The 130,376-nt window shown below is 43.0% G+C and overlaps 2 protein-coding genes across 4 annotated transcripts; one reads left to right on the forward strand and one right to left on the reverse strand.

The window, feature by feature from the left end:
- Positions 1-6,008: 6,008 nt before the first annotated feature.
- On the forward strand, positions 6,009-16,636 carry GLRX (glutaredoxin). Of its 2 annotated transcripts, none has more exons than XM_027545573.1 (3): positions 6,009-6,323; positions 13,738-13,857; positions 15,406-16,636. In XM_027545573.1, the coding sequence occupies exons 1-2, from the start codon at positions 6,033-6,035 to the stop codon at positions 13,849-13,851; spliced, it is 405 nt and encodes a 134-aa protein (XP_027401374.1). In that variant the 5' UTR covers positions 6,009-6,032; the 3' UTR covers positions 13,852-13,857; positions 15,406-16,636. The 2 variants fall into 2 exon arrangements, with proteins under 2 accessions (XP_027401374.1, XP_027401373.1); XM_027545572.1 differs by having other exon boundaries at positions 6,023-6,323; positions 15,403-16,636.
- A 1,273-nt stretch (positions 16,637-17,909) lies between these two features.
- On the reverse strand, positions 17,910-102,435 carry RHOBTB3 (Rho related BTB domain containing 3). 2 transcript variants are annotated; one of them, XM_027545570.1, is made up of 12 exons: positions 101,793-102,433; positions 101,410-101,635; positions 96,346-96,532; positions 86,547-86,701; positions 81,742-81,853; positions 78,991-79,356; positions 69,403-69,515; positions 65,949-66,069; positions 60,508-60,681; positions 57,648-57,814; positions 51,558-51,654; positions 44,285-46,631 (listed from the first exon to the last, which is right to left on the reverse strand). In XM_027545570.1, coding segments are annotated over exons 1-12 (1,836 nt in total). In that variant the 5' UTR covers positions 101,795-102,433; the 3' UTR covers positions 44,285-46,515. The 2 variants fall into 2 exon arrangements, with proteins under 2 accessions (XP_027401372.1, XP_027401371.1); XM_027545571.1 differs by lacking the exons at positions 44,285-46,631; positions 51,558-51,654 and adding an exon at positions 17,910-18,141 and having other exon boundaries at positions 101,793-102,435.
- Positions 102,436-130,376: the final 27,941 nt, after the last annotated feature.

Raw genomic sequence — 130,376 nt, forward strand, 5'->3', positions numbered from 1 at the left:
CAAGATGGACGGGTCATGGTGGGGAGATGTGACAAAACGTGGTCCACTGGAGAAGGGAATGGCCAACCACTTCTGTATTCTTGCTTTGAGAACCCCATGAACAGTATGAAAAGGGCCACAGTTAGAGTCAGCCAGAATCCTCTGTGGTCAAATGGGAGTAAGAGTCTATAATGAGAGTCACACTGGTCCTCTGTGGTCAGATCTAGAGAGATCCAAAGAGAGAAAGAGCATCAGACAAGATCAGACTCTGCAAACAGGCACAGCCACCAACCAGGATCCTCACACATCTGAGGTTGGAAGGGGCTGCTGGCAACGTGGCTCATTCAGCCGAACCCTTAGAGCTGCATTCAGACAGACAGGGCCAAGTGCAGCCGCAATGAGTCCAGAAGTCTTGACAGCAGTTCAGAACCCTGGTGGCTCATCACCTGCTGAGCTGTCCCTCTGCAAACTCCAAGCCTTGTGGAAGCCAGGACGGGTCCCAGGGTGAGCCTTGAAGGATTCTAAAGGTTTGTCTGCTTCAAAGCAGCCCTACCACTCCTTCTGTGGTCAAACTGTGTTTTGCCACTCAGTGTGTTACGAGAGAGACATCACAGTGCGCTGATCTCATTGAACACTGAACTGCAAATCTACTTATGCTTGAAATACACCTGTTAGGCTCCTCACTCCTCTATGTAAAGTCCTTACTCTTCAGCTTGGTAAAAGATACTCACGACCCGCACGCTCACCAGCTGTCTCTCCCCCTACTCCTCACCTCAACCCCTAATGCTCCATCCACACGTGACTACACTCAACATCAAGAGCCCTTGTGTCGTCCTGGTGTTTCCTGTTCCCTCTGCCTGAAGTGCACTTCCCTACCCTGAAGACTCGAAAGCATCTCGCTCAAGATTTAGCCTAGCTCATCTTCATCAACCTTTCCCTAAGCACCCCCTCCAGGCAAGAATAATCACTCTTGGTTACCGTAATGCCCATACAGACTTCTATTATACCATGTAGAATACGCTTAACACTGGGTTTACTTGCTATGTCTGTATCCCCCGCCCTCCCATCCACCACAAGGCTAAAAAGTCCTAAGGGCTGGGGCTGCATGGTATCTTTGTGTCTGACCCAGAGTAGCTGATTAATAAATGTTGTAGGAGAGTGAAAAGGCTGGTTTAAAACTCAACATTCAAAAAACTAAGATCACGGCATCCAGTCCCATCATTTCATGGCAAATAGATGAGGAAACATGGGAAACAGTGACAGATTTTATTTTTCTAGGCTCCAAAATAACTGAAGACAGTGATTGCAGCCATGAAATAAAAACATGCTTGCTGCTTGGAAGCAAAGCTATGACAAACCTAGATAGCATACTAAAAAGTGGAGACATCATTTTGCTGACAAAGGTTGGGATAGTCAAAGTTATGGCTTTTCCAGTAGTCATGTACAGATGTGAGAGGTGAACCATAAAGAAACCTGAGCACAGAAGAATTGATGCTTTTGATCTGTGGTGTTGGAGACTCTTGAGAGTCCCTTGGATTGTAAGGACATCCAACCAGTCCATCCTAAAGGAGATCAGTCCTGGGTGTTCATTGGAAGGATGGATGCTGAAGCTGAAGCTCCAATACTTTGGCCACCTGATACAGACAGCTGACTCCTTGGAAGAGACCATGATGCTGGGAAAGATAGAAGGCAGGAGGAGAAGGGGATGACAGAGGATGAGATGGCTGGATGGCATCACCAACTCAATGGACATGAGTTTGAGCAAACTCTGAGAGATAGTGAAGGACAGGGAGGCCTGGCGTGCTGCATCCATGGGGTCGCAGAGACACGACGGAGCGACTGAACAACAAAGGGGTGGGTGCACGGGTGGGTGGATAAGGACCAGCGTGCGTCTGGGCTCTGGCAACATGGGGGTGAAAGCCCTTTCCCTGCTCGCAGGAAGCTCACTGTAGATGACAGAAAAGGAGTAAAAAAAGAACAATGAAATGGGATGAGTCAGGGTATGGCATGATGTGTGAAGTCAGCTGAGGGGCAAAGAGAGCTGTATTCAGGGGTCTTCCCAGAGGACTCTCTACACGTGATCTGGATAGTGCTGGACCAGAGAAGTCAGCCGCACAGAAAGAAAGACGGGTCAGAGCCACTCTGGACCGAGAGGAGCAGGTTCAAGGCAAAGAAAGTGTGAGTAATGGAAGCCTGGCAATGGCTCAGATTCAGCTTAGCTGTTAAAGTCTGGTGACTCTGCATAAATACAAAGCAGAGGGCAGGGGAGGAAGCCACGGTCAAGGTGCCGCCCAGGCTTGTGCCCTGCAGGCAGATGACAGACCCTGGGAGGGTGGGCAGGTTTTTGGAAGAGGGAAGGGTGGCTTCCATTCTGGTCACACTGAGGCTGATGCTGAGGAACCCCAGGTGGGTCTTCTCGGTAGGCAATGGACGATCCATTCCTGAGGCTCAGGAAAGTGTTCTCGATGAGAAAAGTAAACGTGGAATTCATCAACAAAAAGGTGATAGCTGGAGCCATGCGTACAGATGAAATCTTCCACAGAGGGTGTACACAGAGTGAAAAGAAGTGCAAGCCCCGGGACATACCACACGTGTAGGCAAAATTCCTAAGGCAGAATATGACACAGAATACCCAGGGATACGTGGAGAAAAAAAGAGATCAAGTTGCATATGATATTAGGAAGAAGGGAGCTGGCAGGGGAGGGGGAAAGGCGTGACGGGGAGTGATCTACTGAGTCAAATCCTGCAAAGTGGCAAGTAAGCAAAAGAGCCTGAGAAACGCTCATTTGTGGGCCAAACTGTCCCCACCCTCATCAGCTTGTGGTACAAATGAGATCACATTAATAGTAGCAGCCCATATTTCATATTTAACATATACCACTAGCTCACTGCCAACTATCTGCAGAGCAGCATCTCCACTCCCTTGAAAAAAGTCCGTGCTTCTCAGCATTTCTGGAAGTGCCTAGCTATGTTGAGCACAAGCCCACCAAGAGTTCTCGTGTCTCTTCCACACACACCCCACCTTGATGTCCACAGCACTTGAGGATGGCAGCTCCCGTGGTGGCTCCGTGCCCTGAACTGTTCCCAAGATCGATGGGTTCCATCTCCTGAAGTGCCAAAGCTACAAACTTTCATGATGCCAAGGCAAGAGAGTAGCCTATGCTCTGAATTCCTCCCTGAGGTGAAGCCACAGCACTGTCTGCAAAGTGGAGAAGCCCCTTCTTTGCCATCTGTTTGTGTTCCACGTCTCATGAAAAGGCCTTCCTGAGCTGTGTCCTCTGGCCATCTGTCCTGGGCCTGAGCTCTAGGACAGACAACAGAGCCCCCCCACCTCCCCCCCCCCCACCACCCTGCACCCTGATCTCTGCCCCAGGGACCAAATCCCCCCAGGGACGCTATGCAAACAGATCCTTTGGGAGTTTCACTCCACCAGTCTACCAAAAACCTCCACACCCACACTTCTGGGATGGTCCCAGGCAAGACACCTGGCTACAAGGTGATTTATCAACCTGGCGGTTATGATCGAGGTTGGCCAAAGGCGTTTCAGCAGAACGGTTGATAAGGAGGTCAGATTGCATCAAGGAGAGGAGAAGGTGGGGCGTGGCTGAAGTCCAGATGGCAACATAAAAGCAAGTAAGGAAAAGGGCAGGAAGATTTAAGGAGAAAGAAGGTGGTGGTTTGAAACAAGGGAGAGACTTGCCCTGAGTCACACGCTGAGGAGAAGGAGCCAGCAGAGCAGGGAGAGGTGACCCCAGACGCTGAGAGGAGGGTGGGCCTGAGGGAAACACATCGGGTGCAAGGCAAGCGGAGGACCCTCCGGCGGGTGAGCCCTGAGGAGACCCTGGGCTTCAGGGAGGCGCCTGGCTGCAGGAGTCCAAGCGCAAAGAAGGGGATGGAGACAGACGACAAGGACTCTGCTGGGAGCTTATTCCAGAGAGAACGAAGCTGTGGGCTGGGAAGTCCCAAGCCTGACAAGAACCAGTCGCCTCAGCCCTCATGCCCGTAGCACATTCTTTCCAGGGACAGAGACATCACTTAGAGTCCCTCTCTGTGACTCAGTCCGGGTTTCTGTTTGGCCACTTAATTTTAGGAATAATGACAGCTGCTTCCAAGAGTCCATTTTCTTTCCTTCTCTCATAGTCATGCTATGCTTGGGACTCTGACGTGACAATCACTGAGTGTACAGCTCCGGCCTGCGGCCCGAGTTTCAGTGTAAAACTTCCTGGGGGAAAAGGAGAGTCCACTTTTAGAGGAGGTGCTTGTCCCTGTTTTGTTTAACTTACCACACAGAGAGGTCAGAACTGGCCCTAGAACAAAGGGAGCGTGGGCCCACAGGACATAGCAGCAGGTCTACAATGTGTCGTAACACTCAGGTGAATGTGAAGTAAGTGAGATATTACACCACTCAGACTCGCAAACAGTGACAACAGCTGGCATCTGGTCCCATCACTGCATGGCAAACTGATGGGGAAACAATGGAAACAGTGAGAGACTTTATTTTGGGGGGCTCCAAAATCACTGCAGATGGTGGTGACTGCAGCCATGAAATTAAAAGACGCTTGCTCCTTGGAAGAAAAGCTATAACCAACCTAGAGAGCATATTAAAAAGCAGAGACGTTACTTTGCCAACAAAGGTCCATCTAGTCAAGGCTATGGTTTTTCCAGTGGTCACGTATGGATGTGAGAGTTGGACTGTGAAGAAGGCTGAGCGCCAAAGAATTGATGCTTTGAACTGTGGTGTTGGAGAAGACTCTTGAGAGTCCCTTGGACTGCAAGGAGATCCAACCAGTCCATCCTAAAGGAGATCAGTCCTGAATATTCATTGGAAGGACTGATGTTGAAGCTGAAACTCCAATACTTTGGCCACTTGATGTGAAGAGCCAACTCATTGGAAAAGACCCTGATGCTAGGAAAGATTGAAGGCAGGAGGAGAAGGGGTCGACAGAGGATGAGATGGTTGGATGGCATCACCGACTCAACGGACATGAGTTTGAGTAAAGTTGCTGATGGACAGGGAGGCCTGGCATGCTGCAGTCCATGGGGTCACAAAGAGTCGGACACAACTGAGCGACTGAACTGAACACCATTCAGACTCACAAACAGTGACAACAAAGGGATCAAACAGAGAAAAAGACCCTCACTGGATCTGCAGTTTGAAATTAGGGTTTGTGCTGGAATTTGCCTCCATGCTAAACTGCTGTTCAAGGGTCACAAACTCAAAAGCTTATGGATGAAGAGCGGGTATCTGGAAGGCGTGAGCCAGCCGGGAGCCAGCTTCTGCTCCCTCCAAAGGACCACCACACCTCAGCCCCAGCTGCTGCCTCTCATGAAGGTGACCTGACTTTTCGGGGAGAGGCCGCAGGGCCAGATTCTTCTGTGCAATCTCCAGATGTTTGAAGGTGGGGGAGCAATTCCATTAAACAGTGACAACAAGCAGGGCAGGCAAGATGAGATGCAAAGTCACAATCTGAATTTCACTTCTAAATAGATTTCAGTCTATTCTGCGTCTTGAATGATTCTGTGTGTGTTTTTAGAAACCGTGTCTCTGAGAGACAATAAGTGAAGTGAAAGTGGCTCAGTCCTGACTCTTTGTGACCCCAAGGAGTATGCAGTCCACGGAATTCTCCAGGCCAGAATACTAGAGTGGGTAGCCCTTCCCTTCGCTGTTCTCTTCTCCAAGGGATCTTCCCAACCCAGGGATCGAACCCAGGTCTACCTACATTGCAAGCAGATTCTTTACCGGCCGAGCCACAGGGGAAGGCCTGAGAGACAATAAGAACTGACTCTAAGAGGTGCCTGCCTGCCTGCTGGGGCTCCCTCCCTGGAGCTGGTCTGCACCTTTCAAGCTTCTCCAGAGAGTGAGCTGGCTCTGTTTTCTTCTCCAGAGCGGGTGCCCCTGAAAGGGCTGGACAATGACACCCCAGGATGTAGCTGTTCATGCTCCAAAGCTCTAGCCAGTGCATCGCTCCAAACTGAAATGACTTTCAGGGCTGGCCCTTTAAAAATCGAGCACGCCGCGGCGGCAAACTCCTCCTCCAGGGAGGTTCCTTTAAATGAGAGCCAGCTGGTCGGTCAGCCGCAGCTTTTACTTTCAAGCTCTACCTACAGTGGAGGTGTACCCCCCGGAGGGAGGCAGCATGGCTCAAGCGTTCGTCAACAGCAAGATCCAGCCTGGGAAGGTGGTCGTGTTCATCAAGCCCACCTGCCCCTACTGCAGAAAGACTCAGGAGCTTCTCAGCCAACTGCCCTTCAAACAAGGGCTTTTGGAATTTGTCGATATTACAGCCGCCGGTAACATCAGTGAGATTCAAGATTACTTGCAGCAGCTCACCGGAGCCAGAACGGTGAGCCTGGGGTCTCCTGCCCAAAGGCTGGGGGGGAGGGGGGAGGGAAGGCTCCCGGATGCCTTTGTCTGTGACTGAGGTGGCCCGTGCCTTCCTCGGGGACACCGCTAGGGCTTTGTCGCTCTGAGAGGGTGCGGGGGAGGGCGCCCGAGACAAGAGCTGCTTCCTTGAATAGGCAGCGGACCTCGGCCCACCGGACGGGGGTGCGCAGCTGACCCGCGCTGGGCGTCAAGGCGGGCGGGCCGGCGGGCAGCTGTGTCCCGGAATCGCCGCCGCCGAGAAGCGCTCTGCAGTCTTTGTTTTCAGCACTGACAGCCTGATCTTGCAGGGCTGGGCGGTGGAAGGAGGGGTGGAGGGGCCACGGGTGAGCCCTCTGTGTCTGCCGTTGAGCAAGAAGCCAGAGTACTCTTTCCTCTGGGTTCACAGGGCCCAGTGGCATTTGCTCTCCTTCAGTCTTTTCCTCTGGGTTCTCTTTAACCTTACATTTTCTCCTTCCGTATCTTATCTCATTCCTCCCACTGGAAAAAAAAAGTAATGACTTATTGTGGCTCCTTGACCTAAATGAGGGGATAGTTTCAGGCCTGTCGAGTTAGGGAGTTCAGAGGCCAGCGTTCTGGACAGGCTCTCACAGTGGCTTGCTGTGTGATCCTGGCAAGTCACCCCACCTGTGACCCTCAGGGTACCCCTTGGCTGCAACACCAGGCTGGAGGAGACCTCTATGGTCCCTTTTGCTTTGAGTAGACAGCGGGGGCCCCTGTCACCCTCTCTCCTCTGTATGAAAGGACTTCCTCTTCCTTAGCGCCCAGGGCTTCCGGTGCGATGGCTAACCAGCCAGGCTGCCAGATCAGCGCAGGTGCCGGGGTCGAAGCGTGGTGCCGAGTCAGGTCCCACCAGCTCCCTTTCAGGACACACATTCTAGGGTACAGAGTTTGCAGACGCACATGTCCTAGTTGAGGTTTAGTTTGGATTTGATGGTGTTTTTTCCTGGCTTCTCAAGGGGAAGCGTGGGAGGCCATTTCTCCCCACTGCTCCAACCAGAAGTCAGCATTCTGGTGCAGAGCGAGGCAAAACCCTACTGCTTCCAGGGACCCCCACTGGGAGCTGAGGACCCTTGGTCTTAGGAAGGTCCTGGAGTAGAGAACACAGTGGCGAGAGGGCCTCTTGTTGCTTGGCTGGACCACCAGCTAGTCAGGCTGCTTGGGGCCTAAGCAGCAAAGGGCAGTGTGGGCACAGCTGTGGCCCCTGATGTGAGGGATCCCTCGGGGAGGGCAGTTTACAGGTGGTGTACATTAGAATCACCTGTGGTGGTGGTTTAGTCTTTAAGTCGCGTCTGACCCTTGCAACCTCTATGGACTGTAGCCTGCCAGGCTCCTCTGTCCATGGGATTCTCTAGGCCAGAAGACTGGAGTGGGTTGCCATTCCCTTCTCCAGGGGATCCTCCCAACTCAGGACTCAAACCCAGGCCTCCTGCATTTCAGGCTGATTCTTTACCAACCATGTGTGCTACAAGGGAAGCCAGAATCACCTGGGGAACTTAAAAAAAAAAAAACACCTCCCAATGCCTCAGTCAGACCCCATGCCAATTAAATCCCAAGGAGAGGGGGCAGACAGGCATCAGTAGTTTTAAAGATCCCCAGGACACAAATACAAACATGGAGCTGTAAGAGGAGTAAGTGCTGGGGGTGAAATGTAGGCTTGCAATTTGCTATGATTACATCTTAAGTGTTCTCACCACACACACATGCAAATAGTAGCTGTGAGGTAATAGATATGTAAATTCACTTGACTGCAGTAATCATTTCACAGGGTATCTGTGTATCAAACCCTGACATTGTACACCTTAAACACACACAGATTTGTCAGTTACACCTCAAAAAATGTGGAAGTCAAAATAGAATGTATCTCCCATCAAAAAACCAAAAAAGTAATTCCAATTTGCAACAAAGTTTGGGACCCACATCTTTCAACTACAGCACCTATCACTCTAGCAGGAAAAACAAACCTCTTCACACAACCATTCAACAACAGCCCCCCCCCCCCCCCCCCATTCACTGTAAAGCTAACACTTTCTTCTAGTGATCTTTCAAAGTTTGTTTTTGAATTTTTCAAGATACTTTTCACAGGTTCTTGAGTCCTGAATGCATTCCTCCAAGGGGAGAACAAATCCTTTAAGGATATATAACTTCATCATCCCTAGCGCTGAAGGTTTTCTATTCAGAGAGACTGGAAACCTTGAGAGCTGTCACTATCTTGCTATGCCTGTGGTGCTGTGCAAACAGCAGCAGCCCAGTGGGACTTGATTGATTGCGGAAACATAGGACTTCAATCAGGCCACCAAACTGGAGACACTGGTTTTGGTTTTGCTTTAGCCACAGCTCCTAGATCAGTGCTTTCACTTATGCTTCCTGAAAGTTCTTTCTTTATGTAAATCCAAGTTTCCTGACCTCTGTCATTCTCCTTCTCTCTGAAGGATGCCTTTGAACATTCCTCACAAGGCGGAACGTTGGGCAACAAATTTGCTTCATTTTTGTTTGTGTACAGATGTCTTTTTCCCCTTTGCTTTTGAAGGATAATTTTGCTGAATGCAACAAATATTTTTGAGCACTTGCTGTCCTAGGCACTTTTCTGAACACTGGAAATACTGCCATGAACAGAGCAAATGAAAATTCCTGCCTTTGTGGAACTTACATTCTAGTAAATGCCATAAATAAAGTAGTGTGTTAGAAGGTGGTAAGTGATGTGTGATATGGAGAAGCCAGGTAGGAAAGGGCGGTAAGCAGTAGGCAGCAAGGTACAGTTTTAAATGGAGCTGGCAGGTTTTACAGATATCTAAAGGGACTGAGGGAGCAAGGCATGCAGGAGTGTAGGTGTAGGACATTCCAGGCAGTGGGAACAGCAAATGCTAAGGTCCTGGGGTAGAAGCCTGCCTGGCGAGAAGGCCTGTGTGGGTGGAGCATTGTGAGTTAGGAGCTGGTGTGGTCTGAGATCATGAGGAACAGGTCGGCCGTTCATGCCATCACATGCACACGGAGCGGGCATGTGATGGGAGATGAGATGCTGCTTGATTTTGAAAGGGTCACTCCAGTGGCTGTGGGGAAAGAGGCTGCAGGAAGGCCAGGATGAGGACCGAAGCTGGGGACCTCTGGAGATTATGGCAGTAGTTCTGGTGAGAAAGGAACCATACCAGGGAGCAGCCAAGGAAGTGCTGCAGAGGACTGGCAATCAGCTGAGTAGCAGCCTCTGAGCAATACAGGTGGCACTGCTGGTCAAGAACGCGCCTGCCAATGCAGGAGACATAAGAGACGTGGGTTCGAGCCCTGGGTCAGGAAGGTCTCCTAGAGAAGGAAATGGCAATCTACTCCAGTATTCTTGCCTGGAGAATCCCATGCACAGAGGAGCCTGGAAGGCTACAGTCCACGGGGTTGCACAGAGTTGGAAACGACTGAAGCGACTTAGTACAGAAAATAGAAGATGCCACCCCAGCTGAGGTTTGGGCTGGAGAAAGCTCCTGGAGGAGGGCTACAGAACTCCCAAGCTGGGTTTTCTGGTGGCAGTTCCCTACTTCTTTAATGTAACAGACTCAAGTTCCTCCGAAGAAGGGGGTGGGCCGGGAGGGGAGGCACAGAGCCCCAGCCTTCTCTTCCTTCTCAGCTGCATCAGCAGCTTCCTGTTCAGCCACCACAGCCTCCCACACCGTCCGGTGGGGCCTGCAAGTTCAGCTTCCTCTGAGAGCTGAAAACTGATGGGCTTTCAGTTCAGTTCAGTCGCTCTGTCGTGTCGGACTCTTTGTGACCCTATGAACTGCAGCACGCCAGGCCTTCCTGTCCATCACCAACTCCCAGAGTTTACCCAGACTCATGTCCATTGAGTTGGTGATGCCATCCAACCATCCCATCCTCTGCTGTCCCCTTCTCCCGCCTTCAATCTTTCCCAGCATCAGGGTCTTTTCAAATGAATCAGTTCTTCGTATCAGGTGGCCAAAGTATTGGAGTTTCAGCTTCAACATCAGTCCTTCCAATGAATATTCAGGACTGATCTCCTTTAGGATGGACTGGTTGGATCTCCTTGCAGTCCAAGGGACTCTCAAGAGTCTTCTCCAACACCACAGTTCAAAAGCATCAATTCTTTGGCGCTCAGCTTTCTTTATAGTCCAACTCTCACATCCGTACATGACCACTGGAAAAACCATAGCCTTGACTAGACGGACCTTTGTTGGATCTTTGATGGGCTTTACCATGGTCTTCACTGTTCCCTAGCTCAGAGGAGGGGGTGTTAGGGCAATGGGGTCTTCCAGCTCTCAGCTCTCAGAAGCAGCTTGTGTGCCAGAAGGCATGCACAGAACTCCGCCCTGGGGACAGCCCGGATGATCTGATCTGATTGTGTTTCAGGGCCTGCCTTTCGGGGGCTGGGGGCTGCCGTAGAGCTGTGGGTTTCCAAAGCCTCAGTTAGTTATCCCGGGAGGAAGGGACTGCTCTCAGCGCCAACCCGTGGTTTGCAAATATGCTCTGTGAGAGTCACCTGGGAACTTGTCAGAATGCACATTCTTGAGCCCCTGCCCAGATCTCCTGTATCATAAATGTTGGGTGGGGAGGAGTAAGAAATCTGTGTTTTAACAAGCCCACCACGGTTCGGATCGCATGGTTCAGATCTAAGAACTGCTGTCAAAGGGGAGGACTCCTTTCTCCTCAGGGGCTTCTCGCCAACTAACCAGACCCCGTGGTCTAAGGTGGAGATGGGGCAAGCAACAGGAGGAGTGACAGTCAGTTCTTTCTGAAAGTAACAAGTTCAAGAATGAACACATCCCTTCCATGGGGCTTCCCTGGCAGTCCAGTGGTTGGGACTTTCCTTTCATGCAGGGGGTGTGGGTTTGATGCCTGGTGGGGCACCTAAGATCCCACGTGCCTCCTGCCCAGAAAACCAAAACATAAAACAGAAGCGATATTGTGACAAATTCAAAAAAGACTTTAAAGATGGTTCACATCAAAAAGAAAAAAAAACTGAAAAGAATGAAAGCTTCCTTATTTGAAGCTCAGATGAGTTTTACTCCTTTAGGCAATGCTTTCCACAGAAGGAGCCCTGTGTTATAATTATTTAGAATTCCATTAGGATTCTTTACCACTGCAACTGACCACAGCCAACTGTTCCTGGAGAGACAGAAGCCAAATGGCCCCCAACAATCTGAGAGGTGCTTTATTTTCTCTAAAATAATGGCCAGGATCCAGGGGGGAAACTTTAGGTTTCTGATTCTTTCAGCTGGTTAAGATTAAAAAAAAAAAAAAGGCGGCCTTGACGTCACTTCCACGTGCAAAGCTCCCACACGGCGTGCAGGGCAGGGGGTGGGTGGCCCCATGTGTGGCTGAGGAGGGCACCACCAGGCTTCCTCACTGGAACACCATCCTGTGTGCTCCTCCCACTCGGGACACAGGACGTAGCCAAGGCAATGTAGTGCAGGCTTCTTTCAACTGGGGGCCTTAATTTGTAAAGCCTACTTCTGCCCAGATCCCCTTCTTAATGGAAATATGGTAGGACTTACCTGAAATACTTCAGCCCTTTTTCTCAACTCTCTCCCTTAAAAAAAAAATTCATCTGAACATGCACCCCAGTGTTCATAGCAGCATTATTTACAATTTCCAAGATACAGAAGTCACCTAAGTGTGTCCATGAACAGATGAATGGATAAAGAGGGCAGGGTGTGTGTATACACAGTGGAATACTTCTCAGTCAGGACAAAGAATGAAAGTTTGCCATTTGTAACAATATGGATGGACTCGGCCTTCTGCTGAGTGAAACAAGTCAGAGAAAGACAAGCACTGCATGATATCACTTATACGTGGAATCTGATAAAACCACCACAAACTCGTGAATATAACAAAAAAGAAACAAACTTACAGAGAATATAACAAAAAAGAAACAAACTTACAGAGAACAAACCAGTGGTTACTAGTGAGGAGAGAGGAGAGGCAATGCATGGGTAGGAGATTAAGAGGTCGAACTATTATGTAAAAGTAAACTACAGGGATATAGTCTACAATATGGAGAGTATGCTGCTAAGTCGCTTCAGTTGTGTCCGACTCTGTGTGACCCCATGACGGCAGCCCATCAGGCTCCACCATCCCTGGGATTCTCCAGGCAAGAACACTGGAGTGGGTTGCCATTTCCTTCTCCAGTGCATGAAAGTGAAAAGTGGAAGTGAAGTCTCTCAGTTGTGTCCGACTCTTAGCGACCCATCCATGGGATTTTCCAGGCAAGAGTACTGGAGTGGGGTGCCATTGCCTTCTCCGTGGAGAGTATAGCCTATTTCTATATAGTATAGGCTACAAGTATAGCCTACTATATAAAATATAGTATATTTTATAATAACTTTAAGTGGAATATAATCTATAAAAATTGTGACTAACCATATTGTACACCTGAAACTTATATTGGATGTCAACTATACCTCAATAAAGAAATGCATCTGAGTAACTGTGACTTCAGAGGAAAAGCAAAAGCTCTGAAAATATTCTTAACCTCTCCTGCCCCTTCTAGTATGTTCCTAGTGTTCTGGGAGAGGACCCGCTAGTTCCTGACCCCTCAGGGAGCCTGTTCTGGGCTGGCTTCTTCACTGCCAGTCAGCCTTTCTGCAACACCCTTGGCCTGGAACTTGTCTGAGCCACAGTGAAAGGACTTTCTCCTCCAAGAGCCCTCTGGAATCCTGGAATGCACCTTACCTAGCAGCAGGAACGGAGCCTGAGCTTGACTCGAGATGAATGTGCTCAGTGCAAAGAGCTGACTGTCAGTCTGACTGGCCCTGGAAGACCCACCCATGCCAGCTGTGAAACCAAAGCAGAGGCATGGCTTTGCTCCCAGAGCTGTGGCACTTCATCCCATGATGGGCCAGGCATTTCAAAGAAGGCGATTCTGACACCATCATCTCTTCCCTAGCTGAGGGCAGGGCTCACAAGAAAGAGACAACTCTCATAAACTGAGTCTAAAAATCAGGGACAGAACTGATGGAGATACTTGTCCAGCTGCACTGAAAAACAAACTCCTTCCTGGTTGCTGTGGTTCAGTTTAAGGGCTCACGTGTGGTCCCAGCTGCAGAGAAACCAGAATTCAATCAGGGTGGTCTGGCTGCAGCCAACCAAAACCCGTTCCTGGAAAGGTGTTCCTGCAGAGTGAAATTTTTAAATCATTTTGACAAGTTAGACAATCTCACACACACAGAACATTCCATTTGAAAAGCATCTTGGTTTAAAAGCACTCTTGAGTGAATTATGTTATGCATCTCATAAAGTTCTGACTTGAAAGAGTATACATGAGGACATTGTAAAGTGATTTGAAAAGCTTCAGACCATGCGGAACGTTCAGAGAACGATAAAAGCGTCTAACCTAACGACGCTCCCTCAATGTCCTGGCTCGTTTGCTTTCGTAGGTACCTCGGGTCTTCATCGGTCAAGAGTGCATAGGTGGATGCACAGATCTAGTAAATATGCACGAGAGAGGGGAACTGTTGACACGGCTAAAGCAAATGGGAGCTCTGCAATAATTACAGGTGAGTGACAGGTGGGACTCTGGGCCAGGAACACAGACAGATGGTGGGACTCTACTGCCGTGTTTTATTACAGTCAAGCAAGGCACCCAAGATAGGCAAACGGTGATCTGGGGAACTGTGATGTCGTGTATGAGTTTCCCTTTTACAAACGGATTAAGTGCATCAATGGGAGGAAAGCTTTTCCCTCAACCTTCATTTAACAAATATTAATTTAGCACTTACTATGGGCCAGACACTGTATGAGACATTGGAAATATAGATATGAACAAAAAGATAATAGGGAACTTATATTCTAGAGAGACAGACTGATCCAACACAAGTTAAATAATGCCTGAAACAAGTGAGTAATCTGATAGAGCATGGCAGAGGGGGAGGGAGCAAACGGAGCTAACGTGGTGAGGAAAGGCCTTTTTCAGAGGGGCTGGCTGAGCCAAGACCTGATTGACAAGGAGACAACCATCTAATGATGAAGCAGAAGAGCTTTTCAGGCAGAAGGAATAGAGAGTAGAAAGGTCCTGAGGTGACAACAAGTATGGAATATTCACGGAACCGAAAGCAAGCAAGAGCAGACTGAGTGAAGGGCAGTGAGAAGGGAAGGTATTAATAGTAGCAAATGTGGGCAGCGAGCGGCCAGAGCTCACAGGCCATGGGAAGCAGCCTGAAATCTCCTAAATGCAATGTGAAACCAAGGTAATTTTTGCTGTACCTATGTTCACCCTGAGAAGCCAATTCAATTCAACTGGCTTCCCAAATAACAAGCCAAAGTTTTCTAAAGTTGTAACCTAAAGGAGATCTTTGAATGGAAAACCACAGGGTCACAGATCCTTCGGAAAGGATGGGTTCCCCTCCCTGCAGCTCTTGTTGGAGCAAGATGGCTTCGAACCAGGCCAATTCCACTGACTCATCCGTGGAAAGACTGTTTTTTTAAGTTAAAGGAGAAACTTAGGGTGTTCCAATTAAAATGTTTTTTGAAGGGTATTTATTGCCCACTAATTAATAATTAACCCCTGAGCAATGAGTACACAGAGTTTGCAGGGATCACTCAGAAAAGCCACAGGAGTGAAAGCACAGGGCCTGAAAAGCCCAGGCGATCCCTTTCAAAGCAAACAGTTTTACAAATCTTGAATTACAGTTCTACAACTTTATCCCAGCAAGTAAACAGACCGTGTCTGTCTGGGTTAGCTTTCTGGCCTCACCCGACATGGTGCCAGATGTTTCCTATTCGATACATTTTTTTAACAATTCAGGCTTAGATTAAGAATGAAAGAAAACTTGTGCCTTTCCGGGGGAAGTGGGAAATGCCATCCCCCCGATGACCTCTAGGTTGGGGTGGGTGTTAGAGTCCCCCATATTCGCCAGATCTCTTTAGCTGCATTGTCCTTCAGCATATTATGCTCTTAGTATTCCACTGGCAACTTGCATTTCAAGACCATCTGTAACCAACTGTGTTTAAATGGCAAGAGTCAGTGTTCTGATAATGAAAGAGAAATGACGGGACCTGCTCTAAGAAGATCCAATTCTTTGTATTTTTTTTTTTTTCCCTAGCAGAGCAGACCCAGGCTGATATCCCCCCTTGGGGATAGGATGGCATTGCAGATAATGACAGCAGTTCCTGGAGGATGGACCTGGGGTGACTGTACCCAGTTACAGCAACCGTTTACTTAAAATTCTGAAATATTTTAACTGCAATAAATGGGGAAGGGAAGTCAACGGCTTCTTTTGACTCAGTATTAAAAATGGACCAACTTGCCCAAAATAACAGGTCTGACGGATGTCTCGGGTTTCTTGTGGATTGGCCCTTTGGGTTCCCAGGGACCATGACAAGATATGCTTAGGATTCACTCACTGACCCAAAAGATGATCCTTCTCTTTGGCACATGTTCTTACCAAGGGTCTCTTCTGAGCTGGGCTGCCTCTACCTCTAACGCCTGTATTTCTCAACCAAGTGTATCTCAGGCCCCCAAGCACGAAGCTAGAGTTGGTTTTCTGCTACTGCTTGGAAATTATTTTGTTGAGTTTGACTTCCTAGAATTTGTATTATGAAATCAACAGGCATTTTGAATGTGCTTTTTCAAAAGGTGTCTTCCCAGGCCACCATCTCCACCCCACCCCATCCCTTTCTGCTTTGAAAGTCACTGCTGTGAACCACTGCCCTGAACCCTGACAACTCACAGATTCACAGGAAATGTTCGACAGTTCTGTCTGTCTGTCTCTCAATCCGAGAGAAACCACATGAAAAGTTAAGCACAGTTGGTCTTCACTTTGTGCTACAGGGATCAGAGGTCTAAATGTAGGTGCGGTGATCATACGGCAACGCTGTTAGGTCAGACGGTGTCCAGGGAATCCTGGACAAGCATATATTGTTTAGATGACACACAGAAGGAACACACAAACATTTAAATGTTACGCAGAAAACCTGCATCCCCCTCCCGCAAAAAATGTCTGTGAAAACAGCCAAATTTGGGAAACACTGTTCTGGATGATTTTCTCTCTCCCCTTCTCCCCCCTCACTCTATGAGAACTTAAGAATTCCTTATTGTGAAGGATTCTAGAATTGCAAGAATGTTAATTTCTTTCTGTAGATGCAAGTATGAATGGTTAATTTCTTCTCTATTAAAGAAGTACTCATGGATCATACACTGATTTTTGCCCAATTCATCATTCTCAAGACTTTAAGGAGTGTCATCAATGCAAAATAAACCAATTTCAGGTGTTTTTTTTTCACATCCATCCCCCCTGCCATTATAAATAAAGGCACATGCTATTGTCTTTCACTGAGTATACACTGTTGGTTTGATTTTGTAAATTTCATAATTTGCATATGTTCAGTCAGTTCAGTCGCTCAGTTGTGTCCGACTCTTTGTGACCCCATGAATCCCAGCATGCCAGGCCTCCCTGTCCATCACCAACTCCTGGAGTTCACTCAGACTCATGTCCATCAAGTCAGTGATGCCATCCAGCCATCTCATCCTCTGTCATCCCCTTCTCCTCCTGCCCCCAATCCCTCCCAGCATCAGATTCTTTTCCAATGAGTCAACTCTTCACATGAGGTGGCCAAAGTACTGGAGTTTCAGCTTTAGCATCATTCCTTCCAAAGAAATCCCAGGGCTGATCTCCTTCAGAATGGACTGGTTGGATCTCCTTGCAGTCCAAGGGACTCTCAAGAGTCTTCTCCAACACCACAGTTCAAAAGCATCAATTCTTCAGCGCTCAGCTTTCTTCACAGTCCAAATCTTACATCCATACATGACCACTGGAAAAACCATAGCCTTGACTAGATGGACCTTTGTTGGCAAAGTAATATCTCTGCTTTTGAATATGCTATCTAGGTTGGTCATAACTTTCCTTCCAAGGAGTAAGCGTCTTTTAATTTCATGGCTGCAGTCACCATCTGTAGTGATTTTGGAGCCCAGAAAACTAAAGTCTGACACTGTTTCCACTGTTTCCCCATCTATTTCCCATGAAGTGATGGGACCGGATGCCATGATCTTCGTTTTCTGAATGTTGAGTTTTAAGCCAACTTTTTCACTCTCCTCTTTCACCTTCATCAAGAGGCTTTTTAGTTCCTCTTCACTTTCTGCCATAAGGGTGGTGTCATCTGTATATCTGAGGTTATTGATATTTCTCCCAGCAATCTTGATTCCAGCTTGTGCTTCTTCCAGCCCAGTATTTCTCATGATGTACTCTGCATTTAAGTTAAATAAGCAGGGTGACAATATACAGCCTTGACGTACTCCTTTTCCTATTTGGAACCAGTCTGTTGTTCCATGTCCAGTTCTAACTGTTGCATCCTGACCTGCATATAGGTTTCTCAAGAGGCAGATCAGGTCATCTAGGTTACCTAGGTTCAATTCCTGGGCAGGGAACTAAGATCTCACTTCAAGCTACTGCTCACTGCTGCTTCTCTGAGAGCAATTCCGATGTGTTATGGTTGTACTTTGCAGAATATCTCTCAGCAACACATTTAACACATTTAAGAAACACCAACGTAGCTGGGTAAGGAAAGGGATATCAGGTGAAGGGCCCCAGGAGAAGATAAGCTGAACAGAGGCTCTGAGTCATAAACTGGCTTCTGTTTCCTGGGAGCTTGCCAGAGGGGTGGTCCCAAACGAGTCCTTGGAAACCCCAGGCACCCCGTGGTCGGGGATTATGTACAGGTACCAGGCATCTCCCAGAAATCTGTCATGGAAATGGGTGGTTCTGCATCTTCTGCATCCACGGGTCACCTCCAGCTTCCAGGAGCAGGCCCAAGCCCACACCTCCTCCACCAGCCAAGGGTGTGGCCTGGAGAACAGAAATGTCAGCACAAGACAAATTTCAGATAAGCATGTACTCAGGCTCATTTAAGCACTCTGTCCTCAAGTTAAAAAAAAAAAAGACAACAGCAGAAGCTCTCAACACGTGGACTTTTGGTGCTCCAGTCCGGACCGGTTGCCATCCAAGTCCGAACACCGCTCTCCTCCTGGGATCTCCCTTCACTGTCATCCTGGGATTCCACTGCTCTCCACCCAGAGCTGGATCTCCTGTTCCCTGTACCCCACAGATATCTGTCACAGCTAAACTGCTGTAACAAAATATCATGTTCCGACAGAAGCTTATTTTCCCTCCTAACAGTTCAGAGGCAGGCAGGTGACCTTGCCCTGTGAAGTCAGGATCAACCCGGGATGCACGCAGCACTTTTCTCACATCCCATTACCCAGAACTTAGTCTCCGGCCCCACTTAGCTGTGGGTGACACGAGGCAATGGTGTCCCTGCTGGGAAGCCCCTCGCCCAGCTAAAACTCAGGGACGTCTACACTCCAACAAAGTTAGGAGTTTAAGATTAACAGATACACTCTACTATGCATAAAAAACAACAAGGAACTACTGTATAGCAGAAGAAACTGAATGCTACATCTTAGAATAACCTAGAACAGAAAAGAATCTGAAAAAGAATACACATAATACACATATGTATGTATATAAACGAATCACTTTGCCGTACACTTGAAACTCACACAATGCTGTAAATCGACTAAACTTCAATGAAAAAGTTGTTCTGAATAAATAAATGCTAAAAAAAAATTAAAGAAGGGAGAATGAATATGAAGGGAAATTACTGAATTGTATCTTTCTATTTTTCATAGTGAGAGAGACAATTCCTATGTAGTTTGATAAGTCCAGGGTCTCCAAGGAGGAGAAAGGGGTCTGGGGCTCTCGAGGAGGAGATGGGGGTCTGGAATTCTCAAGCAGGAGGAAAGGACAAACCTTTTTCCTTTAAGCCCAGAGGTGATGACTGCACAACGTAACAACTCATCTTGTTCAAGGATATGTTTTCTCTTCAAGTCTGTACCAATGATTACATGACAACAATGTATTCTGCTTGAGGACAACTTTCTCCTTCTTGAGAAGCTTCTGACTAATCCTGTCATCTTCAAATATATATTATGGGAGTGGGTCTGGTAAGACCCTTACAACCTTAAGACTTTTTTTCGATTTACTTTAATAACCAACGGAAAAAGTATATAGCTCCCTTTCTAAGACTAAGCAGTGGGGGGCACTCTCCATCCCCCTTCTGATGTCTATGTCAGAAGCTTTCTCTGTCCCTTTTTCACTTTAATAAAACTCTGCTACACAAAAGCTCTTGAGTGATCAAGCCTGGTTTCTGGTCCTGAAGCTAAAGCTTCTTTGGAGATCACGAATTTGACATCATTCACCATAAGCTATCTTTTTCATTTTGGAGGACCACATATCCTTCTTTGGCCTTAAGAAAGAGATGGGAAGTAAACTTTTTGAAGCCTTGCTTGTCTGAAAGTGTTCTTGATTGAAATTCCCTGGTGGCTCCCATGATAAAGAATCTGCCTACAATGTAGGAGGAAAAAAGGCAAGTGAAGTCGCTCAGTCGTGTCCGACTCTTTGCGACCCCATGGACTGCAGCCCACCAGGCTCCTCCATCCGTGGGATTTTCCAGGAAAGAGTTCTGGAGTGCGTTGCCATTTCCTTCTCCAGGGGATCTTCCTGACCCAGGGATCAAACCCAGGTCTCCCACATTGCAGGCAGATGCTTTACCGTCTGAGCTACCAGGGAAGCTCCAGTATGACCCGGGTTCAATCCCTGGATGGGGAAGATCCACTGGAGAAGGAAAAGGCAACTCACTCCAGTGTTCTTGCCTGGAGAATCCACGGACAGAGGAGTCTGGTGGGCTACAGTCCAGGGGGTCGCAAAGAGTCGGAGACGACGGCAGCTAACACTTTCACTCACGGTTCACCGGGACGGAGCTTCTAGTTGGAAGTCGTCTCCTTCTGGGAGTCTACAGACACTGCTTATGGTCTTTTACTTCAGTGCTGCTGTTAAGAAGTCTGAAGCCATCCTGATTCTTGATCTTTTGTGGTTAACCCTGTTTGGTTTCCTTGTTTAACATTCTGGAAACTTGCAAAATCTTCCCTTTGAAATATCACGGTGATGTGTCTTGGGAGGGTCTCTTTTTGTACATTTTAGGGGCTACTTGGAGGTTTGAAGGGCCTTTGGAACTATTATTGAGCTATTTTATGGGTGCTTTCCTTCCCTCCATTTTCTTTCTGGAAAGGAACTTTCTGGAACTCCTAGCAATCGGATACTGGCTTTCCTAGACTTGTCCTCTAATTTCCGCTATATTTTCTCTCCTATTTTCTACTTTTGTTTTGAAGGACTTACTCATTTTTATCTCCTTATTTCCCTATCAAATTTTTCATTTCTGATAATGTTTTTAACTTTCAATAGCTCTTCAATACTGCCTGAGTGTTCCTTTTTTCCTTCTAGAATTATTTTTGCTTTGTGAATGCCCAGTACTTGCTGAGTTTATTGAGAGTTCTAAAAATACTTTCACTGAATTTTTTTTCCAACTGTGATTTTTTTTCCTTATTTCACAAAACTAGAATTTTTCCTTGTTCTCAGCTGTTTCCTTTTTAACTGTTTTTCTTATTCTTGTTCTCTGGATGCAGTCTTTTCTCTCGCATAGAATATTAATTCTAGTTAGGGCCTTTTAAAAAGTGGTCCTCCAATTCCAGCATTTTCTATGAGTTCCTATGTTCTGTTTCTGCTGAAACTGGAAGACCATCCAATGTTCTGCACTGAACATTTGTGACCGAGCTGTGTGTAAACACTTAAGTGTGAGGCCAAAACCAGGTTGGCAGGTTTGTTGCAGGAATTGGCCTTGTCAACTGGTAAGCTTCACCACAAGGCCTTTTAAATGTCACCTTCTCAGCAAGACCTCCCCATCACCCAATTTAAAATTTCACTTGGCATTCTCTATCCCACTTGTTTTTTCTATATGGCATTTATTACCTAACATGTCATATAATTTGGTTATTTTATTTACTGTCTGTCTTTACTGCTAGCCTGCAAGCCTTACTTGTGTCTAATTATTCGCTGCCGTATCTACAGCACTTAAAGACTGAGTGCATGTGGCAGGCACTTGATAAGTATCTGTTAGGTGGTTGAATGAATGAATGAGTGAATGAATGATGAGATGTAGGTCACCCAGCTGTCAGCTCCTGCGTGTTTCTCTTTTCAGCTGTTCAGTCTCTCCAGTTTCTCAGCTGGGGGGTGGGCCTTGCCAACAGGTTCCCACTGCCAAGCAGGGAAAAGGGATTTGGCAGCCCCCAATCAGTGTGCAGACTCTCACGTAATTGTCTATTTTCTGTCTGTTCCTTGCTGAGTAATTCTGAGTGATATGCAGGAAAAGAAAGAACTATGGCCCAAAAAGCATCAAGAAGTTGGCAGAAGGGGTTGGCAGAGGAAAACAAGAGTATCCAGCCAAAAAATCCACAGCCAAGGCTCTATAACTTTGGTTTCCTTTGAAAATCAAGTGATTCAATCTCCTATACCTGTCTCACTTTAATAACTGCCTTCAGTCTGCCCCTTCCAGCCTGGCTCCTGGACTGGGACGCCCAACAGCCATTCTTCCCAATTCAGGGTTGTCCAAAGATGGTCCTGATGGAGAAACAACAGCCAGGGGGAATCAGTGTGGCCCAGCTCACACTATTTATATCCCCAGTGGGTATGACTAGGCCATCATCATGGCATTTGGTTGTAAGAGAAAGCCACACTCCCTAATTCACTGTACCTGGGTCCTGGGAAATATTTTAAAGACTTGGCACTCCTGAGATATTTTAATTCAAATCTTTTTGTTACATTAATAGAGATTTTTTTTTCTTATTAAGTACATTGGACATTTGAAGGGGCAGAATTTAATATTACTAATTTGTGGAAGAGAATTCTGGCCTGGTCCCTTTAAGCATAAGTGATATTTAAACATGGATCTATTTGTAGTTCCTGTCCCCAGGTGACTTGTCTGGCCAGCTGTGCAGCACTGACGAGGGGCAGCGGGCTGAAGGGGTAAAGGAGAGCCAGTGAAAGCAGAACTTTGTGTGATCCCTCTGAGACCTCACCTGGTGCAGCTGGGGTCTTATTCCTTGTGGCCCTTCCTGCTCCTTTGGGGTCTTCCTTCCCACCCGCTGGGCTGGAGCCTCTGCACCCTGCAGCTGAGCTATCTCAGGAGACAGCGGAGTAGCTGCTTCTGACTTTTCTCTCGTGTGCCTGTGAAACTTGGAATAGTCGGTGCAAAAACTACAAGTTGTCTTTAAGGTGGGATGGTGTGGATTCTGCACTGACTTTTCTGATGATTCTTCCAAGGCATCCCAAGGTCTGAGGCGGGACGATCTTGACTCCAATCTGCCCTGGGTTCTAACCCTGGTTAGACCACGGGGACCCAAGGACCCACTCTAGGAATGGAGGACTGACAACTCCAGGGAAGACCAAACTCGAGAGCTCAGCTGACCAGACTGGAGGCTGCCCCCAACACCTAGAACAAATCTCCGCGTGTGGCGAGAGTGGGTGTAACGCTGACTCTGAGCGCCCTTAGCTCACTGCCTGGAAGAGCCCAGTCACAAACACAGTCGCTGAATGACTGGAGAGCACCAGAGGGGCAGGAGAGGAAAGGATGGGTCTCAGGCTGCCTCCAGAAAGAGGAGAACGTGGATGGTCCCAGACGGATAACCCCCAGGTTAGCAGCGAGGAGCCCTGCTTCTCCTCTTCACCCAGGAAGCCTGAGGCAGGCAGCAATGTGCAACGTGGTTTCAGGCCACAGTTTTTTTTTTTAATAGTCTGATTCTATTCCTTTTTTATATGTATGTATACATTTTTTTTCATATTCTTTTCCGTTCTGGTTTTTTACAGGATATTGAATATAGTTCCCTGTGCTATTACACAATGGACCTTGCTATTTATCCACCCAATATATACATATTGGTGCATCTGTTACGCCTAAGCTATTTATCCACCCAATATATACATAAGGGTGCATCTGTTACGCCTAAGCTCCCAATCCGTCCCTCTCTCACCCCTTTTCTTGGTCCACTTTCGAGGCCAATTTACCCCAAACCCCTTGCATTCAGGTGCAGCCCCATGGCTGAAAACTGTTCATAACCTGAGAAATTCCCATCATCCAAATGAGGGATAGGTCAACAGATGCGAAGTGCTGCCTTACACATCTGGAGCTGGCAAGAGACAGAGCATCCCTCCTTTATAAGAATCTGTGGACTGGGGCATAAGCGTTTCTCACTAACAGGACGGTCTTTAGTAAAAGGACCCTTTTCTCCACTGATAATGTTTTGACTACAGGAGAGTGGACACTGCAGAACCTGGGGAAGGAGCTTGTGTTACTGAGAAGGTCAGAGAAGACATACAGGTGTTCTGATTTACCATGGAGATACATAAAGAGGTGCCATGGTGTGTTTCACTGCATATATATTTTCTAATATTTTAACAAAGATGAACAATGTTTTTACCCAGTTCAAAGGTTTTCTTGGTCTATTTCCTCAGATGCCAGCAGCAGGGATAAAATGTAAATTCATTTGAAGAATCAGTGCATGTACATACAATTATCTATTTAAAACATTTTTTAAAAAGCATCCTTACATTCATAACAGCTTTTGATTGTTACTGTTGTCTCAGTCGATGGTTAAAGCACAATGACTACATCTGACTACATCTGGAGAGGCTGTGGCCCATCCCATTTTTTTAATATCAAAAAAAAGAGGGGGTACAAGTTTGGCAATGTTGGAGACTACTTCCTGGTACCAAAGAGAGGGCTGACAGTGGTCCTCCTCTGTCTTCCTACTTGTACAGATCAAAACGTAGAAAACAGCATACAGGTAGTATCTCATAATAGTTAAAACCAAGGCATGGGTTTTATCCCACGTTTCCTAGACATTTTTAAAGAGGCTATTTAGTGTCCCCATTGGTTGAAACATGTTAATGTGAGAGTCTGCAGGGTACACTGATGGAAGGAGCTTGGAAAGACCCAGCTGCACACACACAGGATGCCAAGCACTTTCTAAGGTTTGAGCGTGTTTTCATTCACGTGGGCCTCAGAGCAGCCCAGTAAGCCAACTATTACCATCGTCACTTCCATCCTACAGACGGGAAAACTAAAGCACAGAGAAGCTGAGCTGCCCAGGGACCCTCAGCTGAGCCCGGACTTGAGCCCAGCAGGCACTGGGGGCACACACTCCCACTGCTCTGCCTTTCGCTGCAAAGGGGACTGTGTTTCCTGGTTTCATGGGATGACCGACAGAGGGCCTCCCTGGGGTCTGGGCACTGAGCCACACCCTCGAGAAACAACTTGCTATTTCTCCAGCAAGGGCTGCATCTGGGCTCGGTGTTCCTCCAAGCAGGTTCCTCAGAACACCGGTTCCAGGGCATGTTGATAAATAGTACATGAAGAAAGGGGCTTTATGGTCGAAAGCGTTTGGCAAATGCTGGGTTGCACAGTGTTCTGGCCCGCAGGTCATGCACTCATTTTGAGAGTCCCAGCCCTTTATCTGATCGACTTTTAAAATGTATGCTCCTGAGGACTGCCAGTTTCTGATCTGGCATCGAAGAAGCTTGGAAGTTGCTCCTCCATCCTGTCAAAAAGTGACAAATTGAATAACTGAGAAATCGATAACTCTTCTTAGATCTGTAAGAGAAGCAAGCTGCCCTCACATTGGAGAGACTGACAGGCAAACACAGAGAATCTCAACTGACATGAGAATCGGTGCTGCAGGAGGGGAGCCTGAGCCATGCTCAACAGCTCACAGCTAAAAACTCCAGGGGGACCCAGTCATCGGGGGCCCACACTGTTGTGAGTTTTAACACCTGGAGTTCTAACCAGGTTCTCACAGTGAATGCTGGAGGGAAAAAACCCCATGCTTTACATGGGGGTAGAGAAGAGGGAATTATTTGGAAATACACCAGAGCATTCTGTTTTTCTTAACAAGATCTGTTCTCAAGAGTTAACTATCTAGCTAGGGCCTAGCAGGCTGGAGTTTTATCAGAGCCTAACTGACCCGGGGGAAGAGAAAAACCCCAACTCCAAACCCCTCTAGCCTTCCAGAAGGAAAAGGGAAATTCCCAACTCCATTGACGTCACTCTACTTGGCTTAGACAGGCCCCCACGGAGGGTGTGGGCTCGAGAAGCACACGTGACACCCACAGGCTAGCTAACAAGAGGCCTGATCACAGGAATACAAGAGGCTCCTCGCCCTCCACACATCTGACCACCACGAGTTAACTGCCTGTTTAGAGCAGTTATCCTGTACAACGTCTCTGGCTATCAGGGAAAAAAATGACAAGTGGGATTTATCTGGGGGTACAGTGGTTAGGACTGAGTTTCCAATGCAAGGGGGGCAGGTCCAATCCCTGGTCAGGGAAACCAAGATCCCATACGCCAGGCAACATGGCCAAAGGGGAGGAAAACACTAGGGCTTCCCGGGTGGTCCGGGGGTTAAGAATCTGCCTTGCAGTGCCAGGGACACCAGTTTAATCCCTGGTTGAGGAAAGATCCCGCGTGCCGTGGAGCAACGAAGCCCCTGGGCCACAACACCTCTCGAGAGCCTGGGCACAGCAGCAACTGAGCCATATGTCACAACTACTGCAGTCCCCATGCCTCCAGCCTGTGCTGCGCAGCAAGAGAAGCCCCCACAGTGAGAAACGTCAACCAGAGCAAGCCTGCACACAGCCATGAAGACCCAGTGCGGCCAAAAATAAACAAATCAGTCTTTTCGTAACAAAGAAAAATTATAGGTATATTAAAAGGCAAACCACACAGCTGGATGAGACAGAGAGGCAATAGGCAGGGCTGTTGCAAGGATCAGACTGGGAGTTTAAAACAGCTATCCACTGGCAGACGAATAGATAAGAAAACTGTGGTACCTGTACACAATGGAATATTACTCAGCTATTAAAAAGAATGCATTTGAATCAGCTCTAATGAGGTGGATGAAACTGGAGCCTATTATACAGAGTGAAGTAAGCCAGAAAGAAAAACACCAATACAGTATATTAACGCATATATATGGAATTTAGAAAGATGGTAACAATGACCCTATATGCGAGATAGCAAAAGAGACACAGATATAAAGAACAGACTTTTGGATTTTGTGGGAGAAGGCGCGAGTGGGATGATTTGAGAGAATAACATTGAAACATGTATATTATCACATGTGAAACAGATCACCAGTCCATGTTTGATGCATGAAACAGGATGCTCGGGGCTGGTGCACTGGGATGACCCTGAGGGATGGGATGGGGAGGGAGGTGGGAGGGGGGTTCAGGATGGGGAACACATGTACACCCATGGCTGACTCATGTCAATGTATGGCAAAAACCACTACAATACTGTAAAGTAATTAGCCTCCAATTAAAATAAATAAATTAAAAAACAAACAAAACAGCTATGATGAACATGCTAAAGACTCCAATGGATAAAGTAAACTGCACGAAAGAACAAATGGGCAACATAAGCAGAGAGATGGAAATTCTAAAAAGAACCAAAAAAGAAGTGCTAGAGACCAAAAACACTGCGACAGAAATGAAGAATGCCTCTGACAGGCTCATTAGTTTATGAGACATGGGCTATGTATTGTTTGAGCGTGTCCCCCACAAATTCACGTTCCTCCTCCAGGGGATCTTTCGACCCAGGGATCAAACTCAAGTCTCCTGCACTGGCCCGTGAATTCTTCACCACTACCCCACCTGGAAGCCCTGATAAGCTATCTACTCTGTGGCATTTTGTTACAGCAGCCAAAACCGATTAAGACTGAGGAAAGAATCTCTAAGCGTGAGGATGTCTCAAAAGAAACCTCCAAAACTTCAAAGCAAAGAGAAAGAAAAATTACTGAAAAACCCAGAATAGAATATCCAAGAACTACATACAGGACAGCAACAAAAGTCATGCAGGATAGGAACACCAGAAGGGGAAGAAAGACAGAAAGGAACAGGAGAAACATTTAAAGCAACAATGACTAAGCATTTCTCCAGACACCAAACTACAGATCTAGGAAGCGCAGAGAAAACCAAGAAGGAAAAAAAAAAAGCCAAAAAAATCCCATTACACTTAGACTGCTTAAGTGCTAAGTCACTTCAGTAGCATCTGATTCTGTGTGAGCCTGTGGCCTCTAGCCTGCCAGGCTCCTCTGTCCATGGGATTCTCCAGACAAGAATACTGGAGTGGGTTGCCGCGCCCTCCTCCAGGGGATCTTCCCGACCCAGGGATGGAACCCAGGTCTCACGTCTCCTGCATTAGCAGGGGGTTCTTTATCAGTAGTGTCACCTGGAAAGTCCCCACACCTAGAATAGTCATTTTCAAATTACAGAAAATAAAAGATAAACAAAGAATCTTGATGCAGCTACAGGAAAAAAAAAATCTTACTTATAGAAGAGCAAAAATAAAAATTACATCTGACTTCTCCTCAGAAACCACGCAGGTAAGAGATGAGTAGACTGAAATAGTTACAGTGTTGAGAGAAAATCTGCACCAAGCTAGAATTCTGTACACTGGGAAATGACCCTTCAAAAGTGAGGGAGAAATAAAGACCTTCTCAGGCAAACAAAAACCCAAAGAATCTGTTGTCAGCATACCTACTTGCAAGAAATGTTAAAAGTTCTTCAGAGGGAAAAAAAACAATAAATGAGCTGTTAAGCCCTGGAAGACATGGAGGCACCTTCAAAGCATAATACTCAGTAAAAGAAGCCAACCTGACAAGGCTACACGCTGTGTGATTCCAGCTCTGCCATTCCAGAAAAGGGAAATCTATGAAGACAGTGGAAACACCAGCAGTCGCCAGGGGGTAGGAGTAGGTCGGAGGAACACGCGGAGCACAGAGGATTTTAGAAAAGTGAAACTATTCTGTGGGATACATGTCATTATACATTTATCCAAACCCCTAGAGAGCACAACACCAAGGGCGACCCCTAAAGTAAACTGCCAGCTCTGGGAGACCGATGCATCCATGTAGGTTCATCAGCTGGTGACGAACAGTGTATCACTTTGTAGGGCGGCGGGTGTTAATATCGCGGGAGGTTACATGCATATGGAGGCAGGAGGTATATGAGAAATCTCTGTATCTTCCTCTCAATTTTGTTGTGAAGCTAACACGACTCTAAAGAAAAGTCTATCAGAACAACAATTCTGCTCTTAAACCCACCGAACGTCACACACACACACACACACACACACACACACACACACTCACACAAGCGTTCGTCTCTCTCCCTTTGCTGACGTACAAGGAGACGACAACAAAGGATGGATAGCCGTGAAACAGCCTCCCGGAGGGCGCCTCCAGCTTGACGGGGTGACGGGGAAATGCGTTACACCTGGTGGCAAGGTGAGCGTGACCAGGCCCTCGGCCCAGTCTAACTCTGCAGCCCTTCCAGAGGTGCTAGAGCAGCATCTGTGTTGTGCTAGCAAACTGCACAGCCCTGGGCATCAGCACCTGCGAATGGCACCCTTAACAGAGCACTCGTTCAGACAGTCCTCTGACTGTAGAACTCTGTAGGTTGCAGCAAGTATGCCTTTACCAAAAGCAAACACACACAAAAAACTGTTTCTATTTGCTCATCACATGTCGTCACAAGGCTGTGCTGTGGGTATAAGTGGCGGCAGAGGCAGGGAGGGGGCGTAGGGAGCAGGCAGAGGAGATGGGTCACAAGACATTCATGAGGCCCAAACATTTACCCAGAAACAAACTTTTCCCGTTTTCATCCAGTTCTGCTGGCTTTCACTGAACCCATGTCACAGGATTACAGTGGTTATTGAATCAGTTAGAAAACATTTTTCCAGCTACTCATGTTTTCTCCTTCCTCCTCCATCCCTTCCTTCGTTTATTCCTTTTTCCAGTCTCTTGTTCCTCCTTTCTGTGAAAAATAACTTCAGTCCAGTTCAGTTGCTCAGTTGTGTTCGACTCTTTGTGACCCCATGGACTGCAGCACGCCAGGCCTCCCTGTCCATCACCAGCTCCCGGAGTTTACCCAAACTCATGTACATTGAGTCGGTGATGCCATCCAACCATCTCATCCTCTGTCATCACCTTCTCCTCCTGCCTTCAATCTTTCCCAGCATCAGGATCTGTCCAAATGAGTCAGCTCTTCCCATCAGGTGGCCAAAGTACTGGAGCTTCAGCTTCAGCATCAGTCCTTCCAATGAATATTCAGGACCGATTTCCTTTAGGATGGACTGGTTGGATCTCACTGCAGTCCAAGGGACTCTCAAGAGTCTTCTCCAACACCACAGTTCAAAAGCATCCATTCTTCGGCACTCAGCTTTCTTTAGAGTCCAACTCTCACATCCATACATGACTACTGGAAAAACCATAGTTTTGACTAGATGGGCCTCTGTTGGCAAAGTAATGTCTCTGCTTTTTAATATGCTGTCTAGGTTGGTCATAACTTTTCTTCCAAGGAGCAAGGGCTTTTAATTTCATGGCTGCAGTCACCATCTGCAGCGATCTTGGAGTCTAAAAAATAAAGTCTGTCACTGTCTCCACTGTTTCCCCCCAAAAAACTTAGGCATACTTTATAGCTTATGTAATTCACCCATTTCAGTTGTACTATTTAACAAGAGACTGTTCATGCAAGCTGCTCAGTTCCTACAGGAACTGGCCCAAGACCAGTTGTGTACTTGCTGCACTAAGTATAGATTTTCCTGGTGTAGAAGCCACAAGGATAGAATTAAAATCCTGGTTAGGCCATTTCCTAGCTGTGTGCCTGTGGCTAAGCAAAGCTCTTCAGCTTGGGTTCTTCCTATGAGAATTAAAAATAATTAACTGATTAAAATCGATTAAAAAAAAGAGAGAGAACTATCAAAGAAACCTCATTCCCTGGTTATTGGGGCTGGCTGAACCCTGCAACCAGCCACCTTCCTTTCTGACACCTCATATCAGGATATGTTGCTTGCTTTCCAGTCATCTGTCTCAGAGGGTGTGTGTTAGTCGCTCAGTCGTGTCTGACTCTCTGCAACCCCATGGACTGTAGCCCACCAAGTTCCTCTGTCCATGGGATTCTCCAGGCAAGAATACTGGAGTGGGTCACCATGCCTTTCTCCAGGGGATCTTCCTGACCCAGAGATCAAACCTGGGTCTACCGTATTGCAGGCAGATTTTCCCTTGCTTCAAACATTAACGACAAGTGTGGTGTATTAATTCATCATACCTTTGAAGAAGCACGATCAGATTAGACCTTGGGAAAGTTTCCCAGGAGGAGGGTGGAGATGAAGGTGGGGGCGGAGGGATGACCTTGATGGCTCCTTGACTTTGGAGCCAGGGACATGTGCAGCCTCCATTTGTCTTCCCATATCACACAGAGCCAGCAGTGTTATTTAAAGGGAGCACCAGTTCCTGCCTTAGCTGGATGATTTGACATTTTTCTTAGAATGCTTATGGAGGCTGTCTGCTACTTGGTAGAGCTTGTAGGCTTCGCCGTCAGGTGTGAGTTCAGCCAGTTCCGTCACTTATTAACTACGTGGCCTTAGGCCATCCCTCGCTGAGCTCCAGTTAGAGTTGGAGATACTGACAGCACTGGGCTCCCAGGATTGGGCTGGGTCAACTTGATAATACTAATCATTAGAGGGTGCTAGCCCGCGCAAGACCCCGGTTTCAGCACCATATACGCGTCACCTCATTTGCTCCTCCCAGTGAAACCACGAGGTTGCCACATCCATGAGCTCCATTTTATACATGAGCGGATGAAATCCAAAGAAAGCCCCCAGGTCACCTGTCCAAGGTCATAGAGCAAGAGGTGGAGCCGCGATCCGGGCCAGCTTGGGCACTCTGGCTCTGTCCCTCATGTGTAGTCACCTCACCAGACGACTTTTCCGAGCTACATTATTTTCTCCTCTAAAAGGAAATGACATATGCAAAATGCCTGGCACTTAGCAAAAGGGCAGTAAACAGTAATGACGAAATAACAACACTTCAGTTTCCCTGGGTCTCACCAGCTTACAGAGTTCACATAAATAGTGGTACCAGAAATTTCACTCGATTATACCTCTGCCTGAAGAACACGAGCCCCAGTCTCCCCCAAAGTTACTTCTGGGGTGTCTCCTGTCCTTCTACCCTTGCCCCTCCCTGCAGGTCCTGCCCTCAGGTCCCCTGAGGGTGGAGCCTCATTCTGCTTGAGTGACCTCTGTGTCCCCCACTGGGGTCAAACCTCTGGTCCCTAAGCAGAAATGGGCCATGAAAGTCAATGCTGTCAACCTGGAGACCAGCAGCTGCTGGGCTCTCCATCAACTGTGTCCCATTACATTCAACACACACTTCTGAAACTTTGGAAATGGTGCTAAAAGACACATAAATATGAAGTAAGATTCAAGAAGTCAGATGCCTACTAATGTCCTACACCAGGTCAGCCTTTCTGACCATATCCATTAAAAACAGTGAGGAATATAAGAGAAAGTGGTGGTGATGAGTGCGCAGCTCTGGAAAATGCCCAGATGATGCTTGATAGTACCTACTTTCAGTGATCTCTTTATATCTGAGTCTTGCCAAGGAAATTATCCCAGCATTTTCTTTCCATCTAGTCAAGGAAAGCATTTAAACTTCACCTGGGCATTGCAGCAGTGGACTCTGCCAGCTACCCCATTACCAAGGGTTTTATCCATGGCCACTCGAGGATTTGGGTACGTAGTTATTATAGACCAAAATGTCCTAATTTAATATGAGGCGATTCATTCCTCAGAGAAAGTCACTATCAATTCAGAAAAACAACCCTACTCCTCTTCCAATCCAGGGGACATAAGACCCAAGAAAAATGACGCATTAGGGTACCCAGGTGACCCTGGGGAGAGAATCAGACAGGAGATTTCTAGGAAAATAAAAGTCTATGTAAACTCTAATTTTTTGAAAACCGCAACTGAGGAATTCATAATTATTTTTTGATAGCCTGAGACTTACTAAAATTACAGGCAAAAACAAGATACTTGCTTTCAGGGGAAAGGACTGAAAAGCACTCAGAAGTTGGAAGCAAGCCTGTGCAAGGAGACGGTGGTTATCTGCTACCTACAAAAGGAATGCTCCAGACTCACAAAACTGGTTTAACCAAACTTTGTCCTACAAGTGTCTCCAGTTTAAAAACGATTATTTATGATCTGTTCCAATATTGTTTCCAGTTTTTATAGGGAACCTGAATATTTTTTTTTTAATTAGAAGAAAACAAAAAGGTAGGAGATTTTCAGGAAAAAAAAAGTATATTCTGACATAGTAGTAAAATCTGTCATTATTAACAGAAAATATTGATGAAAACTCAGATTTTCTGTTTAAAAGTGCATATAATGCTGTTTTCTAAGTCTTTCAGAATTTAATTTTACATTAACTCATTGAGGATTCACAGCCTTGTGTCATCTGTTGCACAACAGGGTAAATGACCAGCACTCAGGATAAGTGTGGGGCTTTCCAGGTGGCACTAATGGTAAAGAATCCGCCTGCCAATGCAGGAGACACAAGAGATGCAGGTTTGATTCCTGGGTTGGGAAGATCCCCTGGAAGAGGAAACCGCTCCAACATTCTTGCCTGGGAAATTCCATAGACAGAGGAGTCTGGCAGGCTATAGTCTGTGGGGTTGCAAAGGGTCAGACACGACTGGGCATCTGGGCAGGCAAGCTTCCCAGGTGGCTCAGTGGTAAAGAATCCACATGTCAACGCAGGAGCCGCCAGAGACTTTGGTTCCATCACTGGTCAGGAAGATTCCCTGGAGGAGGGCATGGCAACCCACTCTAATATTCTTGCCTGGGAAATTCCATGGACAGAGGAGCCTGGAGGGCTGTAGTCCATGGGGTCACAAAGAGTCAGACACAACAGAGCAACTCAGCACGAATGCAGGATAAGCCTAAAGAAACCCTGAACATGACAGGAGATTGGAAGGTCAACGGCAGTGCGAGGTGAGGATTGCAGGCTTAATGTCTGAGTCCAGCCCACACCTCCTGAACCCTCTCCCCTCATCAACACTCCCCCAAGCAGAAATCATCCTGGGAAAGACAGGTCCAAGCCTCAGGGGGGACTCTGCTCTTTTGGTCAAACTCTTGTGAAGCCAGAGATCAAATTGCCAACATCCACTGGATCATCGAAAAAGCACGACAGTTCCAGAAAAACATCTACTTCTGCTTTATTGACTGTGCCAAAGCCTTTGCCTGTGTGGATCACAGCAAACTATGGAAAATTCTTAAAGGGATGGGAATACCAGACCACCTGACCTGCCTTCTGAGAAATCTATATACAGGTCAAGAAGCAACAGTTAGAACTGGACATGGAACAATAGACTGTTTCCAAATTGGGAAAGGAGTACATCCAGACTGTATACTGTCACCCTGCTTATTTAACTTATATGCAGAGTACATCATGCAAAATGCTGGGCTGGATGCAGCACAAGCTGGAATCAAGATTGCAGGGAGAAATATCAATAATCTCAGATATGCAGATGACACCACCCTTATGGCAGAAAACGAAAAGGAACTGAAGAGCCTCTTGATGAAAATGAAAGAGGAGAGTGAAAAAGTTGGCTTAAAACTCAGCATTCAGAAAACGAAGATCATGGCATCCGGTCCCATCACTTCATGGGAAATAGATGGGGAAACAGTGGAAACAGTGTCAGACTTTATTTTTGGGGGGCTCCAATATCACTGCAGATGGTGACTGTAGCCATGAAATTAAAAGATGCTTACTCCTTGGAAGGAAAGTTATGACCAACCTAGACAGCATATTGAAAAGCAGAGATATTACTTGGCCAACAAAAGTCCATCTAGTCAAGGCTATGGTTTTTCCAATGGTCATATATGGATGTGCGAGTTGGACTGTGAAGAAGGCTGAGTGCCAAAGAATTGATGCTTTTGAACTGTGGTGTTGGAGAAGACTCTTGAGAGTCCCTTGGACTGCAAGGAGATCCAACCAGTCCATTCTGAAGGAGATCAGCCCTGGGATTTCTTTGGAAGGAATAATGCTGAAGCTGAAACTCTAGTACTTTGGCCACCTCATGCGAAGAGTTGACCCATTGGAAAAGACTCTGATGCTGGGAGGGATTGGGGGCAGGAGGAGAAGGGGACAACAGAAGATGAGATGGCTGGATGGCATCACTGACTTGATGGACGTGAGTCTGAGTGAACTCCAGGAGTTGGTGATGGACAGGGAGGCCTGGCGTGCTGTGATTCATGGGGTCGCAAAGAGTCGGACATGACTGAGCGACTGAACTGAACTGAGAAGTCAAGTTAAACTAATGGAGGAGGACAGGGGGAGCCCTTGAGAAACTGGGTGCTTCAGACCCAAGAGATACAGAGCTGTACAGTGGGTTCTCAAAGCCCATTCTATAGATTAGCAGCATCAGAATCACCCAGGCACTTGTTTTAAATGTAAACTGTCAAGGCCCGAACAAGATCTACAAGATCAGAACTCTGGAACTGGGGCCCAGGGTTCTGTTTTTAAAAGTCCTAACAGAATTTCCCTGGCAGTCCAGTGCTTAAGACCCCACCTTTAAACGTAAGAGGTGTAGGTTTGATCCCTGGTCAGCGAACTAAGGTCCCATGTGCTTCAGAGTGTGGCCGGTTTTTTTAACTCTTAAAAAGTTGAAAAAAGAAAAGCTTTTCAGATGACTCGATGATAGCTACAGCTTGACAACAACTGGTTTAATGATTTACTAAGTTGAAGAAATTACTATGGAGAAGGAAATGGCAACCCACTCCAGTATTCTTGCCTGGAGAATCCCATGGATAGAGGAGCCTGGTAGGCTACAGTCCACGGGGTCACAAAGTGTTGGACACGACTAAGCGACTGAGCGAGCAAGCAATGTTGAAGGTATTAAGACCCACTCAATCCTCCTTAAATGGATTGAGAACAAGGAATATATAATAATTCATGTCATCTTTATATGAGTAAAGGGTGTATTTGTTTCCTTTTACTGCTTTAACAAATGATCATAAACGTAATGGCTTTAAAACAATACACATTTATTATCTTAAAGTTTGGGGTAAGAAGTCTAAAATCAGTCTGACTGGGGTACAGTTAGGATGTCAGCAGGGATGGTTCCATCTATAGGCTCTGAAGGGAGAATCTGGTTCTGAAACCAAGCAGGAACCATATGGGGCTCCAGGGCACAAAAGTCTATGTCCCCCATTTCTTGTTTGCAGGAAACAGGTTTCATTCAGCCTCCATGATCTTCGTGCGGGCTCAGTCACTAAGTGGTGTGACATTTCCCAGGCAAGAATACTGAAGTGGGTTGCCATTTCCTCCTCTAAGGGATCTTCCCTACCTAGGGATCAAACCCCAGTCTCCTACATTGGCAGGCAGATTCTTTACCACTGAACCACCAGGGAAGCCCTTCCAAGACCTTACCTGAGTTCTAAAGGGCAAGTTCAAACAGTAGCTAATCAGGAAAGGGAGGGGATGAAGAGAGAGCGAGAAACAGACAGGAAACAATAGTGCAGCCTCGGGGCAGGGTCCTGGTTTCTCCTCAAGGGACAGGCACAAATCTGAGCTCCTCTGCAGATCTAAAACCCCCACCAAATGGGAGATGCCAACCCACTCCAGTACTCTTGCCTGGGAAATCCCATGGACGGAGGAGCCTGGTGGGCTGCAGTCCATGGGGTTGCTAGGGGTCGGACACGACTGAGTGACTTCACTTTCACTTTTCACTTTCATGCATTTTAGAAGGAAATGGTAACCCACTCCACTGTTCTTGCCTAGAGAATCCCAGGGATGGCGGAACCTGGTGGGCTGCTGTCTATGGGGTCGCACAGAGTCAGACACGACTGAAGCGACTTAGTAGCAGCAGCAGATAAAGCATTTTTCATTCCAGGAAGATCCCAGTTCAATAACCTCCAGACTCATAGACCAAGAGAGCATCTGATGCCAGATGATCTCTGGACTGAAGGAATGCAGGCCAGCACCTTATCCTTATCAGAAACCCTACCCTTGATTATAAGACTTGGTTGATAAAGATCCGCCTGCAATGGAGGAAACCCTGGTTCAATTCCTGGGTCAGGAAGATCCTCTGGGTTGCCATGCCCTCCTCCAGGTGCTAATTCCTCCAAAATGCTACCCTCTGAAGACAGGGATGAGAGCATCCCCACATTGCTTCCTCTTACTGTATTGCCTCCCTCTTATAAGGGTCTTGGATCACAATGGACCTCAGGATAATCTTTCCTTATCCATAGCCTTACCTTAACCACACCTGCAAAATCCCTTTCGCCATGAAAGGTAACATTCATAAGTTTTGGGGACCAGGATGTGGATGTTGGTGGGAAGGCATTCTTTTGTTGACCATAGGGAGAAAGATGAGAATATGCATTTTCATTTGCTTGTACTCACATTTGCTTGTATTTCCCTTGGAGAAGGGAATGGCAACCTAATCCAGTATTCTTGCCTAGAGAATTCCATGGACAGAGGAGCCTGGTGGGCTACAGTCCATGGGGTCACAAAGAGTTGGATATGACTTTGCCTGTGTGTACTGAACTGTAACTTCCTCCAATTTTAAAGAAAAACTAGAGAAACATGACAACGAGTGAAACAAAATTGGGCACAGCAGTCATTGTTTTTATACAGTAGAACAGTTTTTAAAACAAGTTTAACCATGGAGTACTTTTTGAAAATAATATATTGATAAAATATTTTAAATGTATTAATACAGCCTTAAAATACAGCAGAGAAATGGTTTCACATATTGCCAGTAGAAATGACCAAATTTTTATTAACCTAGTATGCAGTAAATGGAGAAGGCAATGGCACCCCACTCCAGTACTCTTGCCTGGAAAATCCCATGGACAGAGGAGCCTGGTAGGCTGAAGTCCATGGGGTCGCTAAGAGTCGGACACGACTGAGCGACTTCACTCACTGTACTCACATAAATAAACCCAATGTGCATTTCAGCACTATTTATAACAGCTAGGACTCAGAAGCAACCTAGATGTCTGTTGACAGACAGATGGATAAAGAAGTTGTGGTGCATATATACAATGGAATATTACTCAGCCACAAAAAGGAACAAATTTGAGTCAGTTCCAGAGAGATGGATGAACCTAGAGCCTGTTAAACAGAGTGAAGTCAGAAAGAGAAAAATAAATCCATATATGAACATATACATACGCAGTCTAGAAAAATGGTACTGATGAGCCTATTTGCAGGGAGGAACAGATTCTGCCATAGAAAGTGGACTTGTGGATACAATGGGGGAAGGAGCAGGGAGGACGAATTGAGAGCGCTGAAACATACATATTATCAAACGTAAACCAGAAAGCCAGTAGGAAGCTGCTGTGTAACACAGGGACTCAACCCAGTGCTCTGTAACAACCTACAGGGGTGGGAGGAAGCTTCAAGAGGGAGAGGACATATGTACACTCACGGCTGACTTGCACTGTTGTATGGCAGAAACCTGGGGCTTCCCTGGTGGCTCAGCAGTAAAGAATCCGCCTGCAAAGCAGGAGACATGGACAGAGGAGCCTGGTGGCCCACAGTCCGTAGGGGTGCAGAGTCGGACATGACGGAAGTGACTTAGCACGCATGCATGGCAGAAACCAACACAACATTGTAAAGCAATTATCCTGCAATTAAAAATAGATTCAAAAAAGAATTTTAAAAGAAGATTCCAGATCTAAAATTCATTAAGGAACTTTTCAAATCAAAGAGGTCATTTTAGCTTAAGGAACGGAGCTGAGCTACAGCTGGAGTTTCCTATTTACCTTCCATACTATCCGTGCCAGAAAATACGCAGAAAAGTTATCTGCTTATATCATGCAAAGTAAGAACAGCATGGACCTTGAAAAAAACAGAATAAAATTCTTTGGGAATTCCAGCAAAAAGGTCAAATAACTTATAAGGGAGAAATATCAGGCTGGCTTTAAAGTTCACAACAATATATATGTATCATTAGAAAGCAGTGGAGGGGTAAATTCACAACCCTCCAGGAAATAGAAGTGTGAGCAAAACGTTATACCCAGACAGACTGTTGAACTAGAAAGGCAATGAAGTGAAAGTTGCTCATTAGCGTCTGACTCTTTGTGACCCCATGGACTATACAGTCCATGGAATTCTCCAGGCCTGAATACTGGAGTGGGTAGCCTTTCCCTTCTCCAGGGGATCTTCCCAACCCAGGGATCGAACCCAGGTCTCCCGCATTGCAGGTGGATTCTTTACCAGCTGAGCCACCAGGGAAGCCCAGAAAGGCAATAGTGGGTACTTTTGACCATACAAGAATTACAAAAATGTATTTCCTATATATGCACCTTGAAGAAACTGTTAAAAGATAAACCTCAGTTGCACACAAGCTGAACAGAGACACTGTAACAGGAGAGAAGTGAGCCTAAAATTGGTTTAACTTGAAAACTAAGGGAGAAACATCTCTTGGAATCACATTTCTGGTCTATAACATGAATCAATGACAAAGAAACAATAGAACTAATCAAAGTTGGGAGAACTAGATGGTTGTGTAAGAATATTGGTTATTTCATCTTTTATGATCAGAACTCTAAAAGTCTTATTTATATTCTGATAATTCAAACAGTTGGGACTGAGTATAGTTTAAGGTGTAAAGTAAGCATTAGAAGAAATAATACTTACACCAGTACCTACTGAGCTGGTGCTGGAGAGAAGGAATTGGAGCTATTAAATCATCATTGTCCCTAGTGTTTCCAAAATAAAATATTAAGCATTAAAAATAAAACACTAATATGTCCCAAAACAGGATAGAAAGCTTCCAAGGCATAGTCAGCTACCCAACCCACATAAAACAAAAATGTATACAAAACTTTAGAGAAAAAATAAAGCAGTAAGAGAAAGCATAATGTGATCCTAGAATCACATATTTTTAATATAAATGGCATACACTTATTGAAAGAGAAGAATCTCCGTTTCTATTACAAAGCAAAAGCCAAGCAGGGCTGAATATACATGATAAATCTAAATCAGATTAAAAGTAAAACGACTGTAACACCATACTGGCTCACATATATGCGAAAGTTTACACCCTCAATACAGACGAGGATAAATCAGGGCAAAAAGCATTGACTGTGTTAGAGTTGTTGAAGGTGAGTTGTGCCCACCAAGAAGCAATATGCAAGTCTTAATCCTCTCCCTGAGAATGTGATCTTACTTGGAAATGGGGTCTTGCGGATGTAATCAAGTTAAGATGAGGTCCTCCTGTTAGGCTGGGCTCTGACCCAGTGACTTTGGTGTTCTTCTATGAGAGACACTTGGACAAAAGACACACACGGAGGGCGACGGACGTGTGAAGCTGGAGAACAGTCTGATGCTATTCTGCCAATGAGCCAAGGAACACCCGCGACTAACAGCAGCTGCCCGAAATTAGGAAGAAGCAGGGAAGAGCCTCCCTAGAGTCTTCAGAGAGAACACGGCCTTGTGGACACCTTAATTTTGGATTTCTAGCCTCCTATACTGAAAGACAAATTAATTTTGTTCTTTAAAAAAAGAAAAAAAAAAGAGTTCTCCTGCTGATCTTTCAGTCCAAATTTCCAACATAGGAAGAGGGGCTGAGTTCCCATCTCCTTTTCACTTAATCTTTTAAAGTAGGGCGGATTCATGTTGATGTATGGCAAAACCAATACAATATTGTAAAGTAATCAGCCTCTAATTAAAATAAATAAATTTTAAAAAATAAAAAAAATAAAGTAGAGAATATATCATGTCCACTAAATTGCATGCTGTTTTCTTAAAAAGGAGTCAACCAGAGAGCTCCTTGCTCTGAACGTGTAAGAACGTGTAGGAGTATGAACACTCTCATACTAATCTGATAACTCATCATTAAGCTGCGACAGTAGAGCGGGACAACAAAGACTTTTAGAACATGGTCAGGACGTGCCAGGAAATTATTTGCATGCGGTTAAAGGAGCATTTGCAGACAAACATTATGTGTAACATTGGAGCTGTTTCTCCTTCAGTATGCACAATAGGAACCTTTCTGCCCCAACAGCCCAACTCACTGCTAACCTCCAGTGGGGACTCCCAGGCAGAGATGTTCCCAAGGATCACTTTGCACATGTTCTATATCCCCTCAATGATCTATCACATACCACTCTTCCATTTTATCTGTTCATCGCCTCCCCACAAACTAAGACATGGTCCCAGCTTTCAAGCTGTAGCCAAATGCAGACCACTAACACATTAATACCTAAAATGCAGTAACTGCCTCAGTGAAGTGAAGTGAAAGTCGCTCAGTTGTGTCTGACTCTTTGCGGCCCCATGGACTGTACAGTCCGTGGAATTCTCCAGGCCAGAATACTGGAGTGGGTAGCCTTTCTCTTCTCCAGGGGATCTTCCCGACCCAGGGATCAAACCCAGGTCTCCTGCATTGCAAGTGGATTCTTTACCAGTTGAGCCACAAGGGAAGCCCAAGAATACTGGAGTGGGTAGCCTATCCCTTCTCTAGCAGATCTTCTTGACCCAGGAATCAAACTGGGGTCTCCTGCATTGCAGGTGAATTCTTTACCAACTGAGCTATCAGGGAAGCTCAACTGTCATAAGAAAGGCATAAATAAAGAACTAAGAAAAGATACATGTAGATGGAATTACTTCTTCCTGGAAGAGGCATGGAAAAGAAAAGAGATACATTATTTACTTGGGACTCTACAGGATATGGGGGCTTCTGATTCAGGAGATGCAAGAGATCCGGGTTCAATCCCTGGGTCAGGAAGATCCCCTGGTGTAAGAAAAGACAACCCACTGCAGTATTCTTGCTGGAAAGTTCCATGGACATAGGAGCCTGGTGGGCTACAGTCCATGGGGTCGCAGAGTCAGACATGACTAAGCATGACGACCTCCACTACAGGATATGCTGGAGCTTGCAAAGTAGATAGGAAATGGTAACCCAATCCAAGCCAGCAGGGCGTATGAGCAAGAACATAGTGTGGAGGGTAGTTCTATTTGTCAAGGCAGAAAAGTTGAGGCTAGGTTATGAAGGATCTTGCTGGCAGAGGACTGTGGAGGTTCTTCAATAGGCACTGGGAGTCTTCTTGAAGGCTTTGTTCCCAGGTGAGATTTGAGTTAGGATTATAATTCTAATGGAACTGAGGAGGTCTTTATGGGTTCAGGAGTCTTAACTGGCAATCTGGGAACCTTCTAGGGAGGGGCTATAATATACAGTGCACATTCCATCTCATGTTACGGCCGCCTGGTCTCTTGCCTCCTCCTACCTGTGCTCAACCCTGGAAAGTCCCAGTTTTTAAAAGCTGAAATATAATTGACATACAACATTATATTCATTTTAGGTATACAACATCATGATTTGATATTTGCATATATTGCAAACTGATCACCACAGTGAGTAATTAACATCCATCACCACTTAGTTACAAATTTTCTTCCCTGTGATGAAAACTTTTAGTATCTATTCTCTTAGCAACTTTCAAACACACAATATGGTACTATTAAATATAGACGCCATGCACTGCATTATAGTCTCATGACCTATTTTGTAACTGGAAGTTTATAACTCTGGATTTCCCTCACCCATTTCACACTCCCCTTACCCCCTGCCTCTGGCAACCACCAACATGTTCTCTAGATCTGTAAGCTCAGTTTTTGAGGGCTTTTTAGTTTAATATTTCATATACATATACAATTGTGCTCATTGCCCATGCAAGCAAGGTAATACTCATACTCAAAATCCTTCAAGCTAGACTTCACCAGCATGTGAACTCAGAACTTCTAGATGTACAAGCTGGATTTAGAAAAAGCAGAAAAAATGAGAGATCAAATTGCCAACATCTGATGGATCACAGAAAAAGCTAGAGAATTCAAAAAAACATCTACTTCTGCTTCACTGACTACACCAAAGCCTTTGACTGTGTGGATCACAACGAATTATGGAAAATTCTTAAAGAGATCGGAATAGCAAACTACCTTACCTGTCTTCTGAGAAACCTGTGTGCAGGACAAGAAGCAACAGTTAGAACTAGACATGGAACAAGGGACTGGTTCAAAATTGGGAAAGGAGTACATCAAGGCTACATATGGTCACCCTGCTTAGTTAAATTTTATACAGAGTACATCTTGTGAAATGCCAGGCTGGATGAATCACAAGCTGGAATCGAGACTGAAAAGACAAATATCAATAACCTCAGATATGCAGATGACACCACCCTTATGGCAGAAAGTGAAGAGGAACTAAAGAGCTTCTTGCTGAAAGTGAAAGAGGAGAGTGAAAAGCCTGGCTTAAAACTCAACATTCAAAAAACTAAGATCATGGCATCTGGTCAAATAGGTGGAGAAAAAGTGGAAACTCTGACAGATTTTCTTTTCTTGGGCTCTGAAATCCCTGCAGATAGTGACTACAGCCATTAAAACACTTGCTTCTTGGAAGAAAAGCTATGACAAACTTAGCATATTCAAAAGCACAGACATCACTTTGCCATCAAAGGTCAGTCAGGACAGTCGAAGCTATGGTTTTTCCAGTAGTCATGTATGGATATGAGAGCTGGACAACAGAAAAAGCACTGAGCACTGATGCTTTCTGATTTATTTCACTCAGCACAATGTCCTCAAGGTCCATTCATGTTGTCACAAATAGTAAGATTTTATATTTTATGGCCAAATCATATTCCATTGTATGTGCATATACATATATATGGCATGTTTTCTTAATCCATTCATCCATGGATGGACACTGAGGTTATTCCCAAATCCTGAATATTGCAATGCTGCGATGAACACGGGAGTGCGGATATCTTTTTGTGTTAGTATTTTCATTTTCTTCAGATAAACACCCAGAAGGGGAAATGTGGATCATACGGTAGTTCATTTCTGGTTTTTGTGAAACCTCCATACTGCTCCCGTGGTGGCTGTACCAGTTACATCTCTCCCAACAGTGCACAGTGTTTCTCCACGTCCTCGCCAACACTTACTTCCTGTCTGTTTGATGACAGCCATTCTGACAGGCGTGAGGTGATACCTCATTGTGATGCTGATTGGCATTTCTTTGAAAATTAATGATCCTGAGCATCTCTTCATGTGCCTGCTTGCTTTCTGCATGTGTTCTTTGAAAAAAGGTCTATTCAGATCCTCTGAACAGTTTTTAACTGGCTTATTTGGTTTCGTTTTTTTTTTTTTTGGCTATTGAGTTACATGAGTTCTTCACATATTTTGGACACTAACCCTTTATCAGATATAGAACTTGCAAATATTTTCTCCCAGTCAGTAGGGTGCCTTTTCATTTTGCTGGAAAGACCCAAATTCTTAACCCACTATTGTGTGGAGTTGCCTCTGTTTCTCAAAAGTCTTGCCCCCAAAATAACACATATGTGCTCGTTTCTATGCTACATAATTATCAAAGCATTTTTTTTTTCAAAGAAAAAAGAGATATTTTTGTTAAGAGAAATTCTACCAGTTGTTAAAGATAATATAAATTTCTGTATCTCATCACAGCTAACACATCAACGTTCTAAATATTTTGCACATAATGGTTTTCACAATTATGCTTGAGAAATACAAGGCAGGATTCCCAAGTTTACTTCAGCAATTCACATCCAAAGTGAAAATAACTACATGACACTGTGTGAAGCTTGTTTTAAAAAAAGGTTTATTTGTTACAAAAGTGTTAAATACTAAAACTAAAAACATATAAATTCAGGTCAGGCTATATTAAAATACACACATACCCTTCTTTGCAAAATTATTAAAGACAGAATTAAACAGATGATTTAAATTAAATAAAATACGCGAGGACGTTTTGTCTGATTAGCTGTATCAGTGTAGTGTAGTTTTTAAAATTAGAGTTGAGAAGTTCAGCTGTCCAGAAAGTCAAATTGACCTAATTCTTCAGTTTTCTGCTTTGACCCAACAGGAAACCACCATGCTGGATTAGACAGGGTCAATTTCTGTTAGGTTTCCAAAACCTTCTACAGTATACGCCTACTCTGCTACAATAATGAACACAGAGTAGTCAGAAGTATATAAAGGGTTATATAAGGTGAAAATCTGGCCCAGAAAGAAAAGGCCTTAGTTCTATTGATACTATACAGTATCTTCTCTAAATAAAATGACTGATAAATATATTGAAGCAGAGATCAGCACAAAGCATACATTCATCTAGAAATAATCTTTCAATTAGAAAAACTCTAAAAGAGAACTCATTTTCCAAGATAGTTTGTAAGTTTTTTTTGTTTTTTTTTTTAAAAACCTCTTGTTATTTTAAATCGAGTTAATCCAAAGGTATTGAAGAGTCTAGGTTTAAAGACTAACTTGATTACTGTTCTGACTAGCACAGGAGAGCTGTGACACTTGTGAGTCACTCGCAGGTGGCAAAGAACTTTCATAATCAGAACTACGTGCTCAATGCCACCAGAGCAGCAGCTCCCAAACCCAACTTTCACGTAGGTCCAACAACCTAGAAACTATCTATAGTCTACTGATGTGTTAAATAGTATTTTCAAGGAAATATTTTACTTTAGCACTTATATTTTTCAGTTTCCTAGATTAAAAGTTACTTAGACATAATGCTGTAATTAATGTAGGGGTAAAGATATGCTTATGAAAAGCAAAAGGCTATCATTACATTTTAAAAGGCCTTAAATGTGAATGAATTACTAAAAATCTACTTCAGTATTTATTCTTTACAATGTTAATCCTTGTCAAGTGTGGGAGTTGATTAATTCAAATGAATTAAATACAAAAACTAAAAATGCATTCCAGTAATCTTTATCAACACAATCCAATTAAAAACAGGTTTCTTGTAAGATATTTGTAGGGGATTTTTTACTGTTTTATTCTGACGGTGTTGGCAAACATTCAAGAACTATATAGTATTGTGTCTAATCTATGGCATAAGACTGTTTAAACAAACCTTAGAATAAGTGGGCAAAAAGTATGTGTATTCTAAAGTTACTGGAAATTAAAATAAAAATATATTCCAATACTTTATTACAGATGAAAAGGATGCTAACAATAAATAGTAATCTGGTTTTCCATCTCTCAGCTTGCAAGCTTCTGATGTAATTGTTTCTGCTGACATGTGATTTAAAAGAAACTATAATTCTGTCCTCTATCTTAGTACCTTTTTCTTTCCATGTAACAAGTCTTGATTTATATCCTTTCTTTGAACTTACAAGATAAAATCCTGAAGGACAAGATTCATGTTATTCTTCATTAAATACCCTTTCGGTCCACAGAGAGAATTCACATAGTTCAAGCCACTGATGTCTTAATGTTAGTAAATACACTGAAAGAAAGAAAACTCTTGGGCCTTTGATTGCAAATTCTCTAGAAAGCATCTTTTCCTACGAGCATTTTCATAAATGCATATTAAAGTCACACCGGCCAGTCACTTTTACCAACATCCTGGTCTTAGAGAATGATCAGCAAAGTATTTATCTGTGTGGAGCCAGGACTCTGAATGTCTCAAAGTGAAGCCAACGTGACGCATTTCTCACTTGCCAGTTGAGGTGGCAGAGGAGAGAGGCCCTGGGTGGTGCAGAGGAGAGAGGCCCTGGGTGGTACAGACTTCCCGGTGGGGGAAATCCCATGTGATCTCTTTCCTCAGCAAGCTTCCTTCTCTTTGCTTGATGTCAGTGCCTCTTTTCTGCTTTCAGAGAAGATAATGTTCTGACCAAGACAACATACCCTGCGTGGAGATATGCATGATCTGCCAGTACAGAGTGAAAATGCAGGGCCCTCCTTCACACATGAATTTTAAGGTGGCAATCGCAGGGTAGTGGACCAAGCATGGTGCCCGTCTAAGCAGGGGGCCCGTGTGAGCACAAAGGCTACACGGCCACAAAGCCAGCCCTATACAGATTTCCTGGCTAATAAGAATCATGGAAGAGAGGCAAGGTGGGTCAGGTGGATTGTTCAGACAAAAAACACATTTTTTTTTTTCATTATGGTTTGAACATTGTCACTTGATTTGGAATGAGGTGGCATTTCACGTTTAAAATCCCAGGAAAATTTCTAAGATCTCAGTCTGATCAGTCTTCTAGATTTCTCATTATAGAAACAGTCATACTGGGTCTTTAAATGGCCCTTATTTTAATAGCGCAATTAATCAGATTATGAAATTTCTGCATTAATACTACATGATTTTTAAAAAATTTGAACATTTCTTAAATGGAAGGGGTATTCATATCACTAAACCAGTAAGGAATCTTGAAGGGAAAAGTAGCTGTACACAGCTTTATATGCTAGGGTGAAGTCTTCATTTTAACCTACAGTATACTTTGTTCCCTTTTAAGATCACAATAGTAGTTTTTTCCAACAAGATCTAATAAGCACGGTAAGCTGAATGGTGATTTTTTTAAACTCCCATATTGGTTTCGGTTGCAAGAATTCTCCTGGAACCCAGAAGTACCCCATTCTTCATAATAACAAGGAAAAAATGCATGTATATAAAAATTCCAGGTCACATTACTAAGCAACGACACTTCCGGGAGTGAATATATTTCCTGTATTCCGCAAGCTGCTTCAAGTACATAGTCGATGGCCATCTGTGCTTTTCAACAAAACTGCGTTCTTCCACTAAAAGTTTTAGAAAGAGAGTATTAATTGAATATATTTTATTTGGGATCAACTTTCAATATTAAGTATTGGTTTTGCATGCAACAGATGAGATCCACGCTCTGCTGTACACTTCCTCCCCTCCTCTCAATCAGTCATCAGGATTCACGCTACTCTGTGATTTACAATTACATACATCATGTCACTGCTTCATCAAGTAGTATTTGATTATGTCCTTTTTTTTCCTCTCCCCCAAGTAAGACTTCTTTTTCCCGGAGATAAAGGACTTTGTGTTTTTCATTTAGTTTTCTCTGTCGCTAACTCAACCTTCCAAACTCTGAAGTCCTCTCAATTCTTTTTCCCTCTGCTCCTAGACTTCGTCTTTCACTCTGCTTTCTCTAGTTTTGATGAAGCACAACTTTTATTAGCTTCCTGAAAGGGGGGCAAGCATAAAAAGTATTTTTGAGACCTTGTTTGTGATGAAGCATCTTACACTCAACAGATCATCTGGTCTGGTATGGAATCTTCCCTCAGTATGTTGAAGACAGTACTCCATTGCTTCCTAGTTTTCAGGGTTGTTAAGAACTCTACTACCATGCAGATTCACAGTCGCTGATAAGTCATCTGTGGGTTTTTTTATTCTATGAACATTTAGATTTTCCTATTTATAAGTCGGTGTTCCTGCACAGCCCAATCATGGACCTTGTTCATTCATTAAGCTGAGCACTTAGCGGAGCCTTTTAATATGCTGACTCCGTTTCTTCAGTACTGGGATAACTTCTTCTATTATGTCTTTGATAATTTCCTCCTCAGTGTTTTTTCCTTTCTTCCTGTATTAATTTCTATCACCCAGATACTTCACTCCTGCATTGAGCCTCTGACTTTTTTTTTTAAACCCTTTTTCTCCTGTCTCTTTTTGTCCTACTTTCTAGGAGATTTCCTTACCTTGACTTTTCTACTCGTTTATTTATTTAGTTGTTTGGTTGTTCTGTTATGGTTTTTTTTTTGCTATCCTATTCTAATTTTCAAGAGCAACTTCTTGTTCTTTTATCGTTTTCTTTAATTATGCTAAGATACATGTAACATAAAATTTACCACCTTAACTATTTTAAAGTGTACAGATCAGTCATGTTATGTACATTCACATTGTTGTCAACCAATCTCCAGAACTCTTTTCATCCTGCAAAACTAAAACTCTACACCCATCAAACATCAACTCCTTGTCCCCCCTCCCCCACATCCCAGCAAGCATTATTCTACACTCAGTCTCTATGAATGCTGTTTCTCTTTTATAACATTCTATCTTTGTTTTACAAACATGTATCTCTTATTCTTTGCAGATATTAATGGTTGGGTGTTTTTTTTTTAAGATTTCCTCTACTCTTTGTTCCTATAAATTCCTTTTCTTCTATTTTTCTTCATTTTGTTTTGGTATTCATCTTTCCCATTGGACGACAGAGGATGAGATGGCTGGATGGCATCACTGACTCGATGGACATGAGTCTGAGTGAACTCCGGGAGTTGGTGATGGACAGGGAGGCCTGGCGTGCTGCGATTCATGGGGTCGCAAACAGTCGGACATGACTGAGCAACTGAACTGAACTGAAGAGTGCCTCAAATATCAGTTGATCCTCAGTTAACCTCTTCATATTTAAAAGTGAAATGCTAGAAAACTGTTTGGAAGTCTGTGGGGCACGGGCAGGACTTGCTGACTGGTGAAGAGTCAAGGTGGCAGTCAATACCTGGCTGCCCAAACTCTAGAACCTGAGACGGGAGGAGGCTGGAGGCTTACTGCCTAATGTGCGCACTTGCACGCGATCCCTATGTTTTCAGTCCAGCTCCTTGCCCCAATCTCAGCTACACTCTGAGTTTATGATCCTCTAGCTTTTTTGGTTTTAACTTTTCCAGGAATAAACCCCCGATTCTTGTGATGATGAGGGAGCAGTTCCCTGCCTGGGTGGGACAGAGCACAGCAGAAGCATTCAGCTAGCTCTGCAGCTTTCAGCCCCAAGTCTCATTTTGCTTTCTGAAATACCAGGTCTCGCAAATTTTTAAGGCTTTACAGTATTCTGCTGGCTGGATCAGCTTGTTTCTCGTCAGTATTCCCTTCTGTGGGCATTTAGGTTTCCTTCTGCTAAGCCAGTTTCCACTTCTCCATCTACTGTTTGTCTCCATCTATTATAATTTGGATTAGCAAGGTCCTGATCCAGGCTGCGGGGCCTAGCTGCTCAGGGAAATTAATTGTACATTTCAATAGGAAGCAAAGGTGATATAAGACTGCTGCCTCAGTTAACATTAAAGAAGAGAGAGAGAAGAAATTTATCGTAGATGAGCTCTGGTAGCCAGCAAAAATCAAAACAAGATCAAAAAACCTGTTATAATATATAACATAATACTGAGATAAATTAAACAGAATAATGAATTCATAAGTGCCAAGGGTAACATATTCCTGTGCACTGCTGTTTGCTTTCCTACGAATCTGGTATGTAAAATACACCTAGTATTTAACGAGCTCTTTCACTGAGTTATGATGTATCGGCGGCAGCATTAACGTAAGATCTTTTCCAGTCTCACTTTTCAATTTCTAAACACCTCTAATGAAGAAAAATTCGCAGGTAAGAGAAAACATTTCTTATAATTCCAATAATAATCTGGTAATTTTTGAGGCTGAAAATGAGCCATTCTTTACGTAAGCTGTAAAGGGACTGTGACATGAAGCCTTTCAAGTTCAAGGGACCATGTGAAGTAGGCCAAGAGTTAGGCATCTGGGAAGAGAGGAGACTGGGGCACCATGTCAGATACACGTGCAGTCACGCTCCATTCCAGGGTGTGGCCAGCTCGGAAGACGGGCCCAGAAGCACCAAATCTTCCAACTTTTCAAAAGAAGCCAGAAATTTCAATTCTTAAAATGTGACACATTACAGTGTTTAAATATTGACACTAAAAGAAGTTATAATACCATCTGGTAGAAATAAGATCCTTGGGCAAGTTATATTCAACCCACAGACTTGTCAATTTGTGACTGCTGATATAGGCCATCAAATTCTCCCTTATACACAGGGGCTTTTTTTTTTTTTTCTCTGCCCAAGAGGACATATCACAACAGGTCCTAGATGTGAACAGGCACCACTGAATCAGAGCACTCAGGATACTATTTTTATTTCCATCAAAGGAACATTAGACAGTCACTGACATAGTCTTGTGTTCTTACCCTGCCTTCTCAAATTACACCCTGGAATCCTGCTTCTCACTATGCCAGGTGGTCATAACATGCTTAATAGGCAGTTGTATAAATAATAAAATAAAATAAAAATGAATAACTCAAAGGACTCAGAGAACATCTTTCTCCCTAAGTTGCAATGGTACTCCATGGGTATCCTGTTCGTGCATGCTCAGTCGCTCAGTCATGCCCAACTCTTTGTGACCCATGGACTGTAGCCTGCCAGGCTCCTCTGGCCATGGGATTCTCCAGGCAAGAATACCAGAGTGGGTTGCCATGCCCTCCTCCCGGGGATCTTCTCGACCCAGGGATTGAACCCACGTCTCTTATTAAGCCTCCTGCTTTGGCAGGCATGTTCTTTACTGCCAGCGCCACCTAGGAAGCACACGTGTATCATACCTCTATGCAGAACAGTAATCGGAAAATCATCTTGTCTTTCACGAATGAAGTTGACTTAAGGTGACTTATAGGTGGCCCAAAAATCAAAATGTCCATTTATTTCATTTTTAATTGCCTGATTAAAGAATAACTGTGTAAGAATGCCCCCTACTAACAGCAAGGGGATGTATGCCTTATGTTTAAGAATGAACTCTGGTTCTTACACAAAGTAAACAGCAAATATCTACTGTTCCTGCTATGATGTGTTATGTTCCTCTCCTGCACTGTTAAGATTCTATGAAAGAGGCTCCCAACAGGCATCCAGTGTGTGCTGACTGGCTGAACACATCTGCCCAAAACTGACTGTGTGTTTCTTGGTTTCCCTAACTATGCGATGAATAGGTGAATGAAAACAAGAGAGGTGGACATCTAGCATCAGATTCTCTTTTACAAGCCAATTTTTACATAGAATTCTAAGATTTCCACAGGTAAAAAGGGAAGTACTCTGGATGAAGGTGGCTGGCAGGAGTTCAACAACAAGCTCTGGCCCCTACCCCTCCCTCCTCTCTGCTACCCACCCCACTCCTGCCCACCTCGCAAGACCTTTGGCCATTGCCAGGGAGATTTCTCTGCTTAGCATCTCAAACTACTTGATTGGGAGATCTTTACCTTCTCCTTTTTATCAATAACTTGATTGCTCCTTGACTCTTTTCTAGGCAATAACATGAGAGAACCACTGTATCTAAACTGACTACCTTGATGACTCTTCTATTTTCATTTTCTTTCATCTTATGCAGCACTCAGAAGCTCACCGTTTGACTGGTTTTAAACTCTATAATTTACCTTAAAAGATCACATTAAGTATACCCTTTGCTCAGTAAACTTTGCAACACTCTTTGATCAATAAAAAAATTATTATTGCCAAGTAATATGATGGATGTATACAGGGACAGGAGATAACCAGTACAAGTCGGGATAAATTTTTCTTTATAAGAAGAGAATTTAAAAAGCTGAACTATTTAAATGTCATTTCTGACTTAGATGGTTAAAACCAAATCTCATTTATCACAACCAAATACCATGTGAGGCCACTTTATCTAATTCACAAAAAAACGCATTTAAAAATGGATGGGAGCTACGAAACCAGCATTAGAATGTGTCTTGTGCAACACAGGTCAAGCTTCTTATGAAACACAGGTATTATTAAGAATCCTCATTACCACACTGCATACTTAAAGGGAATGTCTCACACTGACTTACTTTTTAAAAACTACTATTCCTACAAATTATGTCTCAAATCTAAGAAAAAGAGTATCATTGTCCCCAAAAAACATTAATTAGCAATCTACCTGAAAGATCCTGAAATTCAGGCTTTTGACTGAAGATGAGGTAGTTAGTGGCGATGAAATGAAGCAGCCAGGTAGAGAGGCAATCAGAGTGGTGAAACTGCAAGAAAAATGTAAAGGGAAATAATATTGCACATAATGACCATCAACATGATGATGCGATCGAGGGAATGGTCCAGGAGAACTCACAGAGGGCCCAATTCCATGTTTAATGTGTCTGGACACGATGCAACCTTCAGCCCACTCTGACAGCAGGCAGGAAAAGGGAGCCTTACTAACAAATCATAATAAAATCACATCAATAAAGAAACCAGATCGAATGAAGAAACAGTTATGGTGGCCACAGGAGCTTAAAGGCTTTTAAGCAGATGCATGACTACATCTGTGGGTAACAAAGTCTACTGGAGATTCTTGAGGATTTTCATTTCAGCTTTTCATCTAAGGTCATGGCCTTCATGAACTACACTTATATCTGTGTGGCAGAGAGGTGATCAGAGTTAATAAAGGTATACACTTGGCCATATCTCAACAAATTCACCTGCAGAGAAAACCAAAGAATATTCTGAGGAGGGAATGTCATCAATCTAAGGGTATTGGTTTTAACATGTAAGTATTTCTGTGAGGTTATGGATGAATGGCTGCTTATAACTGGCATGTACGTTGCACTGAGCAGGATTTCCAGCACATTTATCATCCTGAGTTCCAAAAGTTAGTAACAGGGAAACTCAGAAACTTGGCCATGACATCATCACCTTGGTGCCAACCCAGTGACACCTCCAACCCATGACTAATCCATCCAACCACGCAATTCAGATTACAGTAATTTGCTGCAGGCAACTTTGGAATGCGAGGCTTTCAATGTTACTGTGGTAAAATATGCGTCACATGAAACTTACCATTTTAACCACCTTTAAGTTTGTACAATTTGTTGGCATTAAGTATATTCACATCATCGTGCAACCATCACCACTGTCCACTTTCAGAAATTTTTTATCATCCCAAACGGAAACTCTGTACTCATTAAACAATAACTCCCCCTTTGTCCTAACCCCCGTCTCTGGCAACCACTGCTCTATTTTCCCTGAGTTTGGCTATTCCAGGTAGCTCATATAGGTTATACAAAATTATGTACTGTTTGTCTTTTTTCTGACTGATTTATTCTACTTTATTCTATAAGGTCCCTGAGGTTCATCCATGTGGCAGCACGCATTAAAACTTCATTACTTTTTAAGGAACAAAACTGGGTCATTGGCAGTGATAGGGATGAATCTAGTCTGTCATACAGAGTGAAGTAAGTTAGAGAAAAAAATCAAAGATCATATATGAATGCATATATGGAATCTAGAAAAATGGTACTGGTGAAGCTATTTGCAGGGTAGGAATAAAATGTACAGAACAGATGTGGACACATGGGGGAAGAGAAGGTTGAGATGAATAGGGAGATTAGGACTGACATATACACACCACCATGTGTGAAATAGATAGCTGGTGGGAAGCTGCTATATACCACGGGAAGCTCAGCTCGGTGCTCTGTGATGACCTAGGTGCTCTGGGATGGGGTGTGGGGGATGGAGCTCAAGAGGGAAAGGGATATATATATCCATATAGCTGATTCATACTGTTGTGCAGCAGAAACTAACATGACATTGTAAAGTGACTATACTCCAGTTAAAACACACACACATGGGTTTCCCAGGAGGCACTACTGGCCTGCCAATGCAGGAGATGCAGGAGACCCAGGTTTGATCCCTGGGTTGGGAAGATCCCCTGGAGGAGGAAATGGCAACCCACTCCAGTGTTCTTGCCTGGAAAATTCCATTGACAGAGGAGCCTGGTGGGCTACAGTCCATGGGGTCGCAAAGAGTCAAACATGACTGAGCAACTGAGTGCACACACACACACACACATGTCATAATATATGCAAACTTCATTCCTTTTTAAGGCTGAGTAATATCTCACTGCATGTATCGCATCTGTTTAATCCATTCATCTGTTGATAAAAATTTAGGTTGTTTCTATCTTTAGGCTAAATACATTAATAGATTTCTTAAGTGAAAGTCGCTGTCATATCCAACTCTTTGCCACCCTATGGACTGTAATCCATTGAATTCTCCAGGCCAGAATACTGGAGTGGGTAGCCATTCCCTTCTCCAGGGGACGGTCTCAATCCAGGGGATGGTCTCAACCCAGGGATCAAACCCGGGTTTCCCACATTGCAGGCAGATTCTTTACCAGGGAAGCCCAAGAATACTGGAATGGGTAGCCTATCCCTTCTCCAGTGGATCTTCCCCACCCAGGAATCAAACTGGGGTATCCTGCATTGCAGGTGGATTCTTTACCAACTGAGCTATCAGGGAAGCCCTAGCTCTCTTTGAGATAAGAGAATGACTACCCACTCCTGTATTCTTGTTATACTCAAAAATAGTATACAAGCAAGAATACCGGAGTGGGTAGCCATTCTCTTCTCTAGGAGATCTTCCCAACCCAGGGATCAAACTTGGGTCTCCTGAATTGCAGGCAGACTCTTTACCATCTGAGCTGTCAGGAAAGTGCATGTAAGCAGTAACTAATAACTACATTGAAAACAGATTTGTAATCTCAAATCTTGAAGAAACTCAAGTACCACTCTTTTTAAGTTATAATGTGGGTATATTTTAACATGTATATTCAAATGTCCCTCTGATTTTAATTATGTTGGCGTTGTTCATTTGCTAAGTTGAGTCCAACTCTTTGAGACCCTATGGACTATATCCTGCTAGGCTCCTCTACCTATGGGATTTTCCAGGCAAGAATACCGGAATGGGTTGCCATTTTCTCCTCTAGGAGATCTTCCTGACCCAGAGATTGAATCCATGTCTCCTGCATTGACAGGTGGAATCTTTACCTCGGAGACACCAGGGAAGCCCTGATTTTAATTATACAAAATCGGAATTTTTGAATTATAAGAGATTTTATAGTTCATTTAATACTATATCACATTTTAACAATCTTTTTTCACTTTATGTTTTCACTGATTAGAACACTGCCTACAGGCTGTGACTTCAAGAGAGAGGGAGATCACAGAAATGAATAGCTGGCTATTAAAAGCATGGTTCAAGGGCAGAATTTTATTTTTGAACAAGATTTAAGATTTTATAATTATGGGCTCTTGGCAAGAAATGAAATGCATCCCACTGGAAAAACTACATTTTGGGAAGAATATACACTGACTCGAGAGGACAGTTCAAACTGAAATAAATAATGGAATTTGTAAAGACATTTAAAAAAATACCATAAAGCAAATGCTACAACATTTAACAGCCCTGTGAAGAATAGTAATGATGGAGAAAGTACCCCTCACCCCCAGCAAACTCACAAGGAAACTGTCAAAAACAAAAATGGTGGCTTGAAGAAACCAAATATCAATGCACAGATTACAAGAAGTTGAACGTAACACTTTAATATGAGAGTAAATAGGACTTCATAGGAGTCACCAAAGTCTGCCAAGATAAGTTTTAAAGGAGAGGAGGAATAGGGCATCTCTACCTCGATCCAAAGGAACTGATCTGATTAAGGGCCGGGGAGGGGAGCCTTTGTTGCACATTAAGATTCCAACCTGACGGAAATATATGAATCTGAAGGTACAATCATGGTAAAGAACTGAGACAGGTTAGAGGAAAGTTCCAGCAGAAGTGAGACAGAGAATACCAAATCTTCTTATCTGTACCAAAACTGCGGATGATGTGGGACTTCCCTGGTGGTCCAGTGGCTAAGACTCCACATTCCCAATACCTGGGGCCCGGATTCAATCCCTGGTCAGAGAACGAGACCCGACAAGCTGCAACTAAGACCCGACACAGCCAGAATAAAGAAATATGTTTTAAAAAATAAGTAATCATCTCCTGCCTAAAACTCTTTGTGACCCCTTTCTCTATTAAAATTTTTTTAAAAGTATGAATGATGTTTTCCTGATATACAATACAAAACCAGCAGAGATGATAGAGGGATTGCAAATTTCAATTATTCAGAGAGCCACTAGAAGGCTAATTGTGCCAAAAGACAGAAGTCAGAGACGCAACGAGGGAAAGGTCAACCAAAGTCTGACCAACAGATGAACTGGCTGGCAAAGCTCAACCTCAACCTAGGAACTTCAGAGAGGACTGGGAAGAAAACTGATCCTTTTTCTGATTCATGTTGGCAAATTAGGGACTGCCAGGAACAGACTAAAGGAAAACGAGCGAAAGCAGGCTTAATGCTAGCAAACATAAAAGTCTTCAGAAACAGTAAAATTCAAGCAGAGTTGGTGTCTTAGACTTTAAAAATTCAAGGGGAAAAATAAGGATACTACTCACACAGTCAGAAACTGCACATTCAGGGAAAATAGGTCAGGAAGAATTTCTGACAATACAATCATAATTCTCACGAGGAACCGTGTGGTGTGTGTGTGTGTGTGTTGGGGAGGGGCACTTAAAGAAATCAATGCAACCAAGCAGAGAGTTCTCTTATGCGTGAACTATATAAAAGGTACTACAAGATAAGGAAAACAAAGCTTGTACACATTTTTTTTTAAAGTATGAAAGACTTGTTAGAATGTATGAAAATGATACATCAAAAATGAATGTGAAAATGCTAGAAAGGATAAAAAAGAAATTTTAACCTAAATCTAGAGAATAGCTATTAATCCCAAGCTCAATGTAATTATATTTCAAAGACAGATAAAGGTTAATCTCTTCTTTAAAATTTGTTTTTCCTGTAATATTAAATACATCTGATCTGAGGACTTGATTATGAGAGAAATGAAAAATAGCTATGGAGATAACAAGAGAAGACCTAGATGCTTTAAATGAATTCCCTTCCATTCCCAGAAATGGACACAGGGATTAATGAATTCATCTCAGCATGGAGGCTGGAGAAGGAATGGCAACCCACTCCAGTGTCCTTGCCTGGAGACATCCAGGGACAGAGGAGCCTGGCAGGCTGTAGTCCATGGGGTCGCAGAGTCACTCACGACCGAGTGAGTGACACCCAGAGCACGGAGGTAAGCTTTTAGTTGTCAGAGAGTCAGTCCTTTGCCCCCTTATGTGGCTCTGTCTTAGTAACTTGGATGAAGACAAACTTGTCATATTTTCCTAATTCTGGATGTCAAAGTTGATAGGGACAACCAATATGTTGTATGCCAGATAACATTTCACAAAGTCCTGATCATCTGTTATGATGGACCAAATACATTCTTGTGAAAAACAGAAGGTTCAGCTTAATGTAAGTCCAGAGTCGATCACTGTGCCCTGACGGCTGTCTCAGGGCAGGCCATGGAATACTAGAGTAACTCCTCACACATTGAGACACTTCAGTGAAAGATGCTTGAAGGAACTGACAAGTCCGTCAACACCTCCAGCAAACAAGCAGAACTGTAAAACATGCTCATGAAGTGAACAGGCATACGGAAGAATGAAGGAATGAACAAATAAACGAGTTCAGACTAACCATCTCTTATCAGTATGTATGAATCATCCAGTGTCGAAGAGAATGCCAGAAAAAAGCCCTGAAGGAGTGAGTCAGCAATCTAAACGATGACTCCATTTTTCTCTCAGGAATCCTATGATGGGATCATTTGAGGGAAATTCAAGGGAAGTTCTATTTTCTCTACTGCCTGTACAGAGCTATACAGCATCACACACGACTGACGCGAACAAGGACCACCATTCAGTTGGGAAAATTCCATATTGGCAACTATCTCCTTCGAAAAGCATTGCTCAAAAACACTATGCTCCGAATTATCTGCAGATGTGTTGTCAGGGCACATTTACTCATGTAGCCACATTTCCAAACTAATTTTCATCAGTGAAAAAGTGAAACTGAAGTCACTCAGTCGTGTCCAACTCTTTGCGACCCCATGGACTGTAGCCTACCAGGTGCCTCTGTCCATGGGATTTTCCAGGCAAGGGTACTGGAGTGGATTGCCATTTCCTTCTTCAATTTTTTTTTTCCATTAATTTTCATTAGTTCGTAAGGGTAATGGAACTCTTGAGAAACAAACAAAAAAATGTTTGAAGTAATATAATTTTTTTTTTTTTTTTGAAAAATCAACCAACCAGAAACGTAGGGGCCAATTACCTTGGCTTTTTTGAGCAGGTCGACTATGTCGAGGTTCATGGACGCCAGCTCCCGGCTTGGCATGCTCTGCAGCTGGGTGATGATGAAGAGCTCACAGATGTGCTGCAGTCTGGACACCTGGTACATCTCCGCACAGATCAGGAGGCACATGGCCTGGAAAATGCCGGCTGACGCAAGGAAGGCAAAGAAGAGAGAATGGGCAATAATAACACAGTCTCCTTTCTGACCTAGCCACAGAACAACAGCAAAAACGAAGAAGTGCTGACTGTACCAAGCAGTGTCAAAGAGAATGCCTAGAAAAGGCCTTGAAGGAGTTGAGTCTGCAGTCTAAACGATGACTCCATTTTAAGTGGAATTCATTCACGCTTTTGGACTCAGAAGTGAACCTGTTGTTGTTGTTGTTTTTAATTCTCCAGAGAAAGAGATTCTACCGTTGCCCTTAATAACCAACTCCAGGGCTAATGGGCAATTCTGTCTGTTAGCTACACTAAATCCTTGCGATTTTTTATTCTGGCTTGGGTTTGTTTGGCTTTTATTGTGGTAAAATAAATGTAACACAAAGTTTTAAGTTAAACAGAACATTACATTTTAAGTGCTTAGTTTAGTGGCATGAAGTATATTCACATTGGTGAGTAATCACCGCCACTCCCTTCTCCAAAACTTTCTTCTTCCTCAACTGACACTCTGTACCCATTAAGCACTAAAATATCCCCCTTCCTTAAACCCCTGCAGTCACCCAGGTTTTTTTTGTTAGTTTTTTTTTTTTTAAAACACTTCTCTGTATGTCGAATGATTTTTTTTCATGTAATTCTTTCTTGTCCCTCTTTAAATGTAGCAAGGAACCAAGAATAGTGTATATAATAAATATTTATCAAAATGAACAGATTATTTTCCTTTCTGCAATCTCCCAGTGCAAATATTCCAGTATGCAGGTTAACTTTCTGTTTATTCATTTTGACTCATTTCCCCCTCACACTTCACCTTTTACCATTTTTAAAGTATTTTGTCTTACAGTTTTGCTGCTTTTATGAGCATTTTTTTCTAATTAGTAAGATAAAACTTAAAATCCAAAGCTTCGATTACTCTAGTGAGAGGGCGACTGAGAAAACAAATTTCCTTATTATTCCAAATCCACTCAAATATTTTAATATACAAATTTTTCCAATACCAAAATAATAAAATACCCAGTAACAGACATTCTGATGAGAATCAACGCTTTCATTTTTACTAAACAGCAATGATAAGCCAGTCTCTAACACTAACGACTGTAACTGACTCCAGAACACTCTATAGATGGCTGCAAGACCAGAACTGATTCAATTAAAAGAATTTTCTGTCCTGGAATTTCTAAAACTTTTCACTAGAGGGCTCATGACTTATTTAAAACTCAGGAGATTTCAATAACAAACATTTCTGAATGTAAAACTAAAGCAGTCAGCCTGAAGACAGGTATGGTCTGAAAGGTGTATTTCCTTTTTATATTGGCAGGGTGCCTGGCCTGGTCCTGGTAACCAAGGCCTCAGGCTCCTGGACTCCACCACTGGGGCTTATTCTGGTTGTATCTGCAGCGGGAGCCATCTGGTGGTCAAAGGATAAAAAAAAACTAGTTAAAAGGGGCTTCCATGCCTGCATCCCAAGGCTCCGGGTCTGTGGCAAGGATTCTGCAGTTTATCTAAAGTGCCTCCAGGTCCAGGGAACCTGCAAAACCTGGTCCACTCTGCAGCTGCCACAGACAGTTCCCAGTCAACAGTCGGTGAACAGGGAAATAAATCCTACAGTCCACTGGGCATTCTAAACCACTGAAGAAAAGTTTTTGGATAAGTCTGCTTTAGGAGAGTATGATGTTACTCTTCCATACTGCAATAGATCTTGCCTACTGGACTTTTCTAATTAAACTGATATTTTGGCTTCCCTTGTGGCTCAGCTGGTTAAAAAAAAAAAGGCAGCATTTTTAGTATTAAAAGTTGGAAAAAGGCCATCCTCTGGGCTAGAGTGACAACCACAGGAATCTCAGAATATTGAAATTTCTTGAAAGTGCCTCAGTCAGAAGTCAGAGCCATAAAAGTGGCTGCCCAACCCTATTCTCCTCATGAAAGCACAGTGTTCTGGGGAGCTCTCCGCCCTAATCTGCGGCAGTGGAGTAGCCGCTGAGTACCATGAGACCCCTCCACCTCAGAGGGCCTGCCATGATCAGCGTGCTGTCGGCGCTGCAGAGACACGTGAACTTATCCCAGGGTCTGAGAGCCCACAAGAGGCACCCAATCACCACTCCTGCACTTGAACTGACTATGAAAATTCTCTGTTGTCCCAACATCACCTCCACCTGCTTGGCACATTCCATGATGTCAGCTCCCACAAACCTTAAATGAAAAGAGGTTTCATAGAAAGCAATGTCTCAAAATGGATTATCAGGAAAGAAAGAATTATGAGATTCTATTTAACATGTGCTTGTTGCTTAGGTCTTGTGTCCAACTCTTTTGCGACCCCATGGAGTGTAGCCCCCGCCTCTGGCTCCGTTGTCCATGGGATTCTCCAGGCAAGAATACTGGAGTGGGTTGCCAATTTCCTTCTCCAGGGGATCTTCCCGACCCAGGGATTGAACCCATGTCTCCTGCATTGTCAGGCAGATTCCTCACCACTGAGCCACGAGGCAAGCCCGACAAAGGAGAAAAGGGCAGTAGAGGATAAGATGGTTAGGTAGTATCACGTCCACTCAATGGACATGAATCTGAGCAAAGAGAAGGCTGGGAGACAGTGGAGGACAGAGGAGCCTGGCGTGCTACAGTCCATGAAGTCTCAAAGAGTTGGACATGACTTAGAGACTGAACATCATCATCATCTAACGTGTATAATGGCTCACCTGGGCAACAGGAGTCTGTATATAGATATTCCAAGAATGACAAGAAAGTCTCTTTGGAAACACCATAAACTGGAATCAGAACACTCTTTGCTTCCATGTAATTCCCGTTAAACATGGCTGCCATCACTTCACACCGGGCCACCAGGATGGCCCTGTGGGCCGGCACCGTCGTACCTGTAAGGTTCAACAGGGAAACAAAGCTAAGGGCCATAAGCTTGCTGAGTTCCTGTTCTAGCAATTTTCCTTCTAATCAGAATGGTACTGCATTAGGCACAGCTAAGCTGATATTCAGAAACCAGATGTGAGGGTGATTAAAAGTCAGAGACTTTTTAGTTTTTTAAATAAATTGAAAAATTAAGAGAGTTCAAAAGTTGGCTTTGAAAGGAACAATTTGCAAGTCAGGCAATTATTTGTTACTTAGTTTTTATTTCCTGAAGCTAGAAACACTGAAATGAAGTATTTTGCTACATGTTTTTATAACAAAACATCTATTCCTCTACAATTGGCTTGAAATACCACTACCCACCCCTGCCCAAGTGCCCTCCCAAGGAAACACAGCCATTACTCACAGTACAGTCTTGGCTGGGCTTCCATGTATCAGAAACAGGAAAATAAATCATGCTTAGCCTAAGCAGTTCATAGATCACAGCAAGAATGGCAAGGGAAACTCTTGTGGGGCCAAAGGCAACATTTCAGACTTCATGGAAAATTCAGAAGAGGATGGATGATCTAGTCCCCCGCTTCCTCCCTGTCACAGTACCTCCACAGGGAACCTCCCCTTCCTAGATGAATAAGGCCTGCTTGTGGGAGGGCCAGGGCTGCTTTAAAGTTTAAAGGCCCCTCAGCATATATCTTCCCTGGTGGCTCAGAGGGTAAAGCATCTGCCTGCAAGGCGGGAGACCTGGGTTTGATCCCTGGATCGGGAAGATCCCCTGGAGAAGGAAATGGCAACCCACTCCAGTACTCTTGCCTGGAGAATCCCATGGATGGAGAAGCCTGGTGCAGGCTACAGTCCATGGGGTCGCAAAGAGCTGGACACAACTGAGTGACTTCACTTTTCACTTTTCAGCCTATATGCCTCACTGAAGCACATGAAACTGAACTGACTCTCCAGAGAAACTTGCTAAGCCCTCCAACTACCATGCCAAGGGACCACGGCTGTTGCAGACGGGACTCAGCTAGCCTGGGGCTCACCATTCCCACCTCCTGAGGAAACCACGAACCTACAGCCAGCCTTCAGCTCAGTCTAGATCAGATCAACAGATCGCCATCAAGCATCTGCCACGTGACAACCACCACGTTTGGAATGAATGTACAAAGGTGAGAAATATGGAGCTACCTCGCTTTGGAGGCGCCAAACTTTTATTATCTTTCTGTTGTTTGTTTAAATTAATTTATTTTAATTGGAGGCTAATGACTTTACAATATTGTGGTGGCTCTGCCATACAGTGACATGAATCAGCCACGGGTGTACATGTGCCCGCCATCCTGAACCCCCTCCCGATCCATCCCCAGCCCATCCCTCTGGGCTGTCCCAGTGCTGAGTGCCCGTTTCATGCATCGAACTTGGACTGGTGATCTGATTCACATATGGTAATACACACATTTCAGTGCTATTCTCCCAAATCATTCCCACCCTCGCCTTCTCCCATAGAGTACAGAAGTCTGTTCTTTATATCTGTGTGGAGACGCCAAACTTTTAGTTTGGTGGAAGACGCCACAGCCAGTGTGAGTGACAAAACTCTCCCCCTCCAGAAAGTAGCTCTATGAGCCAGACTACTCTGCCCTGCCCACAAGTCTGCATCCGGCAGCCCCCAAATCTCATACTTCTCAGGGGCATATATTCTTCTCCAAAATATTTAGTTACGGGGTTCTTCATGCTCTTTAATATCCAAGCACAAAATCTTCTGGCTCAGAAAAAAAGAGGAAAAAAGTTCCACGTAAGCCTAGTGCTTTCTCCAAAGCCAATAGCCCCTCAGGATCCACATGCAATGCACGACAGCGCCAGTTCTGTGCTCACTGCCCGGCACCCGCGCAGACCCATCTCCCGTGCGTGCAGGGAGAAGTCTTAGGAGTTCTCCTGCCAGGTCCCCACACCTACCAGCAGGCAGCCTCCCTTCCTGGCCCCCTCTCTGACTTTCAGTCACCTGCCCTCAGTGTTACAGTGTCCATCGGTCGGGGGGTGACCAGTTTCCACAATGAAAGTGTGCTGGATGTATGTGTACACAGCAATTAACAAAGAATTCAAATAGGCAATGCAATTTGACTTCCAACTTGAAGATTCTAAAATCTTAAATAAGGAGCCATGAAAAAAGAAAAAAAAATAGGAGTATGGCTTAAATAAACAATTTGGGGTAAGCAGAGGAATTTAAGATTGGCAAAAAAAAAAAAAAACACCTAGTAGATAGAAGTAGATGGGAAAGAAACTTGGGTAACCTTGAAACTTGAACAGAAACTTCCTGTTGATAACTGTGGTTACAATGGAGTTACAAAACCAAGAACAGAACACGCAGGGCCTTCAGGCATTTTCAAGGCCCACTTCAAGCTTGGAATTGAGTTTGAAAAATCACTACACCTCCAATCAAGAAAATATCCATTTCTGTTTCTCACTCTTTCAAACTACTGTTTTGGTGTTATAAATTGTTCTACTGTGAGACTGTAATACAATACCTCAGTACAGCCACATTTTTAAACACTGTGTGTGTGTGTGTGTGTATATATATATATATATATATATATAAAAGCAAAGTATAAAACAGGCTAAATGAAAATAATGTAGTGATTATTTACACAACAGCAATAGGCTAGAGCTGAAGAATTACAGGGGGAAAAAGACATTAGTTTTCTAGTTAACAGATAAATATGTCCTTTGAAAACATCAAGACCTAAAGTAACTTTCCTTTGTAGTATTAAATTGTTACTTTTTTTTTTTTTTTCAGAAAAGTTTTAAGAGTGAAACAACAGTTAAAGCCCAGTTTCTAGTAACTTTGCACAGATTATCAAGGATCCTTATTTTTATTACATACTAAAATACTACATTTTTCATACCTTCTTCACACTACTTGCCAAGTTTCAAAAATGAAATTTTTAGAATCATTCTTTTGTTTTATCCTGAAAACAGGAAACTTGTCTAGCTCAAGAGAGGTTCAGAATATGTACTAAGTAAACAAGACAGAATGTAGCTCTGTAATAGTATTTTTCATAAGGCACAGATTCAAATGTCAAAAGGAAACATATCTTTCTACATCATATCCAAAAGTTTACTGTGACTAGTTTTATTTAATGGAAAAAGACACAAACTTACATACACACTGTATACATTTATATATTTGTATATGTGTACATGTGATGACTATTTCAGTCATAGTTTTATATCTCATGTCAACTCCAGTCAGTTGTCAGTGATGTCTGAACAGTTTTTAAAAAGGATTTGCTGCAGCCCTGGATTCAGCACAGAAAACCACAGTGTGGTCTGCCTATGAGGCCTCTAAATGTGCCTTTCCACGCACCATCATCTCCATCCTCACGACCAGTCACCCTCTCCCAGGTAGAAACTAGCATCCCCGTTTCACAAGTGAGGAAACAGAGGATCCGAAAAGCAAAGTAACACAGCCAAACCTATTAAATAATAAAAATGCTTCCAAGCAAAACCCTGACCTGCTCTGTCACTACCGTCTCATCAAGCTTAACACTAGAAAGGACCTTTTAGAATCAACATGATTGACGGTCTTCACTTTGCAAATGAGAAGACTCCAGGAGGACATACGGAGGACCGGCCCAAGGATGCATACACACTGTCTGGAAAGCAAAGCCAAGGCTGGAGCTAGGGCTGCAGACCCTCCCCAGGGCAGTGACCACGGCTCTGGGAGCTGCCCTCCCCACACGCCTCAGAACTAGGCGGCCTCTCCGCCAGTGGATGGCAGAGGTCCCGCTGGCCCCTGCTTTCACCCATTCCTGGCTCCTGTCCACTCCTGGCTCCCTTGGGGGCCTCGGGTGTTGAGCTGAGGAGGCTACAAAGGGCATTAGAGCAGCTGCCACGTGGTATCCGAAGGCATTACGGGGGCTCTTCAGGTCCGGCTGCTCCCACGGTGGGGTACAAGCAGGTGCCTGCGAAGGGTCGGTGGGTGGGATCACCGAAGAAAAGCAGGCTATGAGAGTGTTCTCTGTATCACTGCCCTCTCTCCTCTCAGTGTAACATATATTTTCATGCATTGCACACTCCCCATGAAACTCTTTTCAACAGGTTACACTAAAATAATAGTGTAAAATATTAAAATAATATTTTACTATATTATTGTAAAATAATATCTTGCACTATTATTTAATAATATTTAAAAATATTATTTTAAAATAACATTGCAAAATAATATACAATATTATTAAAATAATACTGCAAAATAATAGTGTACAATAATTGGTGTCAGTGCCTCCTATGCAAATTATAAGGAAATTTGGTCAACTGTGAGCCTTCTTTTCTCCGAATCCCTTTTTACATAATTTCAAGGTCACTGACTGTCCCATTCTCAGTAGCCCACACTCACACTGCAGCTACTAGCAGCCGCTTACCCAAAGGCACCTTGGAAAGTTTCCAATTCAGTTTGTCTTGGCAAGTGACCAGAGTTAAAAGCAAAACAAATCCTTCTGGTGAACATTTTTTAAAAGTAAGGTACTATTAGCTGCCATACATTTCTACCATAAAATTAAATTAAATCTTCCTTTTAGTAACAGCCCACCTGAAAGTGTACTTAATTCATTGGAAACAACTTTCCTAATTAAAGGTATTTCACAATTCATTTTTAAGACTATGCTTTCAATCTACTAAAGTGACAAAGTATCCAAGCGAATAACAATAATGGGCATTAAAAGGGCTCATCTTTATTAAAATTAGGGAGCATTACTTTCCAACAGAGCTAAAAAGCAGCAATTGCTCTGAGTGTCATTAAGAAGTAAATGTAGTGATAACTACAGACGCCTGATGTAAGCCAGGCTTGACCCTAAGCAAGAGTAGTTCCTTTTGCTCAATTAAAAAGGAAAAGAGCTGAAAACATAAACTAGACGTAATGTTAAATGTTGAGGGGGCTAGTTTCAAATGATTTAAAAACTATGACCTTAAAGAAATACACAAACAAAATACACAAGTGGGTGATCTGTAACATCGGTCTATCCCCTGCTAGTCCCTAAAAGTTAACGAAGCACTGGGTAACAGTAACAACAAACTAAGGAAAATATAAATTCATTTTCTTATTTTAATAAAATATTTCATTTCCCTAGAAAATGAAATTTTCTAGAAACTGTAGAAATTTGTAGAAATTCAAGTACTATTAACCTACATCCTACAATAGAGAATAGTCATTCCTTCACCCAAAATACTCGAAATTGAAACAGAAAGTTAAAACAAGAAATTAAAACAAATGATGAACTTTGTAAAAACTGAACCGTACCTTGTATTTCGAAGACAACATCAGCAAGCATTGGTTTATTAAGGAAAAACTTGAGGGAAGTGTTATAAAACCACAGAGGTTTTCTGGCTTGATAGGTTTTGCAGTTCCTTAGGCAATTAAACTATAAGGAGAAATAAAAATACGAGAGGAAATATTATACAATATGCGTTGATAATCTGCTTAGAGAACGTGGAAATCTCTGCTGTCTAAAGGAGTAATGATTACCCCCTCTATGGCATCTCTGGTCACAGCTTTCGTGGAAACCTGCCCTCGAGAACTACATCTGCTACCTGTCGAGAGCACCAGTGCACTACGCAGCACTCACAGCAGCGAAGGAGCTGGCTAAGTGAAGAGTCTGCAACTGACGATGAGGGGCGCTGAAGCCCCCGGACCTTTGTCTCCTGGGAAACAGACAGCAGTAGCCCGGCCTCATATGAACGCCTAGTAAAACGTGTTCGCATATACAACCTGCTTGTCTATTCACTAGTTACGAAAATATATACACAGAATTTAATTTGCAATTAAGAAAACACACATATTTTTCACCGTTCACATCAAGTTCTACTGCTCACTAGATTCAACGTTAATACACCTGGGAGTGAGGAACTAAGGCATCTTGATCTACAACCTTATAATCCCAAATATCTCTCCTGCCCACAGTCCCAATGGCTGGAATCTATCAGAGGCTGCCTGCATCTCTCATCTGGAGCTCTAGAAACCCTGTCCCATGACCACACCGATCTGTCCTCTCCCAACTCCTAGCTGGAGCCTCCAGTTAACAGTGAAGAAGGCTGGGCATCTCCAGCCTTCCTCTGCTCCCCACTTAGGATCTGGTGCTCTGTGTACCCTTTCTGTGATCCTTCAGACAATCCCTTCTGAAGGAAAGAGCCCCAGGGAATGAGAGCCAGCCCCTCTCCCTTCCTCCATCACCCATTTCCCTGGCTGACTCTCAGAACCTCAGGCCAGGTCAGAACTTTTGACCCTCTGCTCAGCTAGACAGGAAATTCAGAAAGCTTTATCTCTAAGAAATAACCAAGTGTACATACAACATTAGCAATAAGAATAACAGGCACCTACTCCCCACTCTGAGTTAATCTACTAGGGTGGGAAGTTAAAACATTTGGCGAGAAGGAAAAAAACCTTATCCTGCCTCTCAAAGAAGAACATACACTCCAGGATGATATCCATGAGCAAAACAGACAACCAAAACAGGATTATACAAACCCTGCTCCTGTAATCTAAGTTCTTATACACAGTATTCTTTAATACACACTGAAGGAACTGGGGGTGAGGACTTGGGGGGCTCCTACACATAAAGCACAGGAACAGTCAAAAAGCATCATCAGAACCTGAGGGCTAGCAGGGGCTTCAGAAATCAGTCTAGAGATAAACTGTACCCCATGGATGGAGGAGCCTGGAAGGAAGGCTGCAGTCCACGGGGTCACTGAGGGTCAGACACAACTGAGCGACTTCACTTTCACTTTTCACTTTCATGCATTGGAGAAGGAAATGGCAACCCACTCCAGTGTTCTTGCCTGGAGAATCCCAGGGACGGGGGAGCCTGGTGGGCTGCCGTCTATGGGGTCGCACAGAGTCAACACGACTGAAGTGACTTAGCAGGCATAGATGGAAGTTCTTCGTGGTTAGGATTGGTTAGAATGGTTAGGATTCAGTAAATCCTATAAACTATGCCTGATAAACTATGCCTAGTTTACCCCTCATTCTAGAGAAAGCCCTGAGAAGACTTACTCAAAGCCACAGGTAATTTGTGGCAGACACAATTTAAACGGAGTATTTCCTGATTCCCAATACTCAAAGATGAGAGACCCCCGGGAAAGCACAGGAGGAAAGCACACAAGAACCCGTGTCCTCCTGTGCAAAGGAAGGATTTAATTCAGTTCCATGGACTAATACAGGCCCCAGCTTTCCCTTCCCCAAGAAGAAGTTGTTTTATTCTTGCTACTGAAAGGAATGACTGTTCAGAATCCAACCCAAGGAAAAGCTCAGGTTTAGAACAACAGGCAACACTTCTGTCCTAACCATTTAGGTAAGGTTACGAATTTGTACATCATGAATGCATGTAGATGTATTTTAGGTATCAATATATAAAGATTCTGCATCTGTATAACAGATTTCCTTGTTTCCAAGCCTTGATTTTTTTTTTTTTTTTTGGGCCACACCACATGGCTTGCAGGATCTTAATTTCCTGACCAGGGGCTGAACTCAGGCCACAGCAACGAAAGCCCAGAATTCTAACTATTAGGCCACCAAGAACTTCCAATTATGCCTTGAATTTGAAGGAAAAAAAAAAAAAAAGCAAGGGCAGAAGTTTGGAGAGAATATATGTATTTTCACTGGTCTGTGAGCAAGTTCATGTAGAGAACTTTTGAAAAGCAGAGTGCAAGTCTATAATGCACATTTCTACAAAAGCATTATTTAGCTGAATTAGGCTATAAGAGCTACTACCCTGCCATACACCTGCACAAGTGGCCAGCTTCTGTATACCTGCTTCAATGTGCTATGAAAACAAGCAAAGAATGGTCTTATCCTTTAATTCCATATTTGGTTTAAAAAGAGACCATTTTTTTTATTTAAAGAATAGTCAGGAATCTTTATAAAAACTTAGTGCAGTTTTGAAACATTAACTTAAAATGTTAATAAACTTAGGTTGTAGCATTGGCAGTCATCTGTATAAAAAATTAAAGAAATAATCATTTTTCTTACACTTAACATAAACCTCTATTCTGCTAAGCAGTGCACACAACTTGCCTTTTTATCCACTGTAGCCGATTTGCTTATCACAGAATCTGAAATAAGATTTTGGCTAAATTGTTTAATGTAGTCATCTTAAAAGTGAACAGATTTACTCTTAAGGCTCTTACAGACTCTGCAAAATCTGTTACTAGGGTTTTCATGGGCAGTAGTTTATGACCATATACAAAGTCTATATTTCTATAATCTTTGAACCTAACATATGATTTGAACTCTATACTGGATGAGAAACAAACCCTCAGCTGCCCACCTAGTCAAGGAAATTTCTCGGAACTCTTGAAAAAGACACACACTGAGACTGCCATGCCCCTGAAAACTGTTTGGAATGAAACTGTGAGCAGTGAGGAAGCATCGTCTCCCATAAGCCTGACTATAACTGGGCAAATCCAACAGCCTTCATTCTTAACATAGACTGCATATTCCCAGAGTCCCAGGGGAATGTCTCAGGGAACAGAATTCACAAACCAACATTTTAAAGACATGACTCATACATATTTGAATTCTAACATGAATTAAAATCAGAGATAGCAAGAAATCACGTGTTTATATTTAAAACATTTAAACAGCAAAAAATAGACTTAAGGAAAAAAATACATTATCAACTTTCCTCATGACTCCATAGTATATTCACCTTAATACCAGTTATAATTCAGAGAAAGTAACTTACAATAAACTAATTTACCTTTCCTGGTGTTTTTAAAATGCATTTAACTTTCTCAATTACATTTGAAACATCTCCAGAATCTTTCAATTTTTTCCTGATATCATCTTCTAACTCTTCCCACTGGAAGGCACCTGTAAAAAAAATCAATATATATTGAATTTTTTGTTAAAGCAGGAAGAAAGATAAATATTTTACTGAGTATCAATGTTCCTCTTTCTTTTTGTTTAGTATTTTCTTTTAATTTTTATTTACCAAACATATATTCTTACAATTACACTAAAACATTTAAACAGCTCTCACATTAAAAAAAAAAAGTTTCCCTTCACCTAAACTATTTCTCAAAAGCTGGAGTCTTCTTCCTGAACAGCTGCCACCTCTTTATAGAACAGGCGATGAGCTAATGATAACAGCAATGGCTAGAATATGAGTTCCCATCACAAGAGGGCCAACACTCAACTGATTTACTTGCTCTGAGTATGAGGCGGATTCCGTCCTTTCTAAGGCTGGATTCAGTGATACCAATCATGAAGGGCAGTGACTACAATCAGGCAAAGGAACAGAATGCATTCAGAAGGTTTCATGCACTGTCAGGGTCCGATGAGGATGTTCCATAGCCAGTTCTTACAGAACCAACCAGAAGAAGAGAGCTGGATAATTTTCTGTAGAACCACACAACTGGGACATTAAAAAAAGAAAACTCACCCCACCCGGTCGGTCCCTCTCACCCTTTTCATACCAACCCACTTTTAAGCCGTCTCTTCTTAGGTTCACTTCACTCCTGTCAGCCCCTCTTCCTCTGTGCCTTACAGTCTCCTCGTCCAGGATCAGCAAAATGTCTCCCCTTCCCCCAAACACGTCTCTCTTTGGCCCACAGCAGTCTCCTACCTAGCCTCCCTACTCCCAATTGGCCTTTTCCACATCAAGTGAATCTTATTATCAATGCAGCTAAGTTTCCAAAAGTGCATTTCTGTAGAGATTACCCCCATCCAGCCCATCCCTTATAGACAGTCCTAAATCCTAAAAATACAACTCAAAAAGATACAGAGTGGGTGGGCACAGTTGGGAGACCCAGGTTCTAGTTCTATCTACGCAGTTAACAACTGGTATGAATTTAGCTGATTTATGTCTCTGGGTAACTTGAGATCCTTTTCTATTTGCTCTTGGTCTTTCTCTTCTGGTATTTCCCTTCAGGTATCCAGAACTTTGCCAGGTGCCTTCATGAATACTGGGGAGTGGAGAGGGCACGGAATGAACATTTACTGAACCAGTGAGATTAGGCAGTTGCCGCCAGGCTGTAGCAAGGAGATCCAAAACTAATCTTTTAGAATCAGATTGGCAGTCCAGTTGCTCTCAGGCCTCATTAGAGCTGAGCCCTGCAGCGCTTGGCATCCTTGCCTATCTTAAACTTCTCCTTACCTGTCCTTCATGACTACTACAGTGTATCCTGGGAGAGGGGTGGGGGAAGGAGAGTCCTCATTTGGGGCATTTGCTGTTCTGCGGGGTACATGCTCCTACCATGGCCAAGTTCAATACAACAACACAGAACACACCCTTACTGCTAAGTCGCTTCAGTCGTGTCTGACTCTGTGCGACCCCATAGCCCACCAGGCTCCTCCGTCCCTGGGATTCTCCAGGCAAGGACACTGGAGTGGGTTGCCATTTCCTTCTCCAATGCATAGAAGTGAAAAGTGAAAGTAAAGTCGCTCAGTCGTGTCCGACTCTTAGCGACCCCATGGACTGTAGCCTACTAGGCTCCTCTGCCCATGGGATTTTCCAGGCAAGAGTACTGGAGTGGGGTGCCATTGCCTTCTCCGAACACACCCTTAGGAACAGGTAAATACCACTGCCTCTCACACGTTGGCACTAGCTAGCTCCAGGGCACCCCTGCCTCTTCTTAACTTTGGGCACTCTTTTTCTGACTTCACTGTTAGCTCTTCTCCCTCCTCAAATTCCACAAGGCGTACAGTCTAGAACAAGCCTATGCTTTTTGTTTTCCTCTTCCTCAAAGAATGATTTTTAACTTCAAGTCACATACTCTTTTCACAATCTGATGAATTCTCTGGATCACTGCTCTAGAAAATTTCCCATGCACACATAGCCAGTAAAGTCTACATAAAAGAGAAGGATCCCTTAGAAGCCAAGGGACCTCAGTTCAAGAAAATTCACTCTATGCCAGTGATTCTCACCCCTAGCTATATATTACATTTACCTGGATGATCTTTTATAAAATACCATTGGAGAAGGTGCCATCCCCAGATGGATTACATTAGCATTTCTGGGGATGGGGCCCAGACATCAATTTTAAAAGCCTCCAGGAAATTCGAGCGTGCATTGACTGCTGATGACTATTGCTCATCCTTTAGACATTTTATCCACTTTCAAAACCCAGGGTCAGTGGCATGCAGCAAACAGTACATGGAAGTAGTTCTGACTGATACTCACACAAGTTAAAGGAGAGCACAGATATTGTTTCTTAAAAGTAAAGTCATGTTAACTAAAGAACACCTACACAGTATCTCCATTCAGAAGAGTATCAGAAAGAAAACAAGCATCAAATCTAAGTGTATTAAGATTAGCAATAGGTAAATTCCTACAGGATATTAATCTGTTTGAGAACAGACACAGAAAGATCCAACAACTGAAAAGAAAAGTAAGCCTAGGTTATAAGGGTACTCTAATGACCAGGTTCTTGCCATAATTAGAAATGCTAATCAAATCATCTTTGACACTTAGGTGTCAAATATAGCAATAATAAGACTGAGATTTCTTTTCTTTTCTTGTGGTAATAACATTAAGTGTTATGCGCTAAGCTATGGCTGACTCTTTTGTGACCCCATGAGTGTAGCCCCCCTGGCTCCTCTGGCCATGGAATTCTCCAGTCAAGAATAGTGGAGTGGGTAGCCATTCACTTCTCCCGAGGACCTTTCCAATCCAGAGATCAAACCCAGGTCTTCCACATTCAGGCAGATTCTTTACAGTCTGAGCAACCAGGGAAGCCCCAATAACATTTAACATGTGTTCCATTTTCTTAACATAGTTTTAATACACTGCTGCAGCTAAGTCGCTTCAGTCGTGTCCGACTCTGTGCGACCCCAGAGACGGCAGCCCACCAGGTTCCCCCATCCCTGGGATTCTCCAGGCAAGAACACTGGAGTGGGTTGCCATTTCCTTCTCCAATGCATGAAAGTGAAAAGGGAAAGTGAAGTCACTCTGTCGTGCCTGACTCTTAGAGACCCCATGGACTGCAGCCTACCAGGCTCCTCAGTCCATGGGATTTTCCAGGCAAGATTACTGGAGTGGGGTGCCATTGCCCTCTCCACTACTGCTAACAATAGGCATAGTACTATATGTTACAGCAGAGCTCTAGATGTCATCCTACATAACCGATTGTGATTTTAACTTCTTAGAGCACTAATTTATTTACTCTTACAGAGCATGATCTACCCATGTGCATTCAGCTGTTCTTTTATGCAGTGCAGAAAAGAGCATATCACAGAATAATTTCAAGAGCTGGAGAATACTACACTCATTTCCACAAATTCATTTACCCTGGCAGCATTTCAATAAGTGATGTGAAATTCTAAGGGCCATCTGTGGCAGGAAGAGCTCAAAGCTAAATTCTTGATGCTCTTACAAAGATTTCAATTGCTATCCATCTGAGATCCTGTGACTCAGGAATTTGCCAGCATAAAGGCTGTACACAGTATCATAAGAATGTTACAATTGTATGCCATTTAAGGATTACTCCTCAAGACCAGGAAACTGCGGGCCTCACTTTTCAGATTATTCCTCCTTCAGTGGTAAAGAATCTGCCTGACAATGCAGAAAACCCAAGAGACATGGGTTTGATCCCTGGGTAGGGAGATCCCCTGGGGAAAGAAATGGCAATCCACTCCAGTATTCCTGCCTGGAAAATCCCAAGGACAGAGCAGCCTGGTGGGCTCCAGTTTATGGGGTTGCAAAGAGTCGGGCACCACTGAGCATGCACACGCAATGTCAGTGGTAGTCATAAAGTATCAGACGTTACGAAATGTTAGCAGCTATCCAAGAGGAAATTAACATACGCACTTTCACTGTGCCTGTTTGCTCAGAAATTTGAATATGAAAATGAACAGAGGCCTTCATTACAGGGGTAAAGTGTTAACCAGAGTATTAAAAGGCCCTTCCTAAATATAGGACTCAAATATCCATGGTAGACACAATATCTGCAACATTTCAAATTCCTAAAGGTTAAAAGAAAATTATTTTTAAAAATTTAAAATTTTTAAAAAGAATAGAGACATTCTCTGTCATTTGGTTCATTTTTCTAAAAAAAGGAAGAGACACGTTTAATAGGGTTTTTCAGCCCGTGTTTGCTCAGGGCAAACATTCCGGAGCACGCCCTCTCATGGGTTCTGCCTCTGCTTCCCGGTCCAACTGACGTGAGCACAACCCGCTCCTGTCTTCCACAGTTCCCAACAGGACCTGCAGCTAGGCCAGGGCTGCAAGGAGGAAACCAGTGTGAAACTGGGTCTTAAGACTTGTGCTCTGTTCAAAAGTTTTCAGATGTTGGACAACAATAAGATAAACAAACAGAAAATACATAAGCCCAGCCTCTTAAGTCTCTAAGGAAAAAAAAAAAATTAGGTTTCAAATTTTAGTTTGCTTTAATTAAAAAAAATATTTTTTTAAATAAGCAACCTATGCACCAAGAAAAAATCAAAGGGCAAAAAGAAAACATCAGAAAATGTTTAGACATTTGAGATCGGGAATCTGGTCGGTTTTTCTTCTCAATAAATTGTATTTTGCTGAGATTGTCGTCTTTTTAAACACAACGAACAGTAGCACTTTTGCTTGAGTCTGAGGTTATACTGAGTAAATAGTTAAAGAAGAATTGTTAGGCACCTGCTGAAGCATTCACTTTCCTTTTACCTCAGCCCACATCCAGGTCTCCCTGTAGCCCCAGGTCAGTGGCCTGTGGCCAGTGTGTACCTGGCACTACGTCCTGTCTGGGTCACATGCAAACAAAGCTCAGAGCAGAGAGGCAACAGCTAAGCGTCAGACTGAGAAGTCCATGCCCTGAACTGGTTGGGGGTTTGCAGCTCAGCAAGCTGTCCATGTCATCATGCATCTCTGCCTTCTAGTCACTACTGCCAGGCTCACTGGGTTTCCACCCAACCACTAAGCATTCACTTGCCTCAACTTCAGGCAGGGGGTACAAGAATGCATGGACAGCCCCAGCTCCAGAGAGCTCTGTGTCAGTCAGCCTGGCAGGCGATTCCACTTTGACCCTGTTCCCTGAGACTAATCACTGGGTTCCTCTTCAGGGCCTCTGGGCTGAATTCCAGGCCCTCATCCCCTGGCTGTGGCTGGTGGTCCCAGTTCTACCAAGAGCAGGTGCTGCAGCAACTTGTGGTACAAAACATCAGCACTGCCTGGAGACTACTGGAAATGCAGACCCTCATGCATTCAAGGGATCAGATCTGATAGATAGAGTGCCTGCCAAGAACTATGGATGGAGATTTGTTACACTGTATAGGAGGCACTGATCAAAATCATCCCCAAGAAGAAATGCAAAAAGGCAAAACGGTTGTCTGAGGAGGCCTTACAAATAGCTGAGAAAAGAAGAGAAGCGAAAGGCAAAGGAGAAAAGGAAAGATATATCCACCTGAATGCAGAGTTCCAAAGAACAGCAAAGAGAGATAAGAAAGCCTTCCTCAGTGATCAATAGAAATAGAGGAAAATAGTAGAATGAGAAAGACTAGAGACCTCTTCAAGAGAACTAGAGATACCAAGGGAACATTTCATGCAAAGATGGGCACAATAAAGGACAGAAATGGTAGGGACCTAACAGAAGCAGAAGATATTAAGAAGGGGTGGCAAGAATACACAGAACTGTACAAAAAAGATCTTCATGACCCAGATAACCATGATGGTGTGATCACTCACCTAGAGCCAGATATCCCAGAATATGAAGTCAAGTGGGCCTTAGGAAGCATCACTACGAACAAAGTTAGTGGGGATGATGGAATTCTAGCTGAGCTATTTCAAATCCTAAAAAATGATGCTGTGAAAGTGCTGCACTCAATATGCCAGCAAATTTGGAAAACTCAGCAGTGGCCACAGGATTGGAAAAGATAAGTTTTCATTCCAATCCCAAAGAAAGGCAATGCCAAAGAATATTCAAACTACTGCACAATTGCATTCATCTCACACACTAGCAAAGTAATGCTCAAAATTCTCCAAGCCAGGCTTCAACAGTACATGAACCGAGAACTTCCAGATGTTCAAGCTGGATTTAGAAAAGGCAGAGGTACCAGAGATCAAATTGCCAACATCCGCTGGATCATTGAAAAAGCAAGAGAGTTCTAGAAAAATATCTACTTCTGCTTCATTGACTACACTAAAGTCTTTGACTGTGTGGATTACAACAAACTGTGGAAAATTCTGAAAGAGATGGGAATACCAGACCACCTGACCTGCCTGAGAAATCTGTACACAGGTCAGGAAGCAACAGCTAGAACTGGACATGGAACAATGAACTGGTTCCATGTTGGGCTGTATGAAGCACAACTGCAATCAAGATTGTTGGGAGAAATATCAGTAACCTCACATATGCAGATGGCACCACCCTTATGGCAGAAAGCAAAGAATTAAACAGCCTCTTGATGAAAGTGAAAGAAGAGAGAAAAAGTTGGCTTTAAACTCAACATTCAAAAAACTAAGACCATGACATCTGGTCCCATCACTTCATGACAAATAGATGGGGAAAAAGTGGAAACAGTGACAGACTTTATTTTCTTGGGCTCCAAAATTACCGTGGATGGTGACTGCAGCCATGAAATTCAGCTTGCTCCCTGGAAGAAAAGCTATGACCAACCTAGACAGCATATTAAAAAGCAGAGACATTACTTTACCGACAAAAGTCCATTTAGTCAAAGCTATGGTTTTCCCAGTAGTCCTGTACAGATGTGAGAGTTGGACCATAAAGAAAGGTGAGCACCAAAGAATTGATGCTTTTGAACTGTGGTGTTGGAGAAGGCTCTTGAGAGTCCCTTGAACTGCAAAGAGATCAAACCAGTCAAACCTAAAAGAAATCAGTCCTGAATGTTCCTTGGAAGGACTGATGTTGAAGCTGAAACTCCAATACTTTGGCTACCTGATGCAAAGAACTGACTCACTGGAAAACACCCTGATGCTGGGAAAGACTGAAGGCAGGATGAGAAGGGGACAACAGAGGATGAGATGGTTGGACAGCATGATCGACTCAATGGACATGAGTCTGAGCAAGCTCCAGGAGTTGGTGATGGACAGTGAAGCCTGGTGTGCTGCAGTCCCTGGGGTCGCAAAGAGTTGGACATGACTGAGTGACTGGACATGACTGAGTGACTGAACTGAACTGATGCCCCACCAGGGCCCACCGAATCGGAGTCTGCACATTAACAAGATCACCAGGTGACTGGCAGGTACTTTAAGGTTTGAAGACCACTGGTACTGGTGATAGAGAGGCTGCAAGACCAACCACCTGTTTTCAGAATGTTGGCCTTCCTTAGGCTGAGCTCCAGAATAACAGTGGTTCCTAACTGCACTCATCTTGCCTGCTCTTCCACCTTCCCACCATCACTAGAGAGGATCTTCCCAAAGCCCAGTCTAATCATGCATAAAGTTCTAGAAAAGCTTCTTAGAACAGCAGGAGCAGCTCCCAAGGGCCCTGCCAGCCTCATCTCCTTCCAGCCATCCCCTCCCACTCCATGCTCCACCCATGGAAACTACCTGTGGTTCCCAGGAAACAGCAGTCACCAAAGGTTACATTTTCATTAGAGCAAGTTTCTCAACATATTCATTTCTCTCAAAAAGCATCAGAGAGTGAATACATGAATGACTTCTAACAGGCAATCAACTCTGGGGAAAGGTACGAGGGCGTGAGAACTTTCTTCTTTTCTCTCCCCCTTTTTTCCATTTGTATGTATGAATTTTACAATTAAAAAAAAAATTACTCCCCAGGAGAAAGATAAGCAGGTTCTGTCACTGGACATACATTTAGTTATTAGAACTGACCTCAAAGTGCTCATGCGCCTTTGAAAGTATTTAATGGATACTGTGGGAAACATGCTGAATAATTCATGACTTCAACAGCAGACTCATTGAAAAGAAAAGCCAAACACTTCCATCATGGTTCTCTGACATATCATTAAAGACATTTTTTTTCTTCTAATGTGTAAACATTTTGGCTTTTCAAAATTAGTCCTAATTCTGAACTGTGAGATTCTAAGTTTAAACATAAAAATCCATTGTGCTAAATGAAGACTCTAGCTTATCTGGTTTGTTCACATAATGATTCACAGCTACTAGAGTCTACTCATTAGTTCAGCCTACGTTTACAAAGAGGCTGCCATGCCGAAGGCACTGACTGCTGGTATGCTCTGCAGGGGTGGAATATTCTAAGCAAATATTCACTTAATGGATTTAAGATTTATATCACCACATTCAACTCCAATATGTATATTTTTAATCCACTTAATCTGCATGCTACAACTGTTATTTTTCACAACCATTAACTTCTTAACTTGCAAAACTAAACACAACCCCAATGAAAAAGAGAAAAATCTTATCATCAATCATTTGACTGAATCCATAGGGATTCTCTAGGCAAGAATACTGGAGTGAGTGGCCATGCCCTCCTCCAGGGACTCCTCCCAACCTAGGGACTGAACCCAGGTCTTCTGCATTGCAGGTGGATTCTTTACCAGTTGAGTTACCCAGGAAGCCACCCTGTTAAAATAACTCAAATTAAAAAGTCTAATCTTTAGAATATATGTGCTATACTGAGCTTTTAAAAGGATAAGACGAAAAACAATTGATAAGCTGAATCCTACAAAGATAAGCGCACAGAAGTAACAGTAGTTTGAAATAGTCACAGTCAAAGTTAATTAGATTTCAGTCTGAACTAATTTTAGATACTGTTTCTAGTTGTTAAACTGAATGCAATGATCATGGTAATTTCTCCCTTCAATTCCCTCCAAAATCTGAGTCAAACAAGAATAAGTAAAGACACTTATTTTCATATGTATTTGAAGAATTTTATTTCTTTAAAGTTAAATCAGACAATGAATTCTTAAATATTAAATATTTAAAATGAATTCTGAATATTCTTTTAAATATAATGGCTTCCCTGGTGGCTCAGATAGTAAGGAATTTGCCTGCAATGTGGGAGATCCGGGTTTGATCCCTAGGTCAGGAAAATCCCTGGAGAAGGGAATGGCTACCCACTCCAGTATTCTTGCCTGGAGAATTCCATGGACAGAGGAGCCTGGAGGGCTACAGTCCATGAGATCACAGAGTCGGACACAACTAAGTGACTAACACTTAAAATACTAACATACTCGCTCAATAGGAAAAGAGGTTACTGTTTCTACAGGTAGATGTAAAACCAAGGCAAGGAAACTTGTAAGGAGAGAAAGCTTGGCCCAGTTCCTGTGGATAAAGCAGACACTGCTGCATTTACAATCTTCACCTCAGACAGTATGAAGAAGAGAAAGATAAAACCAACCGGTAACACATGAAGACCACGGGCACACTTCATTTCAAAAGCTCACGAGGCTGTACCAGAACCATGTGACAAGGTACCTGAGTAAATGAAGCGCAGGATGTCCGATAAACAAGAACAGAAGAAGGCGTCTTTAACGATGACTCGTAAGGGCGGGTTGCCCGGAGACTCCTGGCTAGCACCTGGAAACGCGGGGTCTCTGTTGATAGTAAAGAGATCCTGGGTGGTCTGGATGATACTGGAATCCTGAATGTCAGCAGGACTCTTTACGCTGAAGAGCAACATGAACACGTGGCTGACGGCGCAGAGAACGATCTTGTGGGCCTCGGCCACCTCCTTTAAATCTGGGCTGTAAAACACCACATCCACACACTGGCAGCAGAACAGCAAGTTGTTTAAGTCGGCGTTATAATGCGATGCTTCAGCCTTCAAGACCGGCATTTTCTCTGTTTCAAAAAAGAAAATAAGAATAACAAACTGCTCTTTAGGTCCACAGACCCCTGTCACTTCAGGTTTAAACACAACAAAACAATATATTTTTTAATATTATTAGGTTGAACCATAGGAAGTTGCCAATATTTGGCCATTTTGGATCCAGAAAAACAGCACCTTTTCTATAGCTTCATCTAATTATAAACTAACTATCCAGGAATGACACAGATACACAGAAATACTGTATTTACTTTTTCTAGTACAAATGAAAAATGTACCAATGCCACAAAGAGCATTTCTCACTATGTGTGGCCCCACATAAAATATTTCTCCAAATGCTAGATTTCAGTTATGTTGGCTGTCATCATTCTTCACCTGATAAAAAAATGCAAAGAAATTTCTGAAAGTTCTGAAGAGCCCAACCTCACATCTGAAGTCGTTTTCCTTCCAGAATAACTGAAGGCAGAGGAATGAATTGTTAAAACTGCAGCCTCTTAAAAGCCAGGGTTCAGAGTCTTGGACTCGATGGTTTAAAACCACCTTGACCATTTTATTCCGATGCTAAAGTTTGTCTTTCCCTCCTAGTAAAACATTATGCTGCCCCACAACCAGCTTCTTCCTCTCGGCACACGTCAGGGAGATTGCTGGTCAGGCTCCATGATTTCCACAAGGGCAGGTAACCTTCCATTCCCTAGTTTGATCACTAACTAAATTAGATTAGCCTCCATCAATTCAGAACATCGGCCTGGAGAACCACAGCCCAGGTCCTCATCATAGACCCGAATTGTGAACAGTCTGCTAACTTTCATCTAAAGCTGTGCCGAGGAAAACGTGACCTGGGAAGGGTTGCCTGAAGGATATACAATCATTTAAACCAGTACAATTCAGCCTTCTTCAGGAATAAAAACAATTCTTTATTCTAAAGCAGAACTCCAGTCTACTAACTGGACAAGGTAAGCTGGGGGCCAGGCTCTTTCTGCCCTGTACCCTATCCATCCTCTTCTCTCCATCACCAGAGGCACCCTACAGATCCTGACTGTCTGAGAACAGTTTATAAAAATCACATGCCCCAAAGCCAGGGATCAGTCCTTAGAAGAAGTCAGCACCAGAACAAACGTGCACCCCGGACCCTGAGTTATGGTCAGTGCGATGCCACAGCGCTCCCATGGGAAGGGCACACCTGCCCACTATCTCACCTGCTGGCCCCAGAGGAAGACCCACAGGTTGTAGTGCTAAATGACCTGAAGAATTTTGCCTTGTCTGAGCAATTGGTATGTTTTCTCTTCTTGATTAATAAGAACTAAGAAATTATGCATCAGCATCATTGACTTGGCCATTCCCCACTCATCTTCGCATCCAGGAAGTAATTAAGGGCCCAGGGTTTGCTACGTAACAACCACATCACCCCTTTCACCCTGCACATCACAAAGTTCAAAGCCAATTCTACGGTGTGTATGTCCACATTTTTGGAACTGACTTCCCATACAAAATTACACTCTCTTGGCTTGTTCATGTATATTCATTCATTCACCAAATACTTATCAAGTACAAACAATATCCATAATTACTTGATCTGAATAGAGTATTATTTTACCACTGCTATTACAAAATTATGCAATAAGTTCTGGCAAGTTGATATAGTTTTTTTAATTTTATTTTCCTCTAACCCTATATCATGAACATTTTCAAACAGTCAAAAACCTCAAAGAATGATACAATGAGCACACATATATCTTGCCCTTAAATTGTGTAATTATTAACACTTTACTTTTTGGCCTTATCTCTAAATTTTCTCTCTCCCTCTGTGAGTGTGCATCTCTCCTTCACTCACAAACCATTTAAAAGTAATTTGTAATCATTAGGATACTTTAGTTCTAAATACTTTCATATTTACTCATAACTCATATTTATCTCCTAAGAATAAGAACATTCTTCTACTAAACACAATACTACTATCATATATAAGAAAATCAACAGTAATCCCATAGTATCATCTAATTTCCCATCCATAATGAAATTTTACCCAACTGTCCCAAGAACATCTTTTAGATGTTTTTATGGAACCTGTATCCACTCAAAGTTCATGCATCACATCTGGTTATTTCTCACTGGACTGTAATTTAGAGCAGCTCTCTACCACACACACCATTCTTAAAAGAATCTATAGGTTCAAGTTTTCAAGACAATAGTCCTCAAAATGTGATCCAGGTGCCACCTGCTTCAGAATCATCTGGGAGGCTTATTTAAAAATCAGATTCAGACTCCATCCCAGCTTCACTGAATCGGAATGTCAGGTGAGTCCTGAACACACTCAAATTTGAGAACAATTGCCCCCACACTTTTTAAACGATCTACAATAAATATCAACGGAATGTTTAGACACGGGCTAATAAATGCACCTGGCTGTTCAAGCTGAGGTGGTCTAATTCCATGAAACGAGTTGCTCATCTTCCTTCTCTTCATTTTTTCACTTGTCTTCTGATTTAAGGCTTGGATCATGAAATATTCCAACTAAAACAAGAATCAAATGTTAATTAGAGCTCTGACAAAATTATGTAGATATGACTATTTGGACTCCGAATCACAGCTGCCAGTACCATCGACACGTATGCCTTAGCCAATGCTTTTCAATTTTTTTTATTTTTAAAAAAATCTATCAAGTAGAACAGTCTGTGCCTTGTCTAAACATAAACTATCATTCAAGGAAAAAACTGTACTTTCTCTTGAATAATCAAGAATGCCAAGCAGTACATCCAAGTGACTACCAATAACCATCTCACAGGCAACTATAACAACCAACACTAGAAAAAGTCAAAGCAAGAGCAGATCTCTAGCTTTGGGTCACATCTGCTCACAACAATTCAGAACGTTCATATGTGCTCTACTTTTTTTCCTGAACAAATTACTTTGAAACGCATCCGTCATTTCATAAATTAAAAATCTTAACCACATGCACTTACATAGCTCCGGGCATGTGACGCCTGGGGCAAAAGTACAAAAGGAGGTCCGCATACCACCTACCTAAATATTTAAATGTTGCAAATCAAGAAAATAAACTGTTACATAAAATATATTCTATCCTTCTGCTTTGCCAAGTATGTCATCATTTAAACTGGAAGGGTTGGTTCAGATTTAAATTCTGAGACTCCTCAGAGTTTCCTGCAGCAGAGAGAGCTAGCCCCTAACTCCTGGTGCCCAAGACCACCCTTCCTCTCTCCACCTGCCCACCCACATGCCCCTACCTGAGGGCACTGGTACATGCAGGCAGATATCCACACCTACACAACCGAGGTCCAGCCACTCTCCCCTTCCCTACTCCTCACATCTGGTCACCCCTCGGTCACCTCTCAGGCCTCGGGGTGTACATTATCAGACATGTGGGCCACCTTCAGGTAGATGGACCCAGGGAAGAGACTGGAATAGTCTGGGCAAAACAGACTCAGCACCAGCTGGTCATAGGACTCGGGATGCTGGGTCACAGCACAGCATGCAATGCTCTATGTTGATGGAAATGTCCTACAACATCTGTGCTAATCATGGAACAGTAGCCACTAGCTAAATGTAGCTATGCAGGACCTAAAATGTGGATAGTGCACTTGAGGAACGGAATTTATTATTATTATTTATGTATGTACGTGTAAGTCTCTTGAGAGTCCCCTGGACTGCAAGGAGATCCAACCAGTCAATCTGAAAGGAAATCAGTCCTGAATATTTATTGGAAGGACTGATGCTGAAGCTGAAGCTCCAGTACTTTGGCCACCCAATGTGAAGAGCTGACTCATTGGAAAAGATCCTAATGCTGGGAAAGATTGAAGGCAGGAGGAGAAGGGGACAACAGAGGATGAGATGGTCGGATGGCATCACCACCTCAATGGACTTGAGTTTGAGCAAGCTCCAGGAGATAGTGAAGGACAGAAAGCCTGGTGTGCTGCAGTCCGTGGAGTCACAAAGAGTTGGGACACGACTGAACAGCAAAAATTATTTATGTATGTATGGGCTTCCCGGGTGGCTAAGCAATAAAGAATCTGTCTGCAATACAAGAGACGTGCATTCGATCCCTGGGTTTGGAAGGTATCCCTGGAGAAGGAAATGGCAACCCACTGCAGTATCCTTGCCTGAAAAATCCCATGGACAGAGGAGCACTGAATATGAGACAGAAAAAGTGAAACAAGCTAGATAAAAGTAAAAGACCCTCACATAGTCCAGTTGTTTAAAAATAAACATGGCTGCTCATTAGAAACATATTTGGAGCTCTGGTTTAAAAGAAAAAAAAAGCACTACCCGAGAATTTGTATTTTTCAAAAAAATTCCAAGATAATTCTGATATACATCTGGATTTTAAAAAGTGATTACAGGTTTTTCTATTAAATGGTAGTTTTGGAGATATAGAATTCTATAATTTTTCTGTTGGCCAATCATGATGCAGTGGTATTAAGTGAGTAACAGTTACACAATCACAATAGTAAAATATGTTTATCAGTTTTCACAATCAATAACAAGACAAAGAATAAAAGATAATTACAATTGCATGCCATAATGGGAACACGATTAAACTATCAATATCAAATAATTACATACCACCTGGGGGGTCAAGGAGAGTGATGTGCTAAGTGGAAGTGCGTACATGCACATGTTCTCATCTGCTCAGCTGGTCTATGTCCTTTGGTTGATGCATTTAATCCATTTACATTTAAGCTAATTATCAATATTTATGATTCTATTACTGCTTTCTTAATTGTTCTGGATTTATTTTCTGTAGGTAGGGATTTTCTTGGGCTTCCCTGGTGGCTCAGACGGTTTAGAATCTACCTGCAACTCAGGAGACCTGGGGTTGATCCCTGGGTTGGGAAGATTCCCTGGATGAGTGCATGGCAACCCACTCCAGTATTCTGGCCCTGAGAATCCCCACGGACAGAGAAGCCTGGAGGGCTACAGTCCATGGGGTTGCAAAGAGTCGGACACAACTGAGTGACTCAGCACAACACAGTACAGAGCTTTTCCTTCTCTTGTTTTCTGCTTAGAGAAGTTCCCTTAGCAGTTGTTGTAAAGCTGGTTTGGTGGTGGTGAATTCTTTTAATTTTTGCTTGTCTGGAAAGCTTCTGATTTCTCCATCACATCTGAAGGAGAGTCTTGCTGGGTAGAGTATTTCTGGTTGTAGGTTCTTCCCTTTTATCACTTTAAATGTCATGCCATTCCCTTCTGGCTTGTAGTTTCTGTTGAGAAATCAGCTGATGGCCTGATGGGAGTTCCATGGCATGTTATTTGTCATTCTTCCTTGGTTGCTTTTAATAGCTTATCTTTAAGTTTTGTCAGTTTGATTACTATGTCTCAGTGTGTGCTTCCTTGGATTTATCCTGTTTGGGACACTCTGTGCTTCCTGGACTTGGCTGACTATTTTCTTTCCCATGTTAGGGAAGTTTTCAGTTATTATCTCTTCAAATATTTTCTCAGGTCCTTTCTCTCTTCTCCTTCTGGGACCCCTACAATGTGAATACTGGTGTGTTTAATGTTGTCCCAGAGGTCTCTGAGACTGTCTTCATTTCCTTTCATTCTTTTTTCTATATTCTGTGGCACTGATTTCCACCATTCCGCCCTCCAGGTAATTTATCTGTGCTTCTGCCTGTTACTCTGCTATGGATTCCTTCTAGAGTATTATTCATCTCTGTTGGTTCTTTAGTTCTCATAGGTCTTTGGTAAACATTTCTTGCATCTTCTCAATCTTTGCCTCCATTCCTTTTCCAAGATCCTGAATCAAATTCACTGTCTTTATTCTGAATTCTTTTTCTGGAAGGTTGCCTATCTCTACCTCATTTAGTTGTTTTTCTGGGGTTTTACCTTGTTCCTTCATCTGGGACATAACTTTATGCTTTTTCATGCTGATTAACTTTCTGTGATGTGGTTTTGTATTAGTCGATGGGAGACTGTGGTTCTTCTTCTTCTGTCTGCCCTTTTTGATGGAGGAGGCTATGAGGCTTGTGTAAGCTTTCTGATGGCAGGGACTGGTGGTGGGAAAAACTGGGTCTTGCTCTGGTGGGCAGGACCTTGCTCAGTAAAGCTTTAATCCAATTATCTGCTGACAGGTGGGGTTGTGCTCCCTCCCTGGTAGTTTTTTGGCCTGAGGCAACCCAGCCCCGACTTCCCTGGTGGCTCAGATGGTAAAGCGTCTGCCTAGTGTCCATCTTCTCCAACAAATGAAACCAAGTTGTCCTTTTCCCTTTCAGTTCAGTTCAGGCGCTCAGTCATGTCCGACTCTTCACAACCCCATGGACTACAGCACACCAGGCTCCCCTGTCCTCCACTATCCCCCAGAGTTTGATCAAACTCATGTCCACTGAGTCAGTGATACTATCCAACCATCTCATCCTCTGCCAACCCCCCTTGTCCTTTTGCCTTCAATCTTTTCCAGCATTAGGGTCTTCTCCAATGAGTTGGCTCTTTGCATCAGGTGGCCAAAGGGGTGGAGCTTCAGCATCAGTCCTTCCAATGAATATTCAGAGTTGATTTCCTTCAGGATTGATTCATTTGATCACCTTGCAGTTCAAGGGACGCTCAAGAGTTTTCTCCAGCACCACAGTTTGAAAGCACCAATTCTTTGATGCTCTGCCTTCTTTTGGTCCAACTCTCACATCCATACACGACTATTGGAAAAGCCATAGCTTTGACTATACAGACCTTTGCTGACAAAGTGATGTCTCCATTTTTTAATACACTGTCTAGGTTTGTCATAGCTTTTCCTACAAGAACCAAGTGAAGTGAAAATTGTTCAGTCATGTCTGACTCTTTGCGACCCCATGGACTATAATCCATGGAATTCTCCAGGCCAGAATCCTGCAGTGGGTAGCCTTTCTCTTCTCCAGGGGATCTTCCCGACCCAGGGATCAAACCCAGGTCTCCTGCATTGCAAGTGGATTCTTTACCAACTGAGCTATCAAGGAAGTCCACCCAAGAACCAAGCGTCTTTGAATTTCATGGCTGCAGTCACTGTCCACAGCGATTTTGGAGCCCAAGAAAATAAAGTCTGTCACTGTTTCCACTTCACAGCAAACAGAAGGGGGGAAAAGTGGAAGCAGTGACCATAATAACCATTTCACAAGATTAAAACTATTCTTGATTTTAAAATTAAAGTTCTAACTGTGGTTCTAAGAAACGGCTAAAGAGCCAACCTGACAAATGATGAATTTATGCGACTGGGATTTCCACTTACCACTCCTCCAAAATACTTTCCTATGTAGAAGTCATCGAGGCTGTGCAGCTCCAGATAGGTGGCTCCTAGTTCTTTAGCAAGCTGGATCCCTTCCGTCGTACTGACGCAGCTCCCTCTGTCTGAGGTGCACAGCGGGCATGTGCAGGGTAATTCTTCTGAGAAAACGAACATGACCAACAAAGCGTTTTGAAACTAAACACACACACACACAAATGTGCACAGACAACCTGGACATTAAACAACAAATTAAGAGCTCACACCAGAATCACAGTTCAAGGCCACTTCATATAGCTACTATCCACTAGACTCTGAATGAGAAGTGTCAGTGATAACTGCAAGGTCCCTAAAATAAATAAGCTTTAAATGGAAGAACAACAAACAAGATCTTATAAAATAGATGAATTTTTAAATAAGTGAATGAATACTACCAAGGCTATTACAGTAACTAAAATGCCAGGCCTGCTTCCTTTTATACAACTTCAACCATGAAAACAATGGGCTGGCATTTTTTGTTGTTGTTGTAATAACCTTTAAATACATTCACTAAGTTTGAATACATCTTTTACTTTAACAGAATCCTCAATTTGACCTCAATCCTGAAGGCTGCAAAACTGTCAGTCATTCCAAATTTCATATGAAGTACATTCCTATTAATCTAGACATTTTGATGGCTGAACTCAAAAGCATTCAACTGCAGTGACCAAAGTCAATCACTTTTCATCTTTTGCTCCAAGATCGTAACACTAAAAACTGAGAGCATAAATTACTCAAGATGTGAACTTCCCCAAGAATCACGTACAGACCTATGGCTGGGAAGGTGGTAAACCAATCTGTCTGTAAGACTCTGCCTTAATAAGGCTAATCGTGTATGTTCAACTCCATATTTGCCTGCCAGCTTTGTTCTGTTTCATGCTACACTTCAGATATGTCATTGTTCAAAAAGCAGCCAAGTCCATTTCCAAGAAATCACATTGTTGTAGGTTGGCTTCCCCGAGAAAACAGACTCCGACATGGAGACACTGTGTGAAGGAGGCTTTCTGGGGGGTGATCTTGGAAACAGATCTCAAGGGTGCAGGAAGCTGCACTCCACAGAGAAAGAACTCGAACTGCAATGTTGTTGCAACAGATACTTCAGTTACCAGACAGGAGACTCTGGAGCTTAGACGGCCCTTGAGAGGGGTTCCCCACACAAAGCTGGGTTTCTGTATCCCTAAATCAGCCAGTAAGTGGAGGAGGGCTGCCTTGTGGAGGGAGCAAAACCTCCGGCAAGCAGCTTGTATCAGCAGAGGGTAACGCCTGCGCCTGGAAAGGGACTCAGCTGTGACCCCCAGGGGCCAAAAGACCTGATAACTGAAAGTACAGTGGCCCTGACAGGGCATTTAGGCGGCTCCCCCATCCCCACAGCACACACAAAAAACGTCCTACCAATGAACAGTGCAGAGATGGAGCATCTACATGAACACATGGCATGCATACCAAGGATATTCTGTGCCATGTGCACACGTAATACCCATGTGCACATGTACACCTAAGAATTAGATAATTTCGATTCACTGAAAGCATTCTGAGCTCGGAAACCATGCATTCACATCCTCGTTTTGCAGAGGAGGAAACTGAAGCTCAGAGAGGTTGTGACATGTCTAAGTCTCCTTGTGTCTTAGAGAAACAATAATAAAGCTGTTATTTGCTACACCTGATAAAGAGCCATCAAAAGATAAGATAAAAATTTAGTTTGCATAAAAATGCCATGATTTAAAAATAAAAGTATGCATCGCTAAAGTATGCAATAAATAATAAGTCTAGTCTGAGTTTTTGCACTTTTTTTTTTCTAAGATCATATCAGGTTCAGAGCAAATAAAGTTATCATACACAAGTTAGCCTATCTTGAAAAAGAACACACTGGCATTTCACATTCTTCACAAACCCATCATAAACAGGGCCTTTGACTCTCTGAAGACAGAGATCTTCTCATGTCTACAAAGCTCTCCTTATATTGATGGAATGGGGTGGGTAGGCAGATCATCTTATTAAACATTATTTTGGGACAAAAATAAAATCAGTACCATTTTGAGTGAAAAAATAGCGAGCATAATGTAAAATAATTGTGAGGAAACAATCTTGGTTTGAGGGAAAAATCCAGTTAGTGTCAGGCCTAAGCCAGCTGAGCGGGGTTTTCCTTCATGTGTAGTCACAAGCATCTTACCAACCTAGAAAGTATCTCCTAATGTCCAATTGTACATCTCCTCTATGTCACAGAAGACATTGCTTTTTGTTCACTTGCACCCAAGAGGAAAAAATGTCTAGCCATTACATATTAGGTAGGAGAATCAGCAAAATGTTTATGAATTAAATAAACCAACATTTAGCATTTCATCAGCAACAATCAGGAGACCCCAAACCATTTTAAACTGCAGTGCTTTCTTCAGGACTCACTCCTACTGAGCCTTGCTCAAGAGTCCTGGAACTCTGGGAATCAGTGTTACATTTCCAGTTAACACTGTAGTCTTTTCTCTCCCCTTATATATTATCTTTCAAGGTACTATCACAAAAGGTCTAATTTTTTTTCAAAGCAAACACAATGTAACTCTGGAATTAAGATGAATGGCATCTCTTTCAAAAGAGTGGCTTTGAGAACTGATATGGCAACCCACTCCAGGACCCTTGCCTGGAAAATTCCATGGACGGAGGAGCCTGGTAGGCTACAGTCCATGGGGTCGCAAAGAGTCAGACACCACTGAGCAACTTCACTTTCACTTTCTTTCAGGATGATGCTTACAATGTTGCCAGTGTTTGAGAGTATTAGAAATCTTTTTAGGAATTCCAGCCTAGCAATGTACTAGGTTCTGTCAGAGCTTCAAAAAGACAAGACAGGATGCCTGCTTTTAGGAGCTTAAGGCTATGAATACACCTTTGCCAAGTTTGGAAAAAAAATTTCTACTTTAAAGACAAATTCAATATTTAATAAAAGCCAAAGATTTATTCAGAGCCAAGTACGATGAAGACCCACACACACAGTCAAGCTTGTCAAAACACGTATAACAAAGCAAAGAGATGAGACTGACTGTACTTGCTGAACTTGTTCTTAAAGCAGCTGGAGAAAGGAGTTACAGAACACTCAGCACTGTTTCACTGGACTGCAAGGGATTCCAGGAGGGAGGAATATTCCAGGAAGGAGGAACAATCCATGTCCTTGAACCAAAGAGCCAGCTTTAGCTTTGTAATTACCTTGCGATCACATTTCACATGGGAAATTAATTTCACCCTGTTAGTGAAAATGATTTTTCACGTCTGTATACATCATTCATAAAGCCATTCATTCATGCGTTGAACAAACGTTTTTTGAGCAGCCACCGCACCTCAGATAGCAGGGTAATAAAGATACACAGATAACTGAAACTCATTGTCAACCGAGCCCAGGCAGACAATGATTGCGGACCATTATAATAAGTACTGAAATAAAGGTGTATGAAATCACCATAGGAACAGAGGAGAAATTAACTCTGCCTGGGGGACGGGGGAGGGCCTCGCAGAAGAGGGAACAATTTCCAGGCTAAGGACAAATTCAGTATGCGGACAAGATGGGCTGTGCAGAGGGGTACTCTATACGGTACAACACGGTGCATGCGGAGGCCTGAATGTGAGAAAAGGAACACGTCACTTCCACTTTCAAGAGGACAAGCTAATCCCACACTGCAATCTCCTCTTCCTGCCAAACCACAGAAATCATGAAATGGGGGGTGGGATGGAAGGGAAGGAGAGAGATGGGGGGGAGGGGTGGAGAGAGAAGAGAAAAAGGGAGGTGAACCTATGGCAACACTGAAAAATTAGGGGAGAGACTCTTATAGGACCATAAACTCGGGGTCCCTGAGAGGATGCAGGTGGCGAGCACAGGACCAAAGAGGAACCTGGAGGCTCAGAGGACAGGGGGTACCTCGTGCCCTGCAGCAACATGGAACTGCTCACTGCTTCACGAAGCGGGGCGAGGATCAGTCCAAGGGCACCCAAGTGGCCTAGGGCAGGGCAGGTCTAAGGTGAGCCTGCACATCCTTCTATACCAGGAGGAGGAAGGACCCAAGAATTAACCGGAGCAAGTGTGAAGACGCAAATGGGGGGTACCTGGAGTATCAGAAAGCATAATGAGAAGAATAGATTCTGAAACATTGAATTTAAATAACCAACCCATGAATTTTTCATAATGATTTCAAAGAAAGACGCAGGAGCAGAGAAAAGGGACTTTTATCGCACTTAGAGTAGCGATAGTGATAGTGAACGCCACTCAGTCGTGTCCAGCACTTTGCGACCCCATGGACTCTATAGTCCATGGGATTCTCCAGGCCAGAATACTGGAGTGGGTAGCCTTTCCCTTCTCCAGGGGATCTTCCCAACCCAGGGATCAAACCCAGGTCTCCCACATTGTGGGCGGGCTTTTTACCAGCTGAGCCACAAGGGAAGCCCCACTCTACTTACAGTAGCGTGCCAACTAATAAATGAAGAAGGAATGATAGGAAATCACTATTTTGCAACCCCAGTGATCACAACTGAAGGGATCATGCAAAATAACGGGTTTGGATTCTTATTAATAATGTCAGTGTCATGAAAGATATTCCTCCCGCCCCCCTCCAAAAAAAAACCGGCTAGGAAACTGGGAACTGTTCTGAATTAAGAGACCAGGGAGTCATGAGAACTAAATGCAAACACAGTCCTTAATTTCATACTGCATTTTTTAAAAAAAGAAAAAATTAGAATACATGGGAAAATGTGAATATGGGTTATATTTTAAATAATAATGTAACAGGTAATAGTATATTTCTTGTGTGATGGTTGCCTTATGGTTAATAGGAAGATGGTTCTGTTCTTAGAAGAGACATGCTTAATTAATCAGGATTGAAGAAATTCCATAATGTTTACAATTTACCATCAAATGGTTCAAACAAAAAAAGTGTGTGTGTTTAATTTCTGGAGCTTACTGTCCCATTCTTGTCAAGTTCTTAGGTTTGAAATTTTGCAAATGGAAAAAAAAAGATGAAAGTTTCTAGACAATTGAAAGGATTGAGTATTATGATCTGACATATTCTAGGATGGTTATTCTGAGAGAATCTATTTTAGAAAGAAGCCAAGCAGGAAAAATTGACCAGAGGCTGATTTACCAGCAAGCCTAAGCTTCAAAGCCCTTCCTTATGGCCTGTTTCCAAAGTCCTGGGAGAAACCTGGCCTTTGGGTTCTTTCACATGACATGTGCTTTTGTAAAATATGCAAAATGAGACAGTCTGTCCATGTCTGGTGAAGACACAGGCCTCCTTCCAGTCCACCTCACTTCACCTTGCATCAGGCAGCTGTGGAGTAGCTGTGGACATTTTTAGGATGCTGCTAAAGAGGAATTTAAATTTAGGTTTAGTGAGATACTATTTGTGGTCTGTAGTCACTTCCTTGTAAGTGCTTGCGAGCTGTCTCGGTACATGCACGGCCTTCAGGAATGCTTCTTCCACCCACAGTGCAGACTAGTCCAGCATCAGGACACAAAGAGGTGGAGCTGAGAGGCAAGCAAACACAACACAAACCGTGGTGCCAGCACCAAAAAAAAAAAAAAACAATTATCATTCTTTTTGCTCTACAGAAAATCTCAGAAAGTGGTTATCATGTGAAGACTTGATCAAAGAATCTGCAGCCAAAAAAATATAAGAAAAGTTAGAGAAGTGTCAGGTTTTTAAATAAAAGAAACTTTTTTTTAATGTCTGTGGTATTTGACAGCTTTTTTGGAGTTGTAATTTCTTTGGCTTTCTTTTCACATTCTGAATAAACATTCATTTGTATACATGTATGTCTGTTACTTTGTAGTTTTTTTTTCCTTACAAAGAACCTCTACAATTGTACAGATCTCAAATCCTACAAAATTTGGAATTGCCCATTTAGACCAAAAAGAAAGTCCTTCTGACAGATAATTAAATCACCAGGATCTGAAATTCAGTAAAGATGATGAGTTTGAGGTTTACTTAAAATATAAATCAAAACAGCTTCTGAGTCAATTGGATATGCGGAACAGGAAAGAAAGACTGCTTAGGTGATTCTAGTGTGGTGAACAGACAGGTTTGGCATCATTTATCAAGATTGGGGAACTCAGAATGAAATTAGAACACTTCTTAACACCATACACAAAGATAAACTCAAAATGGATCAAAGACCTAAATGTAAGATCAGAAACTATAAAACTCTCAGAGGAAAACAAAGGCAGAACACTCGATCACATAAATCAAAGCAAGATCCTCTATGACTCGCCCCCTAGAATAACGGAAATAAAAACAAAAGTAAACTAGTGGGACCTGATTTAACTTAAAAGCTTTTGCACAGCAAACGGAACTATAAGCAAGGTGAAAAGACAACCCTCAGAATGGGGGAAAATAATAGCAAATTAAACAACTGACAAAGGATTAATTTCCAAAATATACAAGCAGCTCATACAAATCAATGCCAGAAAAACAAACAATCCGATCAAAAAGTGGGAAAAAGACCTAAACAGACATTTCTCCAAAGAAGACATACAGATGGCTAACAAACACATGAAAAGATGCTCAACATCGCTCATTATTAGAGAAATGCAAATCAAAACTACAATGAGGTATCACCTCATACCTGTCAGAATGGCCCTCATCAAAAAGTCTACAGACAATTAATGCTGGAGGGGTGTGGTGAAAACGGAAAGATCTTGCACTGTTGGTGGGAATATAAATTGATACAGCCACTATGGAAGATGGTATGGAGATTCCTTAAAAAACTAGGAATAAAACCACCATATGACCCAGCACTCCTAGGCATATACCCTGAGGAAACCAAAATTGAAAAAGACACATGTATTCCATCGTTCACTGCAGCACTATTTACAACAGCTAGAACATGGAAGCAACCTGGATGTCCATCAACAGATGAATGGATAAAGAGGTTGTGGTACATATACACAATGAAATACTACTCAGCCATAAAACGGGACACATTTGAGTCAGTTCTGATGAGGTGGATGAACCTGGAACCTATTACACAGAGTGAAGTTATTCAGAAAGAGAAAGATAGACATCGAATTCTAACACATATATACGGAATCTAGAAAAATGGTACTGAAGAACTTATTTACAGGGCAGCAGTGGAGAAACAGACATAGAGAACAGACTTATGGACATGGGGAGAGGGGAGGAGAGGGTGATGTACGGCCAAGAGTAACATGGAAACTTACTTTACCATATGTAAAATAGACAGCCAACGGGAATTTGCTGCATGGCTCAGGAAACTCAAACAGGGGCTCTGCATCAACCTAGAGGCGTGGGATGGGAGGGAGATGGGAGGGAGGTTCAAGAGGGTGGGGCCACATGTATACCTGTGGCTGATTCATGTTGAGGTTTGACAGAAAACAGCAAAATTCTGTAAAGCAATTATCCTTCAATGAAAAAAATACATTAAAAAAAAAAAGATTGGGGAACTCAGTGGAAAGAGGAAGGTATCTGTGGAAACATGGGTCAGGAGAGAGACTGGAGCCAGAGAAAGAGACTGGGTAATCACCGTGTCGCTGCAGGGGAAGTGAGGACACCAGATTAGCAGGTTCAGGTCAGAGGAAACGGCAAGAAGAGGTGAAGAAAAGGATGGGACCCTGGGCAACAGCCACAGGATGGACTGACTTGGTGCAGATGTGTGAGGGAGGCTCAGGGAGCCAGGAAATATGACAGAGAATTACAACAACCAGGAAGAGAAAAAGTAGCTTTTGCTGAGTGGAGAAAGAGGTGTGTTTGAATAACTTCAAAGGGAAGATTGTTATTAAAACGTCAATTAAATTGGGCGACAGGCATATAATTGGCAGCCCTGAGTGAAAACAAACCCAGCGTCATTGCGAAAGTCAAGTCAGACTGTAGTGGACTCAAGAATGAATGGGAAGTCAGGAAGTGGACTCAGGAAGTGTGGATGACTGGTTCAAGAACCATGACAGCAATAAAAAGAAGGTTAGGGAAGTAGAGGGGACATGGGGTCCAAGAAGGGTCAAGCCTGCTTTATTCATATCTACTAATGCTAAACACATATCTACCATGTGACCCAAAAATCCTCCCAGAAATCTACCTAAGCATCATTAAAAGAATGCAGAGAAAAACCCTGGTGTACTCATACAATGGGATAATACACAGCAATAAAAAGAATAAATTACAGATAAGTTCTTCATGCATGAATCTCAAAAGTATCCCACTAACTGAAATTAGTCAAACACAAGACACTGCATATTGTATGATTCCATTTGTATGAGGGTCAGGAATAGGTAAAACTAACTTATGATGTTAGAAGTCAGAACAGCAGTTATCTCTGGGTAGGGGCAAGAGAGGCTTCTGGAATAAGGCAAAAGTTCTATGTATCTTGATCTGTATGAGATGGCTGTATAGGTGCACACATATGTAAAAATGCAATAAACTGTGCTCTAAAATTAGTGGTCTAATGTCTTTTATTTTGCTATACTTCAATAAAAAGGAAGAAAAAATGAATAAAAACAGAATTTTAAAGACAGTTTTACTGAGGAAATAATCCTTAAGAACTAGAAAACACCATCAATTCAAAGAGAATTTTGAGTTGACCCCGAGATAATTTGACAACGGTATGCACAGCAGCAACTACTGAAGCAGACTGAAGCACACCAATCCTCCAGCTACAGAGTCACCAATACTCTCAAGGTGGTGGTGTCAATATTCAGCTCATTCACTGCATACCTGCCTAAAATTCAGCTCTCAACCCCCACATCCTTATGGGGACAATTTATCTTTCCCAACTGAATAGTCCCTTAGATTGTCAAAAACAGTTTTCCAGGGCTTAGTGTCAAGCCGATAACTCTCCCATATCAAAAAGAACACAATGACTGACTTCCTTCACTTCAGAAAACTAAGATCATGGCATCCGGTCCCATCACTTTATGGCAAATAGATGGGGAAACAGTGAAAACAGTGACAGACTTTATTTTTTGGGGCTCCAAAGTCACTGCAGATGGTGACTGCAGCCATGAAATTAAAAGACACTCGCTCCTTGGAAGAAAAGCTATGACCAACCTAGACAGCATATTAAAAAGCAGAGACATTACTTTGCCAACAAAGGTCCATCTAGTCAAAGCTATGGTTTTTCCAGTAGTCATGTATGGATGTGAGAGTTGGACCATGAAGAAAGCTGAGTGTCAAAGAAATGATGCTTTTGAACTGTGGTGTTGGAGAAGACTCTTGAGGGTCCCTTGGACTGCAAGGAGATCCAACCAGTCCATCCTAAAGGAGATCAGTCCTGAATATTCATTGGAAGGACCGATGTTGAAGCTGAAACTCCAATATTTTGGCCACCTGATGCGAACAGCTAACTCATTGGAAAAGACCCTGATGCTGGGAAAGATTGAAGGTGGGAGGAGAAGGGAATGACAGAGGATGAGATGGTGGCATCGACTCAATGGACATGAGTTTGAGTAAACTCCAGGAGTTGGTGATGGACAGGGAGGCCGAGCGTGCTGCAGTCCATGGGGTCACAGAGTCAGACACGACTGAGCGACTGAACTGATACTGATACTTCACTTCTGTAGAAGAACAGTTTAAAAGAAAACCTTGTACCCATGAGAATCACAGTAGTTTGTGATACTTATGTTTGACCTCTCATTATCATAGCCAATGATAAAGAGATGACAGCTGGCAATTTGAACCCAATCATTTTGCTTTAAAAAAAAAAAAAACATTACTAATCATCAATAAATAATGCTTTTCAAAATTATCATGGCACCTGCACTCTCATATAAAAGAAAACTACTTACCATTTTGTCTTGTACCAACAGCAGCAATGATTACTGGAACTGAATTTAATGCTCGTTTTATCACTGGAATATAATTATCCTTCACTTCATGGAATGAAAACTTGTCGTTTACATTGTATTTGATCACAATGATGTCCGCACCTCCAATTAGATTTCGAGAGGTATACCAATCACTGTCAAAAATGTCCTAAACCAAAATGTAAAGAGCAATCTTCAGTCTGCCTATCTTCAAATTCATCATGAAATAAACTGTAACATATTAGTTTCATTTTTTTGCTACATTTTAATTAAAAAATTATCAACATTAAAAAGAACAAAAATGAAAAATAAATAAAAATTTAGTTTTTAAAAAGTAACTACATGAAATTTAAAATGTTTGAAGTCAATCAACTCTTCAAATTTTTTTTATATTCATTTAGCCTGGAGAGCTATGTAGTGGTAAAACAGGACCTAGAGGATCCCTGAGACTCTGATGAAATAAGCAACCTCTTTCAACACCTGTACTTAAAAATAAGCACTTTGTTTTAAAATTATGCCATAGTTTTATCACCTATAGTTTCAAAAACGTAACACTTGCATTTTAGATACAAGAGCATCAGTGTGAGCAAGGAAGCTTCAGAGGATTTTCTGTGACCCAGTTAGTGCAGGATTGTTCAGTGTTCTGAATTATAATTACTGTGAATGCCATGGAGCTCCATGTATTATATATATATATATATATATATATTTATTTATACACACAAATTTCATATATATCTTTCGACTTTATCCATTCTTTGGACAGTACTACATATATATAGTGGTTTAAGGGAGGAGAATGGGGCAGGGAGAGGTGCTTTTTATGCTTTCATAAAAAGATGGTGTGTATTTTAAGATGTTAACATGGTAAGGAATATACTTGCAATTCATGTATTTTCCTCCTATCAATTAAAAATCCAGGTTAAATCTTTCCAGTTTTGAAATCTTTATTCTGGACCACAGTTAATAATATTCAGGCTTCCCAGGTGGCACAGCGGTAAAAAACCCACCAGCCAACGCAGGAGACATCAGTTTGATTCTTGGGTTGGAAAGATCCCCTTGGGGAGGAAATGGCAACTTGCTCCAATATTCTTGTCTGGGAAATCCTATGGACAGAGCCTGGTGAGCTACAGTTCATGGGGTCCCAAAGACTGAGTGACAGAGCACGCACATTAATAATATTTATATTTAGAATTAAGGCCAAAAGTAACTTATTATGGACCCTATAAAGTTTTTAAGGATAAAACTTTGCACTTTGATATTTTAAAAATAATTTTTCAAAGTTATTGCATGAATAGCGGTGTAAGAAAAATATCTGTATGTACCTTAAAACCATTGCTAAATATGCATAAACAGCCTCCTTCTTCCATTCTGGTTAACTATTAATCATTATTTGTCCTTTCATGTGGCCTTTGGTATGTATTCTTAGGACATAATAAAGCTAGAGTAAGAAAATAGCTAGATGTGGCTCACAAGTCCAAAAAACTGTTGGCCTATGAAAGTTTGCACTTTGAAGAATGAGTTCAAAACAGGGTTTCAATCAACTGCGACAGAGCTTTTATTCTGCTAGAAAATTCTGGAGAAGGGTCACGGCAATGCCCTTTGGCAGAGTTTCTTTTAACCAGTACACCCCCATGCCCTGGCCAAGCCTCTCCCAGTTCCCTGCACCCTCGCAACCTGCCCGTTTCCAAAAGTATACTCAGTGACACGAATGACAGAATTTTTAGATATGAATACCTTACTCAAAGTGGGACTGACACAGCGTTTTTAGAGGAAGACTTAAAAATGAAAACAGAAAAAAAAAAGAGGCCAACCATGGGGCTACAAACAGCAAAGGCAAAACCTTGAATATCGTGGAGGATGTAAGAAGAGGGAAAAGTGGAATGGGACACAGATCAAGAAAATGTGAAAGCTTCCCAGCAGAGCTCTATGCTAATTTCCAAATCCCAAACCACAAAACCCATTCAGTTCCAACTGTATCTGTTATAGTATTCAAGCTCAAAGTGTGTAAGTACAACAGGGTATGGGAGTACAGTAAAGAAAGAGGACAAAGTCAGATGAGTGGGACAAACAAACGAAAGAAGTGGGAGCAATATCAAGCAGCCATCTAACTCTGAGAGAACAAATCAAAAGGAGCTGCTCTTTGCATTCCAAATGGTTCAAAATTCCAGAATACTGGAGAGGTGAAGAAGGAAAAAGGAGACATTTAAGGGAAAATATTATGAGGAAATGGGTTTTGGCTTCATTAACTCTGTGGTATTGAGGATATAAAGACTATAACTAATTTTATTTTTAAATGCAAATCAGAGCTTCAAACCCTACAGAAGAAATGTGTGCATATATTACCTCATGGCTTTTTATGGAATATTTCTGGTAAACAGGAAAAGATCTAGAAATGAAATAAATTTTTTTTTAAATGTGGATTTGAGAGACATACTATTAATAAATAATAAGCTACATAAAATGAATTTGAAACTCATTTATTTAAAGTGCCAAGTATAAATGGCAAAGATCCAGAGCAGGGCAGCAGACCTACAGAAGAAACCCAGGAAAGAAGGGCACAACTATCTCATTCTAACTCCAAGGAAACAACGCCACATTTCTTCAAACCATCTCAAAGAGAAAATGTTCCACTGATTTCTAGAAATACGAAGGAAATCAAATTCTCCCAACCCTCATAAATCAGTTCCAGGATTTCCTCAGGCTAGTTATGCAACACGAGGCTTGGAGCCACAGTTGGGGAATGGAACTGATCTTTTAAAAAGAATCTGAATTTTTACAGTGAAACAACAATTCCATTCTACTTGGTTATGGGGCTGCAATACAGCATCTATTAATGCTAAGTACTAACAAGCTGCCTCTGTGTACTTGTGTGTAAATCTTGAATGATATGTAGGAAAACTTTACCTTCCCTTAGTGTAAGCAATACATGGCTATGTTAAAGTTGTGATAAATACTACCACTTTTAAGTATTTACTACATTCCAGTCTGGATGCTAAGAACTTTACACTATTCTCTCATTTACTCTTTGGCATAGCTCTAGCAGGGGGTGGAGGGGTGACTATTATGTTTATTTTACACACAGGGAAAATAAGGCCAAAAGAGGATGAGTGACTTTACCCAGGAACACAGCCACTAAGTACCAAGGTGAGGATCTGAAATCAGGTCCTTTTGATAGCAAAACTTGTGCTCTATCTGCTTTGCTGTGTTTAATATTCTGATTCAGTACATGTCAAATACCAGCTGATGAATACAATCAACGTTCATACCCCCAATGGGCTTTTACTTACCACCTAGAGAAGAAAAGCATCTTATAAAGAGTAGCTCTACAAACACATTCTACTATGCCTGAAGACCATTATAACCCAGAAAACTGTGCCTGGTTACATACAAACTCAATGCCTTAAAAAGGGCCAGAGTCTAACCAAACAAAGGTGATTAGAATAATAAAACGTAACAATCAAAAATCTAGACGACAAAGGTTAATTTTAACTGATTTGGAAGATTTCATTTACTACAATCCATGGGATCACAAGTACTGCTTTTTGTTAAATTATTAATAATAACATCAACAGGAGTTAACTGCTCAAAACAACAATAACAACAACAAAAAAAAAACAGAAAAGGTCATCCTAACATCCTAATTCAGCTTATTTCCCCTACATTTAGTTATTCTCTTCACTCAATATTTGTTCCAACTGAGTATAGACACAGTAAGTTTTTAGATTGTAAGATTTTTCACAATGAAATGATCAAAGGGGAAGAAGGGTTTCATTTGCTTGCATGGACTCCAGCCAGTAAGTTCTCTACCCACGCTTCTTATGATCAGCATCATCAATGTCATAATTAGGAGTTTAACAGCCTCCCTGTTAGACTGAAAAGGCCTGTTTTTCATTTATTTTAGTCAACTAACATAAATTTACTTTTTAGCTGAAAATTTATTTGGACAAGTGATCTTTCCTTTCTGTAAATATGGAAATCCACATAAGAAATGCGTTTACGGACATTTTATACATTTCTTTGGAAAGGTGTATCCTATCTTTGTATAGGTATAGCCTATAGTCCCTATTTCACTTTTTTAAAACTGTGGTTTAAATGTAAATCTCACATAAGGATAACCTGTATTTTTTTCAAACCTTAAACCTTCTTCTGTTATAAAATAGAACACTTAGCTGCAATGTAGACTCTATACGAGTAAAGACTCAGAAACTTTGAAATAAGATTCCATGAACACATTCTGGATGCTACTGTGTACTGAAAAGCATTTATACCATCAGGGTGTGGATTTCTTTCTTCTTTTATCACTCAAGAATTAGACTAGCATTTATCAACTTCATTACAATTTCTTCTAATCATCGCAAATTTTAAAGCTTTTTTCAAGTCCCAAAATATTATCAGTAATATTTCTGATTTACGGGTCAGGAAAAAGAAATGGCTAAATATATCAGTAACATCTGCACTATTAAACTTAAAAACTAATTAAAAATTTTTTCAAAGTGCTATAAACGACTCGTTTAAATTTAATTCTCAGTCCCTGACTTTCCCCCTCCCTTCCAGGGGTCCTATTTCTGAGCTGGCCCCCAGTGAAATGTATTTTGGCTCTGTTGAGCTTTCAGAGATCTTTATTTTTAGAACACTCATATTACTATATCATCTACACAGGATAGGCATGAAAAACAAACAAACAAACAAAAAAAAAACACTGCTCTCTGCTGGTGAAACTTAGTGACCCCGCGTCCCTTGGGGTTGAGACATTTAAGGATCAGCTGTCTTAACCAAGAGACAACCCACAATCGTGAAACGTACGCCTAAGTGCTTCACATTCTCACTGGGGCTTTTTTTTTTTTTTTTTCCTTCTAAGAGTGTTCTTTGATTAGGCTGGCCCCTGCCCCTGAAACGAAGGACCAAAGACTTTCCCCAAAATGTTAAAAAAAAAGAAAAAAAGAAAAAAGAAAACTCTCCCCCGGTAACCCGGACGTTGACATTCATGAAAGGGGAGGCGGGGGGAGAAAAGAAAGAAAAGGAAAGCTCCGTCAGCCCCCTTACCCAGACGGGACAGTCGTGGACCACCAGCTTGACGTTCCCAAACGCGCTGGCCTGATACTCGGTGAACACGGGCCGCGCGGCCGCGCCGCTCGCGCTCAGCAACAAGCTGCTCTCGTCCCCGGAGACCAGCGGGCTTCTCCCCAGGTAGGCGCGGATGAGCCCCGACGGCCGGCTGTCCTGGTGGAACGCGTCCCCCTCGTTCCCCAGCGCCACGATGTGAATGGACCTAAGGCGGCCGAGACCGGGGGGGAGAAGAGGCGCGTGGTGAGCGCGGGGGACAGCGCGCGGCGAGGACGGGCGCGCGAGAGCCCCCCGGGCCCGGGGTGGGGCGCACGGCACGCGCGGGGGCTGGAGACCAGAGCGGGCCCCCGACGCGTACGTACATGATCTCCAGTCCCCCGGGGCCGGGCGGCGACGCGGAGAAAGGTCGGCTCCTCGCGGCCTGCAGGGGCCAGGCGGCGGCGTGGTTTCCGCCCCCCACCACCACCACGCGCGCCCCCCAGCAATCAGCTCATCCCGGGCCGCGTCTCCCCCTCCTCGCGCGCCTCCAGCGCGGCGCGGCCGACGCAGAGCGGGCGGGCGAGCGAGCTCCGGGGGCCGCGTGCGCGCCGCCAGCCAGTCAGGAAGTGCCGGGGCGCATCCCGGGGCGGGGGGACCCGCCGTTCCCGCTGCCGGGCCCCCGCCGCCGCCGCGGAGACTCGCCGGGCGCCGCGCTTTCCCGGCCGGGCGGCCCGCAGCCGCGCCTCTTGCTTCTGGCTCAGCGGCGGGTGGGGGAGAAGCCGGGCCTCCGCCCCTCTCTGCGGGCCGGGCGGCAGCCGCACGTGCCGGCCTTGGAGGGGGTGGGGGGGTGTCTTCGGGCGGACGCGGGGGCCTCGCTCCCCGCTGAGGCTCCCCCCCGAGCCCAGGCAGCGGCGGCGGCGGCGGGCCGGATACAAAGGAACGGCCCGCGCGGGGCGCCGCGGAATATAAATTAATAAATACGACGCCCCGGCCCGAGAGCTCCCGGTCACCAATCCGCCTGCAGCAAGTTTGTTCAACTCGAAAGGCTGTAACCGGAGCCGAGCCGGGGAAAGGGGTGGGGGGGAGGCGGGGTGTGGTGATGGGCGGTTGCGGCCCCTGCTCCCTAAAGACTAGGGGGAAAAAAAAAGGTAAGGGAAGCCAGGGAATCCAGCCCCGTGGCCGCTCCAGCAGCCCCCCCCACCCACCCTTTTTTTCCCTCCCCCTCTTCTTGGCCTTGACCAAAAGTGTTTTTACCAAGTCTGCCGCTTGGTCATTTGTCAACATGTAGTACAGCTGTTTTCTACAATCATACTTGGAGAAAAAAAAGAAAGGCAACATTCATCGTAGTGCAGAAAGGGTTCTTTGTTCACGCACCGATTAATTCGCGATCGTCGCTTCCCGGGAGGATTATTTACTACTTCAAGCTATATTTGGCATCTTTTTTGACCAAAAGCCGGAGGATTTTGTTTTGTTTTAAGTGTTGAGGTTCTGATTGTGATAGCTGTAGGAAGTCGTTACGCGTGAGGTTGTTTAACGTGTTTACAGACCAAATGCGAGCTTACGTGGGGGATTTTTCGGTACGCATTATGGCTACATGTTTAATAATAGCTCCTCAGGCCAGCTGAAAAAATAACGATCATGCTAATGCAAGGATACTTTAGATTCTTTCATGATAACGCCTTGAACTAAAGGCTGTCAGTGTCCCCAAAGGGCCTCAAATTCCTCGATGCAAGTGAACACTGGAATCCACTGGATTCGAAGAGGAGCCAGAGTTTACTCTGGGGCTCTGCCTCTCCATAAACAGGAAAATTCTCGCAAGTGCTCCGTGTTGAAAGAGTTCTTGTTTATCCCTTTATTTATTTTGCCCTACTTTAAAATGTTGCTGTTTCTTTTCTCAACAGAGCTATTTTGAGGCTATGAAACAGGAGGTGCTGAGTAGGGCAGTGAAAACCCTAGGGTGAGAGGCGTTTGGAATGTAAGCAGCTTTTTATTGTGGGCCCCGGCTGCTCAGTTGAAAGGGGTTTAATAGTTTCTCATGCTCAGATAGGGTATAATGAGGGGGCATTCTTTATGTAAGTCACTGATGTTTAAAAATCATATTTTCCTTTGCACCCAGTATAGTTTCTCTTTTAGTCTCTAGAAGCACCCCAAAATAATACAAGATCATCTTTTCTCATGGGTCATCAATCGCCGCCAGTAACCCCAAGTCAAAAGCAAAGACATCGGAATGGTTGAATGGATATAGAAAATGTGGTATAAACATAGAAAGAAATATTATTCTGTCTAAGAAAATAGGGAAATCCTGTCACATGTTGCAACATGAATGAATCTTGAGGGCAATAAGCTAGTCATAGAAAGACAAAGACTGCATCATTCTACTTACAAGAGATATCTCAGGTAGTTAGACTCTTAGAAAGCAGAATGCTGGTTTTAAGGGAGCTTCTGGAAGAGGAAAATTCGGAGTTCAATGAGTGTAGAGTTTCTGTTTTGTAAGATGAAAATGTGAAAAGAACTATTGCAAACAAGGTGCATATGAAAATGTGCATTTTTAAATGGTGGCAAAGGTAAATGTTGTGTTTAGTGCATTTTACCACAAGGCAGAGAGAGTTAGAGTTGCTGGAAAGGGGCAGGAAGGGTTGGGAAGCTGGGAAGTTGCTGGAACCTGGCAGACAGCATTCAGTTTTTCCTCAGTTATTGAGTATGTAAGCCAGGCCAGTGCTGGTACACATGAGAGATATTAAGATACATAAGACCCAGTCCTTATTCTTGAGAAGCTAAATCTATTATTAATGGTCACTGTGTTATGAATATTGGTGCGTCTGATCCTTTTGAAAATGTACTTGTTCCTTAAAAATTATCATGCAGGTTTATGCATTCAGTAATACAGGTAGGAACAAAGTACAAAGATAAAGTTCAGTAAATGTTAAGAAGAGATCTGTGCCTTCTTTGTCATCAGAGAGAAGTGCATGGAGGAAGTAAGCACTGTCTTAGGTCTTAGAAGAAGAGGAGAAGCCTGCTAGCTTGGGAAGAAGGGGAGGTTAGAAATACTAGAAAGAACGGACAGACCTTATATACAAATCACATGCAAAGATGTAGAGATGCGGATGATCATGGCTTATTCAGGGAACAGCAAGAGCTAAAATTAGTGCTGGTGTTCTGATGCCTTCATTACAGCAGGCAGAAATGAGAGTGGTAGAGGCTACCCAAGAGATTTCCAAAGTCAGACTTGGTGATACCCAAGTTACAACCTTGGAATCCCTAGACCAACTCTGTTTATTTGACAAAGACTAGCTGGATGCTCACCAAACCCATTTTCTCTTCCAGGCGCCATAGAAAAAGGACATGTCCCAGAGTTTTTGCATGTAGATAGGGCCATGAGATTCGGAGAAGGCAATGGCACCCCACTCCAGTACTCTTGCCTGGAAAATCCCATGGATGGAGGAGCCTGGTGAGCTGCAGTCCATGGGGTCGCTAGGAGTCGGACACGACTGAGCGACTTCACACTTTCATGCATTGGAGAATGCATGGCAACCCACTCCAGTGTTCTTGCCTGGAGAATCGCAGGGACGGGGGAGCCCGGTGGGCTGCCGTCTCTGGGGTCGCACAGAGTTGGACACGACTGAGCAACTTCACGACTGAGCGACTTCACTTTCACTTTTCACTTTGATGTATTGGAGAAGGAAATGGCAACCCACTCCGGTGTTCTTGCCTGGAGAATCGCAGGGATGAGGGAACCTGGTGGGCTGCCGTCTCTGGGGTCACACACAGATGGACATGACTGAAGCAACTTAGCAGCAGCAGCAGCAGGGCCATGAGATTAGTTCTCACTAGTGGAATATGATCCCTCCTGAGCAGTTAAGGAGTGTACCATCTCCATGTTTTTTCATTTGGCTATCTCCCAACTGGATGAAGGCAGGTCAACCTTGAAGCCATGTGCTTGACTATGTTTGATCTGCAGCTTGGAAGCAATCTGAGTCTCTGAATTATTAGTTACAGCAGAGCCTCCTCATGGCATGCACTGTACTCTGAGTGAGAAAATAGATCTTTATTGAATTAAACCAGATATTTTGGGGTCAGTTATTATAGGAGCTAGTCACACAGTATCACTGATGGTCCATTTCCCAATATCTTAAAGACTTTTTTCATAATTATCTTAAAGACTACCTTTTAAATAATCATTTCTCTTTTATGTACAATTTTTATTGGGTTTATATATTTGTAGTTTCCCTCATTAGTAGCATTAAGGGTTTGTTTGTTTTCACTTTTGCCAGTGTGTAACAAATTGGATTATCTATGTCCTCCCACCTCAAGGTCACCGCAGAACACACAGATAAGGAAGGACCTACAGCCTTAACAGTATGTTTTTGTTTTCCTGGCTGGCATGCCATCATTTCATATTCATTCAGATAGATGATCTTATCCTGAGATAAAATATAACCACGTATGAGTGTAAGATGCATCTCCAAAGTGGGGAGCCAGCATCGACCCCTGAGATTCCAGAAAAGGTATTTGAATTTTTATCTTCAAACATTTATTTTTTACCCCCCGCCCCCCCCAAAAAAGGAAAGAAATTAAGCTCTGCTGATATTTAATGTGAGGGTTGGTGGTGGCACCCCCATTTGATCCCAAAGTGGGCAGGCATTCAGGGTGTTCCAGGGAGAGGGTGGGAGCACCTCAGCACACAGTGGGAGAGGGGAAGACTCTCTCCTTTGTTCACTTTTTTTATATGGTTTTTTAACTGAAGGATAAATGCTTTACAGAATTGTATTGGTTTCTGCCAAACATCAATATGAATCACCCATAGATATACATATGTATCGGTAACATATTGCCACATGTTGCAGTTTCTGTATCTGACTAAATGGATTTATAGATGACATTTAAGTAAACTATTGCAGCATGGATCAATGGAGACAATGTTAATAATGCAAGAACGGGCAAACACAATGGACTGAGCTGACATTTCGGGCACTCTCTGGGAGTCACATGGTAAGGTGAAAAACTAATGACTAATCAGATTGACAATCAGTTGGCAATAATCATTAAAAACTGCTTTAACAGACTTAGAGAATGGACCGTGGACACGGCAGAGGAAGGAGAGGGTGAGACGAACTGAGAGAGTAGCCTTGACGTAGATACACCATCCTGTGTAAAATAGACAGGTAGTGGGAAGTTGCTGTGTACCACAGGGAGTTCTGCCCGGTGCTCTGACAACCTAGCGGGGTGGGTGGGAGGGAGGGGGTGTATGTTTACTGATGGCTCATTCACATTGTTACAGCAGAAACCAACACAGCATTGTGAAGGAATTATTCTCCAATTAAAAGTAAATTTTTAAAAACTGTTTTAGGCATGGATTTATAGTTACTTTTGCTAACATCTTCACCTGAAGGATGTATTACAGTTAATAGATAATGTTCTGAGTGAAAGTGAAAGTCACTCAGTCATGTCTGACTCTTTGTGATCCCCATGGACTGTAGCCCATCAGGCTCCTCTGTCCATGGAATTCTCCAGGCCAGAATACTGGAGTGGGTAGCTGTTCCCTTCTCCAGGGGATCTTCCCAACCCAGGGATCAAACCCAGGTCTCCTGCATTGCAGGCAGATCCTTTACTGTCTGAACCACCAGAAAAGCCCAAGAATACTGGAATGGGTAGCCTATTCCTTCTCCAGAGGATCTTTATGACCTAGGAATCCAACTGGAGTCTCCTGCATTGGAGGTAGATTCTTTACCAGCTGAGCTACGAGGGAAGCCCTATCACAATTAGCTAATCACTTAAAAACTGGACTTTTAAAGTCCAGTTTTTGAACTGTGGTGTTGGAGAAGACTCTTGAGAGTCCCTCAGACTGCAAGGAGATCCAACCAGTCCATCCTGAAGGAGATCAGTCCTGGTTGTTCATTGGAAGGACTGATGCTGAAGCTGAAACCAATACTTTGGCTACCTGATTCGAAGAACTGACTCATTTGAAAAGACTCTTACGCTGGGAAAGATTGAAGGCAGGAGGAGAAGGGGAGGACAGAGGACAAGATGGCTGGATGGCATCACCAACTTAATGGACATAAGTTTGAGAAAACTCTGGGAGTTGGTGATGGACAGGGAGGCCTGGTGTGCTGCAGTCCATGGAGTCGCAAAGAGTAGGACACGCCTGAGCGACTGAAATGAACTAAAAACTGGACATCCAAACTTGAAGATAAAGCTCAATGATATTTCTAAAATGTTTAAGGAATGAACGATTCAAGCAATACTTTAAAGAAAATTCACCAATTATAAGTGCTATGAAGTCTTTTCGGAGCTTCCTTAAAAAGTCAAAAAGCAACATATCACTGGGAAAATAGTTTTCTTCTTGTGAAGATAAGTGTTATTCCCAGCAACACATGGAACACAAATGAGGGGGAAAAACTGCATTCCTTTGATAGCAAATACCTTGAGTGAATATAAAACATTGCTAAAGACCTAAAGACACCAGTATTGGAACATGTTACACAATGTGGGAAGTTTACTATAATGTTAAACAAAAAGCACAGATGTTTTCAATATGTCTCATGTTATGGTGTTGAGTAGATTCTGTTTCAGTGTGGTATTTACTAGATTGTGTTTCAGTAATGAAATACATTTTAAAAATGACAGTTCTGTGAGCCACTAAAGGAAAGCTATAGTAGAGAGATATTCTTTCTCTAATACAACTTATGATGGTATTTTCAACAATTGACTTTAAAAAAACAAACTTTATTTTATGCAAAACTTCTGTGAGTGAGTTACTTAGACTTAAAAAAAAAAAAAAAAAAAACTGTTTAAAGAAAGGAAGGATTCCAAGCTTACAGTGAGAGCAACCACATGGAATTCATTTGAGGTATTTCTCATAAGCAGTTTTCCCAGCAAAGAAGCTGGAGCCAGAAACTAAGGTTAATTTTGTGAAAACAAAACTTGTATAGCAGTTTTTGAAAATGCTTCTTCACTGTAAAATATAGCACATACAGAAAAGTGCATAATACCAATGCATGTAGTTAATAAATAATTATAAAGTAAGCATTCCTAAGCAATCTCCCAGTGCAGAAAGTGGAGCGTTATCAGCACTCGTGCAAGGGTGCACAGACACACACTGCCCCCAACTCACAGCTGCCCCTTCTCAGTTACAGTTCCATTCTTTTTCTTAGAATCATGAGCCTGATTTTTGTGATGACTATTTGTTTATTTTTCCTTACAGTTTTACTATCTATACGTGCATTCCTAAGCTGATATTCTGGTTTTTCTTGTTGCTCAACTTGATGTAAGTTGCTGCTGCTGCTGCTAAGTCGCTTCAGTCGTGTCCGACTCTGTGTGACCCCACAGACAGCAGCCCACCAGGCTCCCCCATCCCTGGGATTCTCCAGGCAAGAACACTGGAGTGGGTGTATAAGTTGAGTCTTATATATATACTCTATACACTCTATATACTCTTTTGTGTCTTGGTTCTTGTGCTCATCTTCATTTGTAAGATTTATTTATGTTGTAGCTGTGGTTTGTCCCTATTATTCCTTTTTATTGCTAAATAGCATCCGGTGGATATATAAATTACTATTTACCTATCCATTCCATTTTAGATGCCCGTGTGGGTTATTTCTAGTTTTAGCCTATGCCAAGCAAAGCCTGATGCGAAGAGCTGACTCCTTGGAAAAGACTCTAGTGCTGGGAAAGATTGAAAGCAGGAGGAGACAGGGATGACAGAGGATGAGATGGTTGGATGGCATCACCGACTTATGGACATGAGTTTGAGCAAACTCCGGAAGTTTGTGATGGACAGGGAAGCCTGGCATGCTGCAGTCCTTGGGGCTGCAAAGAGTCAGACACGACTGAGCAACTGAACTGAACTGTCAAGCAAAGCCACCAAAGACTACTCTTGTTTTAAAATATAGTATCTTGGTGCATATGCTAGATCACAGGGTAAGTCTACGTCTAATTTTGGTAGATAGTACCCAACTGGTTTTAAAAGTGGTTTTAAGTATTACACTCCCAGTAGCAGGGCATGAGAATTCTCTCTATATTTCTTAATACACTTAAATAACAGTTAATATATGCCAGACAGGGGGCTTCCCAGGTGGCTCAATAGCAACGAATTTGCCTGCCAATGCAGAAGACAAGGGGATGCGGGTTCGATTCCTGGGTCGGCAAGATTCCCTGGAGGAGGAAATGGCAATCCACTCCAGTATTCTTGCCTGGTCCAAATTCTATGCACTGAGGAGCCCAGTGGGCTGCAGTCCATTGGGTTGCAAAGAGTCGGACACGACTAAGCACACATACATGTCACATCATATGCCAGATATATTAAGTGCTTTATAAATATTGACTTTTAAATAACCCTATCGAGTAGGTTCTATTACTATCCTAATTTATAGGAGAGAAAATTATAGCATAGAGAGGCTAATTTACTTGCCCAAAGCTATACAAATAGTGAGACTCCGGGAGCTGTGATTCAAACTCAAATAACTAGCTCCAGTTAGCAACCCCTCACCCACTCTGTGTTTTGTGATTGAAAATACATGTAACCTATAAAAACTCTGGTAATCTTATAGGTTTTTTTAAACCATTTGAATAACATTAGGTAAGATGGTCATCTCACATGCAAGTAAAGTAATGCTCAAAATTCTCCAAGCCAGGCTTCAGCAATATGTGAACCGTGAACTTCCTGATGTTCAAGCTGGTTTTAGAAAAGGCAGACGAACCAGAGATCAAATTGCCAGCATCTGCTGGATCATGGAAAAAGCAAGAGAGTTCCAGAAAAACATCTATTTCTGCTTTATTGACTATGCCAAAGCCTTTGACTGTGTGGATCACAATAAACTGTGGAAAATTCTGAAAGACATAGGAATACCAGACCACCTGACCTGCCTCTTGAGAAATCTGTATGCAGGTCAGGAAGCAACAGTTAGAACTGGACATGGAACAACAGACTGGTTCCAAATAGGAAAAGGAGTACGTCAAGGCTGTATATTGTCACCCTGTTTATTTAACCTATATGCAGAGTACATCATGAGAAACGCTGGACTGGAAGAAACACAAGCTGGAATCAAGATTGCCAGGAGAGATATCAATAACCTCAGCTATGCAGATGACACCACCCTTATGGCAGAAAGTGAAGAGGAACTAAAAAGCCTCTTGATGAAAGTGAAAATGGAGAGCAAAAAAGTTGGCTTAAAGCTCAACATTCAGAAAACGAAGATCATGGCATCTGGTCCCATCACTTCATGGGAAATAGATGGGGAAACAGTGGAAACAGTGTCAGACTTTGTTTTTTGGGGCTCCAAAATCACTGCAGATGGTGACTGCAGCCATAAAATTAAAAGACACTTACTCCTTGGAAGAAAAGTTATGACCAACCTAGAGGGCATATTCAAAAGCAGAGACATTACTTTGCCAACAAAGGTCCGTCTAGTCAAGGCTATGGTTTTTCCAGTGGTCATGTATGGATGTGAAAGTTGGACTGTGGAAAAGGCTGAGCACCGAAGAATTGATGCTTTTGAACTGTGGTGTTGGAGAAGACTCTTGAGAGTCCCTTGGACTGCAAGGAGATCCAACCAGCCCTGGGATTTCTTTGGAAGGAATGATGCTAAAGCTGAAACTCCAGTACTTTGGCCACCTCATGCGAAGAGTTGACTCACTGGAAAAGACTGTTGATGCTGGGAGGGATTGGGGGCAGGAGGAAAAGGGGACAACAGAGGATGAGATGGCTGGATGGCATCACTGACTTGATGGACGTGAGTCTGAGTGAACTCCGGGAGTTGGTGATGGACAGGGAGGCCTGGTGTGCTGCGATTCATGGGTTCGCAAAGAGTCGGACACAACTGAGTGACTGAACTGAACTGAAGATGGAAATATATCCATCAGATTTAACCAAAATCTTCGCATAATAAGTGATAAGACTGAAAAATAAATTGGTGGTGGTGGTCAATTGCTAAGTCATGTCTGATTCTTTGCAACCCCATGAACTACAGCATGCAAGGCTTCCCTGTCCTTCACTATCTCCTGGAGTATATAAGTATGATTTAGCAACCCAGCTAATGGAGCAGTTCTTCCATTTAAATTCCCATATCTTTGTGAGCTCTTTTCAGAGAGCCTTTAAATAAACTGAACTTAAAAGCAGACATCTGTGTTGCTGTATCACAAAATGTTGAACCAGGTTTTAAAACATAATGTTGTTGTTGTTCAGTCGCTAAGTTGTGTCCGACTCTTTTTGACCTCATGGACTGCAGCACGCCAGGCTTCTCTGTCCTCCACTGACTCCCAGAGTTTGCTCAAATTCTTGTCCATTGAGTCAGTGATGCTATCTAATCATCTCATCCTCTGTTGGTTTCTTCCCCTTTTGCTTTCAATCTTTCCCAGCATCAAGGTCTTTTCCACTGTGTCGGCTCTTTGCATCAGGTGGCCAGAGTATTGGAGCTTCAGGATCAGTCCTTCCAATGAATATTCAGGGTTGATTTCCTTAAGCATGGACTGGTTTGATCTCCTTGCAGTCCATGGGACTCTCAAGCGTCTTCTCCAACACCACAGTTCAAAAGCATCAATTCTGCAGTGCTCAGCCTTTTTTATGGTCCAACTCTCACATCCATACATGACCACTAAAAAAACCAGAGCTTTGATTGCCTTGCCCTTTGTTGGCAAAGTGATGTCTCTGCTTTTTAATATGCTGTCTAGGTTTTTCATAGCTTTCCTTCCAAGGAGCAAGCGTCTTTGAATTTCATGGCTGCAGTCACTATCCACAGTGATTTTTGGAGCCCAAGAAAATATAATCTGTCACTTTTTCCCCTTCGACCTGCCATCAAGTGATGGGACCGGATGCCATGATCTTAGTTTTTTCATTAAGCATATTCAATTGTTATTCTCCATAAAAGATTTGTTGGCAATAACATTCTAGAGAAAAATGTATTTTGAATTATTAGTAATACATTTTAAAAAGTTTTTTTTAATGTGATTTACTTTATCCTTATCTCATCTATTGAAAATTTTCCATTTCAATGTGTTTTACTGTGGTCACAATATATTAACAGTAATACATGCTAAAACTGAAACTCCAGTACTTTGGCCACCTCATGCAAAGAGTTGACTCATTGGAAAAGACTCTGATGCTGGGAGGGATTGGGGGCAGGAGGAGAAGGGGACGACAGAGGATGAGATGGCTGGATGGCATCACCGAGTCGATGCACATGAGTTTGAGTGAACTCCAGGAGTTGGTGATGGACAGGGAGGCCTAGCTTGCTGTGATTCATGGGGTCGCAAAGAGTTGGACACGACTGAGTGACTGAACTGAACTGAACTGATGTTTGTCATTTATAAAGATATTGGGGGTATACTCAAAATTCTTACAATAGGATGCTCAGTCAAAAAGTTTAGAGACTACTGGTCTGGCGTCTGAGTCTGTGTCTTACAGAGGAAGCTTAGGATATCACAGTGGAGTCCTGGTCTGCCAGGAAGCAGGACAGGATGCTGGGCTACCTGGTGCTGCAAGGGCGGCTGTGAGAGAGGAAGTAAGGGCGAGATAGGAGAAGGTAACACAGATAAACCGCAGACCTACTTGCCTAGAAATCAGCCCAGTAAAAAATGTATTTGTATTGTACTAACTAATCTAATGAAAGATAAACGTTTGCAAATTTACACAAAAATCACAGAATTCAAGATTAGCTTTTTCTTTTTTTTTAAACCACCAGAGCTTGCAGTACTCCACATAAGTAATGCAAGCAAAGTCAGGTAGCAGAGTCAGTAACCATACCCTCAGTCTTGAGAAAAGTTGATGTTCCTCTTTTTATTATCTGGATAACTCTTCTCAGAGAAACAGTCAGCAGTTTTCTTCTAAATTTTTGGATCTCTTGTAAACTACAAGGCTGCAATATCATTCATTCTGTTTGGAGAAGCTGAAGTGAGAATCCGTACCATGTACATACAAAAGCCAACTACTGTAAGCTCTTTCAGAAAAGGTCTAAGATGTTCATTTGTGTGTTTGTTTGAACATATCTGTTCATCTGTGTTATTGTCCCCAATCATGTTTTTCAAACAATTGTTCTGTTTTCAGTTAAAATGTTGCTTTAAAAATGCCAGAACATATATTTCTTGGAATCAGGATAGCCTCTCTCTTACCAGCCCTTTTCAAAGGTTTGAACTTCAAAGAAACCTGGGTTTTTGGCCTTTACTATGCCTGCTCTTCAGCTTCTTCAGCATTACTGGTTGGGGCATAGACTTGGATTACTGTGATATTGAATGATTTGCCTTGGAAACGAACAGAGATCATTCTGTCGTTTTTGAGATTGCATCAAAGTACTGCGTTACGGACTCTTTTGTTGACCATGATGGCTACTCCATTTCTTCTGAGGGATTCGTGTCCCCGGTAGTAGATATAATGGTCATCTGAGTTAAATTCACCCATTCCAGTCCATTTCAGTTCGCTGATTCCTAGAACGTCGACATTCACTCTTGCCATCTCTTGTTTGACCACTTCCAATTTGCCTTGATTCATGGACCTGACATTCCAGGTTCCTATGCAATATTGCTCTTTACAGCATCTGACCTTGCTTCTATCACCAGTCACATCCACAGCTGGGTATTGTTTTTGCTTTGACTCCATCCTTTCATTCTTTCTGGAGTTATTTCTCCACTCATCTCCAGTAGCATATTGGGCACCTACTGACCTCGGGAGTTCCTCTTTCAGTATCCTATCGTTTTGCCTTTTCATACTGTTCATGGGGTTCTCAAGGCAAGAATACTGAAGTGGTTTGCCATTCCCTTCTCCAGTGGACCACATTCTGTCATATTTCTCCACCATGACCCTCCCGTCTTGGGTTGCCCCACGGGCATGGCTTAGTTTCATTGAGTTAGACAAGGCTGTGGTCCTAGTGTGACTAGATTGACTAGTCGCTCAGTCATGTCCAACTCTTTGCGACCCCAGGGACTGCAGCACGCCAGGCTTCACTGTCCATCACCAACTCCTGGAGCTTGCTCAGACTCATGTCCATTGAGTTGATCATGCTGTCCAACCATCTCATCATCTGTCATCCCCTTCTCATCCTGCCTTCAGTCTTTCCCAGCATCAGGGTGTTTTCTAGTGAGTCAGTTCTTCGCATCAGGTGGCCAAAGTATTGGAGTTTCAGCTTCAACATCAGTCCTTCCAAGGAACATTCAGGACTGATTTCTTTTAGGTTTGACTGGTTTGATCTCTTTGCAGTCCAAGGGACTCTCAAGAGCCTTCTCCAACACCACAGTTCAAAAACATCAATTCTTTGGTGCTCAGCTTTCTTTAGAGTCATTGAGTTAGACAAGGCTGTGGTCCTAGTGTGATTGGATTGACTAGTTTTCTGTGAGTATGGTTTCAGTGTGTCTGCCCTCTGATGCCCTCTTGCAACACCTACTGTCTTACTTGGGTTTCTCTTACCTTGGGCGTGGGGTATCTCTTCACGGCTGCTCCAGCAAAGCGCAGCTGCTGCTCCTTACCTTGGACGAGGGGTATCTCCTCACCGCCACCCTTCCTGACCTTCAACGTGGGATAGCTCCTCTAGGCCCTCCTGTGCCCCCGCAGCCACCACTCCTTGGATGTGGGGTTGCTCCTCCCAGCCGCCATCCCTGGCCTCGGGCATGGGGTTGCTCCTCCCGGGTTGCCGCCCCTGGCCTCGGGGCTTTATTGACTATGCCAAAGTCTTTGACTGTGTGGATCACAATAAACTGTGGAAAATTCTGAAAGACATCGGAATACCAGACCACCTGACCTGCCTCTTGAGAAATCTGTATGCAGGTCAGGAAGCAACAGTTAGAACTGGACATGGAACAACAGACTGGTTCCAAATAGGAAAAGGAGTACGTCAAGACCAACCCTGCTTATTTAACTTATATGCAGAGTACATCATGAGAAACACTGGACTGGAAGAAACACAAGCTAGAATTAAGACTGCCGGGAGAAATATCAATAACCTCAGCTATGCAGATGACACCACCCTTATGGGAGAAAGTGAAGAGGAACTAAAAAGCCTCTTGATGAAAGTGAAAGAGGAGAGTGAAAAAGTTGGCTTAAAGCTCAACATTCAGAAAACAAAGATCATGGCATCTGGTCCCATCACTTCATGGGAAATAGATGCGGAAACAGTGTCAGACTTTATTTTTGGGGGCTCCAAAATCACTGCAGATGGTGATTGCAACCATGAAATTAAAAGACGCTTACTCCTTGGAAGGAAAGTTATGACCAACCTAGATAGCATATTCAAAGGCAGAGACATTACTTTGCCAACAAAGGTCCGTCTAGTCAAGGCTATGGTTTTTCCTGTGGTCGTGTATGGATGTGAGAGTTGGACTGTGAAGAAGGCTGAGCGCTGAAGAATTGATGCTTTTGAACTGTGGTGTTGGAGAAGACTCTTGAAAGTCCCTTGGACTGCAAGGAGATCCAACCAGTCCATTCTGAAGGAGATCAGCCCTGGGATTTCTTTGGAAGGAATGATGCGAAAGCTGAAACTCCAGTACTTTGGCCACCTCATGTGAAGAGTTGACTCATTGGAAAAGACCCTGATGCTGGGAGGGATTGGGGGCAGGAGGAGAAGGGGACGACAGAGGATGAGATGGCTGGATGGCGTCACTGACTTGATGGACGTGAGTCTGAGTGAACTCCGGGAGTTGGTGATGGACAGGGAGGCCTGGCGTGCTGCAATTCATGGGGTCGCAAAGAGTCGGAAACGACTGAGCAGCTGAACTGAACTGATGCCTGCTCTGCTATTTGGCCTTGGGGGAAAAAATATATGTAAATATCATAATCAAGCATATTGATTGTGTGATTTATTTATGCATAACATCTTGTGAAGTTTTCCATGTGTAGACCTACAGAAATATAGGATATTAAATTTGAATGGTGTAATATTTTGTTGCTAGCCCTTTTGCAGAACTGAAATATATTTAAAAATAGATTGTTTTCAATATTCCTATCATCTGTCTCCAGTTTTAACTGTAATAGAAGTTATGCAGTTTCCAGTGGTAAATCCCTAAGTCTTCCTCGTCTCTTGTACTCCTTTTATTTGATCTGTTCAAGTGCATGCATCCCTGCCTAGGCCATCCACTAGGCATCGTCCTAATGGGAACATTTCACAAGCATGCTTTCACATGCACATTCTCCTATTTCATTCAACAGCTATCACAAGTTGCTTAACATGACTTCTGGCCTCATGCAGTACTGCTGATCCTTATTTTTTTTAGAAACTTGCTTTATACTTTCCACTTTTGTGTCTGTGACCCTGTCTGCAATTAGACACTGTTTACAGTAAACAACAATTGAAATTTTCTTAGTGATATTTTTCCTGAGGCAAGCCCTACTGATACCATTAAGTCAGCAACTTGTATTCTTGGGGAATAGTCCTTTTGGCATTATAACAGATCATTCAACTTATCTGAAGGATGTTATATTCTCTTCCTTTGATTCCTGCTTCTGTCACTTTTTCCAGAGATCCCTGTGGACACATTTTTACTAGCATTGCTCTCCACACTCCTTTTTTAGAGCCCCTTCAATTTAAAAAGTCTAAATCTGGGACTGGAGAATTATTATTGATGGATATTGTCTCCTCTCACCTTTAAATTAAAACATCTGGACTTGTGTGATTATTATCATCTCTCCAGCTGTGCTCCCAGTTTCTCCCCCACCCCATCCCCGCTGTAGCCAGATCCAACCCCCTTTTCAACCAACAGGTTCCTACTCCTACAGGGCAAACACAGTTTCTGCTAATGCAGGGGCTTGTCTCATGTGCTTCAAGATGTTCTAGTGTTACAAGCTCCTTACCAGTCAAGGCTAGAGTGAGACCAGGCAATTCAATCTACATTAAATGGCATTCAAACCTTCCTCCGTGAAGTGATAAACAGGGGAAGCAAAAGCAAAGTCAGTTCTGGATTAATCCCAGTGGCAAGCAGAGCCTCTCAAATTTTCCACTGAATATCCCCGAAATGAGAGGTAGCTGCTGCTGCTGCTGCTGCTGCTGCTGCTGCTGCTGCTAAGTCGCTTCAGTCGTGTCCAACTCTGTGCGACCCCAGAGATGGCAGCCCACCAGGCTCCCCCGTCCCTGGGATTCTCCAGGCAAGAACACTAGAGTGGGTTGCCATTTCCTTCTCCAATGCATGAAAGTGAAAAGTGAAAGTGAAGTTGCTCAGTCATGTCCGACTCCTAGCGACCCTATGGACTGCAGCCTACTAGGCTCCTCCGCCCATGGGATTTTTCCAGGCAAGAGTACTGGAGTGGGGTGCCATTGCCTTCTCCGAATGAGAGGTAGAGTAAAGCCCTAATATTCCCAATGCCTAACCTGCCACCCAGGTAATGGCATAAGTTGCCCACCATAAGCCCAGGATTTTTTTTTTTTTTTTTTGTCTTCTCAAACGTTCTCCTTAAACCATAGTATATCATTGTTGATTTAATATAAAGGTAATAGTTAAATTACTTGGCACCAGCTAAAATGAAAGGATAAGCCTTGTTTACATTATGACTTAAAGAGAATTTATGAAATCTTAAAGAGAATTTATGAAATTCTGAGGGGCAAGAAAACTCTAGTGAAATCTAGAAAGCAACATTTTTTTTTGAACTGATTAGTTAAGAAACTATATTTTTGTGGGTCAACAGAAACAGAAGAATAATCAGTATTTGTAACTGGAATGCTTCCCACATTGGGAAAGATCTTGTTTTTATGGGTCATTATGTCGAACTCTTCAGAATTGTGAGAAAGGTCGATGGCTCTATGAACAAAAAGAATGAGACACTCAGAAATGTGCAACCCTGGCATAATGCAAGAAGCAGTGAAGTATAGCATAATATAAAAAATACAAAACAGACACAAAAGCAGAGTTTGTTTTGTTTCGTTACACATGTTTTAGTACTCACTAGCTGTAGCCTTGAAATGGAACAGTCTGTTAGTAGGTTGCTACACAGGAACAGTCACAAACTGTACACAATTTGTAACTCCCCAGGCTGGACTCTAGAATAGGAGGCATTTTCTGCCAGTGCTTTTTATTAATTCACTGTGATTTCTAATAAATTACCCAGTCCTCTTGCATTAATGATGATTACAACAATGTTTTGCTAACGACTCCACCATGATCTCAAAGATTTTTTTTATTGTAGGAGGACAGATTGATTTAAATAGAGTCACTGTTCTAAACCACCATGCTAGAAATGTCACAGGGAGAGGCCAGCTGAGTTGCTCAAGCTGGCCTCAGGATGACATTGCCTCAGCTGAGTCACATTTTCCAGGGCTCATTCCTTGGTTTTTGCAAGCCCTGAAGCTTTATTTTGTTAGGGTGTCCAGAGTTGATCATACGTAAGGGTTGAAGGTTGTGCTAACCCAATGCACAAGAGGCCAGTGTGTAAACTATTTATTCATTTATAGTCACAAGGTTAACTATCAATGGGCCTGGAAATCTAGGATATGTGGCCAGCATTTTCTTTTCCCTTTAGGTAAGTCTACATGGGAAGCCCTTCATTACCTTCTCAGCTCAACAGACATCTATAAAGCACCTAAGGTACAGGACCTTTTGATACCAAGGTGTTTACAATTTAATTAGAATTATGGCAGCATTAAATTGTGTATGGAGACATTATTTTCCAGAGCAAACTGCAGTAAGTGAATGTATGCCTTGATCGGTTTTCTAAAGTTCTATCTTCTGATTTTGACAGGTTTCAGCCCTTTGAAAGTAAAACTGTTAGTCGCTCAGTCATGTCCGACTCTTTGCGACCCCATAGACTGTAGGCCTGCCAGGCTCCTCTGTCCATAGGATTCTCCAGGCAAGAATTCTGGAGTGGGTTGCCATGCCCTCCTCCAGGGTATCTTCCCAACCCAGGGGTTGATTTCAGGTCTCCTGCATTATAGGCAGATTCTTTACTTTTTGAGCCACCAGGGAAGCCCAAAGGGCTGATAGCTGTCTGCATGATGGGATTAGCTGTGAAGATTATCCAGTAGCCATTCACAATTTTGTTGTTGTTCAGTCGTGTCCGACTGTGCCTCCATGGGTGCAGCGCACCAGGCTGCCCTGTCCCTCACCATCTCAGAGTTTGCCCAACTTCATGTCCACTGAGTCCGTGATGCCATCTAACCATCTCATCCTCTGTCCCCCTCCTTTCCTCCTACTTTCAATCTTTCCCAGCATCAAGGTCTTTTCCAATGAGTCAGCTCTTGAGAATCATGGAATTCTCAAAGGCACCATATTCACAGCCACCTTCTAAGTATGCTTCTTAACCAGTACTTAAAAGGAACTTGATAACCTGCTGAACAGGTATGCAAACAACTGTGTATAATGCACCTGTATTTTGTACTTCTAGATTCTCATATCAAGGAGTGACCTAAAAACTTGGAGTCTTCCAGAGCCAGTCTGGACCCCATCACCACCCACTACTCAATAGAAGGGCATTTCTCTGGCAAATTCTTCTTAAAAACTTTATAGCCAGTTTAACCCACCATGCCCTGTTCCCTGATATCCTTGTTGCGGGCCCAGCTGTACCTTATCCTGATCATCTAGGTTAGCCCATACTTTGCTTTGTACAGAAAGTTTTCAGTTTACCTTGTGGAATTCCAATCTGAGTGGAGGAGGAGAACCAGACCATTACTTCTCCATCCTCCTAAAGAATTTCTGTTCTCTGAGATCCAAGAGAAACCAAACTCCCACTTCTCTCTCTTTCTCCTGTTGCTGTCCCTGGGTGGCTAAATTTTACTGTAGAAAACCACAAAACTCTGCAGATTAATGGTGCTACAAATTCATGGTCTCCATTCTTCAATCAGGCATTTGGTACTGCCTGGCAAACGTAGTTGATGCTGTTGTTTTCCAAAGTGGTCCAAGCCTTCTCACTGTCCACCACCTCTTCATCAGGGAGAAAAAGGAAGCGTCAGGTGGGGAACTGTCTCAGCTTCCCACTGCTAAACTGACAATTTTACATGCAGCCACATACATCCTTTTCTTTTTCCTTTAGTCCCAGTACAGTAAATATCCTTTATCTTACTCAAGGCTCGTTGCTTTGGTGGTGGTGTATGGGCTTCCCCTTTTGACAGCGGAGGGACTGCTCTGTCTGTGTCCCTTTTCTTCTGTCTTCACCGTTTACCTCTCTACTATTCTTTACTCTCAGCATTTGTTAATAAACATGTCCAAATCTCCAGGTACTATTCTTTCTTCCCCCTCTGGCTGGAAGCAACTTTTTAAAAAAAAGTTTTGAGTTCTGAGATACTTAGTTCTCTAACTTGTCAGGACTTGTATACTGTCTATAATAAACTTTCTAGTGTTTTAAAGAGACTCATTTTAGGTGCTACAAACTTGCTTACCTGGAAAATGATTGTGACTGTTAGAATTCATGTATTATAAAAGTTCTTATGGTTAAATATTGTTTTCTTCCTTAAACTTTTAAATTATGAAATCTATAAAAAGTACAAAACATAGATGTATATAGTTAATGGATAACTATAAGACAAACAATCATTTAGTCAACATTCTAATAAGGAAATACCCCCAACCCATGTATCCCTTCTGGATCCTTTTACCTTCTCACCCTTCAGAAGGTGACCACTTTTCTGAATTTTATGGTAATGATTTCTAAGCTTTTTTTGTTTTTAATGAGTTTAACTCTTTGCCCGAGGCCTGCTCATCTCTTACCTCCACCTTGCTCTGTATGCTGGAAACCTAGCTTGTGTAAACTATATTCATAGGCTCCTTTTCCTTTCTGCCTTTTAGTTGCATTTAGTCAATGGGAAGATCAAAGGGAGCAGAATGAGAAAGGATATAATCCCTTCCCTGGCTTCTCCTACAGCATCTCTCCAAGGGCTCACTGGGCTCGTTTCAGTCCCTGGGGTTAGCCAGAGAAATAGAAACAACAGGATATGTAAGTGTGTGTGTATGCATATAAAAAACACTATATGTATATAAAAGAGAGAGATTTATTTTAAGGAATTGGACCACGTAGTTGTGGAGGCTTGATAAAAACAAAACCTTCAGGTTAGGCCAGTAGACTACAGACCTAGGGGAGAGCGTATATCAAGTCTAAAGGCCGTTTGCTGGCAGACTTCCTTCTTAGGGGAAATCAGTCTTTGTTCTCTTAAGGCCTTCGATTCATTGGATGAGGCTCACCAATAACCACCCTTATGCAGAAAGCAAAGAAGAACTAAAGAGCCTCTTGATGAAGGTAAAAGAGGAGATTGAAAAAGCTGGCTTAAAACTCAACATTCAAAAACCTAAGATCGTGGCATCTGGTCCCATCACTTCATGGCAAATAGATGGGGAAACAATAGAAACAGTGACAGACTTTATTTTCTTGGGCTCCAGAATCACTGCAGATGGTGACTAAAGCCATGAAATTAAAAGATACTTGCTCCTTGGAAGAAAAGTTACGACAAACCTAGACAGCATATTAAAAAGTAGAGACATTACTTTACCGACAAAGGTCCATCTAGTCAAAGCTTTGGTTTTTCCAGTAGTCATGTATGGATGTGAGAGCTGGACTATAAAGAAGGCTGAGCGCCAGAGAACTGATACTTTTGAAGTGTGGTGTTGGAGAAGACTCGTGAGAGTCTCTTGGACTGCAAGGGGATCCAACCAGTCCATCCTAAAGGAAATCAGTCCTGATTATTTGTTGGAAGGACTGATGCTGAAGCTGAAGCTCCAATACTTTGGCCACTTGACACCAAGAACTGACTCACTAGAAAAGACCCTGATGCTGGGAAAGATTGAAGGCAGGAGAAGGGGACAACAGAGGATGAGATGGTTGGGTGGCATCACCGACTCAATGTACATGAGTTCGAGCAAACTCTGGGAGATAGTGAAGGACAGGGAAGCCTCAGTCAGTTCAGTTGCTCAGTCATGTCCTACTCTTTATGACCCATAGACTGCAGCACACCTGATCTCCCTGTGCTAAGTGCCCTAATTTTTGGCTTTGATCCTGGGACAATTACAGTTACCAAAATATGTAATGACTATCAGTGATAATGTAGGACAGTTGCTAAGGTCAAACATAAAGTTTTGAAAATCTCTATTTCAACTCCTTCACTTTACTGACTAATAAATTTAAGCTGAGGGATTAAGTGATGGTAGTTCCTACAGGTGGTCAGATCAGGCCTGACACTAATATCCCAGGGTCCCTTGACTTTTAATCTTAGGATTCCCATATTCACATCACATCACGTTACCACATTATTTTTTATGATTTTTCCAAAATTATTATTGGTGTGATTTAACAAAAAAACTCGATACTTTAGGTGGGGGAATGGATTGAGGGTGAAGAAACGTCTGAAAACTAAAGGTTACTGAGTTGACAAAATTTGAAAAGGTGTTAGCTTTGGGGATTAAATCTTTCTTCTGATACTGTTGCTAGGCTTTCTCCCTAAAAACCGTCGTCCCTTTTCTTCAAAATGATGTCTGGCAGGACCCCTATCCCTTGGGCCTGCAGTTTTCATCACAAATGAAGTCAGGCACATTCACCTCCATTTGCTCTTCTCCACCGTCAGGTCCAAACACCTGGGCCTGAGTGTCTGGGATTTTAGGCAGAAGAGCAGTCCTCTGGGATGGCACTCAGCCCCCAAGGGCATGCAAAGTTGGGGAGGAATAAGGTCTTGGAGAAGGCAATGGCAACCCACTCCAGTACTCTTGCCTGGAAAATCCCATGGACAGAGGAGCCTGGTAGGCTGCAGTCCATGGGGTTGCTTTCACTTTTCACTTTCATGCATTGGAGAAGGAAATGGCAACCCACTCCATTGTTCTTGCCTAGAGAATCCCAGGGATAGGGGAGCCTGGTGGGCTGCTGTCTATGGGGTCGCCCAGAGTCGGACACGACTGAAGCAACTTAGCAGCAGCAGCAAGGTCTTGGAGGAGAGGCCAAGACAACCTCTGCTAGCTGCCTGTGCCATATCCGGCTCTGGGCAGGCTACCTTTGCACAGGCCCTGAGGACTGCACCTCCCAACTCCAGGGGTTCTCGAACCTCCTGGAAGCTGGCGACTGTACTCTGTCCCAGGTTTCCTCATCCCAGGCCTGGCTTCGCTCCGACACGTGGACATCACATGTCGCAGCACGTGCTGCAGAAACCAGCCCACAGGTCTCCCATCAGACGTGGAAGGGGGCGCAGGCAGGTATTGGGGTGCCCCTTTGCAGCCGGGCTGTGGTGGAAATGACGGCTGCAGCCAGGAGGACAGTGAGGGCTCCAAAGGGCTGCTGCGGTAGTGTCTGCATGCCGGGCAGGTGGGCGGCCTCCACCGGGCACCTGACCTGCAGGTGGTCGAGGGCCACCCAGAGCCCCGCAGCCCCATGTGTAGCCTGCCCTTCCAGGAGAGCTGGTCCAGGTGAGGCCAGCACTCAGCGCAGTGGGCACAGGAGCCACAAATCCCCGAGAGCAGTCCTGTTGATGATGGAGAGAGAAAGGGATCTTTCCTCTTCATACTGGGCAAGGATGAAAATTGAACCAAGACAGTGTGAGTTATGGAGAATTACACCATGAGCCTGAAAGTAACTCTAAGCAGAATAAAAGTGAAAGTGAAAAAGTGGCTCAGTTGTGTCCGACTCTTTGCGACCCAATGGACTGTACAGTCCATGGAATTCTCCAGGCCAGAACATTGGAGTGGGTAGCCTTCCCTTCTGCAGGGGATCTTCCCAACCCAGGAATCGAACTGGGGTCTCCTGCATTACAGGCAGACTCTTTACCAACTGAGCTATCAGGGAAGCCCTACAGAATAAAGGTGCTGAGTTAAAAAAAAAAAAAACAACTTACTGATTTTGCCTCAGAGATGAAGCAATAACTATATGAAGGGGCGTATGCCCTTGACTTAGTTGTTTTTTCTTCTCACACGTGTGCTTCCTTGACATTCCATAAAGTGGTGGCCCAGTCTCCTTGTTATAGTACAGCATGGTATAGTTATCACTGCACGGGATGACCCCGTTCATTTGCTGTGCCTTCTCCTACTGTAATACAAGCTCTATGAGAGCGGCAATCCCACCTGTTTACTTACCACTGCCCCCAGTTTCTTGCACAGTGTCTGACGTGTTTACCAAACAAAAGCTTTTCAGACTTTGGCCTCCCAGAGGTGACACCCTTTCTCATGCTTGCATAGAGGCTTTGTGTTACTGCTTTTATAATATTTAATTGTAATTGTCTTTGAAACTGTTTTATATCCCCCACGACAGGGACTTTTCTTGTTCATGTTTGTGTCCCAGGTCCCTGGTATACAGTGGGCACTCAGATTTTGATTGAAAAGGTGAAAGCTGTCCATAATAGAATTTCCGATATATGAATCTTTTTCTAAATTTCTTAGACCATGTTAGAGTATTCCTCATATTGTTATTGTCTTCTTTTTCTTTCTGCTCTTGAAAGTCACTCACTCCAACTAAGAGAGGCAGTATGTTGAAGAGAATTCAAAATTTTGAAAACAGAATCTAGACAAGAGTCTTTGCCCTGCCACTTCCTCGGTGGGGATACTTTATAAATTCCTCAGAGCTTGATTCATCAATCTGGTACAGAGATAAAGAATCCGCCTGCTAATGCAGGAGATGTAAGAGATGCAGGTTCAATTTTGGCTTGGCAAGATTCCCTGGAGTAGGAAATGGCCACCCACTCCAGTGTTCTTGCCTGAAAAATTCCATGGACAGAGAAACCTGGCAGGCTATATTATATGGGGTTGCAAAGAGTCTGACACAGCTGAGCAGTTGAGTACACATACGCAGGTAGACATAGTAGAACTTATGTATGGCCCACAAAATCCCTCTGTTTTCTATCTTTAAATAGAATCTGAAGAAATAATCTGGCTTTACTACATCCTTTAAAAGAAAAACAAAGCTTGCTTTTCCAATCTTTTAACTGCCTAGATAATGCATTTTAGATATGTTTAATTTGGGGTTTTATCAACTTGTTTGTGTGAAAATTGAGTACTAACTGCAAACTGATGGTGATGGTTTAGTCACTAAGTCGTGTCTGTCTCTTGTGACCCCATGGGCTGTAGCCCACCAGGCTCCTCTGTCCATGGGATTCTCCAGGCAAGAATACTGGAGTGGGTTGCCATTTCCTTCTCCAGGGGATCTTCCTGACCCAGGGATCGAACCCAGGTCTCCCGCATTGCAGGCAGATTTTTTTCCCAGCTGAGCCCCAAGGAAAGGCCAAGAATATAGGAGTGGGTAGCCTATCCTTTCTCCAGCAGATCCTCCTGATCCAGGAATCAAACCCAGGTCTCCTGCATTGCAGGCAGATTCTTTACCAACTGAGCTATGAGGGAAGCCACCAACTACAAACTGGGCAGATGCAGTTGAAGTCATTGGTCGAGGGGACTTCATTTTAAAATAAAGGGCATTGTTATTATAAGTATTATCTATAGTCTTCATTGTTTAGGACTATAGGCAATTTATTATATTTTAATTTGTAAGAATTATTTTTATACAAGTTACCTTAGATACACTTATGAGGATTTGTTGGTGCTGACTGAACACCAATGTTGTCTTGTGGCAAATTTAGATAAATTTGCACATGGTGAATTATATCTTGTCTGGGCTCAGCTCTAAAGAAATGTCATCAACTTGCTGTAGATGTGTTGTGCCAAAGAAAGAGTGGAATGCATTCTTTAGTGTTTTAATTTTTAGCTCAGGACAGTTTTCTTTTTTATACCTATGTAGAATTACATGGAATGACCAATTTTTAATTTTTTATCTTGTTTGAATATTATTTTGACCAGGGAGATCTACTTAAGCATCTAGGCAATTAAGCTGTACATTCTGTGACTACAGGGGAAGGGACCAAAATACAAAATCTGGTTTTAGTCATGCCTGGCAGACGCTACAACATGAAGTAGATGAATCTGAGAATCTAACCAAAGGCCGTAAAAATATGTGGACTATGGACACTTAAATGTGTTTAATATTGCTTTTCCTGAAAGGTTGCAATTTTAGGTTGCCTATTTCCAAGGTGAAGATGTCTATCAGAAGATACGTAGCTGCTCAAAAACTCTTATTTGCAATTATGTCTACAGATTTGATGAGGGAGCTGTAAGAAAAGATTTAAGTCTAAAACATAAATTTATATCATAACTTTTCTCAGGCTAAAATAAGATCTTTTCAATCAGAAGAATATTTTATCTTATATGTAGTTACTTTTTTCAAGTGTTATATAGAATACAGTTGTGAAACATTCACTTCAAAATCTGAGCAAGTTGCTAATGAAAGAAATGGCTTTTTTGGTCCATAGAAGATAACAAATTGTTTGATTCTGTTCCATGGGATGTGAGTTCCAGTAGAGCAACTGTTTTCATCTATTTTATTCACTACGCTATCACTAATAGTTGTTTAATGACTGAAGGACATACCCTTACCATTATTACTGGAATAACCTTAGTGATAATTTTTTACCAAAGTTGTTACAGCAGTTTGTTCATTGGGTTATTTCCTTTCATTGTTTTTATTAAATATTGAGAAGATACATTTATAAATTGCTGCAAGAGATAAAGATTGTAATACTTTGACACCTGACACATAAGTTTTAGAAAATATACACTGCCATTACCTTCGGAATCCTTGTATGCCTTTGTCCAATCCCATCTCTTCCTTCCTCAGAGGTTGTAAGCACCATCCTGAATTTTATGTTTATGCTTCCCTTGGTTTTTTCTCTATAGTTTTACCACACGTATGTGTATGCCTAATACATTGCTTAGTTTTGAGTGGTTTTGAACTTCATATAAGTAGAATAATGCTTGACTTTTTTTTCTGTATCTTGCTTTTCCCATTCAAAATTACTGCATTACTGCAATTCATTCATTCATGATGTTGCATGTAGCTATAATTCATTCAGGTTTACTGCTGTAGAGTAACCATAATGGAGCTGTTATGATTTGTTTATTAATTTTGTAGTTGAAGAATGGATGTTTGGGTGGTTCACGATTTCTTGATATTACAATTAGTGCAGCACTGAGCATTCACATGGCCTGAGTCCTCCCTTGTAAAGCCCAAATAATGATGACAGCGGCCTTTGTCGTTCCTTCAAGCTGGCTTCTGTGTCCTCCTCATCAGTTCAGTTCAGTTCAGTCCGACTGAACTGACTCTTGTGTGTCCAACTCTTTGCGACCCCATGGGCTGCAGTATGCCAGGCCTCCCTGTCTACGACCAACTCCCGGAGTTTACCCAAACTCATGTCCATTGAGTCGGTGATGCCATCCAACCATCTCATCCTCTGTCATCCCCTTCTCCTCCAGCCCTCAATCTTTCCCAGCATCAGGGTCTTTTCAAATGAGTTAGCTCTTCTCATCGCGTGGCCAAAGTATTGGAGTTTCAGCTTCAACATCGGTCCTTCCAATGAAGATTCAGGACTTATTTCCTTTAGGATGGACTGGTTGGATCTCCTTGCAGTCCAAGGGACTCTCAAGAGTCTTCTCCAACACCACAGTTCAAAAGCATCAATTCTTTGGCGCTCAGCTTTCTTTAGAGTCCAGCTCTCACATTGATACATAACTACTGGAAAAACCATAGCCTTGACTAGATGGACCTTTGTTGGCAAAGTAATGTCTCTGCTTTTGAATATGCTATCTAGGTTGGTCATAACTTTCCTTCCAAGGAGTAAGTGTCTTTTAATTTCATGGCTGCAATCACCATCTGCAGTGATTTTGGAGCCCAGAAAAATAAAGTCAGCCACTATTTCCACTGTTTCCCCGTCTATTTCCCATGAAGTGATGGGACCAGATGCCATGATCTTTGTTTTCTGAATGTTGAGCTTTAAGCCAACTTTTTCACTCTCCTCTTTCACTTTCATCAAGAGGCTTTTGAGTTCCTCTTCACTTTCTGCCATAAGGGTGGTGTCATCTGCATATCTGAGGTTATTGAGATTTCTCCCAGCAATCTTGATTCCAGCTTGTGCTTCTTCCAGTCCAGCATTTCTCATGATGTACTCTGCATATAAGTTAAATAAGCAGGGTGACAATATACAGCTTTGAGGTACTCCTTTTCCTATTTGGAACCAGTCTGTTGTTCCATGTCCAGTTCTAACTGTTGCTTCCTGACCTGCATATAGGTTTCTCAAGAGGCAGGTCAGGTGGTCTGGTATTCCCATCTCTTGAAGAATTTTCCACAGTTTATTGTTATCCTCCTCATCAGTTCAGTTCAGTTCAGTCACTCAGTCGTGCCCCACTCTTTGCGATAGGGCCCCATTAATCTTCAAAAAGCTTTCTTCCTTTCTGGCCTGAGACCTCCCTGCTTCATCTTGTATTTCTGCTGATGCAGACTTCTATCAGCTATTTCTTCAAAGAGTCCTGGTTCCTAGTAGGAGGGTGGGGTACTTTAAAGCCTAGAATCCCAGTGGTGAAGGTGAAGGTGAAGTCACTCAGTCGTGTCCGACTCTTTGGGACCCTATGGACTGTAGCCTACCAGGCTTCTCCGTCCATGGGATTCTCCAGGCAAGAATACTGGAGTGGGTTACCATTTCCTTCGCCAGAGGATCTTCCCGACCCAGGGATCGAACCTGGGTCTCCCGCGTTGGAGGCAGACGCTTTAACCCCTGAGACACCAGGGAAGCCCCAGAATCTGGCTCTTAGATGTGCCGTTTTCTACTGGGGTAGGGGGTGGGGGGGAGTGTTTCTAACTGTATTGCTAGAAAAAAGGTATTTTTAAAAATCATGAGTTTAAAAAAAAAATCATGAGTTTATGATGATCTTGTCCATTCTGTTTAACATGATGGTGTTTTACTTTGTTCTTTGATTTTTTTTTAATTTCAGAGTTTTACTGTATTGCACTAAAGGAGCAGCAGGATGGTTATACAGTGTTCTCGCTCATTCAGTTTTGAAAATCTAAACTACTTGCAAATTCTTAAGAATACCTTTACCACCAGATTAGAATGTTAAGTATAATAACCAATTTCTTAATAAGTAAAGTCTCACAAATTGAAACACATTTAAAATAGCTTTAAATGCATTCTTCACAAGTAAGTCAGCACAAATTTTTGTATCATGTTCACTCATGCTTAAGAATTAAAGCAAGTATATTACTCTGATGGAAATATGGGGAAATCTCTCATTCATGCAATATACAGGGATAATATTTCAAGTTGAAGTGAAAAAAATCTCTTATTTTTTTAATGTATCCATATATAATCACCTACATGATAGATAAAGAAACCTATGAAGTTTCCCAAAAGTCAGATATATATTTTCAGTTTATTTGAAGCAACTGATTATCTACAACTAATTTATAACTAAATGGGATTTCAATAAAACAAAAATGAGCCCTATGAGTTCCTATAATCAAAAAGCTTCCAATGGACTAAGGACAAGAAATCATTAATGCAATCATTCCAAGGATTATGGTTGTTCCTTAAGGTACTTCCCTGGTGGCTCAGACGGTAAAGCGTCTGCCTACAATGAGGGAGACCTGGGTTCAATCCCTGGGTTGAGAAGATCCTCTGGAGAAGAAAATGGCAACCCACTCCAGTATTCTTGCCTGGAAAATCCCATGGATGGAGGAGCCTGGTGGGCTACAGTCCATCAGGTCACAAAGAGTCAGACATGACTGAGTAACTTCACTTTCACTTTCTTTCACTTTGAGTACAAGTTCAAACCTGCCAATACCAGAGGTATAGAGGTATCATTTTATATTAATTTACACATAATTCCATTTAAGTTCTTTATCAGAGTATAATATATGAAAAGGGCTTCCCTGGTGGCTCAGATGATAAAGAATCTACCTGCAGTGCAAGAGATGCAAGAGATTCAGGTTCAATCCCTGGGTTGGAAAGATCCCTTGGAGAAGGGAATGGCAGCCTACTCCAATATGAAAAGTCTTTCCACAAGCAAAAAAAAAAGGTGGGGGGGATATTACTCAGCCCTCAAAAAGAATGAAATGATGCCATTTGAGATAACATGGAGGGACCTAGAGACCATCATACTCAGTGGAGTAAATCAGACAGAATAAGACACATATCATGTGATAACACATATGTGGAATCTTAAAATATGATATGAATACAAATGAACTTATTTTAAAACAGGAATAAACTCACAGACATAAAAAGCAA

The sequence above is a fragment of the Bos indicus x Bos taurus genome, chromosome 7 (genome assembly GCF_003369695.1).
Source record: "Bos indicus x Bos taurus breed Angus x Brahman F1 hybrid chromosome 7, Bos_hybrid_MaternalHap_v2.0, whole genome shotgun sequence".
NCBI classification, from domain to species: Eukaryota; Metazoa; Chordata; class Mammalia; order Artiodactyla; family Bovidae; genus Bos; species Bos indicus x Bos taurus.

Bases quoted from the DNA above. Each gene is read 5' to 3' on its own strand.
- GLRX (XM_027545573.1), top strand. From the start codon at position 6,033: ATGAGAGCCAGCTGGTCGGTCAGCCGCAGCTTTTACTTTCAAGCTCTA. The intron at 6,324-13,737 runs GTGAGCCTGGGG...TTGCTTTCGTAG, and splicing joins AGCTCACCGGAGCCAGAACG to GTACCTCGGGTCTTCATCGG.
- RHOBTB3 (XM_027545570.1), bottom strand. The intron at 79,357-81,741 runs GTGCATTTATTA...TTTTTGAAACAG, and splicing joins ACCTCAGCTTGAACAGCCAG to AGAAAATGCCGGTCTTGAAG. The intron at 57,815-60,507 runs GTGAGCCATTAT...TCCTTGCGTCAG, and splicing joins TACAGACTCCTGTTGCCCAG to CCGGCATTTTCCAGGCCATG.